This window comes from Mobula birostris, chromosome 26, assembly GCF_030028105.1.
Source record: "Mobula birostris isolate sMobBir1 chromosome 26, sMobBir1.hap1, whole genome shotgun sequence".
In the NCBI taxonomy this organism is placed as follows: Eukaryota; Metazoa; Chordata; class Chondrichthyes; order Myliobatiformes; family Myliobatidae; genus Mobula; species Mobula birostris.
Genome location: NC_092395.1, coordinates 51,568,548 through 51,702,921, shown reverse-complemented (window position 1 = coordinate 51,702,921; position 134,374 = coordinate 51,568,548). Strand labels below are relative to the sequence as shown.

Here is a 134,374-nt window from a genome sequence, read left to right as displayed (position 1 = left end):
GTAGTGCAGTGGATGTGATCTATATGGATTTTAGTAAGGCATTTGACAAGGTTCCACACGGTAGGCTTATTCAGAAAGTTAGAAGGCATGGGATCCAGGGAAGTTTGGCCAGGTGGATTCAGAATTGGCTTGCTTGCAGAAGGCAGAGGGTGGTGGTGGAGGGAGTACATTCAGACTGGAGGATTGTGACTAGTGGTGTCCCACAAGGATCTGTTCTGGGACCTCTACTTTTCGTGATTTTTATTAACGACCTGGATCTGGGGGTAGAAGGGTGGGTTGGCAAGTTTGCAGACGACACAAAGGTTGGTGGTGTTGTAGATAGTGTAGAGGATTGTCAAAGATTGCAGAGAGACATTGATAGGATGCAGAAGTGGGCTGAGAAGTGGCAGATAGAGTTCAACCCGGAGAAGTGTGAGGTGGTACACTTTGGAAGGACAAACTCCAAGGCAGAGTACAAAGTAAATGGCAGGATACTTGGTAGTATGGAGGAGCAGAGGGATCTCGGGGTACATGTCCATAGATCCCTGAAAGTTGCCTCACAGGTGGATAGGGTAGTTAAGAAAGCTTATGGGGTATTAGCTTTCATAAGTCGAGGGATAGGGTTTAAGAGTCGCGATGTAATGATGCATTTCTATAAAACTCTGGTTAGGCCACACTTGGGGTATTGTGTCCAGTTCTGGTCACCTCACTATAGGAAGGATGTGGAAGCATTGGAAAGGGTACAGAGGAGATTTACCAGGATGCTCCCTGGTTTAGAAAGTATGCATTATGATCAGTGATTAAGGGAACTAGGGCTTTACTCTTTGGAGAGAAGGAGGATGAGAGGAGACATGATAGAGGTGTACAAGACAATAAGAGGAATAGATAGAGTGGATAGCCAGCGCCTCTTCCCTAGGGCACCACTGCTCAATACAAGAGGACATTGCTTTAAGGTAAGGGGTGGGAAGTTCAAGGGGGATATTAGAAGAAGGTTTTTTACTCAGAGAGTGGTTGGTGTGTGGAATGCACTGCCTGAGTCAGTGGTGGAGGCAGATACACTAGTGAAGTTTAAGAGACTACTGGACAGGTATATGGAGGAATCTAAGGTGGAGGCAGGGTTTGGGGGTCGGCACAACATTGTGGGCCGAAGGGACTGTACTGTGCTGTACTATTCTATGTTCTATGTTCTATGACGTCTTCTTACAACTTCTGAATGATGGCCTGGGTTCACATCTGACCTGACTACGCATTGGCTATACATTTAATCAAATTCTTAGCTGGCAATGAGAGCAGAGGCAGTGACGGAGGAAAGCAGGATAGAGTGCAGCTATAATAGCAGGTGTAAGACAGGATAGACAGGATCATGTGGAACATCTTAGGTACAGAGAGAGAAAGCATGTGGACCTGGATTGTGAGAACAGGGGGAAAACGCCAAGATAAGTGCAGTAATTGTGCGAAAAACAGGGTATGATCGGGACAATTGTTGGTCTAAAGACGGAATGGGGTGGGGAGCGGAACAAGGACAGTGGACCCAGCCAGCTGAGGATCACCCCTCTGCTTTGAGCAGTAGTATACTGGAATGTGTCTTTCAGATTGCTGTAGAGAAGTTAAAATGACTCGTGATATGATAACCAGTCACAGTTCTCGGTGGGAAGGACGGGAACCCCTGAATGTTTGTCAATGTGCATTATGTTGGTAGAGACTGGGGCTTCAATAACGATAACAAACTCTGATTTACCCATTGTAAGTAAAATGATACCATCATGGGAACGGGGAGGTGGGAGGATCCAGCTTTCTCAATTAAGTGAACCCGTTCCAATACAGTTTGAGGACACGAGTGCTACTGTATGCATTTACTGGTTATCGAAATATGGGACTGAAGGTAAATCTAGTCAAGGTACAGTTTGGACAATCTGAAGTAATGTGTTTGGGAAACAAGATTAGAAAAGATGAGAAAGTATTACCCAAGGGGCATAAAGAAGCAATTACTGAAAGCTCTCCTGCCCACATACAGTGAGGGGAATCCGGGAGACTTTGGGGCTCCTAAATTACTGTTGGAATTTTATGGAAAATTGCACTGAGCTCACAGAACCTCAGCAAACATTCATAAGTGGGAGGTGGTGGTGAAAAAGAGTGCAGAGCAGGTGGAATGAATTCAGGATCTAGCTGAAGATTGCCAGATGCAAAGGTACCAATTAATCTTTTGTGTGCCAACCAGAGAGACATTTATACAACTTTTGTATTTCAAGAACATGGTGACAAGTTGCAGGCTCTAACATATTGTTCTGTAAAAAGGGACTCCGTAGCAGCAGGAATGCAACTGCGGCTTCAGCTGTTGGATCATCAGAACTTACTAATCCAATTGTTCAGGTAGTCTTGCACAACTTCACAGCATTGGGTACAATGGTAGACAGAATAAAGAGTTAAGTTGTACAGCAGGGCAAAATTCATAAGGGCGAAGAATGCAGGACTGAAGGTGCTGAATTTAAATGCACGTAGTATTGGGAATAAGGTGGACAAACTCGTGGCTCAGTTAGAGATTAGTCAGTATGATGTTGTGGGCATCACTGAGTCGTGGCTGAAAGAAGGCCATAGTTGGGAGCTAAACATCAAAGAATCTACTTTGCATCGAAAGGACTGGCAGGAAGGCATAGGCGGTGGTATGGGTCTGTTGGTAAGAGATGAAATTACATCTTTAGAAAGAGGTGACAAAGATCAAAAAGTGTCAAATCTTTGTGGGTGGAGTTAAGAAACTACAAGGGTAAAAAAACCATTATGAGAATCATATATAAGCCTCCAAAGAGTAGCCAAGATGTGGGGTTGAGATTACAAAGGGAACTGAAAAAGGCATGCAATAAGAGTAATGTCACAATTGTAATGGGGGACTTCAATATGAAGGGGATTGGGAAAATCAGGTTGGTTGAATCGCAAGAGAGGGAATTTGTTGAATGCATATGAGATGGCTTTTTAGAGCAACTTGTGCTCAAGCCTACTCAGGGAAAGGCTATCTTAGATTGGATATTGTGCAATAGCCCCAATTTTACTAGTTAGCTTAATGTAAAGCTTAGAAGGCAGTGATCATAATATGATTGAATTCATACTGCAATTTGAGAGGGAGAAGCACAAATCACATGTATCGGTATTGCAATGGAATAAAGAAAATTATAGAGGCATGAGAGAGCAGCTTGCCCAGGTGGATTGGAGGGGGGTACTGGTGGGGATGATGGCAGAACAGATCTGGCTGAAGTTCCTGGGAATAGTTCACAAGGCGCTGGATAGATATGTCCCACAGAAAAAGTTCTCAAATGGTAGGGCTAGGCAACTGTGGCCTACAAGGGAAGTTAAGGACTGCATAAAAGCCAAGGAAAGGGCATTAAAGGTAGCAAAAGTGAGTGGGAAGTTGGATGATTGGGAAGTCTTTAAAATCCAACGAAAGGCAACTAAAAAAAAGCTGTAAGAAGAGAAAAAATTAATTATAAGAGCAAACTAGCCAATAATATAAAGCAGGATACCAAAAGTTTTTTCAGTTATATAAAGAGTAAAAGGGAGGTGAGAGTTGATATTGGACCACTGGAAAATAATGCTAGTGAGGTAATAATGGGGGGGACAAAGAAATGACAGATGAACTTAATGGGTACTGTGCATCAGTCTTCACAGTGGAAGACACAAGCAGTGTGCCGGAGGTCCGTGAGTGTCAGGGAGCAGGAAAGAGTGCCATTGCGACTACAAAGGAAAAAGTGCTTGGCAAACTCAAAGGTCTTAAGGTAGATAAGTCACCTGGACCAGATGGACAACATCCCAGAATCCTGAGAGAGGTTGCTGAAGAGATAACAGAAGCATTGGTCATGATCATTCAAGAATCACTTGATTCTAGCATGGTCCTGGAGGACTGGAAAATTGCAAATGTCACTCCACTCTAAGAAGGGCAGACAAAAGAAAGGAAATTATAGGCCAGTTAGCCTAACCTCAGTGGATGGGAAAGTGTTGAAGTCCATTATTAAGGATGAGGTTTCTGGGTACTTGGAGACTAAAAATAAAATAAGTTGAAGTCAGTACAGTTTCTGTCAAGGGAAATCTTGCCTGATAAATTTGTTATAATTGTTTGAGGAAGTAACAAGCAGGGTGGACAAAGGAGAGGCAGTGGATGTCATTTACTTGGATTTTCAGAAGGCATTTGATAAGGTGCTTCACATGAGGCTGCTTAACAGGATAAACTCCTTTGGTGTTACAGGAAAGATACTGGCATGGATAGAAGAACAGCTGACAGGCAGGAGGAAGTGGGTAGGAATAAAGGGGGCCTTTTCTGGTTGGCTGCTAGTGACTATTGATGTTCCTCAGAGGTCAATATTGGGACTATGACTTTTCACATTGTTTGTCAATGATTTAGATAGTAGAATTGATGGCTTTGTGGCAAAGGTTGCAGATGATACGAAGATAGGTGGAAAGGTAGGTAGTGCTGAGGAAGCAATGTGATTGCAGCAGAACTTAGACTAATTGGAAGAATGGGCAAAAAATGTTAGATGGAATACAGTGTTGGGAAATGTATGATAATGTATTTTGTTAAAAAGAACAATAGTGCAGACTATATTCTAAATGGGGAAAATTTTCAAACATCAGAGGTGCAAAGGGACTTGGAATTCATTGGACAACCCCCAGAAGGTTAATTCACAGCTTAAGTCTGTGGTAAATATGGCAAATACAATGCTGGATTCATTTCAAGGGGAATAGAATATAAAAAATAGGAGATAACGCTGAAGCTTTATAAGACACTCGTCAGGCTGCACTTGGAATATTGTCAACGGTTTTGGACTCCTTATCTCAGAAAGGATGAATTGTCATTGCAGAAGTCCAGGGGAGGTTCATGAGGATTACTCTGGGAATGAAGGGGTTAATATACGAATAGCTTTTGGCAGCTTTGGGCCTATACTCACTGGAATTTAGAAGAATGTTGCGGGGGAGGGGGGGAAATCTCATTGAAACCTACTGAATGTTGAAAGGACTCGGTAAGGTGGATGTGAAGAGAATGTTTCTTCTGGTGGGGGTATCCAGAACTAGAGGGCACAGCCTCAAGATTGAGGGGTGACCTTATAGAAACATAGAAAACCTATGGCACAATACAGGCCCTTCAGCCCACAATACTGTGCTGAACATGTACTTACTTTAGAAATTATCTAGGGTTACCCATAGCCCTCCATTTTTCTAAGCTCCATGTACCTATCTAAGAGTCTTGTGTCTGCCTCTACTACCGTCGCAGGTAGCCCATTCCACGCACTCACCACTCTCTGTGTGAAAAACTTACCCCTGACACCTCCTCTGTACCTACTTCCAAAGCACCTTAAAACTGTGCCCTTTCGTGCTAGCCATTTCAGCCCTGGGAAAATGCCTCTGACTATCCGCATGATCAATGCCTCTCATCATCAGGTCACCTCTCATCCTCTGTCGCTCCGAGGAGAAAAGGATGAGTTCACTCAACCTATTCTCATAAGATATGCCCCCCAATCCAGGAAACGTCCTTGTAACATAGAACCGAAGTAAGGAGGAATTTTTTTTAGCCAAAGAGTGGTAAATCTGTGGAATGCTCTGCCACCAGCTGTGGTGGAGGCCAAGTTTATGGGTATATTCAAAGTGGAAGTTGCCAGATTGCTGCTTGGTCAGAGCATCAAGGGATACGGTGAGGGGGCAGGTGTATGGGGTTGAATGGGATCCGGGATCAGCCATGATGAAATGGCTGAGCTGACTTGGGTTGAATGGCTTAATTCTGCTGCTATCTCTTATGGCCTTTTGGAGATCTAAACTGCACAGTTGTTGCAAAGTTGGAAACATGTCCAGAAAAAGCTTCTAATCATTAGCAGGTGAGGTAGCAATGGTTGAGAGAGGACAAAGTTAAAGTTACCATAAAGCAAAAAAGAGAAAAAAAAAGGAAAGAAAGAAAGTACAGTCACTCTTCTGGTTATAGGGAACTACAGGCAGTGTGTGACAGCGGGCAAATGAAGTGGGAGGTGGTATAGTTACCTGCTGACAAACACATACAGATAAAATAGAATAGATAGCCTAGCCAGTTTGATGAAACAGGATGGCTGCATGGAGCTGGGGAGTCAGTCATAGGAGAAACACTTGTTTGCACGAGAGCGCTTTTCCATGTTAATATTTCTCATGCTGAGGTACGGGACCATTCATAGCTCAGTGTGGCAATGAAACTTGTACAGAGGGGCTCCATTCTGGAGGTAATCACCACGGGACCCTCTGTTAGCACAAGAGTACCACAGTCAGAAGGACACAGGGGAGGGGGTATATGAGAAGATAAGGGCAAAAGGCTTATCCTAGTACCAGGCTAAGATACTTTAGATATAGCAGATATTATTATGCAAAGTAGGTCGCTTCTGCGGAAGTTGAAGGCGATCAAAAGACAAAATTATGGTTGTTCAGGGCAACCTCATAGATAGAGAAGTAAGGAGCATAAGTGAAATGATAACTATCCAGATATTGCAGCCATTAAAGGATATAACTAACAAGGTTACTGATAGAGTGAACAATGACACCCAATGCTGTGATAAAAATGCAGTCTATACAACATCTGCTGCCTGCCTCTGGACTGTAGTCCAGACAAACATTCTACCATTAGAAGGCCATCGAGTCCCGGACTGGACTAGATATCAGACAACCAGATGAAAAAATGGGTGGGTGAAGATGCCCCGTGTGCTTCATTTGCAATCTCACTCTGACTAATCATGCCCTGGGAGGCTGCGAAAATGAGAGGAGTCCACTGTTCGTTGCAGCAGTCATCCACATCCCCGACAAGGTGACGATCAGAAGTACCGCCTCATTTCAGAAAATACCGTAGTCACCTAGCTACGCAATCACGTTACTCAAATTTGGGGGAATGCGGTGAACTTGATGCAATGTCACCAAAGGGGGAATGTCCAGAGGAGATTCTATCAACAGGCCTGACTGAATGTGGTTTCGCTGCATATGATAACTGTTCCCTGTCCATATCAATATTACCTGTTAATAACAAAACCTTCCTGAAGTGTACTTTGGTGAACAACATCCACTACGTTGCAACATCAGCAAGGGCATATTGCAGAGCTACAATGCAATCTGACTGGCTCTAATGTGGCAATCAGTGACGTGTCAACTGAATTAATGATTGTGGGGTCGAATTGGCCTAAGGAGGCTGCAGAAGGGACACTGAAGCTGGAGTTTACCGTTTATAGTAGTGACACAGACAAAGGATTGCACAAGAATGTAGCCACAGAACTACCATCCATTCCACACTTTACTGCTGATTGGGAAAAGATCATCCCAGAGGATAAGCAAGTCATTAAGAAATGGGATGCACATTTAGAAAAGGCTATGGAGTTGAGGATGCCATCGTCTACCTGCTGAACTGTGTCTACGCCCACCTGGACAAGCCAGCGAGCACTGTGAGGGTTATGTTTTTTGACTTCTCCAATGCGTTCAACACCATCTGCCCGGCTCTGCTGGGGGAGAAGCTGACAGCGATGCAGGTGGATGCTCACCTGGTGTCATGGATTCTTCATTACCTGACTGGCAGACCACAGTACGTGTGCTTGCAACACTGTGAGTCCGACAGAGTGATCAGCAGCACTGGGGCTCCACAGGGGACTGTCTTGTCTCCCTTTCCCTTCACCATTTACACCTCGGACTTCAACTACTGCACAGAGTCTTGTCATCTTCAGAAGTTTTTGGATGACTCTGCCATAGTTGGATGCATCAGCAAGGGAGATGAGGCCGAGTACAGGGCTACTGTAGGAAACTTTGTCACGTGGTGTGAGCAGAATTATCTGCAGCTTAATGTGAAAAAGACTAAGGAGCTGGTGGTAGACCTGAGGAGAGCTAAGGTACCGGTGACCCCTGTTTTCATCCAGGGGGGTCAGTGTGGATATGGTGGAGGATTACAAATACCTGGGGATACGTATTGACAATAAACTGGACTGGTCAAAGAATGCTAAGGCTGTCTACAAGAAGGGTCAGAGCCGTCTCTACTTCCTGAGGAGACTGAGGTCCTTTAACATCTGCCGGACGATGCTGAGGATGTCCTACGAGTCTGTGGTGGCCAGTGCTATGATGTTTGCTGTTGTGTACTGGGGCAGCAGGCTGAGGGTAGCAGACACCAACAGAATCAACAAACTTATTCGTAAGGCCAGTGATGTCATGGGGATGGAACTGGACTCTCTCACGGTGGTGTCTGAAAAGAGGATGCTGTCTAAGTTGCATGCCATCTTGGTCAATGTCTCCCATCCACTACATAATGTACTGGGTGGGCACAGGAGTACATTCAGCCAGAGACTCATTCCTCCAAGATGCAGCACAGAGCGTCATAGGAAGTCATTCTTGCCTGTGGCCATCAAACTTTACAACTCCTCCCTTGGAGGGTCAGACACCCTGTGCCAATAGGCTGGTCCTGGACTTATTTCATAATTTACTGGCATAATTTACATAGTACTATTTAACTATTTATGGTTCTATTACTATTTATTATTTATGGTGCAACTGTAACAAAAACAAATTTCCCCCTGGGATCAATAAAGTATGACTATGACTATTAGAATGGGGCCAAAGTGGCTCTAGGGAACCCTCCTTTTGGGACAGTATTTGGAATTGGGGTTTGAATGTACAACTGCATCCCTGGATTGGACTTAACTCTCATATTATCATTGTGGTACAGCTGGTTGTTTTGGTGACAGTTATTATTTTAGGATGCAGGTAAAGCTTTGGCATTAGGGGCATGGCCATTTAGTGGGCTAATAGAAGAATACTGTTAAGGATCTACTCTTTAGGCCTTAATGGCCACTGTAGGCCAAGGGCCTAGAGTGGGGACTGTTGTAGGGGAAAGAATAATGAGGTCTACTAACCTCATTACAACCTCATTACTATTTTCTAATGTGGTAACAGGGAACTGCAGACAAAAGTAGAGACGTGGAATGCACCAGTGATGATACCCACATTTCAGGAACTTCACTAATTATGTTATAAAGTGCACCCATCTTTGTAATAGAACATTGGATTTACTGTTAGACCTGTGGATAATCAGGACCTAGTCTGTAACTTAATTAAGTCTGTAGCCAACATTCTGTTACCAAAATGTAATTTTACTGGTAATCTCATCAACTGAGAATCTAAAAGCTTTACCAAATTGATGCTCAGGTGACTCAGCTTTGACTGGTGCACTCGTTATTCGAACACCAACTCTGTATGATCTTTCAGTTTGCTTCTGTAGTGAGTGTCGAGCTAATTTTATTCTTGGACAGAGAGAACTGAGTAGGTGTGCTTGCGTCATTTATAGCTAGGATGTTGCGACTGTGAATGAACCACATGTGGTCTTTATTCAGCCCAAGTAGAACTGGTAGAAGAAGCATCAGGAGAATCTCTTAGTAGAATCTCTCTGAACTCAAACTACATGGAGATTTGACACTCTTAAGAATAAAGATAACAACAGGTGATAAAATTCATTTTCCATAGTTACAATTGCATAGCTTGTCTCAATATTTTGATTGAATCACAGTATTTACAATGGGAGTATATCCAACTGACAAATGCACTTCTGAATTTTCAGACATCTTACCAAGACAATGAAATTCACATGGATAGTCCAAAAGCTTTTGAGGACAGAAATCTTTGACACTCAGCATTAGTTTTGTGAGGGATAATTCTCTGGTAATACAAACAGGTAAACATCAAGTTCCAAGAAGATTGTGACATTTGGTGACATGAAGCTGTGTCATCTGCTCGTGTATTAAGAAGCGTGAGTGGAGAAAAAGTATTTGTTTGTTTATGTATTTTTTCCACATAAATTCCATGAAAGCAAATTGCATTCTGTCTCTGAAATGTCTGGGTAGTGAGTTGTGAATTCAGTGGTGCAGATTTCTGTAGCACGGGGTTGGTATGTGTACTAATTAATGATCAGCACATTAAATACTATACATCCATGACTATATTTAATATGCTAAGTGACAAAATAACTGGTCTGGTTTAGGACTTTCCTTGATCTCTGCCATCATGGTGCAAGACAACTTAACTGAAGACATCCGATCGCAAACAAATCTGCAGATGCTGGAAATCCGAGCAACACACACAAAATGCTGGAGGAACTCAGCAGGCCAGGCAGCATCTATGGAAAAGAGTACAGTTGATGTTTGGGGCCTAGTTGCATGCAATCCAATTAATGCACTTCCATTGTCCAATGTGTCTCATTGTCATGTCAGTTTACAAACCTTGTGAATGGTTTGGTGCTGTCGGCTCTGAGCATGAGTTCTGCAAACAGCATGGTTTATTTAGTAATTGTTCTTCTTGTCAGTCTATGTGTCCTTGATGAATGCCAATTACAAAACTGGGCGGGTATCACTACTGCACCAAGTGATTTTGTGTACTTTCCAACTAGTGGACAAGATCAACGTGCAAGAATGAAGCCCAGCAATGGACTGTACTGTGAACAGCACGGATGTGGAGGTGCTTATTGTTGCACTCCACAAGGCTGGAAAGGTTGGCTTCGAGTCAGTTATTGTGACCAGGACAGAGCCTGGCAGTAAGGTGATAGTGCTGCTATCTGCTTTCTATCCATTCTGTCAGTGGGGAATGGATGGATGAGTGCTTTGCTGGTATGGACCAAATGACCTCTTTAACGTTGTAAGATGACAACTAAGAGGCTCTCCATGCTGTCTGCACAACTAGCCCCTGGGTTTTTGAGGTGCTGCCAATCTCAGATCCCAGGTCTTAGAATATCAACTTTCCTCCAACCTCTGACAATCAGTGGGGGAAGCTGTGGTGTTCCCTTAGCATCTGGTGGCTGGAGGTTCATGGACTTCATTGTCACTATATGTTCCTTCACTTGCTTACCACCATAACTGCTCCCATACTGTCCTACACTCTCATACTCCACTGAATCTTTGGCTCACTGAATCTCACCTTCATCTACACCAGGGGTGGCCAACCTTTTACATTCCATGCGTCAATTTTTTCACGCATGAGTTCAGATGTAACTTTTTTCACACACGAGTTCAGATGTGATTTTTTTCATGCACGAGTTCTATATTAACATATTTTTACAAGAATTGAATGGGGGTACAAGAGTTGTATGGTGCATCTGAACTCGTGATGCATGGAATGTAAAAGATTGGCCACCCCTGATCTACACTCTCACTCAGTTTGTCACACTTACATCCCATGTGTTGACATATCATTACACAACCACTATCACTCTTCTGTTCATTCTCAAAGTCTGTATCACATAAACAATGCATCTTTCATAAGAACATAAGAAATAGGAGCAGGAGTAGGTCATCTGGCCCGTTGGGCCTGCTCCGCCATTCAATAAGATCATGGCTGATCTGGCCGTGAACTCATCTCCGCCTTTTCCCCATAATCCTTAATTCCCTGCTATGCAAAAATCTATCCAACCTTGTCTTACGTATATTTACTGAGGTATCCTCCACTGCTTCATTGAGCAGAGAATTCCACAGATTCACCACTCTCTGAGAAAAGCAGTTCCTCCTCATCGCTGTCCTAAATCTACTCACCCAAATCTTGAGGCTATGTCCCCTAGTTCTAGTCTCACCTACCAGTGGACACAACTTTCCTGCCCTTATCTATCCCTTTCATAATTTTATATGTTTCTATAAGATCTCCTCTCATTCTTCTGAATTCCAGCAATTACAGTCCCAGGCAACTCAATCTCTCCTTGTAGTCAAACCCCGCTCATCTCTGGAATCAACCTGGTAAACCTCCTCTGCACAGCCTCCAAAGTCAGTATATCCTTCTTCAAGTAAGGAGACCAGAACTGCAAACAGTACTCCAGGTGCAGCCTCACCAGTACCCTGTACAGTTGCAGCATAACCACCCTGCTCTTAAATTCAATCCCTCTAGTAATGAAGACCAAACATTCCATTTGCCTTCTTGATAGCCTGCTGTACCTCCAAACCAATCTTCTGTGATTCATGCACAAGCACTCCTAAATCCCTCTGCACAGCAGCATGCTGCATTTTTTTAGTATTTAAATAATAATCTGCTCTTTCATTTTTCCTTCCAAAGTGGATGACCTCGCATTTACCAACATTGTACTCCATCTGCCAGACCTTTGCCCACTCACTTAACCCATCTATATCTCTCTGCAGACTCTCCATATCTTCTGCACAATTTGCTTTTCCACTCAACTTAGTATCAACAGCAAACTTAGATACACTACAATTGGTCCTCTCTTCCAGATCATTAATGTATATCGTGAACAGTTGTGGCCCAGCACTGACCACTCAGGCACACCACTCACCACTGATTGCCAACCAGGGTAACACCCATTTATCCCCACTCTCTGCTTTCTATTAGTTAACCAACCCCCTATCCATCCTAATACTTCACCACTGACTCTATGCATCCTTATCTTATGGATAAATCTTTTATGTGGCACCTTATCGAATGCCTTCTGGAAATCCAAATAAATATCCTCTCAAAGAACTCCAGCATGTTTTGCTGAATCCATGCTGCATCTGCCTGATGGATCCATTTCTTTCCAGATGCCTCACTATTTCTTCTTTAATGATAGCTTCAAGCATTTTCCCAACTACAGATATTTAAACTAATAGGCCTATGGTTACCTGACTTTTACCTATATCCTTTTTTGAACAGTGATATTACATTCGCCGTCTTCCCATCTGCTGGGACCTGCCCAGAGTCCAGAGAATTTTGGTAAATTATCACCAAAGCCTCTACTATAACTTGTGCCATTTCTTTCAGTACTCTGGAATGCATTCCATTAGGACCAGGGGTCTTATCTATTTTCAGGCCCACAGCACTACTTCTTTATTAGTGTATCAAGGTCCTCACCTCCCATCGTATGCTTTTTCAATATTTTTATTAATTTTCTACATAGGAGAATACAGAGTTCAAGAAAAAAGAAGTACAGGTTTCCCCCGCCATCCAAAGGTAGAGCGTTCCTATGAAATGGTTCATAAGCTGAAATGTTGTAAAGCAAAGAAGTAATTACCATTTATTTATATGGGAAAATTTTGTGAGCGTTCACAGACCCAAAAATAACCTACCAAATCATGCCAAATAACACATAAAACCTAAAATAACAGTAACATATAGTAAAAGCAGGAATGATATGATAAATACACAGCCTATATAAAGTAGAAATACTTTGCCACAATCATTACTGCACTGTTCTCCGTAGCGAAAATCTCACACAAGCGCCGTCGGCAGAAAATCTCACGCAAGCACTGTTGGCAAAAACACGGCGCAAACACTCTCTCCAGTAACCTTTAAGCTATGAAGCTGTCAAATCATACCAAATAACACATAAAAATACACGGCCTATATGAAGTAGAAATAATGTATGTACAGTATAGTATCACTTACCAGAATCGGGACAGCGCCGAGCACACTGATGATGGTGTGTTAGACTGAGTCGTCGCAGGTTGGGTGGTGCAGTGGCCCCCGCCCTCCGGACCACCAGCCGATACCAATCCGCGAAGCATGCAGGGGTGCAGCGGTAGCCAGGAGGCACACAGCACATCTTTAAGAAAAAAGCCGAAACAAACATGCTAATTAATTAGGTGCCGCCTGGCACGTAATCGTCGGCCCAGATTAGTGCCGATTTCTAATTGCGTCGTCTCTGATCTGGGCTGACAATTACGTGTCGGGCGGCACCTAATTAATTAGCATGTTTATTTCGGCTTTTTTCTTAAAGATGTGCTGTGTGTCTCCCAGCTACTGCTGCATTCTCCACGAATCAGTATCTGTCCGTGGCCTGGGAGTTGGGGTGGTGAGACACTGGGGTGTCATCTCATCATCGTCTGTTTTCATTGGAGCAGGCAGGTCATCTTCTATCTCTGCCCGCCTCGATGTCGAAGGTCGAGGTTTGTCGTCTTCTGTGGCTGATGTGGAAGGCTTGCATGACTGCTGAGCCTTGCGCATTTTTCTGTCACACAGTTCTTTGTAAGGACTCAAACCGTCTTGCAAATATCCCCTAAACCTACGTACCCTTTCAAAATTAAAGTCGTACTTTATCATTGCAGCGAAAATCTCATGCAGTTGCTTCATGTTCAATTCGCTACTGCATTCGGTTTCGATTGTTATCCTTTTTTCTTCCAATTGCATCAGCTCTTCATCTATCAGATCTTGGTCATGGGATGCCAAAACCTCTTCAACATTATGTTCGTCAGCTTCCACAAGCCAAACTCACTTTGTCCTTACTCGTTCACCACGATCGAAACGCTTAATTATGTCTAGTTTTACGCTAAGTGTAACACCCTTACGAGCTCTTTTAGACTTTTCCGATACCATAGAATTCATCTTGCAAACGACTGCTCACAGGCACATGTTTAAGCAATGCCGGCGAGAATGCAGTTCCGAATCCGGGGAGAGCGGCTACTCGGGGCGCACGCTGATTTTTTTCATGCGCTGCTTTTTTTTTGTAACAGTGACAACACCTTCTGAGAGCGAAAACAGGGTACTAATGTAGGTCTTTCGTAACAGTGAGGTTTCGTAAAACGAACGTTCAAAAAGCGGGGGACACCTGTATATCAAATACATTATACTGAATCACACATACAAACTCCTTACTCTATATTCATACAAATTGATTAATTCATAATATTGAAAGATAGTAAATTTATTATATGGAAAAAAAATCTACCCACTACCAAGACCAAAGGTGATTAGTAAAGAAGAAAAAAAAAGCCATCATCTGTGCTTTAACGGTAAATCAAAGGTTTTGAAAATAGTTCAAAAAAAGTCCCCAAAATGTTTGAAAGTCTTGATTAGATTCAGAAATTGAACACCGAATCTTCTCTAAATTTAAACATGACATCACATCCCAGTCATTGAACGTGAGTGGGCGGGACCGCATCTTTCCATTTAAGCAAGAGCGCCCTCCTAGCCATAAGAGAAAAAAAAGCCAAAATGTGCAAATCAGATTTTTCCAAAATAGTATCCTTTCCTCCAACAATACCAAATAAAGCAGTCAAAGGATTAGGCTTAAAATTTACTTTAAAAAGTACCAAAAAGCTTTGAAATACTTCTTTCCAATGTTTTTCAAGACTTGGACATGTCCAAAACATATGAATGAGTGAAACTTCTCCATTATTAGATTAGATTATGAGGACACGCAGTCCTCTTTTATTGTTATTTAGTAATGCATGCATTAAGAAATGATACAATGTTCCTCCAGAATGATATCACACAAACACAAGACAAACCAAGACTGAAAAACAGACAAAAACCACATAATTATAACATGTAGTTACAACAGTACAAAGCAATACCGTAATTTGATAAGAACAGATCATGGGCATGGTAAAAAAAAGTCTCAAAGTCTCTCGAAAGTCCCATCATCTCACGCAGATGGTAGAAGGAAGAAAAACTCTCCCTGCCATGAGCTTCCAGCGCCGCAAACTTGCCGATGCAGCATCCTGGAAGCACCCAACCACAGTCCAACTCTGAGTCTGTCTGAAAACTTCGAGCCTCCAACCAACCCTCCGACACCGAGCACCATCTCCGCCGAGCGACCCCAGCAACAAGCAATAGGCAAAGCCAAGGATTTGGGCCCTTCCCCTCTGGAGATTCTCGATTGCACAGTAGCAGCGACAGCGAAGCGGGCATTTCAGAAGTTTCTCCAGATGTTCCTCCGTGCTTCTCACGTCTGTCTCCATCAAATAAGGATTGTGTATGGGACCTACTTACAAATACAATATCATTTCAGAGCGGCTGCATGCGCTGCGTCGCGTCGCCATCTTCTCCTCCCTTTACATTTATCACAATAAGGAGATATATCCAAATAAAAGTGAGACAACTTATGCTTGGTCATGTGAGCCCTATGAACCATTTTAAATTGTAGGAGAGAGTGGTGAGCGCATAACGATGAAGTGTTAACCAATTTAAAAACTTCATTCCAAGTTTCCTCAGAAATTGAAGTCTTTAAGTCTTGTTCCCAAAGATTTTTAATTTTATCTAAAGGAACACCTCTTGTTCCCAGCAACATATTAGATATAGATCCATTATAAAAAGGTTTCAAATTAAAAATTACATGTCGTAGATTCTTATCAGGACTTTTAGGAAATGTACATATTTGAAACTGTAAAAAGTCTCTTATTTGTAGGTATCGAAAAAAGTGAGTTTTGGGTAAGCTATATTTAGCTGACAGTTGCTCAAACAAAAGAAGGCTTCCCTCAACAAGCAAGTCCTGGAAGCACTTAATACCTAATCTATCCCATTCTTTAAAAGCCACATCTATCATAGAAGATTTAAAAAAAAATTAGAAAAAATGGGACTTGAAGGAGAAAATCTCAATAAGCCAAAGTATTTTCGGAATTGTACCCAAATTCTCATAGTATGGTTAACTACCAAATTGTCAGTTAATTTACTCAGGAATAAAAGAAGTGAGGATCCAAGAGGAGAAATAGTAGAAAATTTATTAACAGAGTTAGTTTCTAAAGAAACCCACATCGGACAATCCTCACGGTTAATGTAATATAACCAAAATGTAAGATTATGTATATTAACTGCCCAATAATGAAATCCAAAGTTTGGTCAAGCTAACCCTCCATAGCTTTCTGAAGATGAATTTTGTTTAGTCTAGAATGCTTATTTTTCCATATATAGGATGACATAATAGAATCAAGAGAATCCAGAAAAGATTTAGGGATCAAAAAAAGATTTAGGGATAAAAACAGATAATGCATGAAAAAAAATATAAATTTAGGTAAAATATTCATTTTAAGAGAACTAATTTGACCAATCAATGATAACAAAAGAGGTGACCAATTTGATAGTGTCCTTTTTACATAATTCAATAGGGTAAGAAAATTTTCTTTAAATAAGCACATATAATTCTTAGTAATTGTTATACCTAAGTAAGTAACTTGGTTTCTTACAATTTTGAAAGGAAGGTTAGAATTAGTTGATATCCAATTATTCAAAGGAAAAAGTTCACTCTTATGTAAATTCAGTTTATAACCTGAAAATTGGCTAAAACAGGAGAGTAAAGAAAGCGCATGGGATAACGAAGTCTGGACGTTAGAAATAAAGAGCAATAGATCATCAGCATAAAGCGAAACTTTGTGGATAGTGCCTCTCAAAATACCAGTGAAGTTATGGCGGAACTTTATAGCAAAAACTTCAAGCCTTCTCTTCGTTATCCAGCTCGGCTGAGAATTACAATGCAAGATGGCTCAAAGAAATGGTTTCTTACAAACGAAGAGGCTCAGAAATTTTTAGACTTAGAAATATAACTGTTTAATATTTTTCAGTATGAATAATTGCTTCTTTTGTTTGGTAAAACTATATAAGCTTTTTTTTACTGCATTTTGCTTTGTCTTGGTTGGAACAGTAATCAACCTTGAATTCTTTGAAGCAGTTCCAGCAGGCTTTTCTGGGGGGATGATATTAGTGGGGGTAGGTGTCGGCTGCCTTTTGGCCGATTTTCTCTCTTTGGGAGGAGGGAGGAGGGAGGAGGATGGGGAGTTCTTTTTTCTTGAAGCTGATTTGGAAACTTAGTCAACTCTGTTGCCTAGTTACCATAGCTCAAAGTTTATTGTTTGGGTTTAACATACATTCCTCTGGTTGTTACTTTCTTATAAATAGTTTTAAAATGGATCAAAGTATTAATTTAATTAGTTCTAACGTCAAAAGGCTAAATCACCCTGTGAAAAGAAATAAGATTTTTGCCTATATTAAAAAACTTAAGGTACCAATTGCTTTTCTTCAAGAAATTCATGTATGAAAATGTGACAATTCACGCCTTTTTAATCGATGGAGGGAATCTCATTTCCATTCTTTGTTTCAAGCCAAAGCCAGAGTGTTTTGATTCTTATAGATAATAAAGTTTCCTTTGTTCAACATAAAGTAATTTCTGATACTAATGGGTGTTTTGTTATTTGTTTAGTACCAGGGAAGCTAGATAACAAATTAATGGTATTTGCCAATGAGTATGCTCTGAATATAGATGACCCAGGCTTCTTTGAGCGTTTTTCTTCATTTTTGCCAGATCTGAGTCTGTACTCATTGGTGATGGGAGGAGATTTTAATTGTTGTTTAGATTCTGCTTTAGATCATTCATCTTCTAAACTAGTGATACCAAATACATCAGCTGTGTTTATTAAATCTTTTCTAATGAAATGTGGTATTGTTGATGTTTGGCGTTTTTTCATCCAGTGGACAGGGAATATTCGTTTTTCTCTCATGTCCATCATATATAGTCCAGGATTGATTACTTTTTTATTGATAGCCAAATGATTCCATTAGTTCGATCCTGTGAATATAAAGAGATCGTGCTCCTGTGCTCTTATCTTTAAATCTCCCTAGCCTTCTTCAAACAAACAGGTTTGGGCATTTTAATCTAATTTGTTATCTGATAAAGATTTTTTTAAGGTTTATGGAGAGACAAATTACTCTTTTTTTTGAAGAGAATATATTAGAGGAGACTTTTAGTCTTATCAGATGGGATGCCTTTAAGGTGTATACCAGAGGACAAATTATTTCTTATACTGCAAGTATTGAGACAAAAGATAATAAAGAGAGAAGTGATTTAGCTAACCAGTTGAAGCAATTAGACCAACAGTATGCCTTGGTTCCAGATCCTGCTTTATACAAAAGGCATGTTGAAATTAAAACTAAATATGATCTCCTTTTAACTTATCCAATTGAAACTCAACTCCTAAAAGATAAAAGTCAATTTTATATTCATGGAGACAAAACAGGTAAATTATTGGCTAATCAAATTAAAACCTTTATAGCTAAACAGCAGATTAAAGAAATACATAAAGTTATCGGTGATAGGACAATTGATCATTTAGAAATAAATGATACTTTTAGAGAATTTTATTCTAGACTCTATAGCTCTGACTCTCCTAAGGATAACACTGTAATGAACAATTTTTTAGACCAATTAAACATTGCTGCAATCTCTGTTGAGAACAGAAAGCAGTTGGAACAACCTATTTCTTTTGAGGAAATTGTCGAGGTTGTGTGCTCATTGCACTCCAAGTAAGTTCCGGGTCCAGATGGATTTTCTGGAGAGTTTTATAAGACCTTTTCCTCACTGCTTATACTTCATTTATGTTCAGTTTTTTCAGATTCATTTAAATTGGGCAGGCTGCCTCAATCTTTCTATGAGGCTTCCATTTTGCTTATCCTCAAAAAGAATAAGGATCCAATTGAATGCTCTTCCTATAGACCAATTTCTTTACTTAATGTTGATACTAAGATTCTATCTAAAGTTTTGGCCCGTAGGATTATAAATATTTTACCATCTGTCATTTCTGATAATCAGACTGGATTTATCAAAAATTGATATTCTCATTTTAATATTCATCATTTATTAAATATTATCCATTCTCCTAATAAGGAGATATCAGAATGTGTGGTATCCCTAGACGCTGAGAAGGCTTTTGACAGAGTTGAAAGGAATTATTTATTTAAAACTTTAGAAAAATTCAATTTTGGACCTGATTCCATCCAATGGATTAAATTACTTTATTTAGCTCCCTCCGCTAGGGTTATCACTAATTCTCAGAACTCCAAACTACTTAAGCTTCAACGTGGCACCAGACAAGGCTGTCCGTTGAGTCCTTTGTTTTTTGATCTGGCTTTAGAACCCTTAGCCATAGCCTTTCGAGAATCTAATGATATCACTGGTATTTTAAGGAGACGCACTATCTCCCATCGTTTCCGTAACATCGCTCTTTAGCATGTTAGACGTGTGCTCCACAGTGAAGACCAACACAAGGTAGTCATTCAAAGCCTCTGCCATTTCCTCATTACCCAATATCAATTCTACTAACCATTTTTATATTTTGTGCTAGACTATTTTCGTAATCTTTTATTGCTCGCTTAGTGGTACTTCATTGCTTTTTAAAGTTTCCCCAATCTTCCAGTTTTGCACTACTCTTGGCAATTTTGTATGCACGAGCTTTTAGTTTGATGCCTTCTTTTAGTTTCTTAGTTATCCAAGGCTGGCTCTCCCCACCCTTACTATCCTTGCTTTTAACTGGAATATGCTTTTGTTGAGCACCGTGAAAAATCCCTTTGAAAGTCTTCCACTGTTCTTCAACTGTCCCACCATATAGCCTGTGTTCCCAGCCTACACTAGCCAAATCTTCCCTCATTCCATTGTAGTCTCCATTATTTACGCATAATACACTGCTTTTAGATTGAACTATTGCACCCGCCATTTGTATGAGAAATTCAATCATACTGTGATCACTCTTTCCAAGAGAACCCCTAGCTACAAGATCACTAATTTTACCTGTCTTATTGCACAGGACCAGATCTAAGCTAGCACATTCTCTTGTAGGTTCAGTAACATGCTGTTCAAGAAAGCCATCGCAGATGCATTCTATGAAGTCCTCCTCAAGACTGTTATGACCATCTTGATTCACCCAATCTATGTGCAAGTTAAAGTTCCCCATGACAACTGCTGTTCCATTCTTACATGTCTCAGATACTTTTCTACTTATTGCCTGTGCCACTGTAGTGTTATTATTTGTGGCCAATAGACAACTTCCACCTGTGATTTTTTTCCCTTTACTATTCCCAATCTCTACCCAGATGGATTCAACATTCTGCTCCTTAGATCTTATATCAGCTCTCGCTATCGCCCTGATCTCTTCTTTAATTAAGAGTGCTAACCACCTCCCTTACCTTCCTGCCTATCCTTCCATATTACCTGATATCCTTGGATATTTAATTCCCAATCCTCTCCACCCTGCAACCACGTCTGTGTAATGGCCACAAAATCTCTTTGTACTGATTTGAGCCACCCTTTTACCCACTTCCAGTCACTGATATCTTACTTACTTACTGAGAATTATTCATACTCACCTATTCCCTTAGTCACTCATTTTCTCTTCACTAACTCAAATGTATATAATTGTGATTATATAGAAAAAGTATTGAACAAATTAGAATTGCACGCAATAAGGTGCAATACTAATTATGGGGACATACAGATTGGGCAAACCAAAATGGTGATAATATGATAGAGGAATTTCTGGGATGCATCATACTTGGCAGTGTGTATCGAGAAAGGCTAGTGACCATCCTGGTGTGTGCTTCCCTGGGGTGTGGGAGGGGAATGGTCTTTCCCAGCATGATCCAGACTCTGGGAGAGTCCCATTGGATAAAGAGTGGTTAATCTAACATGTAACACACACACAAAATGCTGGAGGAAGTCAGAAAGTCAAGCTGCATCTATGAAGGGTAATAAAAAGTCAACATTTCAGCCCAAAACCAGACCTGCATTTTGCATCTGCAGAATCTCTTGTGTCTATGGTTAATGTAACCCCACTGTTTTTAAAACAAAAAGGAAGTAGAAATGAAACAGGGAATCATAGACTGGTCTGCCTGACATCAAGTTGTGGGGAAAATACTGGGTCCATATGAAAGGTGTACCAGCAAAGCATTTGGCAAAGAGTGATAGATTAGTCAAAGTAGATTTATTCAGATTTGTTATAGTTACTGCCATCTTTCCAGGATATAACCAGCAGAGCAGATGAGAGAGAACCAGTGCAGACATCCCACCTCTCCCGGAAGTTCCGGGAGGCTCCCGCATATTAATAGCAGCTCACTGACGCCCGCAAATTATATACAATATCCCGGAAATGAGAGGGAGAGCAGGAGCGGGAGTGGGATCGAGAGCAGGAGCGGGAGGGAGATCGAGAGTGGGAGCAAGAGTGAGCATCCTGATTGGTTTCTCTTTGTGCTAAGTAGACCTATCAGTTTTCTCTGTGGGTGGGCTTTACAGTCGACCTCTGTCTCTTCGTCAGTTCAGTTTCGTGTCCTGTACTGCCATGGCAAAGTGTTTCAAGAAAAAAAATATAAAACGCACTTCACCCCAGACTACACTAAAGTGTACCCCTGCCTAATAGGGGTCAAAAATAATGACAGTGTTGCTCGCTGCACTTTTTGCAACAGTGACTTTTCTATTGCCCACACCCCGTTGCCCAAGGGAGGACTGTAATGGGGTGGAGTCAGTGGCTCACCTCTTTGCACACTGTGGGTTCGCAAAGAAGGTGTGGAAGAGAATGGAAGGGACAGTACTAAGATTCATGCCCAGCAGCTGCGTTACCGAGGACTCCGTGATCTACGGGCTGTTCCCGGGGACGCACACGGAGACCAACATCCGGTGCTGCTGGCAGATCATCAATTCGGTGAAGGACGCTCTTTGGTCGGCCCGAAACTTGATGGTCTGCCAGCTGACGGAGATGTCCGTGACTGAATGCTGCCGACTGGCACACTCTCGTCTGCAGGAGTACATTCTGAGGGATGCACTCAAACTTGGTGCGGCCACCGCGAAGGCCCGGTGGGGAAGGACCACAGTTTAACGTTCATCACCCGTAGGAGGGGGAGAGGTTGGGTGGGAAGGAGACCTACCCTCATCAGCGGTGTGGACAGATAATCAACATGGTGCCCAAGGAGTGGGTGGAATTGTTAATTTGGGAAAGTATTAGAGCCATTGCCTGCCTTTATTGTTGAAAATTTTGATTGTTAATAAGTCTTAACTCTTGACCAAGGGTTGAGAGTAAACGCATGATTTACTGTAAACATCTTTCATTTGTAAATGAACAGAGAGTCAATGCAAAAATTTTTATTGTTAATAACTGTATTGAATAAGGACTCACAGTCAATGAATGGTTTTCTTTTCCTGTATGTAATTATTTTTATTTTGTAATATTTCTGAATAAAGTATTTTTGGAAAAAAAAATGATGGGTTAGGACTGTAAAAGACATGTTGAGGTGAGTTTAACAGGTGAGTTTATTCATTCATTAGCATAGCTAACGTTATTTAAACTAGCTGGCTAGCTGCTAAGGAGCTACTCTATTGATGTCCTCCGTGATGAGGCCAAACTCCCTGCAGACATGCTTAAAGTTGTAACAGAATTAAAAAACCACTCCATGATAATATATAAGTACATACTGTATTTTAATGTCACATTTTCTGCATATACCCAGTTTACAGATTAGTGTACAGATTAGACAAAATCACTAAACAAAGTATTACATAAGACAATATAATAAGGATACACCTTATGCTTTTATTTCTTTTAGGGACCACAACATATTAGGGAGGCGAATCGCAGGGAAGGCTGCTCAAGTATTTCACAGATCTTTTCAGCAGAGCCACATCACAGTACAAGGAAAGTTTGCAAAAGAAATAGAAAAGCTATTTGCATTAGCATTGAAATTGCCAGCAAAATACTCAACAAGGAATTATATATTTATGTGTGTGTAAATAGTTTCAATATGTGTCAAATAAACTGTTGTGTTCTTTCATAATCAAATGTCCCATATACATGCGCACATGTGGGGGTGGAGGGGTGCTATCTCCCTGAAATGGGTTTTTGCAGGGTGGGATGTCTGCCAGTGGGAGGTGTGTATTTGGACTTTCAGAAAGTTGCTGATAAAATCCCACGGGTGAGACTGATGGGAAACATTGAAGACCATGAGACTGCGGACAAGGTCCAGTCATGGAGCAAAAACTGGGTGACCAACAGGACACTGAAGGAACACACGGGCCTGTCTCAGTATGAGGTATATATGTGTGTGTGTATATATATATATCTCAGTATATGACAGCAGCGTCGACAGTTCAGAATCAGGTCTATCAATACTGACGTATGTCGTGAAATCTGTTATTTTGCAGCAGCAGCACAGTGCAATACTTCAAAAAATTCTTGTTACAAAATGCAGACACACCAGACATTTACGATATATTCACAATCTGCACAGAGAAAATAAATGTCATATCTCCAAGTATGTGGATGACATAAGGCTGCGTTCCAATGTGATGTGGGCAGATGCAGAATGATTCGCATTCCCTCTATCCCGGGCTCTCCCTCGCACCCCTAAGTATTTCCCAATCTCTCTCTCCTCCATCACCGGGGCGAACTTTAACCCGGATGCGTTAGTGCGCAGCTGTTGCCTTCTGGGATTAATATGGCGTTGTCCATGGTGAGGCTTGAGCTTGTGTGGAACCGATGGGCGTTGGGGGGCATTTGTCTGTATGTAGGACCCTCGCTCCCTTTTGGCGTGTTTTGCGCAGATACTCTGCGGTTGGCCTCCCGGTGGGACGTACACCTGCTCTCTCGGTAGTACATAGAGGGTCTCTGGTCTCCGGGGATGGTGTTTGTCTTCCTTTCTTAACCCCTAACCCTTCATGCTGCGTGATCTCTTCTTGTCACTGGTTATTTTGAAGTTTCGGCTTGTCTGGATTTAAGCAGTTTGTCGAGGTGACTGTCTAATCCTTTCAACAGGATGATTCCGATATTGAGGAGCAGACAAATGAACCCAGGATTAGGGAGACTCCGGAAGACATTACCTTCAGCGCCATCGTGAATACCATCGCTTTCCACCCGGCACGGGACATCATCGCAGCAGGAGATGTTGATGGAGATGTATTCGTGTATGTATTTCTATGCACGGTTCACAGAACAGTACAACACTGTACAGACCCTTCAGCCTACGATGTTGTGCCAGCCCTTTAACCTACTCTATGATCAGTCTAACCCTTCCCTCCCATGTAGCCCTCCATTTTTCTTTCATCCTTATGCTTATCTAAGAGTCTGTTAATTGTTCCTAATTTATCTCTACCACCACACCTGGCAGGATGTTCCATGCACCTGCTATTCATCGTCATCATTATGTACTGTGCCATATGACATGGCTGATCCATGATTGCCTTGGCATCTTTGTAAAAAATGATTTATCTCTGACATCTTCCCTATACTTTACTCAAACACATTAAAATTACATCTCCCTTGAATTATCCATTTATCTATGCCTCTTATTACCTTGTACACTTATATCAAATCACTTCTCATCCTCCTCACCCTCTCCAAAGAGAAAAGCCCTGACTCGCTCAAGCTATTGTCGTAAAATATGCTCTATAATCCAGACAGCATCCTGGTAAATTTCCTCTGCATCCTCTCTAAAGCTTCTGCGGCCTTCCTGTAATGAGGTGAGCAGAACTGGATATACTCCAAGTGTGGTCTAAGACAGTTGAAGTACAGTAACCAAGACAATTCTCTAAATGTATAAGATGGGAATAAATGTATCGGCCTACTGTCTCCTGTACATTGTCCTGCAATAAATAATAAACAAAAGATAGTGACTAGTTGGATCTGACCATGGCATTGCTTTTATAGTATGCATTTTAGAAGATACAGTTCACCATGTAAGAGGAAGGGCACATTCTTCCAAGTTTTGTGTATGTGTTCCGGTGGCACTGCCTATCTGGTTGTGAGAAGGAAATCTCAGAATCAACATTTCTTCAGTTGTTGATGTTTACACTTCATGAACAGCATTATTTTAGGGGCTTACTGGATTACTCAGAGCAGTTAAGCATCAGGCACATTGGCTAATTCAAGTGAGGGCTGGTTTCCTTTCCTGAAAGTCATTGAGTTTTTGTGACAACTTGTCATCGGATGATTTCGAATTTATAAAAATTAGACTAATAGACATGGTAGGTTGTGAGAATGGAAGGGCTACATTTGCCAACATTGCATTGGGATTTCAAGATCCATAGTTACTTGGAGGGGGAACAAGAGTTACAGTTTATAAGGTACCAGTCAAGTGGACTGTTTAGTTGTGATTTAGGGGAATGGAGAGTATTCCTTCATAGTATTGACATGTATCTTTGAGATTATGAATGGCAAGAGAGAGTCATGCTGTTTAGTTGGCTGGTCCAGTTCAACTTTGTTCAATAGTGATTCCTGGAATGTTGATGATGGTGGGGTGGGTGGGTGAGGGGAATGTAAAATGTTGGCGGAGTTGGTAGTGGCTACATCATTGTCAATTGTCCAGATCTTGCTTTATTTCATGTTTATACATGCCATGAAAATTAGTTGTAGCACAGTTCATTACAACGTTGAGAAACATAAATTACATAAACTACTTAAATATAACTTACCCAACAAAATAAACATAAAATGAATGCAAGTTGAGATAGGATTAGTTTTTCAGGTCAATTCAAGAACCTTATAGCAGTGGAGAAAAAGCTGTTGTTGACCCTTGAGGTCTTAAGCTTCTGTTCTTTCTGCCTGATGGCAGCAATGAGAAGAGGCATGATGCGGTTGGTCGTGGTAACTGATGACGAATGTTGTCTTCCCGAGACACCTCTGGTAGGGAGAGCTGTACCTGTGATGGAAAGGGCTGAGTCCACCGCACTCTGTATAGCTTCTTGTGATCCCATGCGTTGGATTTTCCATATCAGGGTGTGATGAGACCACTCTGAATGCTTTCCACTTGTAAATCTGAAGAACTTTGTCACAGCTCTCAATGTAATGCTGAATCTCCTGACACTTACAATAAAGCAGTGATTCTGGTGCATCTTCTTTTTGATTGTGTCAATGTGTTTGGGCCCAGAATACATTCTTTGGGATGTTGATACCCAGGAACTTAAGGCTACTGTAACCCCACTTTTTAAAAAAGGAGGGAGAGAGAAACTGGGGAATTATAGACCGGTAAGCCTGACATCGGTGGTGGGGAAAATGCTAGAGTCAGTTATCAAGGATGTGATAACAGCACATTTGGAAAGTGGTGAAATCATCAGACAAAGTCAGCATGGATTTGTGAAAGGAAAATCATGTCTGACGAATCTCAGAATTTTTTGAGGATGTAACTAGTAGAGGATCAGTGGATGTGGTATATTTGGATTTTCAAAAGGCTTTTGACAAGGTCCCACACAGGAGATTAGTGTGCAAACTTAAAGCACACGGTATTGGGGGTATGGTATTGATGTGGATAGAGAATTGGTTGGCAGACGGGAAGCAAAGAGTGGGAATAAACGAGACCTTTTTAGAATGGCAGGCAGTGACTAGTGGGGTACCGCAAGGCTCAGTGCTGGGACCCTAGTTGTTTACAATATATATTAATGACTTAGACAAGGGAATTAAATGCAACATCTCCAAGTTTGCGGATGACACGAAGCTGGGCAGAAGTTAGCTGTGAGGAGGATGCTAAGAGGATGCAGGGTGACTTGGATAGGTTAGGTGAGTGGGCAAATTCATGGCAGATGCAATTTAATGTGATAAATGTGAGGTTATCCACTTTGGTGGCAAGAACAGGAAAACAGATTATTCTCTGATTGGTGGCCGATTAGGAAAAGGGGAGGTGCAATGAGACCTGGGTGTCATTGAAAGTGGGCGCGCAGGTACAGCAGGCGGTGAAAAAGGTGAATGGTATGCTGGCATTCATAGCAAGAGGATTTGAGTACAGAAGCAGGGAGGTACTACTGCAGTTGTACAAGGCCTTTGTGAGACCACACCTGGAGTATTGTGTGCAGTTTTGGTCCCCTAATCTGAGGAAAGACATTCTTGCCATAGAAGGAGTATAAAGAAGGTTCACCAGATTGATTCCTGGGATGGCAGGACTTTCATATGATGCAAGACTGGATCGACTAGGCTTATACTCTCTGGAATTTAGAAGATTGAGGGGGGATCTTATTGAAACGTATAAAATTCTAAAGGGATTGGACAGGCTAGATGCAGGAAGATTGTTCCCGATGTTGGGGAAGTCCAGAACGAGGGGCCACAGTTTGAGGTTAAAGGGGACGCCTTTTAGGACCGAGATTAGGAAAAACTTCTTCACACGGAGAGTGGTGAATCTGTGGAATTATCTGGCACAGGAAACAGTTGAGGCCAGTACATTGGCTATATTTAAGAGGGAGTTAGATATGGCCCCTGTGGCTAAAGGGATCAGGGGTTATGGAGAGAAGGCAGGTACAGGGTTCTGACTGGGATGATCAGCCATGATCATACTGAATGGTGGTGCAGGTTCAAAGGGCTGAATGGCCTACCCCTGCACCTATTTTCTATGTTTCTGTTTTTACTCACTGTTTCCATCGCTGACCCCTCAATAAAGACTAGTGTCCATTTTCCCAACTTCCCATTTCTAAGGTCCACTATCAATTCCTTTGGTTTTGCTGTTGCTGAGTGCAAGATAGATATTACAACACTACTCAACCAACTGTCCTATTTACCTCCTCGTCACTCTCCATGATTCTGCTAACCACAGTAGTGTTATCAACAAATTTGTACATGCTGCTGAAGCTATGCTTAGCCACACAGTCACAGGCTTCGAGAGTTAAAGCAGGGGGCTAAGTGTGCACCCTAAGGTGTGCCTTGTTAATGATCGCTGAGGTTTCCAATCCATACTGATGTGAGGAAGTTAAGGGTCCAATAGCAGAGGACTGCACAGTGGTATGGTGGTTAGCACACTTCTATAGTAGCAATGATCTGGGTTCAATTCCTGCCACCTCCTGTAAGGAGTTTGTATGTTCTCCCTGTGACAGTTTGGGTTTCCTCCAGGTGCTCTGGTTTCCTCCTACTGGTTGCTAGGTTAATTGTCCTGTGATTAGGCCAGGTTTAAATTGGGGGATGCCAGGTGGTGCAGCTCAAAAGGTTGGATGGGCCTATTCCACATTGTATCTAAATAAATATATAAATAAATAAATAGAAGTCCAGGGCTTGAAATTTGATGTTTATGATATCCTCTTGAACTTCTGTTGCTTTTCTTGTAATCAACAAGTTCTGTGCGTTCTAAATGTTGAGCACCTCCATCCATCTGCCAAAAGTAGAATGTCCTGATGGGCAACCATTTTAATTCTTATCCCCATTCCTGTTCTGACATTTAGTCCATGATGGGGCCACTCTCAGGCTGAAGGAGTAACATCTCATATTCTGATGGCACGAACACCGATTTCTCCTTCCGGTAATATTTTCATCCCGTGTCCCTCTCCTCTTGTATTCCCCACTCTGGGCTCTTACCTCTTATTCTCACCTGCCTATCACCCCACCTGTTGCCCCTCCTTCTTCCATTTTTCCCATGATCCACTCTCCTCTCCTATTAGATTCATTCTTCTCCATCCTTTTATCTTTCCTACCCTCTTCGCTTCTAGCTAGTTCTCCTTCCTCTCCCTCCACCTTTTTATTCTGATGTCTACCCTCTTCCTTTCCGGTCTCAGCCCAAAACATCGACTGTTTATTCTTTTCCATAGATGCTGCCTGATGGCCACCATTTTGTGTGTATTGTTCTAAATGTTAATGTGCTTGCCAACTACTGGAATATTTGGTCAACATAGGCTCCTGTAAATCATTACACTAAATGTTCAAAAATAATTGTTTATGCACTTTAAAAGTTGTCATCTGAAAGATTGACACTGAAGCTCTAAAAATACATTGGTCATATAGAAGTGATTTTCTTTGTACTTTTCTTGAAATCAGTCTTGCTGCTTTTGAGGATTATGTTTGAAAAGAAAGACTGCACAAAAGTCAACTTCTGAGAACAAGGTCGTAGCTGAAAGAAGATCATGGTTGGGAGCTTATTGAAAGGACTGGCAGGTTGCAGAGAGAGTGGGGTGACTCTTGGTAAAAAAAAAAATGAAATCAGATCCTTAGAAAGAGGATGGAGTTAAGAAACTGCATAGATAAAAAGACTGTGATGGCAGTTATATGCAGGCCCCCAAACAGTAGCCAGGATGTGGGATATAAATTACAATGGAAGATGGAAAATGCATATAATAAGGGCAATATTACTATAGTCATCGGGGATTTCAATATGCAGGGGTAGATTGGAAAATATCAGGTTGGTGCTGGGTCCCAAGGGAGAAAATTTGTGGAATGCCTGTGAGACGGCTTTTTAGAGCAGCTTGTGGTTGAGCCCACTAGCGAAAAGGAGATTCTAGTTTGGGTGCTGTGTAATGAAACAGATTTGATTAGGGAGCTTAAGGTAAAGGAACCTTTAAGAGACAATTATGATCACTGCCTTTTAAGGGTTCCTTTACCTTGAGCTCCCTAATCGAATCCTTGTGTCCTTTTTTTAAGAAAGGCGGGAGGTAGAAGAAAGGAAATTATAGGCCAGTTAGCCTGACATCAGTGTTGGGGAAGATGTTGGAGTCCATTTTTAAAGATAAGATTTTAGGGTTCTTGGAGGTGCATGATAAAATAGGCAAAGTTAGCATGGTTTCCTTAAGGGGAAATCTTGCATAAATCTGTTGGAAATCTTTGAGGAAATTTAAGGCAGGTAGACAAAGGAAAGTCAGTGAATGTTGTTTACTTGGATATTCAGAAGGCCTTTAACAAGGTTCACACATGAGGCTGCTGAACAAGATAAGAGTCCATGGTATTATTGGAAAGACAGCAGCATGGAGATAAGATTGGTTGACTGTTAGAAAGCAAAGAGTGGCATTAAGGGGTGCCTATTCTGGTTAGCTGCCAGTGAGAAATGGTGTTCGGCAGGGATCAGTATTGAGACCATTTCTTTTCGTGTTATATGTCAATGATATGGATGATGGAAGGGATGGCTTTGTGGCCATATTTACAGACAATGCAAAGTTAGGCGGTGGGTAAGTAGTATGAAGTCTGCAGAAAGACTCACACAGATTGGGAGAATGGGTGAAGAAATGGCAGATGAAATATAGTATAGGGAAATGTATGGTTATACACTTTGATAGGAATAAAGGGGTAGTCTGCTTTTGAAATTGGGACAAATTTCAAAAATCAGAGGTGTAAAGGCACTCAGGAGTCCTCGTGCAGGATTCCCTAAAAGATTCACTTGAAGGTTGAGTTGGTGGTAAGGAAGGCAAATGTGATGTTAGAGAGACACATACAAAATGCTGGAGGAACTCAGCAGGCCAGGCAATATCTATGGGGGAAAAAGTACTGTTGATATTTCGGGCCAAAACCCTTCAGCAGGACTGGAGAAAAGAAGCTGAGGTTTAATAGGTGTGGCGGGTGGGGGTGGGGGAAAAACACCAGGTGTTACATGAAACAAGGAGGGGGAGGGAATGAAGTAAAAAGCTGGGAAGTTGATTGGTGAAAGAGACTGAAGGCCAAGGAAGAAAGAAAAAAGGGGGGAGAATCACCAGAGGGAGGTGATGGGCAGGCAAGGAGGTGAGGTGAGAGAGGGAAAAGGGGATGGGAAATGGTGAAGGAGGGGTGTGGGGGGCATTACAGGAAGTCTGAGAAATCAATATTTATGCCATCAGGTTGGAGGCTACCCAAATGGAATATAAGGTGGTGTTCCTCCAACCTAAGTGTGGCCTCATTGCGGCAGTGGAGGAGACCATGCATATCGGAATGGGAATGCGAAGTGGAATTAAAATGGACAGCCACATGGAGATCCCACTTGTTCTGGTGGACAGAGCGTAGATGCTCAGGGAAGTGATCTCCCAATCTACATCAGGTCTCACTGAGGCCACACTGGGAGCACTAAACACAGTAAATGACCCCCATAGATTCAGAGGTGAAGTGTCACCTCACCTAGAAGGACTATTTAGGGCTCTGAATGGTAGTGAGGGAGGTGTAGGGGTAGGTGTAGCACTTGTTCTGCTTGCAAGGATAAGTGCCAGGAGGAAGATCAGTGGGGAGGAATGAATGGACAAGGGAATTGCCTAGGGAGCGATCCCTGTGAAAAGCAGAAAGTGGGGGGTGAGAGAAAGATGTGTTTGGTGCTGGGATCCTGTTAGAGGTGGCAGGAGTTTCAGAGAATTTTGTGCTGGATGCAGAAGCTGGTGGGGTGGTAGGTGAGGACAAGAGGAACCTTATCCCTTGCAGGGTGGCCGGAAGATGGGGTAAGAGCAGGTGTCCGTGAAATGGAAGAGGCTGAGGGCAGGTTGATGGTGGAAGCAGTGAAGCCCCTTTCTTTGAAAAAGGAGGGCATCTCCTTCATTCTAGAATGAAAAGCCTCACCCTGAGAGCAGGTGCAGCAGAGACTGAGGAATTGAAGGAAGGGGATGCTGTGTTTACAAGCAGCTGTGTGTAGTCCAGGTAGTTGTGAGAGTCCATGGGTTTGTAATAGACATTGGTGGATAATCTGTCTCCAGAGGTAGAAACAGTGAGATCGAGAAAGGGAAGGAAGGCGTGGGAAATGGACTAGGTGAATTTGAGGGCAGGGTGGAAGTTGGAGGCAAAGTGGATGAAGTCGATGAGTTCAGCACAGGTGCAGGAAGCAGCACCAATGCAGTCATCAATGTAGTGTAGGAAAAGTGCGGGACAGTCACCAGTGTAGGCTTGGAATGTAGGCTGTTCCACGTGGCTGACAAACAGGCAGGCATAACTGTGAGTGCCCAAGCTACCCCTTTCGTTTGAAGGATGTGTAGGAACCAAAGGAGAAATTAGAGTGAGAACAAGTTCTGCTAGGTGGAGGAGAGTGGTTATGGAGGCGAACTGGTATGGTCTGGTGTCCAGAAAAAAAACAGAGCTTTGAGCCCTTCCTGGTGAGGGGATAGAGGTGAATGGGAACTGGATGTTCATAGTAAAAATAAGATGATGGGGGCCAGGGAACATGAAATCCTTGAAAAGATCAAGAGTGTGTGAGGTGTCACAGATGTAGGTAGGAAGGGACTGAACTAGGGAGGATAAAACAATTGAGGAATGCTGATGTGAATTCAGTGGGGCAGAAACAAGCTGAGACAATGGGTCTACCTGGACAAGCGAGTTTGTGGATTCAGCATCTATAGATTTTCTTTTGTTTGAAATGTGATGTTGGTACTATTAGTGAGAGGACTAGAATATAAGAGCAAGGATATGATACTGAGGCTTTATAAGACATTGGTCAGACTGCACTTTTAGTATTGTGAGTAGTTTTGGCCCCCTTCGGTAAGAAAAGATGTGTTGGCATTGGAGAGGGTCCAGAACAGGTTCGTGACAATGATTCTGGGAATGAAAGGGTTAACATATGATGTCAGTACTCGCTGGAGTTTAGAAGAATAAACTATCGAGTTCTGAAAGGCCTGGATAGAGTGAATATTTCTTACACTTGGTGAATCCAGGACAGAGGGCACAGCCTCGGAACAGAGGGACATCCATTTGGAACAGAGATGGGGTGGAATTTCTTTAGCTAGGGGGTTTTGAATCTGTGTGAATTCATTGCCATGGATATGTGGAGGCCGAGTCATTGACTGTAATCATTGTGGAGGTTGATAGGTTCTTGATTAGTCAGGGCATCAAAGGTTTCGGGGAGAAAGCAGGAGAATAGGGTTGAGAGGGATAATAAATCAGACTCGATGGGCCAAGTAGCCCAGTTCTTCTCCAATATCTTATGGTCTTATTCTCAATGATTTTATCGAGAGAGACGTTACCAGGTTGCTGCCTTTCAAATGCAGTCACCTGAGACCCTGCTGCTACTCTGCTGGAGGATTTAAAAGATTCCATGGCACTATTTTGTAAAAGAGAAGTTCTCCCTGCTGTCCAAACAGTGTTCACCCCTCAAACATTGTTGACTTGTTACATTACCTGTTGTGGATGGTATTTTTTGTATTCTAAACCTATGGTGCAATTGTGTTGAAAGTAAAATACTGCAGATGCTGGACATCTGATATCAATACTGGAAATGTTATGTCAATGATTTAGATTACAGAATTGATGGCTTTGTTACAAAGTTTGCAGATGATATGAAGATAGGTGGAGGGACAGGTAATTTTGTGGAAGCAGAGATGCTACAGAAGGAGTTAGACAGATTAGGAGAATGGGCAAAGAAGTGGCAGATGGAATACAGTGTCGGGAAGTGTATTGTGCGCTTTGGTAGAAGAAATTAAAGAGTTGATTATTTTCTAAATGGAGAAGAAATACAAAAAAAAAAGAGTCACAAAGAGACTTTGAGTACTTGTGCAGAATTCTTTAAAGGTTAATTTGCAGGGTGAGACTGGTGAGGAAGGCATATACAATGTTAGCATTAATTTCAAGAAGACTAGAATATAAAAGCAAGGATGTAATGCTGAGACTTTATAAAGACCTCGTGAGGCCTCACTTGCAGTATTGTGAGGAGTTTTGGATCCCTTATGTTAGAATTGACATTCTGAAACTGGAAAGGGTTCAAAGGAGATTCACAAAAAATATTCCAGGATTGAGCGGCTTATCATACGAAGAGTGTTTGATGGCTCTGGGTCTATATCCAATAGAATTGAGAAGAATGAGGGGTCACCTCATTGAAACCTATCAAATGGTGAAAGGCCTTGATAGAGTGGATGTGGGGAGGATGCTTCCTATGATGGGAGAATCTAAGACCACAGTCTTGGTATAGAGGCGTGATCTTTCAGAACGGAGATGAGGAGAAATCTCTTTAGCCAGTGAGAGGTGAACCTGTGGAAATTGTTGCTACAGGCTATTGTGGAGGCCATGTATACTTAAGGCAGAGGTTGATAGGTTCTTGATTGTTCAAGGCATAAAGAGATACGGGGGGGTGGGTGGAAGGATCAGCCATGGTGAAATGGCAGAGCAGACTAGATGGGCCAATTGGCCTAATTTGGCTCCTTTATTTTATGGTCTTATTCACTGTATCTTAAGACTTGTAGCTAGAGACCAGAAAACCTCAGGTTGTTCTCTTGCTTCTTCCCCTTCAAACCAAAATCCTGGTGGTGATAGGATTGAAGGGCAGTATGCAAGCAAAGTATATGGTTTTGTGTGAACTTATGATCTTTAGCAGGAGTATTGAAGATTGTGGGTGATTTATACATAACTTGCAACCAACAGTGGCTGTTTCTGTGGTGCATTGAGGGATTGGGTACAAATATACAGTGCACCAAGAGGAGCAATGAGAAATACATTGGCAAGAATACAGTGAATGTCTGCCATGAATTGTGTTGCAGCGTATCATACTCGTGCGAAGAGTCGGGAAACCAGGAGCTATGGTCCTCGGGACACCACTTGAAATCCTGTCGGAAAGTGGCATTCAGCCACAATGGGGAAGGTAAGGCCTTGTCATTGTGAATAAATTTATTGTCAGAAGTCAGAAAATTGGTGTTGCATTATATGCTGTAACCATATGTCATTGAAATCCAGCAGTTATGGATTGGTAATGCTCCCTGATTGTCACATTCCATCACAGAGTCAGAGGCCCATTGCCCTCACTGGTCCATGCCAAGTAAGATTCCCATCTAAGCTCATTTTCTGCTGTTCATGTTTATTGTCATTCAACTATATACGTATACAGATAAATGAAACAAATGTTCCTCTGGGGCCAAGGTGCAAAACACAGTACATAAATCACATACAGCACCTAATAATAACACAATAATAATGGATAATAAAAATACTTTGTAAATGTACAGTGTGCAAAAGTCTTGGGCACATGTAAGAAAAATTCTGTAAAGTGAAGATGCTTTTAAAAATAATGAAATGAAAAGTTTCTAAATATTAAAAAATGTTACTATGGAGGTCAGAAAACAGTAAAAAACTAAATCAAATCAGTATTTGGTGTGACCAGCTTTTGCCTTTAAAACTGCATCACTTCTCTTTAAGTTCACTGTATACAGTTTTATAAGGAAGTTAACTGGTAGGTTGTTCCAAACATCTTGGAGAACCTGTCACGGTTCTTCTGCAGACTTTGGCAGTCTTGCCTGTGTCTCTCCAGATAACCAGACAGCCTACATGTCTTTTCCTTCAGTTAGTCCTGACGAAGGGTCTCGACCTGAAACGTCGACTGCACCTCTTCCTACAGGTGCTGCTTGGCCTGCTGTGTTCACCAGCAACTTTGATGTGTGTTGCTTGAATTTCCAGCATCTGCAGAATTCCTGTTGTTTTTGTTTTTGTTCAGCCTAGATGTTGTTGAGATCAGGATTCTGTGGAGGCCACTGCATCTTTTGCAGAATTGCTTGTTCTCTTTTTCACTGAAGGTAGTTCTTCATGACCTTGGCTGAGTGTTTGAGATCATTGTCCACTATTGAATGAAATTGGGACTAATCAGACACCTCCCTGATGGTATTGTGTGATGGATGAGAATCTGCATGTACTTCTCAAGTTTGATTCCATGGCACCTGCTTCAAACGTGCTGTGGTCCAACCCCTCCTGAAAAAACTCAACTTAGACCCTACCTTACCTAGTAACTACAGCCCTATTTCTAAATTTCCATTCCTGTCAAAGGTTCTTGAAAAGATTATTGTCAGTCAATTGCTGCCCTACTTACACCAAAACAACACCTTGGGAAGATTTCAGTCAGGTTTTGAGGCTTATCATAGCACAGAGTCTGCCCTGCTGAAAGTGTACAATGACCTGCTCCTCTCTACTGACTCAGGTGACTCTGCCATTCTAATTCTTCTTGACCTCAGCGTAGCGTTCAATACTGTGGATCACGCCATTTTAATAGACCGTCTCCAATACGGAGTTGGTGTTGATGGCACTGCCTTGAACTGGTTTATATCCTACCTCAAAAATAGAAGCTTCTTTGTCAACATAGGCAAATTCTCTTCTCCCCCAGCTAGTCTCTCCTGCAGGGTCCCACAAAGTTCCATCCTAGGTCCCATACTTTTCTCTCTCTCTCTATTTCCCCTCGGCCAAATCATTCAAAAACATGACATTTCTTTCCACTGTTATGCTGATGACACACAGCTGTATCTCCCCCTGAAACCAAATGACCAGTCAAAACTAGCCAGCCTCATGAACTGCCTTGAGGGCATAAAGTGTTGGATGGCACAAAACTTCTTACAGCTGAATGAAGGCAAGTCTGAAGTTGCCCTATTTGGCCCCCCTTTTCCAACCTCAGTGGAAAAGCTGCCTGCATTTACTTGTATTCGTTTATCAAATTTCCGCTTAACCTTCAATGCTGCAGGGAAAAGTATCTTAACCTATTCAATCCTATACGACTCAGGTCATCAAGTCACAGCAACATCCTTGCAAATTTTCTCTGTACTGTTTCAGTATTATTGATCTCTTTCCTGTAGGGATGACCAGAACTACACACAATACTCCAATTTGGCCTCACCAACTTCTTAAATAATTTTAACATAGCATCCTAACTCCTGTAGTCAATAATGTTCATAAAAGCCAATCTGCCAAAAGCTCTCTTTACGGCCCTATATTCTTATGATGCTGCTTTCAAGGAATTATTGATCTGTATTTCTGTATTTCTAGATGCTTTTACCACACTCCTCAGTGCTCTACCATTAACTGTGCAAGTCTCACCTAGTTTGTCCTCCCAAAGTGCAACACTTCATACTTGTCTGCATTAAATTCCATCTTAAATTTCTCAGCCCAGTTTTTGGTCCAGATCATGCTGCGAGTTTTGAGGGTGTTTCCACCCCCCCCCCCGCCCCCCAGGCCAATGTTGATTCCAATTCACTACCTTATTCCAAAGGCCAAGCAACTGAGCCTTCTTCACCAGCCTCCCACGCGAGACTTTGTCAAAGTCCATGTATAGAATGTCCACTGCCTTCATCAACTTTTTTGGTAACTTCCTTGAAAAGCTAAGATTAATTAGACATGACCTATCCGACACAATGACATGCTGACCATCTCTAATCAGGCCCTATCTTTCCAAATAATTATCTACTACTGATGTCAGGCTCACCAGCCTACTTATTCTTAGAGCTTTTCTTGAACAATCGAATAACATTAGCTATCATCCAGTCCTTCAGCACCTCACCTGTGGTTAAGAACATTTTAAATGCCTGTACCTATGCGCTTTTTGAACGAGCCTCCCGCAACATCTGAGGGGACACCTTGTCAGGCCCTGGGGATTTGTGTACCCTAATTTTCCTCAAGACAGCATGTACTTCCTCTTCTGTAATCTGTTTATCTTCGATGAACCCACTACCGTTTTGCCTCAGTTCTATAGATTTTGGGTCTGTCTCCTGAGTAACTACAGATAGAAAAAATCCATTTAAGATCTACCGTCTCTTTCAGTTAACACAGAGATGACCACACTGATCTTCAACGGGACCAATTTTGTGCCTGGTTATTTCAAAAAAATTCAGTCAAATTCATGACTGAATTTATCTCACATCCACAAGCCATGCTAACTATCCCTAATCAACCCGTCTTTCCAAATTCTTGTATATCTTATCCCTCAGAATACCCTCTGGTAACTTACCAATGACAGATTCTAGGCTTATTGGTCTATGGTTTCTAGGTTTTTCTTTGCAGCGCCTCTGAAATAAGTCTGAATATTAACCAGCCTTGAGTCTTCAAGCACGTCACCCATTGCTGACAATGATATAAATATCTCAGCCAGAGCTCTTGTAATTTCTTCTCTAGATTCCCACAATGTTCTTGGATATACCTGATCGAGCCCTGATTTGTCTACCTACGTAGGTCTTGCGATTCCAGCACCTCTGATGCTGTAATGCAGATAATCCCTGAGAGCTCCATATTCACTAACCCTACATCTGAAGTCTTCAACCAACACACACAAAAGATGCTGGTGAACGCAGCAGGTCAGGCAGCATCTATAGGAAGAGGTACAGTCGACGTTTCGGGCCGAGACCTTTCGTCAGGTCTGAAGTCTTCATGTACTTTTCCGTGGTAAAAGCAAAGGAGCTCATCCTGCAGCTCCACACGAGCAGAAAGACACTTGAGTCTATTCTCCCTCAGAAAAATGCCCAGTATTCACAACATTATCGGAAATGCTCTTTGCTAACTCTGATATCCGCAGCCTTCAGAGAGGACCGAACAGTGTGCATGGAATGTCACACATTTTTAACATAGTTGATGGTTATATGATGGCTTTGTGAGTTGTTGAACTGTCACAATTTGTATATTTGTGTGTTATCACAAGATTCAGATGCTGCATTTGCTCAGTTAGTCAGTGAGCACACGTAGAGGCCTCACACGGGGTTTCTGCACTATGTGATTCACAGAACTCAGTATTTTCTTTGCAGAACTTGTTACAGTTTCAAAGGATAAATCAATTCACATTCTTAATGTGGAAAGTGGCAAGATGGTAACGAGGATTCCCAAAGCCCACAGGTACTGATGTGCGTGAGTCCTGAATGGAATGAGCAATGAAGGGCAGAGGCGGGCGGGTACAAGCTCTGATGAGATGTGGTGTCTATGGATGGAGGTGAGGTTACAGAAATGTGATGGAGTGGTGGGAAAGCAAGGAGTGAAGAGAGCTGGGTAGATGAAATGGTGCAGGTTGAGTGTTTCCAAGGGAACAGGTCCTCAGAATGGGTGTGTGACTGGGAAGTGCAGAGAGAGAACTCCATGTTGACTCACTTTGGGAAACAAGACATAACCAGTAAAAGGCAGAACGCTGCAGAGGTTGATAATAATGTTTATAGAGCACTTTTCATACGAACAATGTAGTTCAGAATGCTTTACAATGGGATAAAGTGCAAGCATGAAAATAAAGATAAAAAGATGCCATTTAAAAATCTATTTATTTAACCTTGCTTTTAACTATCAACCAAATTATTGATAAAGAGAGAACTTGGGGTCCAAGTCTGCAGTTCCATGAAAGTGGCTATAAGATAGATAGGGTGGTGAAACATGCATATGGCATGCTTGTTTTTCTTCATCGGGGAAGAGAATGGAAGATGTGTGTGGAGAAATGGCAGATAGAGCTTAATCTGGCAAGTGTGGGGTGTTGCAACACTTCAGGAGGTTAAATGTAAAGAGATAGTACACTGTTAATGGCAAGATCCTTAACTGTGTTGATGTACAGAGGAATCTTGTGTAGCGGTACTGGTGGTGTTGGAGGAAGACCTAGTAGAAATGTTTTAAAGGCTCTTAGATAGGCACATAAAAATGCAGGAAGGAAGGATAGGGACATCTTGTTGGCAGAAGGAATTAGTTTAATTAGGCGTTTAATTACTTCAGCACAACATCGTGGTCTGAAGGGCCTGTTCCTGTGTTGTACTGTTCTGTGGTCTATGTTGACATCTGGAACTCATCAGTGGGGAGCCAATGAAATCTGATACAATTACATTTGTAAGTGGTAATTAAATCGGCAAAGCATGAAAGGATAATGTGAGCAAATGGGATTGATGTAAATTTGAGAAAAAGGACAGCAAGGATGTAGTGGCCAAATTATCCTAATCTCTGAGTGTAGTTGGAAGGTGGGGCGGGGTGTCACGGAATGCAGATGGGAACAGCAACGGGGGAGCATAGGAATGCTGCTCTGGAGGAGGTGGGGTATCTGACGGGGGGGGTGGAGCAGGTGTAAAGCAGGAACTGGGGAAGAGAGTTATGCAGGAAGAATAGAGAGGCTGAAGGAGGGTGAAGGAAAGAAGAGTGAGAGTTGGGTAAGGTGGAATGTGAGCTAAAGAGTGGAAGGGGAACTGTGGGTAGAAGGTGGAAGATCTAGGGAAGATAAGAGGAGGGGTGTGTGGCTGGAGGGGTTGGGTGAGCTGTGCTTGGGGATGTGGGTGACTAGGCTGTGGTGTGCAATCTCTTGGTGGTGGATGTGTTAGTGATTTTTTTTTTTGAATATTGTTATGTGGTTGAACCAGTGTGCACAGAAATGGAGGGGAGAGTAATTTAGTACGAAGCAGGGTGTAGGAACTAGTATTTGTAGTGTAGAAGTGGTTTCACTGCCTCACTGCTCATGTAAGCTAACTGCAAGGGCCATCATTTTTTTTTTTGAAAGATATAGAACCTCACCCCTGGTCCTCCTCCTGCTTATTCAGCATAATTGTATAAGGGCTAAGGGAGTTGTAAAAGAGCGCCTGAAGGCTTTGTGTGTCAATTCAAGGAGCATTTGTAACAAGGTGGATGAATTGAAAGTGCAGATTGTTATTAATGATTATGATATAGTTGGGATCACAGAGACATGGCTCCAGGGTGACCAAGGATAGGAGCTCAACGTTCAGGGATATTCAATATTCAGGAGGGATAGACATGAAAGAAAAGGAGGTGGGGTGGCGTTGCTGGTTAAAGATGAGATTAACGCAATAGAAAGGAAGGACGTAAGCCGGGAAGATGTGGAATCGATATAGGTAGAGCTGCGTAACACTAAGGGGCAGAAAACGCTGGTGGGAGTTGTGTACAGGCCACCAAACAGTAGTAGTGAGGTTGGAGATGGTATTAAACAGGAAATTAGAAATGTGTGCAATAAAGGAACAGCAGTTATAATGGGTGACTTCAATCTACGTGTAGATTGGGTGAACCAAATTGGTAAAGGTGCTGAGGAAGAGGATTTCTTGGAATGTATGTGGGATGGTTTTTTGAACCAACATGTCGAGGAACCAACTAGAGAGCAGGCTATCCTAGACTGGGTTTTGAGCAATGAGGAAGGGTTAATTAGCAATCTTGTTGTGAGAGGCCCCTTGGGTAAGAGTGACCATAATATGGTGGAATTCTTCATTAAGATGGAGAGTGAGATAGTTAATTCAGAAACAAAGGTTCTGAACTTAAAGAGGGGTAACTTTGAAGGTATGAGACGTGAATTAGCTAAGATAGACTGGCAAATGACACTTAAAGGATTGACGGTGGATATGCAATGGCAAGCATTTAAGGATTGCATGGATGAACTACAACAATTGTTCATCCCAGTTTGGCAAAAGAATAAATCAAGGAAGGTAGTGCACCCGTGGCTGACAAGAGAAAGTAGGGATAGTATCAATTCCAAAGAAGAAGCATACAAATTAGCCAGAAAAAGTGGCTCACCTGAGGACTGGGAGAAATTCAGAGTTCAGCAGAGGAGGGCTAAGGGCTTAATTAGGAAGGGGAAAAAAGATTATGAGAGAAAACTGGCAGGCAACATAAAAACGGACTGTAAAAGCTTTTATAGATATGTAAAAAGGAAGAGACTGGTAAAGACAAATGTAGGTCCCCTACAGACAGAAACAGGTGAATTGATTATGGAGAGCAAGGACATGGCAGACCAATTGAATAATTACTTTGGTTCTGTCTTCACTATGGAGGACATAAATAATCTTCCAGAAATAGTAGGGGACAGAGGGTCCAGTGAGATGGAGGAACTGAGCGAAATACATGTTAGTAGGGAGGTGGTGTTGGGTAAATTGAAGGGATTAAAGGCAGATAAATTCCCAGGGCCAGATGGTCTGCATCCCAGAGTGCTTAAGGAAGTAGCCCAAGAAATAGTGGATGCATTAGTGATAATTTTTCAAAACTCGTTAGATTCTGGACTAGTTCCTGAGGATTGGAGGGTGGCTAATGTAACCCCACTTTTTAAAAAAGGAGGGAGAGAGAAACCGGGGAATTATAGACCAGTTAGCCTAACATCGGTGGTGGGGAAACTGTTGGAGTCAGTTATCAAAGATGTGATAATAGCACATTTGGAAAGTGGTGAAATCATCGGACAAAGTCAGCATGGATTTGTGAAAGGAAAATCATGTCTGACGAATCTCATAGAATTTTTTGAGGATGTAACTAGTAGAGTAGATAGGGGAGAACCAGTGGATGTGGTATATTTGGATTTTCAAAAGGCTTTTGACAAGGTCCCACACAGGAGATTAGTGTGCAAACTTAAAGCACACGGTATTTGGGGTAAGGTATTGATGTGGATAGAGAATTGGTTAGCAGACAGGAAGCAAAGAATGGGAATAAACGGGACCTTTTCAGAATGGCAGGCAGTGACTAGTGGGGTACCACAAGGCTCAGTGCTGGGACCCCAGTTGTTTACAATATAAATGACTTGGATGAGGGAATTAAATGCAGCATCTCCAAGTTTGCGGATGACACGAAGCTGGGCGGCAGTGTTAGCTGTAAGGAGGATGCTAAGAGGATGCAGGGTGACTTGGATAGGTTGGGTGAGTGGGCAAATTCATGGCAGATGCAATTTAATGTGGATAAATGTGAAGTTATCCACTTTGGTGGCAAAAATAGGAAAACAGATTATTATCTGAATGGTGACCGATTAGGAAAGGGGAAGGTGCAACGAGACCTGGGTGTCATTATACACCAGTCATTGAAAGTGGGCATGCAGGTACAGCAGGCGGTGAAAAAGGCGAATGGTATGCTGGCATTTATAGCGAGAGAATTCGGGTACAGGAGCAGGGAGGTACTACTGCAGTTGTACAAGGCCTTGGTGAGACCACACCTGGAGTATTGTGTGCAGTTTTGGTCCCCTAATCTGAGGTAAGACATCCTTGCCATAGAGGGAGTACAAAGAAGGTTCACCAGATTGATTCCTGGGATGGCAGGACTTTCATATGAAGAAAGACTGGATGAACTGGGCTTGTACTCGTTGGAATTTAGAAGATTGAGGGGGGATCTGATTGAAACGTATAAAATCCTAAAGGGATTGGACAGGCTAGATGCAGGAAGATTGTTCCCGATGTTGGGGAAGTCCAGAACGAGGGGTCAAAGTTTGAGGATAAAGGACTGAGATTAGGAAAAACTTCTTCACACAGAGAGTGGTGAATCTGTGGAATTCTCTGCCACAGGAAACAGTTGAGGCCAGTTCATTGGCTATATTTAAGAGGGAGTTAGATATGGCCCTTGTGGCTACGGGGATCAGGGGGTATGGAGGGAAGGCTGGTGCAGGGTTCTGAGTTGGATGATCAGCCATGATCATAATAAATGGCGGTGCAGGCTCGAAGGGCTGAATGGCCTACTCCTGCACCTATTTTCTATGTTTCTATGTTTCTATATACAGTTGTAAGAAAAAGTTTGTGAATCCTTTACAATTGCCTGGTTTTCTGCATTAATTACTCATTAGATGTGGTCTGATCTTCATCTAAATCACCATAATAGACAAACACAATCTGCCGACACTAATAATGCACAAACAATTGTACTTTTCATGTCTTTATTGAACACATTGTTTAATTATTCACAGTCCAGGCAGGAAAAAGTATGTGAACCCATGTATTTAATAACTGGTAGAACCTTCTTTAGCAGCAATGGAGTAAAGCCAGATCTAAAGTAAAGAGGCTTTGAGGAAAGGGAAGCAGAATAAAAGGTGTAAAGGTAGTAAGGTAGAAGGGCTAAAGTGCATGTACTTCAATGCAAGAAGCATCAGGAGCAAAGGTGATGAACTGACAGCTTGGATACATACATGGAATTATGATGGCCATTACAGAGACTTGGCTGGCAGCAGGGCAGGAATAGATTCTCAATATTCCTGGATTTCAGTGCTTTAAAAGGGATAGAGAGGGGGGAAAAGGGGAGGAGGGGTGGCATTACTGGTCAGGGATACTATTACAGCCACAGAAAGGGTGGGTAATGTAGCAGGATCCTCTTCTGAGTCAGTATGTATGGAAGTCAGGAACAGGAAGGGTGCAGTTACTCTATTGGGAGTATTCTATAGGCCCCCTGGTAGCAGCAGAGATACTAAGGAGCAGATTTTGGAAAGGTGCAAAAATAACAGGGTTGTTATCATGGGTAATGTTAACTTCCCTAATATTGATTGGCACCTGATTAGTTCCAATGGTTTAGACGGGGCAGAGTTTGTTAAGTGTGTCCAGGATGGATTCCTGTCACAGTATGTTGACAGGCTGACTAGGGGGAATACCATACTAGATCTAGTATTAGGTAATGAACTGGGTCAGGTCACAGATCTCTCAGTGGGTGAGCATGTGGGGGACAGTGACTACTGCTCCCTGGCCTTTAGCATTATCATGGAAAAGGACAGAATCAGAGAGGACAGGAAAAATTTTAGTTGGGGAAGGGCAAATTATGAGGCTATAAGGCTAGAACTTGTGGGTGTGAATTGGGATGATGTTTTTGCAGGGAAATGTACTATGGACATGTGGTCGATGTTTAGAGATCTCTTGCAGGATGTTAGGGATAAATTTGTCCCGGTGAAGGAAACATGGGTGACAAGTGAGGTGGAAAATCTAGTCAGGTGGAAGAAGGCAGCATACATGAGGTTTAGGAAGCAAGGATCGGATGGGTCTATTGAGGAATATAGGGTAGCAAGAAAGGAGCTTAAGAAGGGGCTGAGGAGAGCAAGAAGGGGGCATGGGAAGGCCTTGGCCAGTAGGGTAAAGGAAAATCTCAAGGCATTCTTCAATTATGTGAAGAACAAAAGGATGACAGGAATGAAGGTAGGACCGATTAGAGATAAAGGTGGGAAGATGTGCCTGGAGGCTGTGGAAGTGAGTGAGGTCCTCAATGAATACTTTTCTTTGGTATTCACCCATGAGAGGGAACTTGATGACGGTGAGGACAAAATGAGTGAGGTTGGTGTTCTGGAGCATGTTGATATTAAGGGAGAGGAGGTGTTGAAGTTCTTTTTAAATCTTTTTATTATTATTGAAAATCAACAACAGAAAAATACATCAAAATAATCAAGACAACATATCTATATGTAGAATAAGAGTTAAACTATCAACCAGGCTGAACAGTATATCAATAATAATCAAAAAACAAAGTGTTAAAGCTTTTTTTTGGAAAAAAGAAAGAAAGAAAAAAAGAAACCCTACTAACTAAAACAGAAAAAAACCCCTAATAACTAAAAAAAAACGGGGGGAAAACACCCATTTGGAGCACAAACCCGGAGCGATGCGCCATACAAGCTTCCATAATAAAAAAAGACATGAAACCGCCAACCAAATCCATGTCCCCAAGCATCAGAAAAGGACCATCTTTATTAACTCAAGTCAAATGATAATAACGGGCAAAAGAACCCCACCTTTTCTCGAAGTCAAATCTAGGATCAAAAGTTCGACTTCTAATTTTTTCCAAACTAAGACATAACATCACCTGAGAGAACCATTGTATCAAAGTGGGAGCAGAGGCATCTTTCCATTTCAATAAAATAGCCCTTCTAGCCAATAATGTGACAAATGCAATTACGTATTGGTCTGGTATAGAAATACCGTGAATATGTTGAGGAATTATACCAAACAAAACTGTCAATTTATTAGGTTGTAAATTGATTTTCAAAGCTTTAGAAATTGTAGGAAAAATAGATTTCCAAAATTGTTTCAATACAGAACACGACCAAAACATATGTGTTAATGTAGCTATCTCAGTTTTGCATCTATCACACTGACTATTTACATCAGGAAATATTTTAGACAATCTCTCCTTTGTCAAATAATAACGATGTACAATTTTAAGTTGAATTAGAGAATGACTGGCACAAATCGAAGAAGAGTTAACCAGCTTCAAAATCCGCAACCAATCCTCTGTTATCAAGATCATATTAAATTCTCTTTCCCAATCTTGCTTAATCTTAAGTAAAGGATAATTATCCTGTTGTAATAGTAAATTATAAATTTTCCCTATAAAACCTTACACTAAAGGGTTCATTTTTAAAATAATATCTAACAGGTCAGAGTCTTGTATATATGGAAAATTACTTAAATATTCTTGTAAGAAATGTCTGACCTGAAGATATTGCAAAAAATGTGAATATGAGAGAGAGTATTTAGTTAACTAATTTCTCAAAGGACATCAATCGACCTTTTTGAAACAAGTGCATAAAGGAAAAAATTCCTTTATTCTTCCAAAGAGAAAAGGTAGGATCACTAAGTGAAGGTTTAAATAAATAGTTTCGATAAATTAAACTAAGAAGGTTAAATTATTTAAGATTAAAAAATTTACGAAACTGGTTCCAGATTCATAATGTTTGATTAATCATAGGATTTATATTTAGAATAGAAATTTTGGCTAATTGTACGGGTAAAGGAGCTCCCAATAACGAAGTTAAATGAAATTGTTTCACAATTTTCAATTCCAAATCAACCCAAGATGGTCGTTCCTTTTTATCGGTCCAATATAACCAAGAACACGTATAACGTATATTAACCGTCCAATAATACATTCTTAAATTAGGCAAAGTAAGACCTCCATCCTTTTTTAATTTTTGTAAATGACGTTTTCCAATTCTTGGTCTTTTATTATTCCAAACAAAAGATGAAATAATAGAGTCAACCTGATCAAAAAACTTCTTAGTTAAAAAAATAGGAATATTTTGAAATACATATAAAAATTTTGGTAAAATCATCATTTTAACTGCATGAATTCAACCTGCTAACAAAAGTGTAAGTGGATTCCATCCATGGATACTTTTCCAGTAGAAAAAAATTGCTTCATAAAATCCACTAAGGGAACTAAATTAGCTCTATAAAGGTCTCCATAGTTTTTAGTAATGATAATACCTAAATATTTAAAAGAATCCGTAACTTTTAGAGGAATGTCATCATATATAGAAGCAGAATCATTTAAAGGAAATAATTCACTTTTATGCAGGTTTAATTTATATCCTGAAAACAACCCAAATTCATTTAATAATTTCAATAAGCTAGGAATAGATTTTTCGGGATTCGAAACATAAACCGAAAGATCATCCACATAAAGGGAAATCTTATGGATAGTCCCATTTATGGAAATTCCTTGAATATTTTTAGCTTCACGAAGTGCAATAGCCAAAGGTTTCAACATCAAATTAAATAACAGAGGACTTAACAGACATCCTTGTCTCGTATCCTGGGAAAGTTGGAAAAAGGGGGATCTACAGTTATTAGTAATAACAGTGGCAATAGGGCTTTTATATATCAATCTAATCCATTTATTAAAATTAGCACCAAAGCTAAATTTCTCTAAAACTTTAAATAGATATTTCTATTCAACTCTATCAAATGCCTTTTCAGCATCTGGAGAAACAACACATTGGGGAGTCTTAGAGAGGGATGAGTATATGATATTTAACAATCTCCGAGTGTTAGAAAAAGAATAATGGCCTCTAATAAAACCCATTTGATCCTGAGAAAAAATTTTAGCTAGTATATTCTCCATCTGATTAGCCATTATTTTTGAAAGAATTTTGGCATCCACATTTAATAATGAAATAGGTCTATATGAAGCACAATCAGTAGTGTCTTTATCTTTCTTAAGAATTAAAGAAATAGAAGCTTCATAAAATGTGGAAGGTAACTCTCCTAAGGAGTAAGCAAATGTTCAAATTTTTTATAAAATCCTACAGTAAAACCATCCAATCCAGGAGCTTTACCAGATTGCATTGACAGAATAGCTTTCTGAATTTCTCTTTCAGTAAAAGGAGTATCAAGAATTTGCTGATCTTCAACAGATGTTCTAGGAAAATCAATCTTTTGTAAAAAGGCATACATATTAGAAGGGTCAGCTGGAAACTGAGATTTATAGAGTTCACTATAATAGTCTTGAAAAATGTTATTAATATCTTCATAATTACAAGCTAAACTACCATCTCCCTTATGAATTTTTAAAATTTGTCTTTTAGCTCTAACTGCTTTAAGTTGAGATGCTAATAGCTTGATACTTTTATCTCCAAACATATGAAATTGACTTTTTAATTTAACCAAATTTCTTTCAATAGGATAAGTTAGTAGTAAATTATATTGTGATTGAAGTTCAACCCTTTGTTTAAATAAATCAACATTAGGAGAAACTGCGTAAGAATTATCCAGATCTTTAATTAGTTTGGAAATTCTATCTAAACTCTATTTTTGTCTGTTTCTTGAGTTTAGCCAAATAAGATATTATCTGACCTTGCAAATATGCTTTGAGTGTATCCCATATAATCAAATTCGAGACATCTCCCGTATTATTAAGAGGAAGGAAATCTTTTATCTGAATCTCTATAAATTTAACAAAGTCCGAACTTTGTAATAAATTTTCTGGAAAGCGCCAAGGCAAGTTTACATTACTAACATCATTTGACTCAAAAGTTAAGCTTAAAGGCGCATGATCCGACACTGCAATAGCATCATATTCACATTTCTGGACTTTGGACAAAAATCGGAAATCAGCTATAAAATAATCAATTCTCGAATATTTATTATGAACATGTGAATAAAAAGAATAATCTCTGTCATTAGGATGTAAATTTCTCCAGATTTCTATCAAACCATAATCAATTAAAAAGGAATTAATAAGTGTTGCTGAACGACTCAGAAGCTGCTGATTGGTTAGACTCTTGTCAATCAAAAGGTTTAAACAACAGTTGAAGTCACCTCCCATCAGCAGCATATATTCATTTAAGTCTGGTGATAAACTAAATACATTTTTGAAAAAGAAGGATCATCTACATTAGGTCCGTATAGATTAACCGGGACAATTTTTCTATTACAAATTGTTCCTTTAATAATCTACCATTATTATTTGAGACAATGTCTTCTTGAATAAATAAAATATTAGATTTAATAAAAATAGATACTCCCTTTGTTTTATTTTGACAAGTAGCATGGTATTGAAGGCCCTTCCATGTTTTAAAAAATCTATTTTGATTGCCCGTTCTGATATGCGTTTCTTGAGCAAAAATTGTATCGGGCTGGAATCGATTAAGAACTTTAAAAGTCTTCCTTCGCTTAATAGGGTGATTCCAGCCACGTACATTCCAACTAATAACGTTTATCTGTTTAAGTACCATTGGATATTATTCTTAAACCCGACAATACACACATACCATCGCAGGCTAATCAAAGATGGCGGTGATGAGTATAACCAAATAGAAAACACGCATGCTCCGGAACTCCATAATGGGGAAAAATACAGAAAGTGTGTGTGAAAAAAAAAAATCCCACAATAAACCTCAAAATACAAAAATACCCCCAAACCTCCCACCATCCCCAAAGAAGGAAATCCGGCAAAAGGGAGAAAAAGCCGGAACGCATCCCCAAGAAGAAAAAGATAAGAATGGAATTTCGTGTGCTGCTCCATTTAAATAATGATTAAAAGTTTTTTCTCCCAATTCCCCCCTTCCCCTTACAAAGAAAATACGTAACCTTAAGATAAGAAAGCTCAGCAAAGAAAAAAAATGTTTATACTTACTCATTGAAAATAAACTAAGGGAATGTGAAGACAGTCTCCAAAGACGCCAAAACAATACTATTAACCCAAACAGTTTAATCTCTAAAGAGAGAAAAGCAGCACCATTATTCTTTAACTTACTACCTTATTTAACAAAAGAATTAAAGCTAATTATCTATTACTAAACACTCCATAATATAAGAAAAAAGTCTATATAAACTGTAAGCAAACTATCACTTAATTAATAAAGAAAAAAAATAGACACAGATAATCAAACCAGTTCACAATCTATCCGCTGTATTAATTCACTCCGTATACTAAACAGTCTTCAAGAAAAAGTAATTCTTTAGTCAAACCAAGACGATCACCTCTTTAAGTAATCCATCGATCAAAGGATATCTTCAGCATATCGAAATCTTCAAAACCTGTTTTCTTTCAGAAAATTATTCAGAAACTCTAATATCCTTCATACATCAGCCGATTCCACTATAGAATTGACAAAATCCAATGCCGCTTGATCCAAGAAGACACGAGGGGTAGAATCTTTAGGAAATAACTTTAATCTCGCGGAATATTTCAGGGATGGAAAAAGTCTTTTTTCGTGAGCGATCTTCATGACCGATATGAATTTGATCCGTTGTTCCATAATTTCCCGTGGATAATCTTCATAAAAGCTGATCTCGGAACCATTAAATTTAACAACTTTCTGTTTTCTTGCACATTTTATGATTTGGTCTTTAACTTCAAAGACAAGAAAGTTGACTAAAATTGGTCGAGCTTTATCTGACGAAGTGAAAATTCTGTGAGCTCTTTCAATATCGGGAGGCTGAGATAGAATATCCAGGAACAGAGATTGAAACAGATTGGCAAAATAATCCAATAAATTCCCATTTTCGGAGCCTTCCTGAAGACCCACAATACGAGTGTTATTCTGACAAGACTTTGCCTCTAAATCGACAATTTTGCATTGAGCCTGTTCCAATCGGGTTGAAATATCCACAATCTGACGTTTCGGTTCTTTAAACTCAGTATTCAGGGAAACAGTATTTTTCTCAATAGTCTGTAAACTCTGTTGGAATGACTTCAACTCAGAAGTATTATTGTCCATTTTGTTATTGAGACCCATCAACGCACGTTCCAAACGCTCAGCCCAAACTGGCATATCTTCTGATTTTTCTTTCAAAGTTTATCCCTTTCCATTGCTGGGTTCAAAAAGGTGTTTTCCACTTCTTAAAGGATACGACATAATGACCACTATTTCCCTCCAAGATCCAAAAAATAAAAGTTGAATAATTCAAAGTTTAGACTGGGGAAAAGGAGGAATTAAAGGCAGCCACAAAATTTATGTATTACTCCATTGAGCTGCAGGTGGAAGTCTGTTGGAGTTGTTAAGATACATTAGGACAGATAAGTCCCCGGGGCCTGACGGAATATTCCTCAGGCTGCTCCACGAGGTGAGGGAAGAGATTGCTGAGCCTCTGGCTAGGATCTTTATGTCCTCGTTGTCCACGGGAATAGTACCGGAGGATTGGAGGGAGGCGAATGTTGTCCCTTTGTTCAAAAACGGTAGTAGGGATAGTCCAGGTAATTATGGACCAGTGAGCCTTACATCTGTGGTGGGAAAGCTGTTGGAAAAGATTCTTAAAGATAGGATCTATGGGCATTTAGAGAATCATGGTCTGATCAGGGACAGTCAGCATGGCTTTGTGAAGGGCAGATCGTGTCTAACAAGCCTGAAAGAGTTCTTTGAGGAGGTGACCAGGCATATAGAAGAGGGTAGTGCAGTGGATGTGATCTACATGGATTTTAGTAAGGCATTTGATAAGGTTCCACACAGGAGGCTTATTCAGAAAATCAGAATGCATGGGATCCAGGAAAGTTTGGCCAGATGGATTCAGAATTGGCTTGCCTGCAGAAAGCAGAGGGACGTGGTGGAGGGAGTACATTCAGATTGGAGGGTTGTGACTAGTGGTGTCCCACAAGGATTGGTTCTGGGACCTCTACTTTTCATGATTTTTATTAACGACCTGAATGTGGGGGTAGAAGGGTGGGTTGGCAAGTTTGCAGATGATACAAAGGTTGGTGGTGTTGTGGATAGTGTAGACGATTGTTGAAGATTGCAGAGAGACATTGATAGGATGCAGAAGTGGGCTGAGAAGTGGCAGATGGAGTTCAACCCAGAGAAGTGTGAGGTGGTACACTTTGGAAGGACGAACTCCAAAGCAGAGTACAAAGTAAACGGCAGGATACTTGGAAGTGTGGAGGAGCAGAGGGATCTGGGGGTACATGTCCACAGATCCCTGAAAATTGCCTCACAGGTGGATAGGGTCATTAAGAAAGCTTAAGAGGTGTTAGCTTTCATAAGTCGAGGGATAGAGCTTAAGAGTCGCAGGGTAATGATGCAGCTCTATAAAACTCTGGTTAGGCCACACTTGGAGAACTGTGTCCAGTTCTGGTCGCGTCACTATAGGAAGGATGTGGAAGCATTGGAAAGGGTACAGAGGAGATTTACCAGGATGCTGCCTGGTTTAGAGAGTATGCATTATGATCAGAGATTAAGGGAGCTAGGGCTTTACTCTCTGGAGAGGAGGAGGATGAGAGGAGACATTAAGAGGAATAGATAAAGTGAACAGCCAGCGCCTCTTGCCCAGGGCACCACTGCTCAGTACAAGAGGACATGGCTTTAAGGTAAGGGGTGCGAAGTTTAAGGGGGACAATAGAGGAAGGTTTTTTACCCAGAGAGTGGTTGGTGCGTGGAACGCACTGCCTGAGTCAGTGGTGAAGGCAGATACACTAGTGAAATTTAAGAGACAACTAGACAGGTATATGGAGGAATTTAAGGTGGGGGGTTATATGGGAGGCAGGGTTTAAGGGTCGGCACTACATTGTGGGCCGAAGGGCCTGTACTGTACTGTTCTATGTTATATGTAAACAATAACCTCTGCCAAACATTTCCTGTAGCTGCTGATCAGACCTGCACAATGGCAAGGAGGAATTTAGACCTCCATTCCTCCATACAAATCTGTTTCAGTTCATCAATATTTCTGGGATACCTTGCATGAACAGCCCTCTTCAGGTCATGGAGTAACATCTCAAATGGGTTAAGGTCTGGATTCTGATTTGGCCATTCCAAAACACAAATTTCCTTTTTAAACTATTCTGTGTTGATTTACTCTTGCATTTCAGATCATTGTCTTGTTGCATCAAATAACTTCCAGTTGATGGACTGCTACCCTGACATTCTCCTTGTAAAATGTCTTGATACAATTTTGAATTAATTGTTCCCTCAATGATTGCAAGCTGTCCGAGAGCTGAGGCAGTAATGCAGCCTCAAACCATAATGCTCCTTCCACCATGCTTCACAGTTGGGATAGGTTTTGGTTTGGCAAGTGTATTAGAGGGGTCGTGACTGTCACGTGACAGCACTGCCCATTTACCTGGTAGAAAGACACACCACCTGCCAATCAAGGTTTGACCCCTCCTGGCCCAACAGTGCACACCTAACCATTGGCCCTTTCAATTAGCCTTGCACTTGACCTCGGGCGATTGGCCTTTGTAATCAGCTTAACCCTGCTGGCACTGAGCCATTGGCTTCCCTGTGAATCACCTGGGCTGGACTCATCAGCCCTGCTGCACTATAAAGGAAGCCACGTGTGCTTGACCCTTTCTCTTTTTTGCTATCTCCGAGGGACCACCCTGCCGTTGGTGAGTTGTGCATTGAATAGGGTTAGGGGTGTGGGTATTGTCCCTAAGCAGAAGAGCCGTGCCTGCACAGAGTCAAGGGTGTCGGGTATCATATTGACTTTTCCCTTGGGGGTGTGTGTGTGTGTGTGTATGTATGTACTTTGTTCCCACGCGATTTTATTAATTGCGTGTGTTTTGCTGATGCTGATGAGTTTATCTACCTTACCTGTCAATCTGCTTGCTGGGTAGATAAGCTTTTGACATGCTAGCCTTCATTAAATCAAGGCACTGAGTATAGAAGTTAGAATGTTGTGATGCAATTGTACAAAATATTGGTGAACCTGCATTTAGAATGTTGTGTTCAGTTTTGGTCAACCTACTGAAGGAAGGATGTCACTAAGCCAGAAAGAATGCAGAGGAAATTTACGAGATGTTGCTGGCATTCAATAGTTATGGAGACAGAGATTGAGCGGGTTTGGACTCTTTCCATTGGAAAGCGTAGGAGAATGAAGGGTGTATAAATTCATGAGAGTGAATGCACACAGTTGTTTGCCTGGGGCTGAAGAATCAAGAACTAGAGGATATCAGTTTAAAGTGAGTGGGGAGAGAGACCAGAGGGTGGCTAGTATATGGAATGAGCTGCCAGAGGAGATGGTTGAGGCAGGTATTTAAAATGTACTCGGATAGGTACCCCTTGTTCCTCCCCCTGCCTCAGTTCAGGAATTGTATGTAATCAACTGCGGACCACAACAGATTCCTAGCTCCTCTCTTCCCTTGGCTAATCTCCCTCCATTATCTGTCCTCGGGGTTCATTAACGCTGCTCCTTTGCCTTTTTTTCCAATAGTGTTGCTATTAATAGCCTGAAGCTGATTGACGAAAATCTTTTTGCCACGGGAGATGATGATGGTTTATTGAAAGTTTGGGACTTGCGGAAAAAAACCTCCTTCATGGAGATGAAAAACCATGATGATTACATCAGTGACATCACCATTGACCAGAATAAGAAGATCTTGCTTACAACCAGGTATGGGGACAATTTGGCTCTGTGTTTAGTACTTCTGCCTCATAGCTGAAGAGCTCATGGGTTGGACACACTCCAGGGGTGCAAATGAGATGTTCAAATTTGCGAGATTTTGAGGCAGTAAAAGCTATACTACAAATTACAGACAAAGATGATTATCCAAACATGTAAGCAATTTAAACAACAAGAAAAATGACAATTAGACCCTAATCCAACTGTGTATGACTTTATAAAGTTCCTGTTGCACTGTTTCAAAGAAGAGCAGAAGGTTATTCAATGCCTATATTTATTTTATAGCAAATAATATAGCCAGTTTTGATGTATTACTTTATAAGCCTAAGGACAATACACAGTTTAATTTAGAAAGACTTGGATTTGTTGGGGGCAGTCAGTATGAATTTGGGAAGACGAATAGCTGACTGACTATTCTGAATTCTTTTAAGAAGTAACAAGCAGAGTTGATAAGGGAGTATGTTTGATGTAACAAGACTTTTGACAAAGTCCCAGATGAAAGGCCAATCCAAAAAAAAGTGAAAGTCTCTGGGATCCAATAAACTGAGACAAATAGGAACCAAAATTTCTCAGTGGTAGGAACAGATTAACAGGTGATTTTGTTACTGGAAGGCTGGTACCAGTACATTTCACAGGGCTTAGTACTCAGTTCTGTGTCTTCAGTAGCATAAATTAGTGACTTGATCTAAATATTGGAGACTTGACAAGGAGGTTTTCAGCTTATGGTAAACATAAGCCACCTGGTTGACAGTGAGGAGGAAAGCTTCTGACTGAGATCTGGTCAGTTGGGCAGCAAAGTGTGAATTGGGAAAGTGTGATGAGGCAAGGAATACACAATAAATGGAAGGGTAGTTCAACTTTTGTGGGCATGTGGCCAAGTGGTTAAGGCATTGGACTAGCGACCTGAAGGTCGTGAGTTTGAGCCCCAGCCGAGGGAACGTGTTGTGTCCTTGAGCAAGGCACTTAATCACACATTGCTCTGCAACGACACTGGTGCCAAGCTGTATGGGTCCTAATGCCCTTCCCTTGGACAACATTGGTGTTGTGGAGAGGGGAGACTTGCAGCATGGGCAACTGCTGGTCTTCCATACAACCTTGCCCAGGCCTGCGCCCTGGAGAATGAAGACTTTCCAGGCGCAGATCCATGGTCTTGCAAGACTAACGGATGCCTTTTAATTCAACTTTCAACCTGCCTTTTTCTTTAGGGAGTGTGCCCTGGGTCCTGGATTCCTTAGCTCTGGGGAGGGGTGGTGGGAGTGGGCATGGGCTGGTTGGGTTGTGGGGGACATGTGGGTGTGGTGAGAACAGATGTGTGTTGGATGGAAGAAATGCATGTAAGGGTTCCATCAGTGATAGCGATGAGGTAATCATGCCTCTTGAAGAGGACAGCATTTCAGAGAGCCTAAAGTAGAAAACATCAAGAAAACAGATGTGGCAGAGAAGGAAAAACTGAAAGATGGATTTGGGAACAGGGTGGGAAGACGTGTCGTTGCAGTCTGTGGGTTATTACAGACATCCCACCCTGCAAAAACTGATTTCAGGGAGGTAGCACCATCAATTTGCGGGAGACTTCCAGGAGAGGTGGGATGTCTGCAATAGAGTAGCTCTTTAGCAGCTAGCCAGCTAGTTTAAATAACGTTAGCTCTGCTAATGAACGAATGACACCTGTTAAACTCACCTCAACATGTGTTTTACAGTCTTAACCCACCATGGGCAATAGAAAACTCACTGTTGCAAACAGTGCAGCGAGCAACACTGTCATTATTTTTGACCCCTGTTAGGCAGGGGTACACTTTAGTGTAGTTTGGGGTGACGTACATTTTATATTTTCTTTTTTTTGGAACACTCTGCCATGGCATGCTCGCGTTGTCTCTCTCTCGTGGTCTCTCGCGCTCTCGCTTGCTTTCTCTCTCTCTCGCTTGCTTGCTCTCTCGCAGTCTCACTTGCTTTCTCGCTTGCTCTCGCGCTCTCTCTCACTTGCTCTCGTGCTCTCTCGCTTGCTCTCGCGCTCTCTCTCGCTCTCTCTCGCTTGCTCTCGCGCTCTCTCGCTTGCTTTCTCGCGCTCTCGCTTGCTTGCTCTCGCACTCTCTCTCGCTTGCTTTCTCTCGCTTGCTCGCTCTCAAAAAAATTGATTTCCGTAATATTGTATATAATTTGTGGGCATCAGGGAGCCACTATTCATATGCGGGAGGCTCCCAGAACTTCCGGGAGAGTTGGGATGTCTGTTATTAACAGATAGGATTGATAGTTTGTCTCTTGAGATGGAGGCAGAGAAATCCAGAAGGGAGAGGGGTTTTGGGAACAGTCCAGGCAGTGCAGTTGTGAAGATGTGGACATTGTGGAATGGAATTGAAAAGTAGAGTTTATAGAAGCACAGGACCAAGTCATTCGGTCCATTAAGTCCAAAGTTGTGGTGTAGATGGATACAACTTATGCTAGACATGGACAGCTGTCGGCAGGTCTGCATGCTACTGAGTAATTGAAGCTGCATTTATTGAGGCAGGTGCAGAGTATTTCATTACACTCCTCACTTATGCCTTGCAGTTGGTGGAAGGGCTTGGGATGTCAAAAGATGAGTCACTCACAAGAGAACACTCAGCTCGTAGAAACACGGTACGGGACAGTTAGATTACGAAGACACGCAGTCCTCTTTTATTGTCATTTAGTAATGTATGCATTAAGAAATGATACAATATTCCCTCCAGTGTGATATCACAAAACACAGGATAAACCAAGACTGAAAAAACTAACAAAACCACATAATTATAACATCTAGTTACAACAGTGCAACAATACCATAACTTGATGAAGAACAGTCCATGGCACAGTAAAAAGTTCAAAGTCTCTCAAATGTCCCATATCTCACGCAGACGGGAGAAGGAAGAAAACTCTCCCTGCCATGCCCGACCACAGTCCGACTCTGAGTCATCCGAAAACTTAGAGCCTCGATCAGCCCTCCGACACCGAGGACTGAGCACCATCTCTATCCGAACGATTCGACCTCAATCTCGGTCGCCAGCAGCAGGGAAAGCTGGGGGTTTTGGGGCCTTCCCTCCAGAAGATTTTTCGATCGCGCAGTAACAACTTGGGCGTTTCAGAAATTTCTCCAGATGTTCCTCTGTGCTTTCACATCGGTCTCCATCAAATCAGAATTGTCCATGGCCCCTATTTAACGGATACGATATCATTTTCACTGGCGGTCTGTGTGCGCGCAGCGCGCTGCTATCTCCTCCTCCCGCTGTTGAATTTTGTGTCAATGGTGACCATGGAGCATTTGTTGTGATGGGTTCTGCAATGGAATGCTATTGAGAATCATGGGTGGGTGATCAACTCTTGCCTGTTGGAGACTACCATCGTCACTTGTAAGTCTGAATGTTGTCTGCTGCATGGGGCATTTGCTAAAGAACTGTGAACGGAATTCTGCATAAATCTAAAAACATTATTTTCTGAGAGTGCAACTGTGAGGTTTATTTCATTGGAAAGGCTGAACAGGCCATTTCTCCTGCTGTGTTCAAAATTATCTAACACTTCATTAAAGCAGGGAGAAAGAATGTTTCACCTTGGGAAAAGCATATTTAAGGGTATTAATGCAAAGTAGTGAGAGAGTAAAAGAAACTTTACTCAGAGAACAGTGAATATGTGGAAGATTCTGCTGACTGATGGTGGGGATGAATATTTGAGAGAAGCTGGATAAAGTATAAAGGGATAAAAGGAATTGGAGGGTAATTCTGCTGATGTTGGATAAAGAACGGGAAGAGGTGGGTGGAGAGTGAATTTTACTATCTTGGTCCAACTGATCTCTTCTGTACTGTTCTATATGCAGTAATTCTATGTCTCTTCCTGGCTCTACATCTTGACTCTCCACATTGCCTTGTGTATCTCTCCAGTGGTGATGGTACAATGTGTGTTTTCAACATCAAGAGGCGCCGCTTTGAGCTGCAATCAGAATTTCAGGATGGTGACCTTACATCACTGGCTATTATGAAGGTACATTCTTCTTTTTTAAAATTTGCTTTCTAATGTTTTTATTGTGAAGGAACATCAGCTTAACCACAACCGACAATATCCTAAAGTACAGGTTTCCCCCACCATCCGAAGGTAGAGCATTCCTCTGAAACAGTTCGTAAGCCGAAATGTCGTAAAGCGAAGAAGCAATTATATGGGAAAAATTTGTGAGTGTTTGCAGACCCAAAAATAACGTACCAAATCATGCCAAATAACACATAAAACCTAAAATAACGGTAACATATAGTAAAAGCAGGAACGATATGATAAATACACAGCCTATATGAAGTAGAAATACTTTTCTACAATCATTACTGCACTGTTCTCTGTAGCGAAAATCTCACGCAAGTGCCATTGGCAGAAAATCTCACGCAAGCGCTGTTGGCAAAAACACGGCACAAGCGCTCTCCAGTAACCTTTAAGCTATGAAGCTGTCAAATCGTACCAAATAACACGTAAAAATACACCGCCTATATAAAGTAGAAATAATGTATATACAGCGTAGTATCATGTACCAGAATTGGTTCAGCGCCAAGCATACTGATAACTCAGTGTGTTAGACTGAGTCGTTGCAGGTTGGGTGGTGCATTGGCCCCCACCCTCCATGCCGCCGACTGATACCGATCCGCGAAGCATGCAGGGGTGCAGCGGTAGCCGGGAGGCACACAGCACATCTTTAAGAAAAAAGCCGAAATAAACATGCTAATTAATTAGGTGCCGCCCGGCATGTAATTGTCGGCCAGATCAGTGCCGATTTCCAATTGCACAGTTACGTGTCAGGCGGCACCTAATTAATTAGCATGTTTATTTTGGCTTTTTTCTTAAAGATGTGCTATCTGCCTCCTGGCTACCGCTGCATTCTCCGCGAATTGCGGGGTGGTGGGACACTGGGGTATCATCTCGTCGCCTGATTCCATTAGAGCAGGCAGCCCATCTTCTATGACTGCCCGCCTCAATGTCGAAGGTCGAGGTTTGTTGTCTGCTGTGGCTGATGTGGAAGGCTTGCTTGACTGCTGAGCCTCGTGCATTTTACTATCATTCAGTTCTTTGTAAGCACTCAAACCATCCTGCAAATATCCCCTAAACCTACGTACCCTTTCAAAATTAAAGTTGTACTTTATCATTGCGGCGAAAATCTCACGCAGTTGCTTCACGTTCAGTTCGCTACTGCATCCAGTTTCGATTGTTATCCTTTCTTCCAATTGCATCAGCTCTTCATCTATCAGTTCTTGGTCATGGGATGCCAAAAGCTCTTCAACTTCATGTTCGCCAAACTCACTTTGTCCTTGCTTCGTTCACCATGATCAAAACGCTTAATTACGTCTAATTTTACGCTAAGTGTAACACCCTTACGAGCTCTTTCAGGCTTTTCGGATATCATAGAACTCATCCTGCAAGCGGCTGCTCACAGGCATGTGTTTAAACAATGCTGGCTAGAATGCAGTTCCGAATCCCGGGGAAAGTGGCTGCTTGGGGAGCGCGCTGATTTTCCCCGGGCGCTGCTTTTTTTTGTAACAGTGAGAACACCTTCTGTTAGTGAAAACAGGGTATTAATGTAGGTGTTTCGTAACAGTGAGGTTTCGTAAAGTGAACGTTCGAAAAGCAGGGGACACCGGTACAATGCTTCTTTTTTCTTTACTTTCTTATAACAACATAATGAAAGTCAAATGAATATATGTATAGTAAACAAGCAAAAAGCAAAGGAAACCCAACCACCCAGTCTCCTTTCCCCTTCCCAGCCCTCCCCTCCCCTCACCCCTCCCGTATGTGCTGTTTAGGTCCTACCGCCCCCCCCCCCCACACTTAGTTCAGCTGTCGGTCTCTTCTAAATACAACAGTAATGGTTGCCAGATTTTTTCAAATTCCTTGAGTCTGTCCTTGATAACGTATCTTATCCTCTCTAGATGCAGAGTATCCATTAATGCAGCCAGCCATTGTCTGAGTGATGGAGTTTCCTCCTTTTTCCAGAACATCAGTATGAGTTTCTTTCCATTAAGTACGCCATAGGTCAGGAGTTGTTGCTGGGTAGCCTGGAATTTACAAACGTTTATATTTGCCCTTGCAGAAGTTCCAAAAATTATTAAAATGGGGCCTGGTAGTATCTGAACCTTTAGTACCTTCGATAAGACCTCAAATATTTGCTTCCAATACTCTTGTATCCTGGGACAAATGTATGTAACAACTTTGCCTCCAAGGACTTGCATTTCTCACACATTAGGGACACCTCTGGGAATATTTTATGAATCCTTACTTTTGAGTAATGTAGTCTATGTAGGATTTAAAATTGTATTAAACAATGCCTGGCATTGATGGAAAAGGAGTTAACATACTCCAAAGCCTCATTCCATATAACCTCCTCTATCTCTGTACCCAACTCCTTTTCCCACTCTTTTCTAATATTATCCATTGTTGTATGACACTTGTTTTGTATGGCATCGTACAGATAGGTGATGATGTGTTCTGTCCCTAAACATGATCTTAAATGATTATCTTTTTTTTAATTTTATTTTTATTTGGATAAGGAATTCACAAATATCATGTACTTTTTTCACACATATAACCTTTTCCATCTTTTTATATGTATAAAACTACAATTATTTATACATTCTTAAGTACACATTGAGATGATATAAAAGGAAAATAAACATTTAAATAGATAATTATGTACTGTGGTAAATCTAACCTATTAGGCTAAGTAATGAAATTAGTTGTTAAGAAAAATGGTAGTAATAGTTTCCACACAACCCTTCTGGACCATTTCCACTGGTCCAAAATGTTGTATACAAGCCTATATACCAACCATTGTAGGTGTTTATATCCTAATTTGTTCATGCTTGCTCCTGCCTGCAGACATAATTATCCAATCCCTATGTACTTATTTATGTAATTTTTTTATCCCTTTCCCAAATCTTTCCCTTTACTTGTGTTAATTCTCTATTTTCCAAAAAAAACCAAAAAAAAACAAACATTTATACTAGGGGTGCTTACGTTAGCAATATTACTGTGTTGATGAGAAGAGCAATATAAATCATTAGGAGAGTCATCTAAAGTCTGCTCGCATTGGGGTTATATATTCAATCCACTTATTCCAGATTTGATAAAATTTTTCTTTTTGAGTTCTCAGGGAGTAAGTCAACTTTTCCATTTTAAATATTTCCAAGATAATTTCGTACCAATCTTCTAATGTAGGTGGTATTGGATTTAGCCATTTTCTAGTGATTGATTTCTTACTTGCCGCTAAGAGGGCCTGCAGCAACTTATATGCTCCTTCTGTTCAAGAAACAATACATGCCCCAAATAGAGCGTCTCAAAGTTCAGAGGTATCTGGGACCTAAGTACTTTAACTAATGTTCTATGAATACCTTCCCAAAATAGACTTAATTTAGGGCAATCCCAGAAAATATGAAAATGATTTGCCTCCTTGGAGCCGCACCTTCTCCAACAAATCACATTTGTATCTTTATTCCTGATATGGGGTCTTGAAGTATCTTATAATGTTCTTCCAACAATGTTCTCTCCAAGTCAAAGAATTAGTCGAGGACCATTGAAAGCTGCAGATTTTCCCCCAAGCCTCCTCTGAAAGTACCAACCCCGCTTCTTTCTCCCACTTCTCTTTAATATACAGTGTATTTACATTTTTAGCATGGGAGAGTGCATTATATAGGCGAGAAACTGATTTACTAGGTATTGAACTGCAAGCCAAATTCAGAATCTTGAAAAATTCTAATTCTACTGTTGATAGGTCTGTATATCTAAAACTCTGGTTAACATAGTTTCGTATTTGAAGGTACCTAAAAAAGTCATTATGTTCTAGGCCATGTTTGTTCTGCAGGATTTGGAAACTTTGTAATACTCTTTTATCTATAAATGAGAGGTAGGTTGTAAGACCTTTCTTTATCCATAGCTCAAATCTTTTATCTCCTCTGTTGGGAAGGAATTCGGTATCATATGCACACCATCTAAAGAGTTTTAACATGTTGTTAATTCCACATGAATTAACCACCTTCTGCCATACTTTTAATGTAAGATTTATCCAAGCGTTATTAAATTTTTCCAACTGGGCCATCAATCCTTTGTCAGCTATTGAGGCCTGAAGAGGAATACTGTCAACTAATCCAAATTCTATTTCCTTCCATCTAGCCTTATATTCCCTATTACACCAATATAACAGAGGGGTTATCTGTGAGGCATAAAAATAATTTCTCAGGCAAGGAAGAACCATACCTCCTCCTTCCTTCCCTAACTGTAAGGTGTTATGTCGAATTCTAGGTTTCCTTCCTTGCCAAATGAAGCGGGAAATCCATTTGTCCCATTCCCTGAATTGATTATCATCCACCTCCACCGGTAAAGTACGGAAAAGATACAATAACCGAGGAAGAATATTCATTTTTATAGTATTTATCCTTGAATTTAAACTTAAAAAGGGGATAAGATTCCATCTATGCATATCTGCTTTTATCTCTGAGATTAATGGCCCATAATTTACCTGTGACAGTGTTGAAAGATCCTTCGGCAGGGTTATTCCTAAATATTTTAATGATTTAGCTTCCCACTTAAGATCGTATGTATCCTGCAATTTTTTGGATGGTGTATAATTTAGGGACATAACCTGCGTTTTCTTTACATTTATTTTATAACCTGATATTTTCCCAAAGTCATCCAACGGTGTAAACAATCCTATAAATGATTTTTCTGGTTCACTCAGATAGACCAAAACATCATCTGCAAATAACGCCACTTTCTGTTCAATCCCTGCCACCTTGATACCTTTTACGATTTCGCTCTGTCTTATTAGTTGGGCAAGTGGTTCAATATATAGCGCAAAAAGGAGAGGAGAAATTGGGCATCCCTGTCTAGTGCCTCTCTCTAAGATGAAGGAGTCAGAGAGGTCCCCATTTAACTTAATTCGGGCTGTAGGGCTGTCATATAGAGTCTGAATTACTTTAATATACCTTTCTTGAAAGCCGAATTTTCCTAACACTCTGTATAGGAATGCCCAACTAACCGAATCAAAAGCTTTCTCAGCGTCCAATCCTACTACCATTGTCTCTGTCTCGTTCTTATTAACCTGTTCTAATATGTGCAGAGTTCTCCTTATATTGTCCTGTGTTTGTCTTTGTTGAATAAATCCAGTCTGGTCTAAGTGGATTAGGCTTTTCCAATCTGCGCGCTAATATAGATGTAAATAGTTTGTAATCTAAATTAAGAACACTAATTGGCCGATAATTGCCACATTCTAGTTTATCTTTACCCTCTTTAGGAATAACTGAAATAATCGCTTCTCTCCAGGAAGGTGGAGTTTCTCCTCTCTGCAAGATCCAATTAAAGGTGTTAAGTAGTAATGGGGCTAACTGTGTCTTCAGGGACTTGTACCACTCTGAGGTAAACCCATCAGAACCCGGGGACTTTCCAGCCTTTAACCTAGAGATGGCCACGTTCAGTTCTTTGACAGTTACTGGTTCTAATAAACTTCCATTTTCTAAATCTGTAAGTTTAGGTAGATCTAAAAAATTCAATACACTGTCTATATAGGGCTCATTGGGGGCCCGGGGTTGGGAGTACAGCTCTCGATAATATGTTTCAAAACTCTCTTGAATTTTCCCTATTGTACTCTCCACAAGCTTTGTCTTTGGATTCTTTATTTTATGAATTGTATTGTCTGCTTGTTGTTTTTGTAATTTATATGCTAATAATCTAGCTGATTTACCTCCTACTTTACAATTCCTTTGTCTCAGGTAAAGAAAATTTCTTTGAGTTTCCAACGTATAAATATCGTCAATTTCACTTTGCAATTTCCTAATTTCCTGTTTTCGATTTGAATTACTTTTGTTGCTATCTACAACTTGAAGTTGTTTTAATTTTCCTTGAAGGTCTGCTAATTTTTGTGCATTGATTTTTTTCATGTGAGTAGTAATGGAAATAATTTTCCCTCTCAGTACAGCTTTCAATGTATCCCGTAAAATCACTGGTGATGTTTCTCCCGTGTCATTAAGGTCTAGATATTCTTTGATTTCTCCCCTTAATCTCTCCATTACTTTCGGGTTATTGAGTATATGTGAGTTTAGCCTCCATAGTGTTTTCCTCATTTTCCTTTCCAGGATTAGAGACACAGAGACTGGGCTATGATCCGACAGATCAATTGTTGCAATATTACAGTTTTTTATCCTGAGTCTATCTGTATTAAAGATAAAGAAATAGTCTATCCTTGAATAGGCTGAATGAGGGAAAGAGTAATATGTATAATCTTTACTCCCTCCAGACATCTATAATTCCCAACTCCTCCATCAATGAATTCACCTTCCGAGTCAGAGGTTTATTCTGAGTAACTATTCTTGAAGAATCTAATATAGGATTTAATCTAATATTAAAATCCCCTCCACAAATTACTACCCCTTGAGAACTGACCATTAGGTCAAAAATGTGTCTATAAAATGACCATTCACAACCTGGAGGAGCATAAACATTCAGCAATGTTATTTCTGTACCTTCTATTCTTCCTGTGATTTTTACAAAACTTCCTTCTTTGTCTCTGGTCTCTGAAATATGTTCATAATTAAGAGTACTTGATATTAAAGTAGCTACCCCTCTTTTGTGACTCAATTTATATGATGAATAAAATACATGCTTAAAGCCCATTCTTTTTAATTTTCCATGTTCAGATTGGCTCATATGTGTTTCCTGGAGGAAAGCTATTTGTGCCCTCTCTTTTTTCAATTTAGACATAATCTTATTTCTTTTAATTGGATTCAAAACCCCATTAACATTATAGGAAGTTATTTTTACCAATTCAGTTTGCATTTTTCTCTAGTAGAAAAAAAACACTCTCCCTTTCTAACCAAACAGTAAGCAATCCCTTCTCAACAGTAAACCAAGACATATAACCACACCCCAGACATTTTTGAACGTGTAACATTTGAAAATTTTTCCCGACTTCCCACAGTGAGGCCTGAGCACCGACCTGCCTCAGTTCAGAGGGATAACCTCTATCTTCACCCTGTGTTAGAGGGCCCTCAGCAGTTTGAATAATCATAGAGAATTTTCTCCTATTTATGTCTCGACCAAATTGCTATCATTCAAGTTATTCCACCTAGTTTATTTTCAGTTACCAGTTTTCATTTTACTTTTAAGTCCGATTTGCTCTTTTCAGTCGTTTCTCTTAATTAATCTGTATTCTCTGTACATTCGTGTCTGAATATTTGCGGCTTTTCCTTGTAGTTTGACACTCTGGTTCGAGTGGAGCGTCCTCGCCCCACTGACTGCCACGACTTCTGCCAAATCCTCTCCAGTAGCGACTCCGGTTGGGTGATAACTTTAATAGGTAGTCCCCGGTCCGCCAGGTCCAGCGTTGCCTCCTCCACCGTAGCGTAAGTTTTTGTCCCTTCGTCATAAAAGACTCTCAGCCGAGCTGGATACAGGGCCTGGAATCTGATGTTGTTTTCCTTCAGGACTCTCCGTGTTTCCGTATATTCCTTCCGTCTGGCAAGAATCCCCGGTGCGTAGTCGTGGTCTAAACTGATTTTACAGTTGTTCCACATGAAACCTTTATTTTGCCATGCCCTTTTAAGCACCTCTTCCTTCGTTCTGTAGCTGAGAAATCTGACCAGAATCGATCTGGGCTGGGCGCCTGCTGGGGGCTGTGGTGCCAACGCGCGGTGAGCCCTTTCTATCTGTAGGTCTTTTGCGGCCGGTATATCAAGGTTCTCTCTAAGCAGCTTCTCCACGAAGGGAATCATCAATCCGGGTTTACCTTCGGTTCCTTCGGGAACTCCGTAGATCCTCACATTTTCCCTTCTCGAGCGGCCTTCTTGATCTATTAGTTTCCACTGGAGCTGGTCTTGTAGCTTCAGCATTTCTGCTATCACCTCCTCTGTGTTTTGTAGCTTCTCTTCAATTCCAACAATCCTCGCTTCGGCTTCATCTATCCGCGAGTTAGTTTTTACTATTTCTCCTTTAATATCTTCCAGCTGTTTGCTGTTATCTTGTCGGAACTCGCGAATCTCTCCGAGAATCAAAGACAGAGTCACCGATTCCCCCTCATTATCTCTGTCCTGGCTTGCCGTGGGGGAGCTAGACCCGTCGCCTTTCTGCGTCTCTTTATGCTTATCAGCCTTCGGAGCGGACTTTTTAATCTTGTTCTTAGACATCATCCTTGCCCCTTTTATTAATATAGTTATGCAATATTAAGTATTTGTCTAAATTCGATTTTGGGGCAGTTTACCTTCTTTTTTGTCGAGAGACCTTTTCCTTATGCCGCCATTCCCTTGATGACAAATGATTATCTAATTTATCAGGTTCTGCCTTCTCAAAACCAGAAAGATGTGATCTTATATAGTGTCTTAGCTGGAGATACCTGAAAAAATGACTCTTTTGCAATCCGAATTTGTCCTGGAGCTGGCGAAATGACAGAAAAATCCCTTATATGTATAAGTCTCCAACGCTGCGTATCCCTAATTCTCGCCATGCATCAAAGGCCCCATCTGTACATGAGGGGATAAAAGAGGGGTTCGCTGATATAGGTACAAGAAAAGATAATGTTCTGAGTTTCAAATGCTTCCCGGTTTGTCTCCACATCTGTATGGTGCTATGGATAATGGGATTGCCTCCATAACAGGCTTTATCTAACCGAATAGGGGACATAATGATTGCCCCTACGGAATATGGTAGGCAGTCCTCACGCTCCATCTCCAACCATCCGGGAAGTACAACCATATCATCTATCCAGTATGCTATATGGCTAACGTTAGTAACCCAGTAATAAAAAATAAAGTTGGGTACTGCCAGCCCCCCACTAGTCTTATTCTTGCAGAGATGTTCTTTCCTAATTCGATGGGCTTTATAATTCCATATAAAAGGTAGAATTATCGAATCTAATCCTTTAAAAAAGGTTTTCGTAAGATAAAGGGGCAGGATCTGAAATAGATAGAGCAGTTGGGCAAGAGAGATCATCTTGACTGCATTTACTCTACCCACTAAAGAAATTGGGAGTGTCTTCCAAAATTCTATTGTCTTTTTAACCTTTTCAATTAAGGAATAAAATTTGCTTCAACACAGAACTATACTTTTTGGTTATTACAATTCCAAGGTAAGTAAACTTCTCAAGGGTTATTTTGAATGGAAATTGTTTAAGCCCCTCCTTCTACTCGGACCAGGAATAATTCACTTTTCCCCCCAATTAATCTTATACCCTGAGAAAGTGCCAAATAAATTGACTATTTCCAGCAAAACTGGAATAGTACTATATGGTTTCATTACAAACAACAAAACATCGTCTGCATAAAGGGAAATTTTGTTGATAGTATATTCTGTATTGTACCCATAAATTTTGGGGTGAGAACATACAGTCTCCACCAGTGGTTCCAGGGCTAACACAAACAATAAGGGACTTAATGCACAGCCCTGTCTTGTGCCCCTGTACAAACTGAATGGTTCCGAGAGGGTCTGATTAGTTAGTATTTTAGCACTAGGGTTACTGTACAGTAGCTTAATCCAAGTTATAAATTTGTCTGCCATTCCAAATGTTTTCAAAACCTCATAGAGGTATTGCTATTCCACTTGGTCGAATGCTTTCTCAGCATCTAAACTTAATATTATAAGGTCTTCCTTTGGATGTCTTGGGGAATGCATTATATTAAGAAGGCGCCTGATGTTATGGAAAGAATTCCTTTTAGGGAATAACCCTGTTTGATCTGAGTATACCAACTTATTTATCTGCTGACTGAGTCTCCTTGCCAGCTTTTTAGCCAAAATTTTCTGATCCGAATTTAGCAGTGAAATCGGTCTATAAGATCCTACCTCCTCTGGGTCTTTGTCCTTCTTCAGAATAAGCGTGATAATGTTCAGGGTTTGGGGTAACCTGCCAGTATCAAACGACTTTCTATACATCCTTACCATATAAGGTGTAATAAGTCACTAAACTTCTTATAAAACTCATTACCTATTCCATCCGAACCTGGACTCTTGCCATTTTTCAGGGATCTTATCGTTCTTACTATTTTGCCATTTGTAATCTCTGCTTCCAAAGCCTGACACTTTGTCAGATTGAGTGAAGGTAGCCTACAAGTGTCCAGAAATGTGTGCACGCTCCCCATCAATACATCAGATTGAGATGTATATAATTTTTCATAATACTGATGGAACTTTTGTGTGACATCAACCCGAGTCTGATTTAATTTTATGAATGGCCTGATCACTTTCCAATTTGCGTAGCTGTCTTGCCAGCAACTTGTGCGGTCTATCACCAAATTGAAAGAAATTCTGTTTTGTAAACATGAAGGCTCTGCACACCCTTTCTGAGAGCATTTGGTTCAGTTTGTGTTTTAATGCTGAAACTCTGTTGTATTTTTCAGCGGATGGTTGTCGCTCATTCTCCGTGTCTAGTTTACCTATTTGTTCTGCTCTACTATGTTTCTTTAGGGAAGACTGAAAAGAAATTATACATCCTCTAACATAAGCTTTAAATGTTTCCCATAGTAGTCCTGGGGGTGCTTCACTATTATCATTTGACTCAAAAACAATAAAATTTGTGATTCTAAATACTCACAAAATTTTGGGTTTGAGCATTAAACCTCCAATTTCTATGTATTTGCGTCGATTCACCCAGCTCCAGTGAAAAAGTAACAGGGCTGTGGTCTGAGATGACAATATTATGATATTTTACGTTATCGACTTGTGGCAGTATTTTGCCAACAAGGAGGAAATAGTCAATCCTAGTATATACATTATGAACTCTAGAGTGGAATGAATACTCTCTCCCTGTAGGGTTGAATAGTCTCCATATCTCACACAGATTCATATTGTCTATATTTGTTTTCAGCAGGTTACTTGTCTTTGATGGTAAGTGCCCTCTGATTGGAAGATCTGTCTAAATATGTATCCAGAACAAAATTAAAATCCCCTCCAATAATCAGGTTAGTGCTGGAGACCTCTGGTATCAATCCTAGAACTTGTCTAAAAAATTCCGGGTCATCCCAGTTTGGTCCGTAGATATTCAGTAAGGTAACTGGTGTAGATTGTATTTCCCCAGTAACTATAACATATCTCCCATCCTCGTCCGCTATTGTTGTTAGGTGATGAAATGGAACGTTTCTGCAAATTATTATTGCCACACCCCTAGATTTCATTGGAAACTTAGAGGAATATATTTGGCCTATCCACTTGCCCCTAACTTTACAGTGAGCTTCATTCTTCAAATGTGTTTCCTGCAAGAAGATCACATCGGCCTGTAGCAACTTTAGGTGAGACAGCGCTTTACCCCTTTTCACCGGCTCATTAATCCCATTTACATTCTAGGAACAAAAAGTAATGCGATTTCTTGTCCCCTGACCTCCTACCATCTCAGTATTTAACATCTGTATGATAATGTTTTTGATCTGTTCTGGATCTTGTAAATCTATTAGTCATTAGAAATGAATGGATCCTAAACAGCACTCCCTTACCCCTGTCCCTCCCTCCCCCCACAAACCCCCATCACCCTTGAAAGCTTGAAATAACCAACAAAAAAACCATATCTCCATACACAAATACACCTAGTCAAAACTCTAGGAATAACTTCTTGATCTTTAACACTTGTCTGAACCAATTTAGTAGCTCCCCAATTATATAGATGATCACAAAGCCAAATCTGGCATCAGAATGGAAAAAACCGAGAAAAACTAGCAAACAGAGATTATCGAGATGTTAAAGTAAGTGTGATTCTCAAAGCTATAACTTACTCTAGCACCATTAACACCATACTCCTCATACAACACCAGTTTAGACCAACTCCTATTTCTATCTGTGCACTCATAGGGCCTTCATCCGACATAGGACAATCCAAATATAACTCAAAGAATCCTGTTTTCTACAGGGATTAGAGGCAGCGCCTCATTAATGTTTGAAACGTTCACAATTTCCTACTGTGGAGTTTTACTTGGGGCATCTTCATTCTGTAAGGGGTTTCTTCTCACTGTGCACAGTCACTTCTCAACATTTCCCAAATGACATTCCGCATACTGGCGAGCTTCTTCTGGATCTGTAACCACCACCTTGGTTCCATTAATTGTCACTTGTAGCTTTGCGGGATAGAGGAGGCCAAACTTGACTCCAGGTCTATCCTGCAGCAACCTCCTGACCGGTGTGAAAGCCGCACGTTGTTTAGCCACCGTGGATGGAAGGTCTCTGAAGATCTGAAGCCTTTGTCCGTGATATTGTATATTCTTGGTACCTATCGCCTTCTGCATTATATCTTCAAATACATGGCAATAATGGATCCTCACGATCAGGTGTCGCAGCGCCTCGTCGTCCCCTGGGAGCTTCTGAAGTGCTCTATGTGCTCGGTCTATCACTGGAGCTTCTTCCAGGTTTAGAGCTTATTTTAGCATCTGTGCCACGAAATCTCTTGTCTTCTGCCCATTTTCCTTCCCTTCCTGTAGGCCCGCAATTCTCAGATTTTGTCGTTTCGAACGTCCCTCTAAATCCAGGCATTTTTCAGAAGGTTGTTCAACTTGCCCACAAAGTCGCTTCACCTTGCTTTCCAGCTCCACAACTATGTCTGAAGCTCCATTAGCCGACTCTGCTATCTCTTTGATCTTGTGTATTCAACTGGGCTTTCAATGCGATAATCGCAGCATCATTTTCTGCTTTCAACGAAGCAATTTCCCTTCTCAAAGAGACTGCTACCTCTGCAACTTTTTCTTCAATTTTCTTACAGATGTCTGACTTCATCGTAGTTAGCTCTGCATGTATTGACTCTATGACCACCAATACCGCATTGTTGTCCGTACCCTGTGACGTGGCTCCATGTGGCCCTCACTCGTGAGCTCTGAGGAGTCAATTTGGCCTGTTTCTTTGTTCGTCTCTGCCTTAGTTGTTCCTCTTCTTGGCATTTTGTAGTGCAGTCCTTCACTCTTTCTCCTTCTGGTATGCATTGAAGAGCACTTTCCCTTCGTTTCCCACACTAAACCTCAAATTGACTTTGTGTAAATGAAGTTTTAATATCAAATCTGCCGGAGCTACTTGCTCATGGCTCAACAGCTCAAGGGTAAATTCTTCAGCAGAATTGAAATGTAGTTCAATTAAATACTGCAAAATCAAGGGCAAATTCTTTAAAGCATATGTGCGTTAAGTAAAACTTTCTAACCACGAAATGCTGAAAAGAAACTGAAGCCATTTGAAATGCTGAAATAGCCAAATAGGGAAGATCAAAAATAACGGATTAAAACTTTTGTCCGAAACCGTAGTTCACTGGGAGAAAGTAAAGGGTAGTGGTTGAAAGTAAAGAGTAGTGGTTGACAGTTTTAATAACAGAGGGCACAGCACTGTGGTTCACTAGCCATCATGTTTAATCATCCCCCATTGTCAGCTTCCACCACAGTATTCCCAAGGAATTGCACCCTTGATGGCTGAGCTTCACTCAGCTGAAACCCAGTCCTCTTCACTATCTTAAGCAATTCACTGGTATTCACGATGTAGTGCACTGTGTTTGGTGCTCACAGTATGGTTTGAGCCTCACTGAGGAAACCAACATAGACTGTGAGAGAGCTCTGCAGAACATCCTCATTCAGTTTCGAAGGATGGCCTTAAACTTGCAGTTGTCTGTTACTCAATTCTTCATTCCACTCCTCTTCCTTTCTATTTGTCTTTGATCTTTGGAACTGCAGCAACAGTCTAATGACAACTTGAAGAAAAGGATGTGATCCTTCAACTAGCCATTGGGTCTAAACAATAAGAGCTTCCCGGACCATTTTGAGATAAAGAAGGAGATGGTGTAAGGTCACTGAAGAACATTAAGGTTGATAAGTCCCTAGGGCTTAATGGAATACACCCCAGGTTTGAGAGAGACAAGAGATGAAATTGTTGGGGCTTTGACCAGAATCTGTGCCCTCTCTAACCATATGTGAAGTCCCAGAGGACTGGAGAGTAGCTAATGGTGTTCTGTTACTCAAGAAGGGAAACGGGGATAATCCTGGAAACTATGTACTGGTCAGTCTCATATCAGTGGTGTGGAATGTACTGGAGAGGATTCTTAGGGATAGGATTTATGAGCATTTAGAAAGCTATGGCCTAATTAACAACAGTCGGCAAGTGTCATCTTTACTAATTTGATTGAGATTTTTGAGAAAGCAACAAAGGTAATTGATGAAGCAGAGCTGTGCACTTTGTCCAAAAGGATTTTAGTAAGGCATTTGACAAGGTCTCTTAAGGGAGGCTCATCCAGAAAATTAAGATGCCTGGAATCCATTCGTCATTTGGATTCAGAATTGGCTTGTCTGTAGAAGACGAGAATGTTTGATCGGACTCATGACCCTCCAGCCTAAATCATGTTCTGTTCCTTTGGCCTCTTTAAGAAGGGAGGAAGGCAAAAGAAAGGTCAGTTAGCTTAACCTCAGTGGTTGGTAAAGTGTTGGGAGTCAACTATGAAGGATGAGATTTTAGTGTACTTGGAGAATATTGATAAAATAAGTCAAAGTCCACATGATTTCTGTGAAGGGAAATTTTGCCTGACAAATCTGATAGAGTTCTTTGAGGAAGTAACAAGCAGGGTGGACAAGAGAGAGGCAATGGATGTCATTTACTTAGATTTTTAGAAGGCACTTGATCGGGTGCCACACAGGAGGCTGCTTAACAAGATAAAATCCCTTGGTGTTACAGGAAAGATACTGGCATGGATAGAGGAATAGCTGACAGGCAGGAGGAAGTGAATGGGAATAAAGGGGGCCTTTTCTGGTTGGCTGCCAGTGATTAGTGGTGTTCCTCAGGGGTCAGTATTGGGACCGCTACTTTTCACATTGTTTGTTAATGGAATTGATGGCTTTGTTGCAAAAGTTGCAACGATATGAAGATAGGTGGAGGGGTAGGTAGTGTGAGGAAGCAATGTGATTGCAGCAGGACTTAGACAAATAGGAAGAATGGACAAAAAAGTGCAGATGGAACAGTGTTGAGAAATGTACGATAATGCATTTTGGTGAAAGGAACAACAGTGTGGACAATTATCTAAACGGGGAGAATGTTCAAACATCAGAGGTGCAGGGGGACTTGAGTCCTCGTCCAAGACTCCCAGAAGGTTAATTTACTGGTTGAGTCTGTGGTAAAAAAGGCAAGTGCAATGTTGGCATTTATTTCAAGGGGAATAGAATATAAAAGCGATGAGATAATGCTGAAGCTTTATAAGACACTAGTCAGGCCGCACTTGGAGTATTGTCAACAGTTTTGGGCCCCGTATCTCAGAAAGGATGTGTTGTCATTGGATAGAGTCTAGAAGAGGTTGACTAGGATAATTCCAGGAATGAAGGGGTTAATGTATGAATATCATTTGGGATTTTTTGGCCTGTACTCTTTGGAATTTAGAAGAATGCATGGGATCTTACTGAAACATACGGAATGTTGAAAGGACTAGATATGGTGGATGTGGAGAGGATGTATCCAGAGCTGGAGGGCACAACCTCAGAATTCAGGGGTGACCTTTTAGAACAGAGGTAAGGAGAATTTTTTTTTTTAGCCAAAGAGTCAGGAATCTGGAATGCTCTGCCACAGACACAGTGGAGGCCAAGACCTCTGTTTCCCTTCGCCCTGAAACTGTGGTTAACCCCCCTTCCCCACACCCCGTGCAGCACTAGCAAACCTTCCTGCTAGGATATTAGGCTCATTCCAATTCAGGTGCAAACCACCCCTTCTGTACAGGTCCCACCTTCCCTGGAAGAGAGCATAATGATCCAAAAATCTGACTCCTTCCCTCCTACACGAACGCCTTAGCCAAGTGGTAAACTGTATAATCTTCCTATTTTTGGGCTCAGCAGCACGTGACATGGGTAGCAATTCTGAAATCATAACTCTTAGTGGTCCTGTCCTTTAACTTAGCACCAAACTCCTGAACTCACTTTGCAGAATCTGGTCACTCTGTCATTTGGACCTCCATGGATCACAACCTCTGGCTGCTCACCCTCCTACTTAAGAATGCTGAGGACTTGATCTGAGATGTCCTGAACCTTGGCACCTGGGAGGCAACATATCATCTGGGAATGTCGTCCTTGTCCATAGAACCTCTTTTCTGTTCCCCTAACTAACGAATTCCCTATCACCACAGCTCACCTCTTCTCCCCACTTCCCTTCTTAGTCAGACTCAGTGCCAGAGACCTGACCGCTGTGACTTTCCTCTGCTAGGTCATCCTCCCTGACAGTATCCAAAGTGATCTATTTGTCGATGAAGGGGATAACCACAGTGGTACTCTGCACTGGCTGTTTAACTCCTTTCCCCTTCATGACTGAGTTCTGTGTCCTGCACCTTGGGTGTAACCACCTCTCTATATGTCCCATCTATCATCCCATCAGCCTCCAGAATGATCCGGAGTTCATCCAGCTACAACTACAGCTCCAGCTCCTTAACACAGAGCGTTAGAAGCTGTAGTTGGGTGCACTTCTCGGAGCTGTAGTCATCAGGGCCACTGGCTATCTCCCTGCCTTCCCACATCCCACAAGAGGAGCATTCAACTACCCTACTGTTCTAACTGAGCAAATATAGAGAAGAAAAAACAATAAATGAACTGTGAGAAAAGGAAGCAACACACATCAAAGTTGCTGGTGAACGTTCACCAGCAACTTTGATTTGTGTTGCTTCAAATTCCAGCATCTGCAGAATTCGTGTTTGTGAGAAAAGGAATCTACTTACAGCTTTTCACTTTCTGTCACTCAAGCCTCTTCCTTGCTGAAGCCTCTAAGAGCTGAAGGTTCAAAAATCCCACTATTTCTCTGTCCACTCCAACAATGGCTGCTGCATTTGCCCCTGCCTTATTTTAACCAGTAAATCCTGAATACTGATTGGATGCTGCTCAAAACATCGAACTGCTGCGTGTTGCTGCCTTTTCTACTCAATTTGCTGAGTGAGCTATGTCTTCTCACACTTTAGATCTCCAATTGGCCACTGCTCAAAACACCTAATGGCCACAAGTCAACAGGCCCCAGAATCTCTGTAGCGTCGGCATAGAGGGCTTCAAGGATTAGTTTCTTGACCATCTTTGTTCTGGTACTCAGATGACGCAGGTCAAAAAGTCCCTCCAGTCTGTACTTCACGTTTGAGGTACACCACATTTGAGGTCTTTGATTGCCTGGTTCAGCATATGTGAAGACCAGGTTGAACAACACAGGGCCAACAGACACCCTTTGTCTGTTTGAAATATTGAATGGCTCTGAGATGTCACCGTTTGAGAGGACTTGGCCAGTCATATTGTCACGAAAAGGCAAATGAGGTTGACGAATTTGCGTCCAGTTTTGACAGGATTGCTCAGAGCACCTCTGCTTTTGCTGTATCAAACATTTCAGTTCGATCTATAAAGACGATGCACAGGTCTAGGTTCTGCTTAATGCTTTTTTTCTTGAACATGGTGAACTATGAAGATCATGTTGATGGTGCTGTGACCCAGATGAAAACCATGCTATGTCTCTGGAATATTCTTTTCTGCATGTTGGTAATTGGGCAATTGAAGATTACACGAGCCAGGATCTTTCCAGCTACTGACAGGAGAGAATTGCTGTGGTAGTTATCTTTATTCTTTGTTGCCTTTATTCTTAAAGGGTTGGATTGCCTGATTAGGGTTGGAATTAAACAGGGTGGGCGAAGAGTGTTATACTTCTCCTCTTGGTGAGGCAGAAGTTTAATGGAATTGGAGCCATGGCAGTGTGCTGTGTGTTGCTAACTAACTTTCCTCCATTTGTGAATAGCGAGGCAGCAAGGTGACGTGCAGTTCATCTGAAGGAATGGTCTACCTCTTCAACTGGGATGGATTTGGGGCAACCAGTGATCGATTCTCAGTGCAGAGAGAATCCATTGACTGTGTCGTGCCTATCACAGATAACATTCTTTGTACAGCTTCCATGGATGGAGTCATCAGGTGAGAAAGCATGTTGGTTACTGTTTATATTTTCCATCCTACCCACTCCCATCAACTCTGCACCTGGGCCATTGCATCCTTCCTGCCACATACTGAGCAGTGTTACGCCCACCAGAAAGTTAAAGGCATAGGAGTATATGGACTAGGAGCAGGAGTAAATTCTACTATTTATTAAAGAAAAATTAACTTTATTTGTCACATATATATTGAAACATACTCACAACACGCTGGAGGAACTCAGCAGGTCGGGCAGCATCCGTGGAAACAATCAGTCGACGTTTCGGGCTGGAACCCTTCGTCAGGACTGTAGAGGGAAGGGGCAGATGTCCTATAAAGAAGGCAGGGGGAGGGTAGGAAGGAGAAGGCTGGTAGGTTCCAGGTGAAAAACCAGTAAGGTGAAAGATAAAGGGGTGGGGGAGGGGAAGCAGGGAGGGGATAGGCAGGAAAGGTGAAGAAGGAATAGGGGAGAACACAATGGATAGTAGAAGGAGGCAGAACCATGAGAGAGGTGATAGGCAGCTGGGGAAGGGGGCAGAGTGAAATAGGGATAGAGGAAGAGAGGGGGAGGGAATTACCGGAAGCTGGAGAATTCTATGTTCATACCAAGGGACTGGAGACTACCTAGTCGATATATGAGGTGTTGCTCCTCCAACCTGCGTTTAGCCTCATCATGGCAGTAGAGGAGGCCATGTATGGACATATCTGAATGGGAAGCAGAGTTGAAGTGGGTGGCTACTGGGAGATCCTGTCTGTTGTGGCGGACGGAGCGGAGGTGCTCGATGAAGCAGTCCCCCAGTCTGCATCAGGTTTCACCGATGTAGAGGAGGCCGCACCGGGAGCACCGGATGCAATAGATGACCCCAACAGACTCACAAGTGAAGTGTTGCCTCACCTGGAAGGACTGTTTGGGGCCCTGAATGGTGGCAAGAGAGGAGGTGTAGCACTTACGCTTACAGGGATAAGTGCCGGGTGGGAGATCCATGGGGAGGGACCGATCCCTGCAGAAAGCGGAGAGGGGTGGAGAGGGAAAGACGTGCTTAGTGGTGGGTCCTGTTGAAGGTGGCGGAAGTTGCAGAGGACAATGTGCTGGATCGGAGGCTGGTGGAGTGGTAGGTGAGGACAAGGGGAACTCTGTCCCTGTTGTGGTGGCGGGAGGATGGGGTGAGGGCCGAAGTGCGGGAAATGGAGGAGATGCGGGTGAGGGCATCATTGATGACGGCAGAAGGAAAGCAGAGTATTTTGTGTTTACATTGAAACATACTTACTTTTTGCACTGTACATGCTCTTTTTGGGCGACATTTCCCCTTTCTAAGCTCTTGTACCTAAGCTCTTGCTGCCCATCTTTTTGTTTCTTTGTAGTTTACTCTCATTTTCTATTTTGTCATCCTTGTTGAATCTAAAATATTCTAATTTCTCAAACTTGCTTTTTCTGTGAACATTATAAACCTTTCCTTTAATATTATCTAGTTTCTGTATAACCTTTGGTTGTACCACTTTTCCTGATGTGTCTTGTGCCTTCAAGGATATGTATTGCAAATCATGCATTATGTATTTAAATACCAGCCATTAATGTAATTTTCTAGTCTTCCCCAACTAGTCTGCATACTTCCAGTTTCTTTCAGTCAGATTGGAAACCATGGTTTTATATTCAGCAATATTACTTTAAAATTCAATGTTAAGTAGGATGGTCACTCTTTCTTAGGGGCCACATTACAGCTAGATTATTAATTAGAACTTTCTTATTACACAGTGCTGAATCTGGGTTAGCCTGTTGCTTCCTCAGCAAACTGATCTAGAAATCCTTCTTGTATGCATTCCACAAACTCGTCCTCAGTCGTGTAGTACTAGTTTGATTTGCCTGGTCAGGTAGATTAAACCAAACATGATGACTAGAGTTAGTCCTGATGAAGGGTCCCGGCCTGAAACGTCGACTGTACCTCTTCCTAGAGATGCTGCCTGGCCTGCTGTGTTCACCAGCAACTTTGATGTGTGTTGCTTGAATTTCCAGCATCTGCAGAATTCCTGTTGTTTATGATTACTATACTGTCCTTTTTCTGTATAGGTCAGCATGTAATCTAAAGACTAATAAAGTAATAAAGATTACTGTCTTTTGAGATTCTGTTTTTTTTAAATCTAATTGCAGCACTTTATTCCTTCTAACTATGGCATTGATACCAATGTTCCATAAACTCTGGCTGTTCACATTCCTTTTCGGGTACTCCTCAGCTGTTTTGTTATGCCCTTGATCCTGTCACCAGTGATGTGACACAGCAGTCTGGAGTTAAGACTATAGTCAAAGAAACTACAGTCTTTCCTCCTAAATACTGAATCCTTGATCATTCTTCCTCTCCTCTTGTGCTGATCCTCACCAAATTACAATGAGGATTAGAGGGGATATCTTCATTATAACATCTTCATTCAGTCCAGGTTTTAGGAAGAATCTCGGATGGAATAATACTTGTAATCATGCCTGGGACATGAGTAACATGCATGTTTTTGTTCCTCCCAGGGCCGTAAACATTCTTCCCAATCGTGTGATCGGGAGTGTGGGACAGCACCCTGGGGAGTCTATCGAGCAGATTGCCAAGTCCAGAGAGGGCCATTTTCTTGCCAGCTGTGCCCATGACCAGAAGGTGAAATTTTGGGATGTTTCTAATCTGCATTCAGTCATTGTTGATGACTACAGGAAACGGAAGAAGTATGGGAAGCTGAAATCATTAAGCAAAAAAGCGTTTGGCTATGGGCCTGGAAGTGACTTCTTTGCTGATCTCGCAGAGGGAAATATAGAGGTTGAAGAAAACAGCAGTAAGAGCGATGAAATTCTTGAAGAACAGTAGGTATGGCTTTCCCATGCCATGATCTCCTTCAAGCCGTGAGAGGATTATGTTACTGCTTGTGCAGCAAAAGGCTCATCTTCCAGTCAACTTGTGCATATTGTTCAATTGAGAGGATCAGAGTTTCATCCTTTAAAAGTAGAGTCTATTTCTTTCCTTTTTTAGCAGCCTCTGAAGAGACTTTCATTTGTAAGGTTGTGTTGTTGAACTGAGAATGGAATTGGGGCATGATTCTGACTCCAGAATCTGTGCCTGACTTCCCCCAGCTCAAACTGCCTTTTAAATGGACAAAAGAGGTAAGGCAGCTGGTAACTTTGATTTATTTTTTCTCCACAAGGACCTAATTATATATTGAGACCTCAATCAAATTAGTTCAATGGACTATTAATCCAACATTTCATAATCAGATAAGACTGAAAAGTCAGTTGAGTTATTATCATATGCACAAGTACTTGTATGCACAGGTGCATTGGAAAGAAATATTTGTTATGTGCTTGCGATGCATCTGCGTCAGACTTGCAACATTCTCAAGGAAAACAGAAATGTTGTGGATCTGATGCTTCGTCTCTGTGATGCTGCTGCAAGTGTTTTTCCAAGACTAATATCTAAAAGGTTAAACGATGGGTTGTAGACCTGGTTTCCAGTGATGGGTCAGGCCTGAGCTGTCGTATTGTCTAGTTAGTAAACGGGCAATGCTTAATCTTGCATGCTGGTAAGTACTGGGTCTGTATCCATGTAGGGAAACTTGGATACAGAGCACATGTCTGGGCAAATGGAGAAACACAGCATGCCACAAACAGTGGAAAACCTGGAATTTTGGATCTAGGAATCAAAATGCAGAAGTGCCATTACCAGTGACGCCATAGATTGAAACATCTGTATGAGCAATAGTATCCAGAGGAAGAAAGTTTCATTCTGTTGGTCTGCACTGATTTTTATCATGTACTTCTGTCTGATTAAAGGATTTTATAAATTCTGTGAATATTTGTGTAAAAAGTGTGAGGAAATGAAATTTTGTAAATGTGGAAAAAATGTGGCAGCAGATTTGCAGACAGAAAACAGCAAAGGCTGATTATCTATGCTTATGCAATGTCTCTTTATCAAAATACACAGCATCCATACGTGCGGTGAGTGAATTAATGGCAGGTAGTAATGGATGGAACAGAGATCTAGTTGCCAAGTGATCCCAGGTAGGAAATTAAGTATTCCAGGCTACTACAGGCACGATAAGGAAGAGTCTTGCTTCAAAAAAATCAGGAGTGGAATCGGAGCTAAGGAACAGCAAAGGGTGTGAAATATTGGAGATTTTCTATAGGCCCAAAAACTGTTCCCACATATTGTTAAGGAACAGATGTAACCTTGCCATGACAGAGTGTGAGCCCTCATCTGCCCACTTCTATATCAGCCCCCCCATCCATTCAATGCACTCAATCTACCCTGCACTTCGCCCTCATCTCCACTTGCTCCCTATCCTGAACTCCTTCTGCCTGTATTTTCCCTCTCCAACATCTTACATAACACTCAAGAGACTCCCATGCATCTTGTGTGGGCTCTGTAAACATGACTGGTCATCATGTGTCCACTCCCCCTCAGGATAGTTCCAGGGAGGTATTGTTGAAACGTGGGGAGTGATTACACACTGGATCATAAGTCCCTGGAGGAAAATGGATCTGAATCTGATGGTAAGGTTATAATTTGACACACAAGTTTATCCACCCTCAAAAGAGAGTCACTTTCATTTGGCTTTGTCATGGAGACTTTGAAATAAGTTAGCTGTTAGTTTGCCCTATTCACCTGCCAGGAGAGCTGGATGCCAGGCAGCAAGCCACCAATAACATGCAAACCCCAGCCCTCACATCGTTCTTGCCCCACCATTCAGATGCACAATCTTCTTTCCCTCCACCCTGTTCTCCCTTGCCTCATAACCACACATCCAATGTTTATTGCTGAGGTGGGTGACGGGAGAGTTGGGTGAAGAATAGGAATAATAGAGGGTCACACCGCTTTACAGATCAAGCTCCAGGTGTCTGTTAGCAGCTTCAATGTAGGATGAGGACTGTACTTGCACCCAATGATTGTATGGCAAAGTACCTTTACCAGTTGAGCACAATATAGGCCTCTGACAGTAAAGCCCTCCCATCTGCCTCACAAATCTTCTGTGGTGTTTTCTGAACCATTGATTATTCCTAGTTTGGACCATAGATATTCTCCTATGTTACTTAATTCTAGTGTTTTCATCCCTTCCCAAAGCCGCCCCCCATCCCCAACAAGTGCAATCTCAGTATTGCTCCCTCCTCACGTCTCCACTTATGCCCTTTACACCGTGCCTCTGCAGGCCTGCCCCTACATCTCTTCCACCTCCTCCCCCACCCCGTGTCCAAAGAAAGCATATGAGGAGTTGGCAATGTCACTGCAACTCCCCTTATGCTCCCCCAAGTCCTCGTCGCCTGTTGTTCCCTGTAACTCCATCCCTTACTAAAGTCCCCTTGGCCCCAACGAGTGCACTCTCAGTACCCCCCCCCCATTTCCCCATCATACCACGTCTTTCACTCACCCCCCCCTCCAGGTTTCCCCATTTGCCCCTCACCCGTCTCTTTCACCCCCTTGTCTCCCCATTTGCCCCTCACACCACGTCTCTTTCACCTCACCCCCCCATCTCCCTATTTGCCCCTCACACCCCGTCTCTCTTTTCTTTATCCTCCCCTACCCCCGTGTCAGAAAATGCCAGAGTAACCAACGTCGTCACTGTCGCCCACCGGAAACCGACCATTTCCGCCGCGAGACGCCCGCTGACATGATGCTCCACGTTTACGGTTTGATTCACCCAATCGCTCAAGAAGCTGACGGGATGCGTCCCGCCCTCCTTCGCCAAGCACCAATGGGCGGCGGCGACAGTGAAGATTGACGTGGCGCCATTTTCTGGAGGTATATGTTCGGAGGTCGGCCGTGGTAGCCGCGGTTTTTCTTTCTGCGCTCTCTGCTCTGCAATGGACGGGTAAGTGCTGAGCTCCGGGCCGCTGGCGGAGAAGGCAGGCCACGTGTGGGTCAATTGTGCTCTGTACGTTGTGTTCAGTCCGCCACAACGCTCTGGGTGCGCGGCATGTTAGCTGGGGGAGGGAGCCGCGCTCCAGGCCCGGCATGTGGTGTTGGGCTTCGTGTTGCCGCCCTGCACCTCGTTACCGGTCGGCAACTACTTTCGTATCCCCAGATGTGAAGCGGCGGTTATATAGTGAGGCAGGAAGAGAGCCGGACCGTTGTCGCCATTCTGAGCTAGCAAAATGGCGGCAGAGCTGGAGGCCGCTGCTCAGGAGACACCGGCGCCACGGTGCGGGGAGGGGGCGTAAGCTGTAGGGGGATCGGTATCAGGTATGTGGTGTCTTGTGTTGAATTTATTTTTTTCTCTCTTCCCTCTGCCCTGCTTTACACTTTTTTCTTTGCCCACTCCCCTCCCCTCTGTCCGGCATCTCCCGCATCTTTCCCACTAGTCTGCCTCGAATCCCCACCCCCGCCATTCATTCCTCCAGGTTTCTGTGCGTACAACTTTTTTGTGCAGTTTTGGTGTTGGGGGGTTGATTACGATTCTATGGGTCCAGTCTTGCCTCGATGCAGGGAAATTGCTGTGTTTTGGAAGGAGAGTTTTTTTTCTCTCTGAAGTCGGTAGGGAAGGCTGAGTTTGAGAATAGGTGTTGCTTTCCTGTGCCATATCGCTATATATTTGAAATTAGTTTGTGAACTATATAGTTGTAGTGATCTATTAGGCCCCGAGTTAAGTAAAATGTCGTCTTTATTTGCACGTTTGTCAGATTCAGCAATTCTAAAATGTTCCCACAGAATAAAACGTAATTTAAATAGTAGTCCTGAAGTTTATACTGTGGATGTGTTCGGAAGGTGTTTATCTTGAATTTAACTAGAATGAGATTGGAAGTTAGTACTGTAAGTTGTGATCAGATATTTTCTTTTCCACAACCCAGAATAGAAAATTTGAATAAAGTGGTAGAGCTACGATCACATTAGATGCATTAGTCTGTTTAATCCTCCCCTTAACGCGTAATATTGTCTTATTTTAACTGTCCTGTGATGTTATGGACGTGTCTTCTAACTACTTGTTTTTTTTCTACAGCATTGTCCAAGATATAGCAGTTGGTACAAAGGTAGGTTTTGCTTTTAATTTAGCAATTATGGTGCACCACTTAAGTAGCCTTACATGATTGATTTGTAATGTGGATTATTTCTACAGATGCACTTTACACCATATGTCTTGTTTGCATTGTTACATTTATGCTAAAGTTCTGTAGTTTTAGAACTTAATATTGGATTTAGTTTTGTTGCTCTGTCCAAGTGGAATATGAGAGCTAGTGATGTTCTACACTAACCACTTAGTTCCATTGCAAACATTGATTTCTTGTAAGGATATTCAATGTACCAACTTAATTTCGCCTTCATTAAGATTGCAAGGTTCTAGAACAAGATGCCATCTCTGGAAGTGTGACATGTCTCTTCAGGCTTGGAGTGCAGAAACTATGAATGAGCCCTTTCTTTCAGGTTGTATATAGAGCAGAGCAACTGAAGTACCCTGGTATTTGTAGATAATTACTTGTAGGTAACAGCACTCCTTAGATCCAGCAGTATTTTGTAAATGTCTCTGCTCAGAACCACTTTTTTTCTTGGTCGGTGAAAGGTCATCAACCAAAAGCAGAGAAACAGTTCATCTTACTGTAGACCAAGTACAATTTCTGCATTTGCACAAAATTCCAACATTTTCAGTTTTTTTCTCCAATTGTCAAACTGAATGGTACTGTAGAACAGACTGTTCTACATAGCCAACAAAGGCAGGCAGAGCTGGGGCCCAAGAATAGATCCAGTTAAAGCCAAATAAAAAACTGAAACCACATCAAATGGCAAGAGCTCTCCTAACCAGCTCTTCATACAAACACTGGGCTCCTGCTAGAAAACACCAAATCTGATCTAATAGAATGAAAGGACATGTTGTAAATTTTGGGACTGCTTTGATATGCACCTCCACCCCACCCGTCAAAAGCGGAACTTCCTGGCGGCCAAACATTTTAATTCCCATTCCAATGTCAGTCTATGGCCTTCTCTTGTGACAAGGTGAGGCCACCCTCAGTGTGGAGAAGCAATGCCGTCTGGGTAGCCTCCAACCTGGTGTCTCCTTCTGGTTTTTAAAAAAAAAAAACCCTCTCCACTCTTCTATTCCCCACTCTGGCCTCTTACCTCTTCTCACCTGGCAATAACCTCCTCCTGGATCCACGTTCTCCTGAGATCCACTCTCGTCTCCGATCAGATGCCTTCCTACTCACCTGCCTTCACCTCTTCTAGCTATCCTTCTTACTCTTTCCCCACCTTTTTATTTTGGTATTTATTCATTTCCATAGATGCTGCCTGGCTTGCTAAGTTCCTTCAACATTTTGTGTGTTACTCTATTAATCTATTTCTGTTTAACTTCCATATGATGTCGCTTTATAATGTGACTTTCAGTATTCCATCTCGTATATTGCTGTAGGTTTTCCTTCAGCAGAGGGTCCTATAATAATGCAGCATTTAAACTTAGTTGGCTTGATGTGGATTTGGGTTTGCAGTTGTGTACTGTTCTTTGGTATAACTAGGCTTGTGAATCCAGTTCCTCTGAGAGCAGAAGGCGCTTCAAAATAATCTGGAAGGTGCTATCAGGCAGTTCCTATTGGTTTTCCATTAATATTGAATATTTTGTATCAAGTTACTGTAGACCTCTACTGAGGCAGGCATCACTTTTCTAATGTCGGGCTCATTAATTATATTGCACTTCCATGAAGCCTCTGAAAAAGAATACTTGATGGAAGTATTTAAAAAAAACTAAATGCTACTATAAACATACTACGAATACGAAGAGCATTCTTTTTGTGCTTTCATAGTATGAAAATTACAGGCACTTCCTTTTGTCATCGTGCTGGTCAGGTTTCTCTGATTTTCATCCCATATGGAGAACTGTGCTGCAGCAAATGTGTATTTAGCATCTTGCTCAGTAAAGCACTTTTTTGGTTGGTTGGTTGATCCTGTCAAGTGCATTTAATCATTGGTGTGTTTGTTCAGTGTGGTGGTTTGTAAAAGTGTCCTTAAAAGGCAGATGCAATGAAGAGGAGGACAGAATTGAAAATGCCTCATAATTGCTGAGGCAATACCTGGGGCACTGTGAAACGGAAACAAAATATATTGGAAGCATTCAGACAGTATCTGGGGGGGGGGGTGGTAGGAAAGTTATGATTTCCTTCCACATCTACTCTCACCCTCTCTCCTGACATAGTTTTGTCAGTAATGCTGAATGTTTTTTCTTCAGATCCCGTTTCTGGTATTGTCTCTTGAATAAGATATTGAATTACATTTCTTCTTGTATTCTTTGGCCTTCAGTTGGAAAAGGTCTTGGTTATTCTTATAGTTGCAAATGCCTTGTCCCTGATTCTGAGCTAAACTGACTGGCCAACTGAAATAATCTTCTTCTTTATCATTATGCCCTAGAATATCAGTATACCCCTCCTTAATCTTATTCTCCTCCATGTCATTCTTCAAAGTCAAGTTTGCTGTCACATGCACACATTAATGGATGTACTAGTGTAATGAAAAACTTGTAGCAGTATCGCTAATTCATGGCAACATTCATGTGAAGCTGTAGAGTTTTTACACATGATCAGTCTGGATACTAAGTGCTTGTTTGATATGTGGCACTGGCTGGAAATGTAGTGGCATCCGCACCAGACTTCGAGACAAGTGGTCCTGGGTTCGAATCTGGCCGACTCCTTGCATGTTTTCCGTCCATGCTGGGTTGAGCATTGAGCTAGCAACTTGGCCTCGAAGAACAGATGGAACATGCTAAAGAAATGTCAAAGGATGCTGTCCAAGGCATAGAAAGGAATATCAACTATAGATGCAAAGTACTCATTTGATGTCTCACCCACTTCCTCTGGCTCCAGGTGCATTCCCACATTTGTGGTTATAGTTCCAGTCTCTCCTAGCTACCCTCTTGTATACATGTACAAATTGCGTTGGGATTCTCTTGATCCTACTCACCATAGACACTTGTAATACTGAATGGTAAGCTGTATCATTTTGGTCTTGAACAGAAGTTGCTCAAAGTGATTGATTTGAAAATTGGTCATGTGCTCTTTGGATACTCAGGCAGAAGATTGTTGAATGCAGTTTTTGGCAATGAGTTGTGTCCTGTTTTTACAGAAAGCTATAATTCATGGCCATTTCCTGTGACTTCTATCTCTACTAAGAGCAGGATTTTTCATTGAGGAAGTAGCTAAAATTAAGTGGAGGATTGTATGTTTTTAAAGCTATTTAAGAGGCTTTGGTTTACTGCACAGCACTCTGGACTACATTTTTTCCCTTGGTTCTAAGAGCAGCCGGTAATCAAGTGTGTGTTATGTAGAAACCATGTAGAAGATTTCTACTACATTTTGCTGAAGAGATAAATTAGGAAGTTGTTTAATAGTATGCTCTCAAATCGTCAGAAATAGATATTCACTTCAAGCTGGTTACTAGACTAATGGCTATGAAAGACATATTAAATACCTTAATGTATTTAATACATTTAAAAAGTCATGTGGCATATTCAAATTAGTTTGGGATGGTTGGTTTGAGATTTTTTTGTTTATGCTGAGATTAATTTTGCCTGAATAGCTTTTTCTGTAATTGGACACCACCCCTTTTTAGTTCTGGTTTTGGTAGCAAAAGTTTCTATTGCTATGCCAACAACTTTTGTGTACACTTTTTGCTGACTGTGAGAACAAATTTTTCTAAAGCTCTTTTTTAAATTTTGATATTCTGAAACGTACTTTGATTTTTATCTTGTCATTAAACTGGTGCTTTTTAGTTATTGGTGTTTTAAAAATGATTTGCTGGTTCCCTTTGCCGGATAGTGGAGTTTGTGTGTAGTTTCATTTTTGGCTTTGGGAATTCCCATTTTCACTTATTTTTGCAGTAGTGCTAGTATTATCTTGATCTTCCACTTGACAATTGTGAATTGAATGCTGCTGCAGGCAAAGAAGCATTTTGAGGTCTGAGTTGCAGGTCAGCAAATTTAGCACTCTGCCAAACCCAATGATTGAAGTATCTGCATTGAAGCTATATTCACGGTGGATTCAAATGGTCACCTGTTTAATCTGTAGTATTAAGGGAGATAGTAATACTTGGCACTCCAGATACGATTGAGCAGGTGTTTGGTATTCTTCTTTTTCATATTTGTAGGGCAAAATTCTGTTGAAGCCAAAAGAGGCATTGAGTGCTGCCTGGCCTTACTGCTGTTGAGCTATAATAGCCAAACTCACATCTAGTAGTGACAATTAGGGCAGTATTATATATTTGATTCTTGTTTCATGGGGTTACGTTACTCTGTCTGTTTCCTTTGTTGCCTGAATGCTCTAAGGGGAAGTATTGAATCTCCCCGCTAGTGTTTCAAAGTCAAAGCTAATATTTCAGCTGGCAGCTGGGAGATGAACCTTATCCCAGCTTTACCTGTGAGTTGAATAGTTAAATATGTCCACAGCATTACTTAAGGAAATATTTACTATTTAGATATTAACGAAGCGGTGTGTTTTATTTTAACATTCATTTGTTATGACGCTACTTTCACTGAAGTATTTGCTCTACTACTATAGATTCTTGTATACATTCAGTGAAATGGATATTTCCATTAATCAGTTGCAGTTAGTGGCTCCAACTGTAATCCTGATATCTGGTGCTGTCTTTGCCAAGTTTCATTTACTTTGTATGATTCTTGGGTTTCTGTCAGAAAATGTACTGTTAAGTAGGTTAATAAGATGCTGGTAATATACCCTAGTATGTAGGCAAAGTTCAGATTTATTGGGAGTTGATGAGAAAGTGAGATAGTTTTTGTTTGGATGTGGTGAATGACTTTTGGTCATCAACAAGGTCTAGAACAATCCATGACTATCCTGTTGCGATGGTTTGGGATGTTCCACCACTGTGTTAAATCCTTTGGAATGTGCTGAGTTTAAATTGCCTATTGAAATCTTTTCTTGGTTGCAACCTTTTAAAGAGTATACATGCTCTTGTTTACCTTAGAATAGCCAGTTCTGATTCTGTAGCTTTTCAATACTGAAGTATCACAGGACAAGCACAAATTGTTAGCCTGAAGAATTTGCCATTCCTTTTGAGTCAGTACTGTAGTTGATTCCAAGCAAAGATGTTGGAGATTTTGTGCATAGGTATTAAATGCCTGTTGCATCTGCATATTATTTAAAGTGCAATCCCATGATTTAACTTCCACTGTTTCAGATTGGAGGAAAAATCAAATCTAATGGTCCTGTTTCATAGATTTGTTTATCTAGTTGTCTAGCATTGCAAATGTCTTTCATTTGCACTTGTTTAGCTTGATTTACTGTACAAGTAGGGTCAAGGATTGGCATTTCACCATGAGCAACAACTATATAATGGCGTTCAAGACAATGTTGTTATACTCTGCAGGATTTTATCTTTAGATAACAGCATTATAATTGGCTTGTCAGGCCCAATGAGCCCACACCACTCAGTTTTATTGATGTGATCAATTAACTTACACCCATACTGCTTTGGAAAGTGGTTCGAAACCAGAGCTCTTAAAGGGAACCCATGATCACGGAGAAATTACAAACTCCTTAAAGACAGCAGTGGGAATTGAATTCGGGTCACTGCATCTGTAGTAGCATTGCACTAACTGCTACTTGAGAGCTGTATTTTCATATCTGAGGCAAGGCGTGTGTGTGTTTGTTTTTTTTTTGCATCCCAGCAGTACACGTTATGTGGGTAAGCACAGTGGACAATCCCACTTCTGGTCTTAGCATAGGAATTTGTAAGTTGTAATAGTGATCAAGTCAGTGGAGAAGTTGGTGTATATGAAAGTCTTTTCCCCTTCACAACAGACATCCTGTCAAAGACCATTTTGGTATAATCTTCCAAACTCGAGTGCATCACATTTTTATACACTTACAAATTAAATACAATTTTTACAATGACAGTGACATTGTTTCCTTTGTACACGTTTACACATTGTTCAAATACCTTTGCTGGGACAAGTTAATTCACATTGATGGTCTAAAAATTTCTAAAGGGCAGAGTACCCAGTCGTCCAAGGTTAATGTGAGGGTTGACTCCCTGAGTACACTAATATCCCAACTACGTTGGACAGCAATTTTTTCGAAAGCATTGGTTCCACAGAAATGTTTTGTGGTTATGATAGACTGTTGGAAGATGAATACAATTTTAATTTCAGACTGCTTGTATCACATAACAAGAAATGTGCATTTAATTGCATAGCAGTGCTGACACTTTGCATAGTTCAACTTAGCTAAAAATGTTGATAATTTTGATTTGTGCTTGGTGTCTGAGGCTTCTTGTTTAAGTGTATAACAATGATCAGCCAGCATTGGTGCTTTCTATTTACCCTAATACCGTTTCTCCATGACTGCTAATGGTGCAAGGATTTGCAGGGAAGAAGTCTAAATGGGAAGACAAAATGAATCTTTAGTGAAATGTTTTGTAGGCTTGGAGTCTGGTGCTCTGAAGTTGCCAAGAAAATTTTCAGCAACGTCCTTGAATATTTTCCATTCGATTTTCTCCAGTCCCTGCTAGAATTTCTTAAAATTGCCTGTCATTGATGACCCATTTGATTTGTGGACCAGCAAAGTGCCTTCCTTAAGAGGAATTGATTGTGTGGATGGTCGGAGGCTTTTTCCTAGGACTGAAATGGCTAACATGAGGGCACTTTTAAGGTGTTTAGAAGTAGGTACCAAGGAGGTGTCAGGTAAGTTTTTTTACGCAGAAGGTGGTGAGTGCACGGAATGGGCTGATAGCAACAGTGATGGAGGCTGATACATGTAGCTTAGAACAATAGATGGCTATGGGTAACCTTAGGTAATTTCTAATGTATTGTGCTGTAGATTTTCGATGTTTCTGTGTTTAATCTTGGCCTCAGTTATTCCAGGAAGCATCTGTCTCAAATATCGAAATCCTTCATGGAAATTTTTGTGCCTGGTGACAATAGATTCCATTCTTGCCTTGAACCCAGTAATTCTGATTTTGCCTTTGACAAATCCAAGTCTCTGACCTGGTCATTTAACTCAGATTGAGTTATCAGATGAGGCTCACTCAACATATAGGGTTCAAGATCTGTAAGAGAGTCATTTTCTATTCCTGGATCGTGCGTCATGGCATCTTCGTCTGCCTCCTTTAGACTCCATGTCTCTGGTGACTTCGGTACTGGGAGACTATCATGTGGCACAGGTGTCACGGTTGAACAGAGCTTGGGCTTTTCAAAGGCTCGTAATAAACTTAGCTAACAGCATGTGACTCTGCATTGCATGGATTATGGTGAGAAGGCCACCTTTAATATGTCTTGGTTGGGTATGATTTGGGTTCAACCAAACAGGAAAGCTTAAGTGCTCCGATGAGAGAATGGAAATTGTGATGAATGCTGTGTAGATGCTACCTGTGCAAAGTTATCATTCCCCAGGAAAAACAGACCTTGCACTGCATAACATTTAAAGTGGAAGTACATTTACAGATATTTCAACTTTAACCCAAGTTAAAAGAAAAAGGCCCATTGCAGTTAAATCAGGCTGAATGTGCACACAAACTGTTGGAGCTTGTTACTGTAGTATTTTGGGGTATCGCTTTACTCAATGCTGAATTCCCATCACCAGCCACAGGTCGAACTTCCCTCAAAGAACATCACGAACAAACTGGTGAATTGGTGCTTCCTTCGTGAAACCATTCGTCAGAAACTGCTGAAAAAAATAACAGTAGAACCTAACAGCATAACAATAGAAATACAATTTTAACTATGGCGTTACATCCTCCCCCCACCAAAAATAGTCATGTCCTCATGACTTTAAGCCTTCGAACTTTTAAGTCTTTTGAACGAGCCTGTGGTGGCCAGTGCTAACAGGTTTGTTGTTGTGTGCTGGGGCAGTAGGCTGAGGGTAGCAGACACCCAACAAAATCAACAAACTCATTGGTAAGGCCAGTGATGTTGTGTGGCCATCATATTTGACTTACCAAAGTGAACCACCTCACACTTATCTGGGTTGAACTTCATCTGCCAGTTCTCAGCCCAATTTTGCATCCTATCAATGTCCCGCTGTAACCTCTGACAGAACCTCCACACTATCCACAACACCTCCAACCATTGTGTCATCAGCAAATTTACTAATCCATCCCTCCACTTCCTCATCCAAGTCATTTATAAAAATCATAAAGAGAAGGGATCCCAGAACAGATCCCTGAGGCACACCACTGGGCACTGGCCTCCATGCAGGATATGATCTGTCTACAACCACTTTTTGCCTTCTGTGGGCAAACCAATTCTGGATCCACAAAGCAATGTCCTCTTGGATCCCACACTTCCTTACTTTCTCAATAAGCCATGCACGAGGTACTTAATCAAATGCCTTGCTGAAATCCATATACACTACATCTACTGCTCTATCTGTTCATCATTGTGTTTAGTCACATCCTCAAAAAATTCAATCAGGCTCGTAAGGCACGACCTGCCTTTGACAAAGCCATGCTGACTATTCCTAACCATATTGTGCCTCTCCAAATGTTTGTAAATCCTACCTCTCAGGATCTTCTCCATCAACTTACCAACTACTGCAGTAAGACTCACTTTCCCTTTCTTGAATAAGGGAACATCATCTGCAATCCTCCAACCTTGGAAACCTCTTCCGTCCCCATTGATACAAAGATCATTGTCGGAGGCTCAGCAATCTCCTCCTTTGCCTCCCATGGTAACCTAGGGTATATCTCGTCCGGTCCCGATGGTTTATCCAAGTTGATGCTTTCTAAAAGCTCCAGCGCATTCTCTTTCTTAATGTCTTTATGCTCAAGCTTTTTAGTCCACTGAAATTCATCCCTACAATCGCCAAGGTCCTTTTCTGTAGTGAAGCAAGGTATTCATTAAGTACCTCACCATCTCCTGTGGTTCCATATACACTTTTCCACTGTCAGGCTTGATTGGTCCTATTTTCTCACGTTGTATCCTCTTGCTCTTCACATACTTGTAGAATGCCTTGGTCTTTTCCTTAATCCTGCTCGTTAAGGCCTTCTCATGGCCCTTTCCGGCTCCTAATTTCATTTTTAAGCTCCTTCCTGCTAGTCTTATAATCTTCTAGATTTCTTTCATTATTTAGTTGTTGTTTTTTTTTTTTTTTGAACCTTTTGTAAGCCTTTCTTTTCTTCTTGACTAGATTTTCAACAGCCTTTGTACACCTTGGTTCCTGTACCCTACTGTCCTTTCCCAGTCTCACTGGAATGTACCAATGTAGAACACCACGCAAATGTCCCCTGAACATAGAAACGTAGAAAACCTGCAGCGCAATATAGGCCCTTCAGCCCACAATGCTGTGCCAAACATGTCCTTACTTTAGAAATTATCTAGGGTTACTCATAACCCTCTATTTTACTAATCTCCATGTACCTATCCAAGAGTCCCTTAAAAGAACCTATTGTACCCACCTGCACCACTGTTGCTGGCAGCCCATTCCACGCATTCACCACTCTGCGTTTTTTTTTAAACTTACCCCTGACATCTCCTCTGTACCTACTTCCAAGCACTCTCATGTTAGCCATTTCAGCCCTTGGAAAAAGCCTCTGCCTATCCACGTGATCAATGACTCTCATTATCTTATACATCTCTATCAGGTCACCACTCATTCTCTGTCACTCCAGGGCGAAAAGGCCAAGTTCACTCAACCTATTCTCATAAGGCATGCTTCACAATCCAGGCAACAGCCTTGTAAGTCTCTTTTGCACCCTTCTCCTTGATGTCCCTGATACTGTTGGGTGGGCTATTAAAAACACCCAGTAGAGTTATTGACCCCTTCCTGTTCCTAACTTCCACCCTCCATGACTTCCTCCTTTTCTGCACCCGTGGCACTATTTCTGATCAGCAGTGCCACGTCCCCACCACTTTTGCCTCCCTGTCCTTTCTGAAACATCTAAAACCTGACACACTCAGTAGCCATAACTGCCCTGAGCCATCCAAGTCTCTATATTGGCCGCAACATCATAGCTCCAAGTACTGATCCAAGCTCTCTGCTCATCCGCTTTGTTCATGATACTCCTATTATAATAGACATATCTCAAACCATCAGTCTGAGTGTTTCCCTTCTCTATCACCTGCCTATCCTCCAATCTTTCAGCCAACTGCCCCTTCCTCCCTCTTTTTGGTTTGGTTCCCATCCAGCGATTCTAGATTAAACTCTCTCCAATAGCTTTAGCAAACCTCCCTGCCAGGATATTGGTCCCCCTCGGATTCAAGTGCAACCAGTCCTTTTTGTACAGGTCACTCTTTCCCCAAAAGAGGTCCCAATGATCCAGAAATTAAATTCATCCTGAATTAGTTTGACAATTAAGAGTAGATTGAATGGGAATTAGATTGGATCTGTCCTGCTCTTTTTGTGTAAATAGAGCTGGCCAATTTCCACATTGTTGGGTGTTTGATTTGGTACCTGTATTGACCATAAGACCATGTGATGTAGGAGCAGAAGTAGGCCATTTGGTCCATCAAGATCTGTTCCACTATTCAATCATGTGCTGATCTAATTCTTCCAGTCATCCCACTCCCCTGCTTCTCTCTCTCCCCCCCCCCCCCCCCCATACCTCTTGATGCCCTGGCTAATCAACCTAATCAGTGACTTGGCTTCCACGGCCGCTCATGGCAACAAATTCCACAAGCTTACCACCCTCTGACTAAAGTAATTTCTCCATATCTCTGTTCTAAGTGGACATTCTTCAATCCTGAAGTTGTGCCCTCTTGTCATAGATTCCCTTACCATGGGAAATAACTGTCATATCTAATCTGTTCAGGCTTTTTAATATTTGGAATGTTTCTATGAGATTCTTCCCCCACCCCCACCCCAACCATTCTCCTGAACTTTAGGGGATACAGCCCAAGAGCTGCCAGACTTTCCACCCTTTCATTCCTGCGCACAATACTCCAAGTGTGGTCTCACGAGTAGCTATAAAGCCTCAACATCTCATCCCTGCTCTTACATTCCATACTGCTAGAAATGAATGCCGACATTGCATTCGACTTCTTTACCTGGAGGTTAACCTTTAGGGTATTCTGCACAAGGATTCCCAAGTCCCCTTGCACCTCTGCACTTTGAATTCTCTCCTCATCTAAATAATAGTCTGCCCATTTACTATTTCCACCAAAGTGCATGATCATACACTATCCAACATTGTATTTCATTTGACACTTCTTTGCCCATTCCCATAAATTATCTACGTAGCTCTGCAGGCTCTGTTTCGTCAACACTACCTGTTCCTCCACCTATTTTTGTATCATCGGCAAATTTCGCCACAAATCAACTAATTCCCTGTGGAACTCCACTGGTAACTGGCAGCCAGCCAGAATGGGATCCCTTTATTCCCACTCTGTTTTCTGCCGATCAGCCAACGGTCCACCCATGCTAGTAACTTCCCTGTAATTCTCTGGGCCTCTTATCTTGCTAAGCAGCCTCATGTGAAAGGCCTTGTCAAAGGCCTTCTGAAAATCCAAGTACAGCACACCTGCATCTCCTTTATTCACCTTGTTTGTAATTTTGTCAAAAAAGAATTTTTTTTTGTATTGGATCAACTTGGCTAGAGGGAAAAACTGGTTCTCGGTAATAACAGCTGGAATACTGTTTGTTCCCAATTACTGTTGCAATACCCAGTACTGCATGCACATCAAACCATGAAAACATTTTTTAATCAAATAGCGATTAAATCATGCCATGTCTTTTGGTCCTATAGGTTTTTTTCCCAGGGATCCAGAACATTTGATTACCTACTCAAGTGCTTTTGGCATTACTGCATGCATTATCATTCATTGTGAACTGTGTGCAGCCTCTTTGAGGTGGCTGCTTAATTGCTTATTTTTATTCTTTCAAGAAATGTGGACTTTGCAGGATGGCATCCGTTAGTCATGTGAGACCATGGATCTGCGCCTGGAAAGTCTTCAGTCTCCAGGGTGCAGGCATGGACAAGGTTGTATGGAAGACCCCAGCAGTTGCCCATACTGCAAGTCTCCCCTCTCCACGACACCAATGTTGTCCAAGGGAAGGGCATTAGGAAGGGCATACAGCTTGGCACCAGTGTCGTCGCAGAGCACTGTGATTAAGTGCTTTGCTCAAGGACACAACACGTTGCCTCGGCTCGGGCTTGAACTCACGACCTTCAGGTCGCTAGTCCAATGCCTTAACCACTTGGCCACATGCCCACTTTGCAGATGAGGCAGCTTTTAACTGCACAGTCCATGAGTGTATATACCCACGATGCTGTAGGGAGTTCCAGGAAATTAACTCAGTGTCCTCGAAGGAAAGGGGAAAAACTTGGTTAATTGGTTTAATATTGCCACAAACACCATCTTGCAGTGAAAAGCGTGCCTTGCATTCTGTTCATAACAAAGCAATACATTTCAACAGTGCATTGAGACAGTATAATGCAAAACAATAGGAATGCTGAATAAAGTTAGTTACAGAAAAAGTACGTGGTGTCTTCTGACCAACAAGAGGGAAAAGGGGAGGGAGTGGGTTTTTGATTATTCTAGCTATTTTACCAGGGCAGCAAGAAGTATGTACAGTCCATTGAGGTGAGGCTGGTTTCTATGTTGTGCTGAGTTGTGTCCACAATTGTCTGCGGTTCCTTGCAGTCATAGGTAAAGCAGGTGCCTCACCAAACTGTATTGCACCTAGATAGGTTGCTTTCTATAGCACATCCATGAAAATTAGTAAAGGTCAAAGGAGACGTAGCAAATTTTCCAAATGAGGATGTTGTATGGGGTGGACAGTAACACCAGGTGGTGGCACACACCACCATTCAGAACGAGATGGCAGGATTGTCGAGCTTTTGGTTATGGGTCACTTAATTGCTGCAAGCAGATTAGCACATTTGATCCTATAGTGCAGTTACTCCATATTGGCACCTTTATTTTACATGTCCATTGCTATTCCTAGTGTGCCCTTCGGCATTCGTTGTAGCACAGGTTGTCTCGAAGATTGATTATGGTGATTGCTTGATTATAATTGGTAATGGATTAATCATTCCATGCCATTGTTGATGTGTACATTTTGGGTGCTCAAGGGTCATGTCTCATGGGTGCCCAGTGATCTGCTGAATCGAACTCATTAATTATAATTGTAGTACCTCATGATTCATTATCGTTTGAAAAGCATTTGTTAGGAGGAACGTATAGTATGCTTCTGCAGGGCTACAGAAATACGGGGTACCATTATTCCATGTTCCATGTAATGGTTCTGTTACTTGGAGAACTATTTCCTGTTTAACCACTACTTTTTGTAGGCTTTTCTGTATTTTGAGGGTCCAGGCAATGAATCCATAATTGCTATATCTGAGCATAGTTCTGAGGCATTATTTGGCACTCGTTGGCAGCCAGCTTCAAATCTGCAGAAGTAGGGGTTTTGATGACGGTTTGTAGACTTGCTTACTTAGCACTTGGTTGGATAAAATGCCTTGTTTCAATATCTCTGCCTCCTGTAGACATCAATGCCTAGGCCATTTCTTTTAAATCAAACCCATATGTTTGCTGTAGTATGCCCTTATCCAGAGAGTTAATGTTTTGAGTTTTCTCAGTGAGGGATCAACTTGTACACTTATAAATGCAAACTACAAAAAATATTCAGCATATCAAGGGGAAAATTTTTACACAATATTGGTAACTTTGCATTTACAAAATTTGCTAGTCTAAAGTTCAAAGCACATGTATTATGAAAGTATATCTACATTATACAGCCTTAAGATTCATTTCCTTACAGGCAACAGATAAGAAACCCAAAATAATCCATTTTAAACTTTTTTAAAGAAGTCCAACAAGCACTCAGTGTACAGAGAGGTGGGGAAAAGACATTATGCAACAAAAGTAAGCAAATAGCATTTAGAACAAAATTAAAATCTCAGATTCTAAGCTCAGAGCAGGTCCACAGTCTCAGTATAGTGAAGAGCAGAGTAAACGTTGCTGAGCAGCGGGCAGAACTGGCCCAGCCCTCATTTCTGATCCTAGCACCCTTCCTTTTTGATCCATCTGGCCTGGCGTTTAACTCGTCCAAACATAGGGTCATTCCTCGCTCTAAGACCCAGGCCCTGTTGCATCAATGTGCTCTGTGCCTGGACCCTGACACCACATTTCGGCCTGTGCCCAACCTTTGCAAATCGGCCTGGTGCTTAGATCGATCAAGCTTCAGTCTGTATGTGGATGGACCCCAAATTTCCTTTGCCTCGCACGCCCTGGCTCTGTTGAATATGCCTCGACCTTGCTCCGACTTTGCATTCTAACACCACACCTTTGCTTGTCTTTTGTTTGCGATGATCATTTACAAACTGCCAATAAATTGTTGCTTGTCCTTGGCCGCGCTCCCTTGACACCATATGAAACAATAGTAAATTATCTTTCTCTTTGCAGCGGGGGTCTGACGAGCTTCTATCTGCTTGTGCTACTAACGGTCCCTATATCATGAGCAATTCTACTCCCTCTGGTGAGTACAGTAAGTATCTCAACATTTTGCATATTACTCATTTGATTTGTAGAAAACTGAGTTACGATTATAACATGGAGAATGCTAGTGCCTTCACATTGTTGTTAAACTTTTCCAGCCAATGGCAACGACAGCAAAAAGTTCAAAGGAGAAAACAGAATTTCAGGAATAATGCCATCCAGAGTCATCCATATCCGTAAACTTCCCAATGACATAACTGAAGCAGAGGTTATCTCTCTGGGCTTGCCCTTTGGAAAAGTAACAAATCTTCTCATGCTTAAAGGCAAAAACCAGGTTGGTGTTGTTTTCCTTTTAGTTTTTTGATTTGTGTCTCCAAGCAAATATTTAGTGTACCTGTGGTTCAGAACCCTGGGATCTTGGTCCTTCCAACACACATGCAGGCATAGGCACAGAAATGACACTATATAAATGTTTGCATAGGTTTGCTTGAAAATTGAATGGCTGATGAGATGTAGTTGGGTTTTGAATGTGGTGGTACGGGACATCAAGTTTCTGTTTCCCGTCAGAAGGTAGTTGCCAGAAGATGGCATGTGTTGGATGGTGGAAAAGTCAAAGATCATTAGATTAGATTATGAAGACACGCAGTCCTCTTTTATTGTCATCTAGTAATGCATGCATTAAGAAATGATACAATATTTCCTCCGGTGTGATATCACAAAACACAGGACAGACCAAGACTGAAAAAAACTAACAAAACCACATAATTATAACATATAGTTACAACAGTGCAACAATACCATAACTTGATGAAGAAGTCCATGAGCACAGTAAAAGTTCAAAGTCTCTCAAATGTCTACAGATTCTTGATTTCGAATTGTAGGATGCAAACAGGTAGGATACAGCCAGTACATTTGTAGCAGTTTGTTTTCTCACTTGAGGGCATGCTAAGAAAGTAGTTGCTGGCATACCTGATTGTAGTTGGTCTTACAGCAAAGAAACATTCAACCTCTATGTCGTCAAATACAGGGGACCCCAACCTTTTTTGCACTGCAGACCGGTTTAATATTGACAATATACTTGCGGACTGGCCGACCGGGGGGGTGGGGGTAGGGTTGCCAATGCACAAGAGTAGCAGTCAAATACATTGTGTTTACCCTGAGGTAGACTACAATGACCATGAAGCCTTGCGCGGTCACCTGTGTGCGTGCATGACTTGCCAATTTTCCACACACCCCTTTTCTTGGTGATTCTGTTCGGGTGGTGGGTGTGTAAATCACGACTGGAATATAGGTGATAAGTAGCTAATACTCTCAATTTTGTTTCTAAAAGGGTTTATCTAATGAATTTAATATTGAACACACTGCATATTTTCCATGTATGAGTATAGTGCTAAGTCAATTATCAGGGGAGCTTGAAGTAAGTGTTGAACGAACTTCCAGTAGAAATGGCAGAAACAGGTTCGATATTATCATTTAAAGAAAAATTGGATAGGTATATGGACAGGAAAGGAATGGAGGGTTATGGGCTGAGTGCAGGTCAGTGGGACTAGGTGAGAGTAGCATTCGGCACGGAGTAGAAGGGCCGAGATGGCCTGTTACCATGCTGTAATTGTTATATGGTTATATAGTTATTTGTCACTTAAGTTAATAGCATCATAACATTTTAAGTAACATTTAGATATTAAACACACAGCACATATTTTCCCCATATGAACATATAAAATCATTGCTACACACCAATATCGCTGAATCAGTGGGAGCCCTGGGCTTGGTTCCCTGCAACAAGATGGTCATATCGAGGGGTGATGGGAGACAGCGATACTGGAAGGGGGTTCCTTATGTCCAGTCTATTCCACAATTTAGTTTTCGTTGCATTCATTGCAGAGGTATGTTGGAAATGGAAGCAACGTTTTCAGTGCTTACATGGCTATCTCAATATATTTAGCCTTGACTTTGATCCAGAATGCCGGCAGAGATGTTATGTCAAACACACTTTTCAGCCCGCCGTCATATGCAAGCTCGAGGAGTTGATCTCCTTCCCACGCTGACATGGATGACACGCGGGTAATGACCTCACTTGCGTTCAAGCTCAACAGGCCGTGACAGGGAATGAGGAAAGGTGCAACTGACTCATATCGCCAAATATATATCAACACTTTTTCCCTGTAGTAGAAAGTCCCTTTGGCCTTTAATATCAGTTTCACTTGTATAATATATGCTTAGTTATTTTGAACTTATTTTAAACCCATGCCTCTGCAGATAGTTTCTGCTAAAGAGAAAATTTTTCATACCAGCTTAAGAGTATATAGAATTATTAGATTCACAATCTTAAAATCAAGAGTGGAGCTCCATTGTGGCAGATACAAACATCTTGATTTTATTTTCTTGTACTTTAGTCAGTACTGGTTCAATTTTCTGGAGTGCAGTTCTTAATTATTCTGTAGATGATACAGTGAACTTGCTTACTTATATTTCAGTTGATTTGTTTGCACGATTCAGGCTTTCATTGAAATGAATACGGAAGAAGCTGCTAACACAATGGTGAGCTACTATGGCACTGTAACTCCGTACCTCAGAAGTCATCCTGTCTACATCCAGTACTCTAACCACAAGGAACTGAAAACCGACAATTCTCCCAATCAGGCAGTGAGTACTATGTTGCTTGATTATTGCCAGCTTGCTCCATTTGGTAACTTACGGGTGTAATTTAGTAACTTTCATTGTCCTGCAGCAAAGAAACACCCTTTGACACCTTCCTGGTGAACTGGAAAATCGCAAATTCACTCCACTCTTCAAGGGGGGGAGGAAGGCAAAAGGACAAAAATTAAAGGCCAGTTACCCTAACCTCAGTGGTTTGGAAATTGTTGGAGTCTATTTATGTATGTAGAGGTCGTGTATAGGCTTCCCTGTGTATTCTAAAGGTTACTCCTCGGGTCCCTGTGAAGTCTCTCTAGATCTTGATTTCCCCAACTCTTGGGGGTGGGGTAGTAGGGCTGTATTCAATAATTCTATTTAAATATCAGAGAATGTATAAAATATACAACCTGAAATCTTGCTCTTCACAGACATCCATGAAAACAGAAGAGTACCGCAAAGAAGTAAAAACGTTAGAACCCCAAAGCCCCTTTCTTCTCTCCTTTCACACACAAGCAGCAACAAAGCATCAACCCTCCCTCCCCCCCCTCCCCCACATATTTCAGCAAAAAAAGCATCAGCATCCACCAGGCAAGCAATATTAATGGCCCCTAGAGAGACCATGATCTGCAATGCAGAAAATCTAATGGTTCACCTGACCAATTCCACGTGCTACGCACTCTCCTCCCATAAAGGGGCAGGGAGCTGTTAGGAGGGGAGAAACAAACCAATTCGCTGATTTACAGTGTTGAAGTCTGCTGCGCCGCTTTTTCTGAGATCTCTGACGAGAATCAGCAGTAAACTCTTTCCCCACTGAGAGAGAGGGCTGTGGTTCACCGAGTACAGAGGCCTCTGATAGCTGATGCACTGTTCCTGGTATTCTGTTTTCTCCCACGATGCTTTAGTTGGCACTACTGGCATAGAATTGGCAAAGCCGAAGTTGCCCTAACCTAGGCCATGACCTTGGGATGTTGAAAAATGGCTGGTTGGTGAGCGTCAGGAGTGGGAACCATCGCTGTAAAGAACCACAGTTTGAGTGCAGCTGCAGGTCAAGGCCACAGACACATCCACCTTGAAAAGGGGGAAAAAGAAACATTATAAGGGTAGAAATTGAGCTGTTTCTGCAGATGAGCTTGAAGAAGCTGCCATCGCATTCGCCTTGTTTATGCCCAGACCACTTAAGATATCTGTGTCTCCTGAACTCCAGTGATTAAAATCCTAGCCTGTTTGACCTCGAGTCCTGGCAATGTAGTTATAAATTTTCTCTAGCTTAATGGCAACTTCACTGTAACAAGGTAACCAAAACTGAGCACTATTACAAATGTTGCTTCAGCAACATCTTGTACAACTGCAACGTAATGCCTCACCATCATTGAGTCAAAGAACTGAGTACGTAAGGCCAGCTTCCCAAAAGCATTCGTTATCCAGTCTATCTGTCACACTACTTTTGGGGAACTACACTTTATTAGGTACCTAGTAAAAGAGTCACTGCTGGTATGTGGTCTTCAGCTTCTGTTACCCATCCACTTCAAGTTTCAACTTGTGTGTTATGTGTTTAGAGATGCTGTTTTGCACCTTGGTTATTTGAGTTACTGTTGTCCTCCTGTCAGCTTGAGCCAGTCTCGTCTGATCTGTTTCATTAACAAGGTGTTTTCTCCCACAGTTCTGCTCACTGGATTTGTTTTTTTTTTTGTTTTTCACACCATTCTCAGTAAACTCTGGAGACTTGCGTGTGCAGTTTCTGACATGCTTAAACCACCCTATCTGGCACGAACAATCATTTCATGGTCTAAGTCACTTGAATCACATTTCTTCCCCATTCTGATCACTAGCTCTTGATAACAATCTTCAAATCATCCTGTGCTTTTTGCCATCAAGCTAATTATGCATCCTATTGACTAGTTTTCCCTGTATCCCAGGCAGTCCAATTTTCCATATTAAGTAGCCATGCAGAAACTTAGCAAGGCCCTTGCTAAAGTCCATGTTGACTACATCTATGTGCACTGCCCTCATCAACAACCTTGGTGACTTCAAAAAAAAACCTCAATCACATTCATGAAACATGATCTCCCATGCACAAAGCCTTGCCTTTGTTAATCTATGCTATGATTTAAAGTGAAACTTCATAGGAAGACTCATTGAAGGACTGATGCATGTAATACAATTATACATAGGATATCAAAAATAAGAGAGCATGGTTTTAAGGTTATAAGTTGGTTTAACAGGAATTTTTGAAAGTAAAGGTAGGGTGTGCTACTTGATGAAATGGTGGAAACAGATAAAATGCTGTTTAGGAGATATTTAAATATATAGCCACAGCATTGAATGATACATTTCTAATGCAGGCAAGTGGGGTTAGTGTAGATGGAGCAGAAAGGCTTGATGTGGTCATGGTTGACCTGAGGACCCATTTCTGTACTTTACAATTTTGAGTCTAGTATAACAAAGGCTAAGTATTCCAAAATTTCTATTCCAATTTTTCAGAGAGCGCAAGCTGCTCTTCAGGCAGTAAATGCTGTGCAGAGTGCAAATATGGCAATTGCTGGAACTGGTGTCCCAGATTCTGCAGTCAATCTCACTGGCCAGAGCCCTGTTCTGCGAATCATTGTGGAAAATCTCTTCTATCCAGTTACTCTTGATGTTTTGCACCAGGTGAGTTCAACTTAGAACTTAATGCTAGAAATTGTTCCTCCATAAAGTTTTGAAAGGTGATGCTGGGACCCTGTGAAAAGTGGATATTGTGGGACTAGAGATGTTGGTCCAATTTGTTTGCAACTGCTATTGAATTGGATTTCTGAATAGAACCAATATGGTAAATGTAATTCTAAAAATCTTTACTTAAGGGAAAATTGCTATGATCACATATGCAAGAGATCTCAGGTTGGGTGCAAATGCTTGAAATTTGGAAGTTTCTAAATTGAGTACTTCTAAATGACAGCATGCTGGTATGTCTACAGTGCTTCGAAATGAATTTTGTAATTCACTGGTTGAAGTGTGTCTGCTTTTCTATGCTTGTCTGCTGTCATATTTGGTGTGTTGATAAGGTAAAAATTGATAATGAGAGTTCAGTGAAGCTTAATGCAATGTGTAGTGCAACACAGTGGTACACGTGGTAAGAACCTTATGTAGCAAGGGCACAGGGTAATGGACCAACAATCGTCTATTCATTGAAATGTTTGATTTAATGACCCTTTCGTTTGTAAGTTTTGCATAAGTACTTAAGTTATAAATTCTATCTAAGGAGTATGGAGGGCTATGGTAGAATAATAGTTTGGCATGGATCGGATGTACCCAAAGACCTGTTTCTGTGCTGTGGTACTCTATGACTCTTTTCTTTGATTGCAGATCTTTTCCAAGTTTGGCACTGTATTAAAGATCATTACCTTCACAAAGAATAACCAGTTCCAGGCCTTGCTCCAATATGCTGATGGGTCCAGTGCACAACATGCTAAACTGGTATGTTGCAGTATATTCTAACGAGCTAGAGGCCGTGATGTCATCCTTCATGAATACTGGTTTCACGTATGCAGTGAGCTTGTAGTTTTACTTGGCCATATTCTTAAGAGCTCTCCCCATTGGTTGCTTAATTGTTGATTATTCATGATAAAATGTGGCAGGGGTACAGTGCTTTGACTTTGAGGTCAATTACATAGCATATCTCCTACCCATGAGGTAGTGAGCATTGAAACTAGCTGTACTACTGCACCTAACTCCATGTAGACCAGAGTTTAAATATTGTCTAAGGTGTTGCCCATCCGTTCAAGCCACAGGTCTACTTGAATTTACTGTTAAGATACAATAGAATTTGCAGTAATTTATGTGTGTTTAGAAGAAATACTGTATCAGTAACTCCAGTGTGTACCTTTTCTGTTAGGCCTTGGATGGACAGAACATCTATAATGCCTGCTGCACTCTGCGCATTGACTTCTCTAAGCTGACTAGCCTTAATGTTAAGTACAATAATGATAAAAGTAGAGACTACACACGTCCTGACTTGCCATCTGGTGACAGCCAACCTACCTTAGACCAAACCATGGCCGCTTTTGGTAAGGAAGCCTCCCTACTAGGTAAATACACCCTCTCTGAATCTTTAAGTGTGTGTGAGTGTGACTGTTTCTATGCTAATATTTACACATTGGTGAGCCTTCATCATTAATGGGGATTTGTAATCTGTTTTATTTTGTGGTGGGTGCTGTGCATAATTTAGAACTGTAATCTTAAAGTTTAAAATCTTTAGCTCTTAAATTAACTCAAGCATTTGGTCCAGCAGTGTAATTATGATTCCTTAGATTTCATGGTTAGAGAAGAAGTTAGTTATTTGTTGGCCTGCCTCAGGTCTGAGAATTGGTTGCTATATTCAAACCCTTATGAGGAACTAGAATCTAAAAGCATTAAGAGTTTAAAGTCTATTCTAGTGCTTTTAATGAAATTGCTTAATCACTTTAGCCATGTTGATTGAAAGCAGTTTCTAAAAGCTCTATTTGAGAGGTATTCCACACTTGTCCTGCATTGAACTACTTTTGTTGAAGTTTGTTTTTTTAAAACTTAAACAGCAGTTACCTACTGTTCAAGTTACAATAGAGATTTGAATGTTTATTTTAATTTTAAGGCTATATTGTAAATTATAACACAAAACTGATTCAGGTAATTGGGTGTTTTCTTTGTTTACCAGAAAATCGAGCATCTGATTTCCCTCCCAGCTGTAGTTCTGTTATAGATGCAGAGCTTCCTGTTTATAGAATTGGAGCAGTATGGCATGGATACAGGTCCTTCAGCCCAGTCAATAGTGACTATAGTGCTCGTCCAGCTAGTCCCAGTTTCCTGCATTTGGCCCATGTCTCTCTAAACAATGCCTCTTCATATACATATCACGTGCTTCTTTAATGGCACTATTGTATCTCCCTCAACCACTTCCTCTGGCAGCTCGTTCCATATACTTTCCACCCTCTCCCCGTCACCCTAAATCTATGCCTCCAGTTTCGACTGGTAGCATCCACCTTATGTATGCCTCTCATCTTACACATCTATAAGGTCACTCCTCATTCTCATATTCCACGGAATAAAGATTTAACCTTGCCAACCTGTCCCTATAATGCAAGCCCTCTAGTCCTGGCAACGTCCTCTTGTATCATTTCTACACTTTTTTCAGTTTGATCACATCCTTTCTATAAGAAAGTGATCAAAACTTGACCTTCCAGATGCTGTTTGACCTGTGGAGTTCTTCCAGCAGTTTTTTTTTCTTGCGTAAGTGTAGAAATGTGTTGGATCATTGTTTCATAGAAGCTAGTGATTTCCAGAGTGATGTATAACTGTTAACTGGGTGCTTCATTGATCAATTGCAAACTATGGAGCATAATCCAGCTGGTCCTGAAGTTGTCTCAAATACTATCATAAAACAATGAAATTACTCACTACATTTTTTTTCCTTTTTGCAGGTTAGAGTTTTCCTTGTTGTAACTCCAGTGTTTAATGTGACTGTTACTTAAACAAAAACACTTATATTCATAATTTGTATTATGATCAAAGTACAGACTTTATCCTGAAGGCTCTCCTGAGAATTTTCCCCTCGTTTAAATTTAACTCTTGATAGATTTCACACTGAAACTCCCGTTAACATTTTAGTTACATTTGAGAATGCTTGTTTTTTTTTACATAGGTTCTGGAAAGATGGCTGCTTGGTGACTTAATATATTTGATAGAATCCCAGTGTTTTTGAAACATTAAACAGGAGGTAACGGAAAGGGGTGGATTGTAAAAACCATTATTTTACTAGAAGTGCTCATGCAGGCTTGCTTTCTTACCAGGTGCACCAGGTATCATCTCCTCGCCTTATGGAGGTGGAACTGGTTTTCCTCCTGGTATTGCGTTCCAGCAAGCCGGTGAGTTGGTAACTTAGGAATTTTATCTCCAAGCTTACTGCATGCCAAACTTTTTGTATTTGGAACTGGAACTATGAATGACCAGGCAGGTTTTGAAACAAAACCAAGAGCAGGAGTGACCAAGTCCACTCTTAAGCTCTGCTTTTCATTATCTGACATTTTGATTCCCACATCCAAGAATTTCTCATTCTGAGATGTACCTGACTAAAGCAGGTGTTTTAATAGTAAATTATCAGTATTTTAAACAGTAAATATCCATTCTACTTAATCTGATTAAAATGTCCATTCTCCACCAGATTAGGCTCCCTTCAAACTTACTGAATTATCTCCTCTCGCCCTCCTGTTTAATTGAGAACAACCCTAGCTTATTGAATCGCTGGGGTTCCTTTGTTCCTCCCCATCATTTGGTAGCCTGTTGTTTAATGCTTATTGCCTTGCCTTGCTGCATTGTTCCACTCTTGTGCTTCCATTTTTTTATTTTTCAGCCCAGCTGACTGAGCCATCTCTGCTATTGAACCTTACCAGTTTTTTATGTTGTCTGTATTTTTTCACAGCTGTCCTTCTACTTCCTCCTGCTGAGGCAAATTTAAATACATTTTGGATTTTGCTAAAACCTGTGTGGACTGTTAGCAATTCTCCCTTGTTAACTTCTAGAGCCTTTTACAGACGTTATTCAGATGTAGATCTACCCTTTGCATATCCGTGCTGTTACTGATTGACCTTCTAAACCTGGGGTCCTCAGATCCCTCAGTTACTGATAGGGGTGCCTGGCATTAAAGAAAAAGGTTAGGAAACCCTGTTTAGGTTAGGAAACGAAGAATTAGATTTGATTATATTCATTTTCCCACCACTTAATTAATTAGTACGCAGTTGACTCCTTTTACCCCTGCTGCTCATTTTAAGTAGGTCCTCCGGTCTTGACGTTCATGTAGTCAGGACCATCAGCGCCCAGGATATATTTGCTCTAGACTTACATTTTCACATGGAACTAATTTTGCAGTACCTCACTCTATCCAGTCTGTTATTTCAAACAATATTGGCTTAGTTATCCTCTATGTACTAGTTTAGTTTTTATTTTACTCAATTTTATTTCATATCCACCTGCTTTTCAGTTTCCCCTTCAAATTCAAGCTCGGTGGTTTAAAAAAAATACTAAGTTATGTTCAACTTCCTGCCTTTTACTTCTATTTTTAACCTTTGAATATAGTTATGAAAAGGAACAGTCTAACCCAGTGATGATCAACACTCTAGTGATGCACCTTCCAGGAGCCCAGCTTTGTTTCTTAAAACTAAATCTAGGATTTTCCCTCTGTACCACTTCCCTGTGTTGTTGGGCTTGCTGTATCTTGAATAAAATTCTCCCAACTACAGTTTAGGAATTCTTTACCCCAGTTAATATCAGCTCAATTAAAATCCCATGTTGCACTAAAGAAATTTACTTGCTCTGAGTTGTACTGCACTGAACCCGACCTTTAGCCCGCTGTGTCGATGCTAACCATCACATACTATGGTCGTTTTCCAACACGGTCTGCAATAACTACCCATGGCATTTTAAGTGGTGATCTAAATACCATATTAATGTTGTAAGTGTATCTCACTGGTACCTCAGGCAGTTCATTTTAGAATATTCCTTTGATCTTCAGCTTCCCTGCTAATTTGTTGGTTCATTGCATGACCTAATAGTGCATCCTTTTTAACGCAGAATAATAGAGCACAGGAGCATGCCCTTCTGCATACACAATGTCTATATTCTTCCATTGTCACACATTCTTCATGTACCTGTCTGAGAGCCTTTTAAAACACCTCTGGTGTGTTTGATTTCACTGCCACCTTTGACAGATGTAAATTTACATTTGTCCTTTATCTCTGTATTTTGCATTAACCCCACTGCTGATTGTTTTAAAGAACAAATTTATTCCCATTTATTTCAGTATTCAAATATAGTTAGGATTTGCTACAAACTTCCCAAGGTATCTGTCTGATCACTATCTACTATGTCTCTTTGCCAGTGCACTCTTTTGCTATGATTTAATGTAGCTAGTTTGGAACAATTTTGTTTTTATTGCTCATTTTTTTTGACAACTTAATGGACTACCACAACATTTTAATTTTAATCGGAGAATGAAAGTGGATCAGAGTTCAGGTTCCAAGTTGGCTTGTCATTTAAAGGCATGGTGTGGGATAACTGGATGTGAGAAATGGTTATCAACTGCTTTTGGGTGGCTTCTTTACTTAATTTTCAAGTCTTTCAAGAAACAGGCACTTCTTTCCCTCCCTAAATGTGTTTCATGCTGCTTGGTGTATAATAATCAATTTACATAACAGTTTTGCCATCTGTTTCCTCTTGCAGCAGACAAGATTGCATGTCCGAAGTAAACGGGCTTGAGCAGTGTATTTTCTGTCAATCCACAGCATTGAGTTTGGATACTCTCACTGTGTATGCCAATGATGTTTAATCATTGGGCTATTTTAAATACATTTTATGTAATAATTTCAGTGTCTTGTTTAATAGGTTTGTCTGTCCCAGGGGTTCATGGGGCCTTGGCTCCACTTGGCATGCCGTCAGCAGCTGCTGCGGCAGCAGCCGCAGCAAGTCGTATGGGAATTCCAGGCTTTGCCTCAGCAGCCAATGCTGTCCTGCTGGTCAGCAATCTGAATCCTGAGGTTAGTGTGATGTGAACAAATTTCTCTGCGCTTTTTTTTTTACTTTGTCTTGTTTCTGTTAACTAGCTGAAACTAGTTCTCATTCAAGGGTCAAATGAGAAAATTGAACTTCCGCACGGTAGCTCAGCTGTCCTTCAAATTAAATTGCTTGAAAACATGCTTTTTTATTTTGACCAAATTTACCTTCAGTCTTAGTTTTACATTTAAATTAAATTTCAGTGGGGATTTTTATTAGGAAATGTGCTTTGAGCAGTTAGTACCTCACCCTTTTTGTCATACTGTTCCCCCACACATTGCTAATTTGTTTTATTCCTGTTTCAACAACTTGTAGTCTTTTGCACAACTACTCTAGCTTCCACTGTTTTTGGTTTACAGGTACAAATGCTCCCCCTTGTCCAGTTGGGAAATACAGTTAAGCTCCCAACTTCTGTAATATGGTCCTGGAGTCTTGTTATGGTCTCCTGTGTAAGATAGCTGCTGCTCAGCTAGACATTCTGGAGTGACTTGGCATGATGTAATCTAACACCGTGTTTTTTGATTTCAGAAGAAACTTGTAGGAAAGTAAACGGATTGTAACAAAGCTATGGTTTGAGTTCTCTGTACATTCTTAACTGAATAGTGTTGAATCTAATCTCTGCACGTTTTGTTTTAATGTAACTTTCCACTGTTTTGACCTGTTTGTTTCTCTGACTGGTGCATCACTACTCCTCAGTAAGCTTCCTGGCATTTCTACATTTAGAGGATGAAGGCACGTTCTGATCTGGTACCGAAATTGTACTGAGATCATACCTTGCAGGAGACTTGCATTGCATGTCAGTGCAGTAAATCTCAACAGACTAATTGAGACCAGTGAAAAATTGTACTTTTTCTAATTTGGCTTAGTCCATTAATAAGTGTGTAGGACCTGACTTGGCATTCTACCCAAAGCTCATTGAGGTTCTGTGGAAACTGGCTTCCTGCTGATCGCTAGCATAGGTCTTCTGGGCTTAACCAAAAGACTCCGGACTTACTTGAGTCCCTTCCCCAGATGTGCTATCTACCAAAGAAAGGGTAGTAGTTTATAAATTAATGGCATTCATTTTTTTTTCCTGAACACTGGGGAAACTGAACACTATTAATTTAGATAAATTTCTGTCCACAGCTTTTGGCACAATTTTCACAGGTAGATATTGCATCCAAAATCCATGGAAGTTGGGCTCCCTGAATGGGTGCCATGGGTGGGATAAAAGCAGGGGGTAGTAGCCTGTCAAGTCAGGAGTTTCTCCGATATTTGTCTCTGAAAGCCACTAGTTCTAATCAGAAACACTGCTTTCACCTTGAAGATCTGATTCTTTAGGATATTTGTTCTTAACTTGTCTCACTTATCGTTGACCAATTATGGTGATTTTGTTGCAGTTGTTCCAGAACTACAGATTTGTGTAGTTGAAGTTAGTGTTCCTTGAAATACATAGTGCGTTTGTGTTGTATAAACCCTGTAGTTTTGTTTGATAGTCATAACAGCTATTAAATTTCTTTACATACATTAGCCATTTTCTCTCACTTGACCCTATAGCCTTAGTGTATAGCATGGTGTTTCAAATGCTCATTTAAGTGTACAAATTCAGTAACCCTTCACAATGTGTTACAGATTTCAAGCACTCCCAGGTTAGGTTTAAGCTTCCCATTTAGTTCAGGTTTATGTTTCTAGTGAAAGACACCCCTGCTAAGGTGAAAAGTTCCCTACTTTCTATTCCGTACCCTTATAGTTTTGTATACCTCTGACAGGCCACCTTTATTTTCCTGCATGCCAAGAAAAACAAATCAGCATCTCTATCCCCTTCACTAACCTGGTTGAAATTCATGAAATAGTATTGGGTGGGCATTTCAGATGACAGGTGTTTTCCACTTTTTTTTCATTTACTTTCTTTCATCTCCATTTACTGGGCTTTGTTGGAGGCCTGTGCTGGCTCTTTGTAAGCCAATCTAGTCATTTGCTGTGTTTTCCCTTAAATTTGAGACAACAGTAACAGTAAATTCCTGTGGTATTCCTTCCTGCTTCTCCCAATGACATTCTCTGCCTGTCCCAAAGGATTTAGCTAATTTTTAGCCCATATTTGGAGAAAAGCTAACAATCTTAAAAACAATTATACCTATGACATTTTGGGAGGTTGTACTTGTATATTGCTAAGTGATTTGAGTTACAAGATGTCTATAAAAGCAGTTTTTAAAGTTCTGCAAGTTATTTGGGTAAGCATTGACTGCCATTGTATTTTAAGGAAGTGGGGCATTAAAGTAAAATTTCATATGAGCCTTGATTAAATTCGGCATGGACCAGAGTATTTATACATTTGGTAACTTGCTGTGTAAACTGCTTTTCAACTGAATGTAGTGTTTTCTTAGTAACCCTTTGTCCTTCAGGAGTGTTGTTGAGATTCAGTACTCTGCAGCTGTGAATATTATTATTTTAAATGGCTTTAGATCGTGAAATAATCTCCTTAATTTTTTTTATTTAGTCTTTTCCTTTAGCATGCATTCCTCTTGCGTGAAGTAATAAGCTTTTAATTTTGTGAAATAATGGGAAAGAATTCATTTATCAACCAGATGGAACACTACATTTCTCATGTGTACTGACCTGTTTTATGCTACTTTTTTCTTTCCTTCCCTTCCCTTCCCCATCCCGTTCTCCCTCCCCTGCCCTTGATATGGATTCCTTTGTGAACTGACTGCACGGTCCCCATGCTTCCTGTGTTTCAACAATGCTCTTCGGACCAAACTGCCCCTCAATTAACCATCTTGAACCATGAACCAATTCACCATTCTGTGGGAACCACCCTTCGTTGTGGATGATTCGTTCCATCTTCGTTCTCCTTCGATTCCTTTCCTCTTCCTGTCTTCCGCTGCCTTGCTCTGCTGTCCTTCTAAAGAGAGTTACGCCCCAATGCCTCTTTATTCTTTTCGGTATGTTATTGTTAGCACTTTATTATCTGTTTCAGTATTTCTTGTTTAAAACTTTTATATTTGAAGTTTGTGGTTTGCTATTTCAATGCATAATTTCAGTTGAACTATAATTTTGACAGTTTGATTCTTTGATTTGCATATAATGCTCAGTAATGCATGTTTGGGTGCTTTGCATGTCTTTGTAATCATGTAGATGAAATAAATTTCTGTGGCATTAATAGTTTGACACTAAATTTCATACTTTTGAATGCTATGGTTTTCATAGCAATCTAAGTTCTGAATTTTGCTAACTGGGGAAAAAATGAATAACTGAATTTTGAAAAGCTGGTTGTCAGTGACTTGAATCTTGGTTAATGGAAGTGATTCGTGTCCCCTGCTAACTTTCCTTGTCCTTGGTTAAGGAGTATATGGTGATGTGCAGCGTGTGAAGATACTCTTCAACAAGAAAGAAAATGCCTTGGTTCAAATGTTTGACTGTACTCAAGCACAGCTGGGTAAGTCTTCAAGTACCACCTTGAACTAAAAAGCATTTTAATTTGTTTTTCTGCACATTCCTGGGATGAAAATTGAATCATTGGAGAGTGTCTGAATTGTTCTAATTCCTACTCTCCAGGCCCATAGAAGACACAATGTCAAGTCATAACTATAGTCCACTTATCCTTTTATTTTTAATGAGATCCAGGGACTCAAATGAATATACAGGCATGCAAAAGTTTGGGCACCCCTGGTCAAAATTTCTGTTACTGTGAATAGTTAAGTGAGTAGAAGATGAACTGGTCTCCAAAAGTCACAAAGTTAAAGATGAAACATTCTTTTCAACATTTTAAGCATGATTAGTGTATTATTTTTGTTTTGTGTTGAGCACCTGGCCAAGTGGTTAAGGCGTTCATCTAGTTATCTCAAGGTCGCTAGTTCAAGCCTCAGCTGTTGCAGCATGTTTGTGCCCTTGAGCAAGGCACTTAATCACACATTGCTCTAGTCTGTGCGAGGAGTGGCGCCCCACATAGACTTCCATTCTGCGCTTGTAAGGCATGAAAATGCCCGACGCAGGCCTCTCATGGTCTCAGTTGACATTCCCTCTCCCTCCCTCCCCTTTGTTTTGTACAATTTTAGAGTGGTAAAAGAAAGGAGCACCATGCAAAAGTTTGGGCACCCCAAGAGATTCGAGCTCTCAGATAACCTTTACCAAGGTTTCAGACCTTAATTAGCTTGTTAGGGCTATGGCTTGTTCACAGTCATGGTTAGGAAAGGCCAGGTGATGCAGATTTCAAAGCTTTATAAATACCCTGACTCCTCAAACCTTGTCCCAGCAATCAGCAGCCATGGGCTCCTAAGCAGCTGCCTAGCACTCTGAAAATTAAAATAAATGATGCCCACAAAGCAAGAGAAGTCTATAAGAAGATAACAAAGTGTTTTCAGGTAGCCATTTCCTCAGTTTGTAATGTAATTAAGAAATGGCAGTTAGCAGGAATGGTGGAGGTCAAGTTGAGGTCTGGAAGACCAAAAAAACTTTGAGAGAACTGCTTGTCGGATTGCTAGAAAGGCAAATCAAAATCCCTGTTTGACTGCAAAAGACCTTCAGGAAGATTTAGTAGACTCTGGAGTGGTAGTGCATTGTTCTACTATGCAGCGACACCTGCACAAATATGACCTTCATGGAAGAGTCATCAGAAGAAAACCTTTCTTGTGCCCTCACCACAAAATTCAGCGTCAGAAGTTTGCAAAGAAACATCTAAACAAGCCTGGTGCATTTTGGAAACTAGTCCTGTGGACTGATGAAGTTAAAACAGAACTTTTTGGCCGCAGTGAGCAAAGGTATGTTTGGAGAAGGGTGCAGAATTTCATGAAAAGAACACCTCTCCGACTGTTAAGCATGTGGGTGGATTGATCATGCTTTGGGCTTGTGTTGCAGCCAATGGCATGGGGAACATGTCAGTGGTAGAGGGAAGAATGAATTCAATTAAATACTAGCAAATTCTGGAAGCAAACATCACACCGTCTGTTAAAAAGCTGAAGATGAAAAGAGGATGGCTTCTACAACAGGATAATGATCCTAAACACACCTCAAAATCCACAATGGACTACCTCAAGAGGCGCAAGCTGAAGGTTTTGTCATGGCCCTCACAGTCCCCTGACCTAAACATCATTGAGAATCTGTGGATAGACCTCAAAAGAGCAGTGCAAGAATCTCACAGAACTAGAAGCCTTTTGAAGGAAGAGTGGGTGAAAATCCCCCAAACAAGAATTGAAAGACTCTTAGCTGGCTATAGAAAGCGTTTACAAGCTATGATACTCGCCAAAGTGTGTGTTACTAAGTACTGACCATGCAGGGTGCCCAAACTTTTACTTCCGGCCTTTTTCCCTTTTTGTTATTTTGAAACTGTAAAAGATAGAAATAAAAAAGTAATCTTGCTTAAAATATTAAAGAAATGTGTCATCTTTATGCCTTTTGGAAATCAGTTCATCTTTTGCTCACTTAGCTATTCACAGTAACAGAAATTTTGACCAGGGTGCCCAAACTTTTTGCATGCCACTAAGTAGTGGACTCCTTGTACCTATTGAATGTGTTCTTTTACCTCAGTGATTCATTTGCACTGACTGATTCCCTCACTATCCAAAAGATCTGATTGCTGTGATGAATTTACTTATCTAATTAACACCTCCAATGCAAAAATTTCTCCCGTTTTAGTCCTGAAAGGCCAATCTCTTTTGAAACTGTTAAATGAAAGGTGAGGCTTGCACAGTCTGTAGGCAAGGAGACGGAGTTAATGTCCGGATACATTCTTCAGTCTGGACACATTCTGCCATTTTCTCATGATAAAGCCCTTAAGTACCAATCTTGTAAATTTTATTTTACTTCAATTGCAGGTCATTGGCTGGCTCCATTAGTCTCATTACCCCTCCTTGTGTATATTATATACCTGATTTCCTCCAAAGATTCTAGCATATTACCTACTAATACCAGACTAATGAAGTTCTTGTTCTGTTTTTCTCTCGCTTTATTTGTTCCATTCTAACTCAGATGTGCTGCTATCGTTTATGTCCAAATTGTGAGTTTATTTGATTGGTCTTTTCTCTAGCTATGAGCCACTTAAATGGTCAAAGGCTTCATGGGAAGGCAATGCGTGTAACCATGTCCAAACACCAGACTGTACAGCTTCCTCGTGAGGGCCAGGAGGACCAGGGACTGACTAAGGATTACAGCAGCTCACCTCTGCACCGTTTCAAGAAACCTGGATCAAAAAATTTCCAGAATATCTTCCCTCCTTCTGCCACCCTTCATCTCTCCAATATCCCGTAAGTGTGATCATTTTCTGAATTAGTATTGAATGTTTCTGATCAGTTGTTTGTAATGTGCAGTTATGACTTCTGACTAGTATTGAAAAATAATCAATATCCAGAATACTTTAGAAGTTTTTTTTTTTAAAAAGTAATGTCCTTGATTCATCTAAGCAGTGCTAAGTGTAAATGGTATAGTGGTGTCTTGCGCACAGGCGTGTCACATAATCACAGGTTACAGCATAGATGGAAGCTACTTGGTGCATTAAGTCCATTCTGGATCTATGTAAGTGCTTGCCTTATTTGAAAATTAAGCCAACCAAAGTTTACCTGCATATCTTCATAGCAAATTAAGTCTACAATATGGTCTCTATTGCTTTTGGACTTTGGTTTCTGTCAGCCTTGAATAGTCGAGTAGGCCAGTTTGTACTTTGAGCTGTCTGACACATTGACTGGGAGAGCCTGTATGGTTAATAACAGTCAGTGCTATTGCTGTGAGCTCATGGATTGTGCTTTGGCCGTACCTTACTACCTTCTGTGCCTTCTGTTTGTGGCACCCTATACTTGGGACTTTTGCCATTCAGTCCTCATTGATTTCCCAGAAAGCCCAAGTGGATATGGTTCGTCTTTTATACAGTGTTTTGTACACCATTCATGCATACATCATGCTTTGGCATTATAACACTGGCAGTCTATTCACACCAAAGTCCCACATGCAACAATTGGTTACAAAACCTGGTGAATAGTAATAGGGATAAATATTGGCTGGGATTAGCTCTTACAGTACAATGCATCAATCAAGGCGTACTGTTTAAATCTAGCACAGGGAATAGTTGGATCAACACCTTGGTTGTTACCTGTTTTGGAGCAGCAGTGCTTGGGCTTGGCTGGTGAAATGTGTTGATTGAATTGATGAGAGTTCACTATCAATGGGATTCTCATTTCTTTCAGACCTTCAGTTACTGAAGAGGATCTAAAGATGCTCTTCTCAACCACAACAGGCATGGTTAAAGCATTCAAGTTCTTCCAGTAAGTCATGTTTTCTTACTCAGTTTTTCATTGAACTTTGTGGGGTTTAACTGGCGTTGTTGAAAATTTTTGTTTGTTTGTGCTTTTAGGAAGGATCGCAAGATGGCTCTCATCCAGATGAGTTCAGTGGAAGAGGCAATCCAAGCCCTCATTGATCTTCATAATCATGATCTCGGGGAAAATCACCATCTCAGAGTTTCTTTCTCCAAGTCAACTATTTGAAATTTTGACGTGGATTTCCAGCCATTTCCTGGAGTCCAGTTTGGCCAATGGGCACAATGATTCTTTTTATTCCAGAGACACCACTAAACCTCAGAGCAGCTGCAGAGCTGAAAAATTACCCAAAAGTGACCACAGTTCTTTATTTTTGAGAAAAGTTTGCTGCAATGACATCCTATCTTTTTAGGTAGCAGTGCTGCCAGTCCCAGTTAGTTTATCACTGATTGGCTTATGCTAATATTACACTTTACCATTTGAAATTCTTCCAAAAGTTTACAAAATGCAAATATATCTCTTTTGGATTACCCAATGCTGCACCTAATTTCAGGTTGTATAATACACCTTTTTGAATTTTTTAAATCACCCTCACCCCTTTCCCTTTGGGTATCCATACCACTATAATACAGAAGTGTGGATAATTTAAGCATATTTTCATTTAAATGATTACTCTGTGCCTTAATGTCTTAATGAAACATGGGCCATTTTGAAATTGAGTCTGTTTCTGGTTGTATGTTTTAGAGTTTGTACAAGCAATGTTTGCTGCCTGTTTTCTCTTAAATGTTGCCGTTATTCAACTGACGGGAGGGTGGGGAGGCCGTAGGTTTGAATTAGCCTAAAATTGACCATTGTATCCGAAGTTTGCTGTCCTCTATCCATCCAACTCAAGTGTGTTGTATATGTTTAATTGAAGCAGTGCAGATATGAGAGTTGCTACAGGCAGCTGTATTTCGCAGCCAGCAAGAATTTTTGTTCAGAAATGATATTTTTAGTTGAAGCTGTCAGTTTTTTTGAAAAGAATTATCTATATATGTTCTATTGGATTTCACTGAATGAGCTGGTAGATTAAAGGGCGCACTTCAAGTAATTGGATGGATATTAATGTAATGCATTTTTTTAAGGAAAAGGCAGCTATTTGGCAATCCCACGTCTCCAGGCCCCACCTAGGCGTGTTAAGTTGTAGCCTCCATACAGAAGATCTTGATTATGTTAATAATCCTAGCTAGTGGTGACCTTCCTGGAGGAAATTGTACTACCCTGCTTTGCAAAGAAAAGTGCCCACCTCATAACCTGGAACAGTCCCAATATTGAATGGTCTAAACTTGTTGCCTTCTATATTCAGTATCTATCTGTATTTTATAGTTGGGGTGTGTTTTATTATCTTAATCCATAGAATGTGTATTTTCTACCTTGTATCTTAGATTTTTTTTATTTTAATCATTTTTGAGCTGAAGTTTCTGTTCTTCACACCTCCATTAAGTGAGCAAACCTAGTGTGATGTCAGTTTTCTGCAGTGTGCACTGGCACCTGCTAATTCATTTGGGAACTGCTGAAATGCTGACATTGGTGTGCAGTTTTTTAGTTGTATTTGGTAAACTGCTTTCATTTTATTTTTTGCTCTTCGATAAATCTGTCTTTTTGCTACCCAATATTTCATTCCATTTTTATCCTGCGTAGTTCCCTTATGCATGAATACAGCGTTGTTAAAGAGGGTCCTATTACTGGCTGTTCACTATAGTACTTGAGTCTGCTGATGCAGAAACTGGATGTTGGCCTCTTTGGGCATTGGTTTTGACTTCATACTGTTGTTGTGCACTTCAGTACAATCAGACACTTGTTACCCATTATTTCCTTTAGGTTGCTAGCAAAGTACAGCAGGTGGGAGGGCTACTGGTCCTCCTGTATGGTAATATGGGATAGATGCGTAGATTTTCCACCAAATAACCGGTAGTCTCCCACTGAGTTGTCAAACTGTTGGCAAGATTTTGACTTGTTGAGATTCATTTTACAAATCTGGTTTAGTTTGACCTGGGAATTGCAGAACTGTAAGGTTGAATTGGTGAGCCTTGTCACAGCAGTGCTACCACATTGAAGTGTTATGACAATTTGCTGCAGTCTTTTTTTAAATTTTGGACGGTTAAGGACTTTGCTTGCTTATCTTGGCATGACTTGTGGATTTTGTAGCATTTTCATGCCCTTTTGGAATGTACTGAGTCCTAACTTTTATTGAAATGCTAATGGTCTTTAATCATCCATTACTGAAAACTAGTTTTTTAGCACTTGGATTAAAATGATCTGTAATTGTTTTCCCGTTGTCAAAGTGTAACTCTCTGCTTTTCCTTCTATTGGCAAAGAGAAAAAAAATCAAATCCAAACATTCCATAATATGGGCAAAATGCTGGAGTCATAACAAGAATATTTGTGCTTTGGACTGATTGTGTGTAAGAAAGCTCATTAATGACCATATTCATCTTGTGCCTAAAACTATTAAATGAGCAATAGTTTACTTTAAGGAAAGATTGTTCAGTGAATGACATATGTCAGTGGATTTTTAGGGTTTTGTTTTCAGGGTTTCATGGACCAAAGTTGTTGTGCCTTCTGAAGTCTTAGTTCTTCACATTTTACAATTCCTCCTCTAGCCCTCGTATTATTGTAATACTGCATTGTGCACCTAGGATGGTGGCTGTATGCTTAGTGGATTCAATCTTTGTTACTGGTTTTTTATGCTGTTTACTTGATGTATGCAGCTTTCAGACAAAAATACACCACCACTATTTTTTTTGTCTTTCTTTAAAGAAATATTCCCTCTTTTCAGCTGTAAAGAATGTTTGAAAAAGGTGTAAATATTCATACTTTTTTACCTAGAGAGGCTAAGGGGAACAAAACCGGTTTTTATATGGAAGCATTGTCTTGTATATTTTGATTAAAAGAAACAGCTGTCAGGTTTCATATGTAAAAGGGTTTTTCAGAAAACAATTCCTCTTCTATTGAGAAGAAATGTTTGTAATGCAAAGAAAATTAAAATAATTTTCTAATGAATTTGTAGCTGTATGAATGCATTCACCAATGTACACTGTTTCAGATTATGCAATTTTCTTTTACTACCGTCAACAGCTCTGGCCAATGTAGTACTTGCTTCTTCAATAAACTGCTTCATTCTTTATTTTTCTGACTTTTTTGTGTCTGGTTGCTGTTCCTTTATCTAAATGTTTCAGCTCATCTTGTTTGTAACTGTCATCATAGCTACTAAGGGCTTATTTTAACTGCCTCAGTATGTGGGAAAATTGCATTGCTGTTTCCATGTGAGCAGTTTTCTGTTTTCACTTGATTGCATCTTTGTTACATTTTAGTTCTTGTTCTACTTGTCCTAAAGTTGCAGTGCTGCTTAAAACAAGAACTTCTCTCCTTTCCCTTCCTCCCTTAGTACGACTCTGTACAAATGTCCCTTGTCCTACACGTACACGCCTTGCTGGCCAGTTCAGTGTAAAGTATTTCTGGCTGCTTGATGGCAAATATCTGGCTGTAACTTAGCCTAATTTTAGAATAAAATACAGTTGGAACAGATTGTTGTTCTTGGAGCCATTCTACAGTTTGGATTGTAACATTTTGCATCTCCTTTCAGGGGTTCCCCAACTGGAGTGTGCCAGTTGGAGTGCAGCAGTATCTTGCACAGTCTACCTATGCAGATGTAGACCTTGTGTCCAATATGTTAGTAGTTTAGTTCCAAGGGCCATGATTCCTGCTCTCCCTTTCTTTTTGTTGTGTATCCTGGGAAAATTATTCTTAAAAAGCCGTAACATTTAAACAAAAAACAATGTGAGTATTGGAGTAGCATCCAATAGACCAGAAAATATCACCAGTCTGGCACTACAACACTTCAGTGTATGCTGGGTTTACTGCTCACTGTTTTGCAATACTGTCAGGTTCTGTCCTGTGACAACACTGCCTCTGTAATGGGCGTGCTGAAGGTCCAGGTTTTGGCTGGAAAAAATTACAAATCGCAGATAAGTGATTCTACAGATAATGGAAATCATGAGCAACACCCACACAAAGTGCTGGAGGAACTCAACAGGTCAGGCAGCATCTGTGGAGGGGAGTAAACAATCAACATTCCTGTATGTGTTGCACAGATTACAAATAATCGTTTGGAAACAGATTGTTACAGAGATGCTCACCATTCCCTTTCTTAGGATTCCTGATTCCCACCAGTAATTCATAAAGAAGCATGATATTAAACCTCAATACTAAATGACAACAGAGCAGCAAAGGCATTGTTGGTGTTCTGAATGTCCTCACCTTACTGTCCTCTTAATTTCTTACCCATTCATCCTGTCCTACTGTCCATGTCAGCTTTGGGACCAATTGGTCCCACTTCCCATGTTTCACTATTGAACCTGCTGCTAATATTTCTGGCAGTTAAAATGAAAGCCATTAGTGATATTTTAGAACCCTTTTTATAGCATTTAAAAATAGCAAATGCTGCAATCAATAAGCCAGGAAACGAGGTGGTTTTCAGGTTGAAAGGTTGATCAAAATTAAGAAATACACACAATGAAGAGAATCCACAGATACTGTATGCTTCTGGTATAATTTTTTATTTCAGATTTCCAGTATTTGCAGTTTTTAATCTTTAGCAGCACATGCTGCATTTCAATTTGCAAAAGTTTTTAAACTTCCCTTTCTTGACTAATTTTAAATCATCTGCTCTAGGTAATTGATTCCTTCCTTCATAGCCATCTCCCAATAGTTTTGTTCAGGCACAAAAGTATTTGTTACGATTTGTTTTAAACCAACAATTTAATCAATGTGTCCAAGAGCCATTTATCATATTTACTGCCATCACCAATATTCTGGCTGTGTCTTATCATAATGTTAGACTTCCATGATGCTCCAGAGAAAACTACCGAAGTTTGTGCAAAGTTTCATAGCACAAGCCCTCTAATCCATGCAGCATCCTAGTAAACCACCCCTGCACCCTCTCGACACTAAATATTAAGTGCATCATCTATGTCTCTCCATTCATATTGTATTCATGCGTCTATCTAAAAGCCTCTTACAACCTACCAAACTGCTTGCTACTTGTAATGCATTCCAGGCACATACTACTCTAAAAGAAATATTTCCCCTCATGATGCCTTTAAACTCTATACCCCTCTCAGGCCTTAAAAACACGTTTATTATTAATGTTCTGTATTTCTGCCCTGGAGAACATATTCTGACTGTCCACCCTATTTATTCCTCTGTCAGATGCCCTTTCATCTTAAGATGGTTGAAGAAGTACAGCCCAAGTTTAATCAAAGTAACTTCAGGCAGCATCCTGGTAAACCTCTTGTGTACAGTCTCCACTCCTTCCTATAATGAGGTGATCAGAATTGCACACAATGCTGCAAGTGTGGTTTGACTGAACTTTTATATAGCTACCACATGACTTCCTTACTCATATATTCAATGACAAGGTAAGTATGGCAGGGGCCACCTCTACCATATTATCCACTTGTGTAGTCACTTTCAGTAATAACTGCTTTGACCCCAAGATCCCCCAAGTTCAAAAGAGCCGACCACTAACTGCATCTTCTTATTTGACCTATCAAAGTGAAACACTTTGCAAGTGCCCAAACTGAACTCCATCTGCCACTTCTCTGCCCATTACCTGTAACTCAGATACGCTCTTTGTTGGGGTCTTCTACTGCTGTAGCCGATCAACAGCCGGTTTTGATGTGTGTTCAGAGACATGTTCTTCTGCACGCTGTTGTTGTAGTGTGATTATTTGGGCCTTCTTGTCAGCTTGAACCAGTCTGGCCATTCTCCTTTGACCTCTTCACTTGCAAGGAGGTTCCACCTACAGAACTGCCAATCACTATGTTCTGTTTCTCACACCATTCTCTGTAAGACTGTTTTGGTGAAAATCCTTGGATATCAGCAGTTTCTGGGATACTCAAACCATCCCGTTTGGCATCAACCATCATTTCACGTCAAAGTCACTTGGATCACGTTTCTTAATCCATTCTGATGTCTGACCTGAACCTCTTGACTATGACTGCAGTTGCCACATGATTGATTAAATACTTTCATTAATGAGCAGGTATACCTAATATAGTGACCACTGAGAGTATATCCTGCTGCATTATTTAGAGATGCAGCATGGAACAGGCCCTTCTGGCCCAACAATTGGCACTGCCCAGTAATCCACCTGTTCACAGCTCCAGCCTAATCACAGGACAATTCACAATGGCCAATTAACCTACTAATCACTGTGCCTTTGGGCTGAGGGAGAAAACGAACACGGTCACGAGAAAAATGTAGAAACTTCTTGCAGATGGCACCAGAATTGAACTCTGAACTCCATTGCCCTGACCTGTGCTAACTGCTGTGCTACTGTGGTGGTGAATCTTTAATAGTTCTTTAGTCCCTCTGAACATCTAGATAGCAAAGATGCATACATCAGGATGCTCTTTATCAATTACAGCTCAGCATTCAACATTATCCCATCAAAGCTAATCCACAAGGTTCAAAACCTTGGCCTCAATATTTCATTGTACAATTGGATCCTTGATTTCCTTACTTGCAGACCTCAGTCAGTTTGGATTGGTTTCAACATTCCTCACAATTTCCATCAATACAGGTGCACCATAAGGCTGTATGCTTAGCCCTGTGTTCTACTTGTTTTATCCTTATGACTGAGGCCAAGTGGAGCCCCAATGGCATATTTAGGCTTGCTCTCGACACCACTGTTATTGGCCAAGTCAAAGGGGCTGATGAATCAGCATAAGGGAGCGAGACTAAAAATTGGGCTGAATGGTACTCCAACAACAATCCCTCACTCAATATCAGTGAGACCAAGGAGCTGATTATTGACTTCTAGAAGAGGAAACTGGAGGTAGATGAGCCAGTCCTTATTGGGGAATCGGAGATGGAGAGGGTCAGCACTCAGTGCAATCACAAAGAAAGCACAGCAGCACCTTCAATTCCTTTGAAGTTTGTGAAGATTTGGCATGACTTAGAAAACTTAACAAAATTCTGCAAGTATGTGGTGGAGTGTGTATTGACTGGTTGCATCATAGCCTGGTAGGGAAAATCCTTCAGAAAGTAGTGGATAAGGCCTAGTTCATCACTGGCAAAACCCTCTCCATGACTGAGCATTTTTACAAGGAGTGCTGCCGTACAAGCACCATCCATCACCAAGTACCCCCCATTATTTTAGGCCATGCTCTCTTCTCACTACTACCATTGAGCAAACGGTACAGGAGCCTTGGATTCCACAACACCAAGATCAGGAACAGTCAATACCCTACAACTATCAAGTTCCTGAACCAGTGTAGGTAACTTGACTCACTTCAACACTGAACTGATTTCACAACATACGAGTCATTTTCAAGGACTCTACCACTCATGTCCTCTGTTAATTATTTTTATTATTATTTGCATGATTTGTCTTTTGCAGATTGGTTGCTTGTCAATCTTCATTATTGTTTTCCTAATTATACTGTAACTTATTTTCCTATAAATACCTGCAAAAAAAAACTTAAGGTGGTATTTTTAAAAACGCAAACACAAGGAAATCTGCAGGTGCTGGAAATTCAAGAAACACAAAAGATGCTGGTGAACACAGCAGGCCAGGCAGCTTTTACAGGAAGAGGTACAGTCGACGTTTCGGGCCGAGACCCTTCATCAGGACTAATTGAAATCAGGCCTGACGAAGGGTCTCAGCCTGAAACATCAACTGTACCTCTTCCTATAGATGCTGCCTGGCCTGCTGCGTTCACCAGCATTTTCTCTGTGTGTTGCTTAAAGTAGTATATTGTGACATATGCAGTTTGATAGTTTGCTTTGACTTTGACCCACCCTACTATACAACAGTGCTATTGATTTGGCTACTGCTGTTCTCTTCTTCAGAGAGGTCATTACTTACCCCCAACGCCCCTTAATAGCATCAAAGATAATATACCTATTCAAGAGAGAAACAGCCACAGGCAAATCCATCAAAACTTGCCTACCTGCCCTGGTAGACATCTAGTTATCTGACTGAACCTTTGGTGTGGTCACCTCACTGTCTATAAACAGACCTTGCTGCCGGTGGTGTGTCCTGCCACTGCTCCAGTAGATCCATGCAGAGATCCATGGGCACGCTGCTGAATTAGCCAGCAGGTAAACATGATCCCTCCCCAGTCTCCCACATTTGGGATGTAGAACACTATTAGCTGACAACTAATGTGTGGATTTCATCGATTCTATTGTATTTCTTTGTTCTGAAAGAAAATCTCAGGGTGGTAGATGGTGACATAGACATACTTTATTGATCCCGAGGGAAATTGAGTTTTGTTACAGCCGCACCAACCAAGAATAGAGTGTAAATATAGCAATACAAAAACCACCAACAATCAAACAACAAAATGCAAACTATGCCAGATGGAAAATAAATCCAGGACCAGCCTAGTGGCTCAGGGTGTCTGACCCTCCACGGGAGGAGCTGCAAGTTCGATGGCCACAGGCAGGAACAACCTCCCATGACGTCCATTGTTGTATCTAGGTGGAATATGGCCGGAGTCCAACAGCAAAAAGTTCAATATCTGGGCTACAAACAAGTTCCTCGATCGTGATATAACCAGGATTGCATCATCCATTAATAAGCAGAACAGCAAGCCCCCAACTCCTTTACGCTTACCGCTTTCAGTGCACTTTCGGTCAGTCCGAACGGTATGGAAGCCCTCCATGGAAAAGTTTTTATCGGGTACGTCCATATGCAGCCATGTTCCAGTAGAACACATAACACTGCTCTCCCAAAATGTTCTCTGACTCCTGGCCAGTGCTGTCAACTCGTCCATTTTATTAGCCACCGAACTCCTCTTCTCCATAAGTCTCTGTTGTCTCGACCCGGACCTCTTTCCTTGCCTTTTTGATCCCCCTCTGCATCCTCTATGCGTTTTCCTCCAGATACACTCAGTGGTCCCTTGTTTAGGTGCAGGAATGGAAGCCAATCTGGTCTTCACCAGATAAGCTGTAGCTCATCTGATTCAAGGTTCACCTCTATGCATTCAGAGATTCTATGCTCTACTTTTACCCATGTTTATTTGAGTTACTATCATCTTCCTGCCAGCTTAAACCAGTCTGATCTTCCTCATTAACAAGGTGTTTTCTCTCATAGAACTACCACTCACTGGATTTCTTTTACATTCTCTGTAAATTCTAGAGGCTGTCTTGCATTCTTTAAAAATAACAAACAGAAGATCAGCAGTTTCTGAGATACTCCAGCCATCCTGCCTGACACCCATGGTCATTGCATGGTCAAAGTCACTGATATCGTATTACTTCCCCATTGTGATGTTTGGTCTAACAACTGAATCTTTTGAGCATGTCTGCATGCTTTTATGCATTCAATTGTTGTCACATAACCGGCTGATTAGATATTTGCATTAATAAGTAGGTGTACTAATAAAGTGGCCTTCAAAATTTCAAAGTACATTTATCATTAATGTATGTATACAACCCTGAGATTTGCCCTCCCGCAGGCATAGAGACAGTTCTGTGCCAAAGCGCCTCAATGAACTCCCATACATAGCAAAAAGAGTAACGAGAAACACACAGAATCCTCCAAAAAAACAAGTCCACAGTATTGGAGCATGTTCACTGCTGAGGATATTAAACGTCAAACTGCAGAGTCCTCTGAAGAACAGTCCCACAGCTGCGATCGAACCTTGTAGCGTGTGACCCAAGATTCCTACTCCTTCCCCTGGCAGCAGTGAGGGGTACCAGTCAAATGCAGCGAGACAGTGTGGAAAACCCACTTGACTTTTGCTCTCGTCCTCATTGATTTCGATCTTGCTTGACGCTTTAATCAGCGAGAAGTAATGGAGCCAACAATGGGATCACATTCCACCATTAGGAAACAGTAGCTGCGCACTCCACTCTCAACCAGGCCAAATAGAAAATAGCAAAAATGTCAGCCCAAAATTACAACATCAAAATGGAAATTACTGGCTGCAATTGATCGTAATTCAGGATAAACATTTACAAGAAGTAGTTCTGTGAGCTGTTTGCAGAATGTCTCTGTTGGTTGCTGGCACCTTCTTGGATTCACTTTGATAATAAATTTAATTTGAACTGATGGCAACAGGAAATAAACTGTTGTTGAACTTTGGGGTTGGGTCTTCAGGGTCCTGTACCTCCTGCATGATGGCAGCAATGAGAATCAGGTATGGTCTGGATCAGCGGTCCCCAACCACCAGGCCACAAAGCATATGCTACCAGTCCGCGAGGAAGCGATATGAGTCAGCTGCACCTTTCCTCATTCCCTGTCACGCTCTGTTGAACTTGAACATAGGGTTGCCAACTGTCCCGTATTTGCTGGGACATCCCGTTTACTGGGCTACATTGGTTTGTCCCATACAGGACCGTACAGGACCGCCCTTGTCCCGTATTTCCCCCCGCTAAGGTGGAGCGTTCCTATGAAACCTTTCGTGCCGAAATAGCATAAAGTGAAGAAGCAATTACCATTAATTTATATGGGAAAAATTTTTGAGCGTTCCCAGACCCAAAAAATAACCTACCAAATCATACCAAATAACACATAGAACCTAAAATAACATATAGTAAAAGCAGGAATGATACTATAAATACACAGCCTATATAAAGTAGAAATAATGTGTGTACAGTATAGTCGGGAAGATGAAGGCGAAACCGATTTGTGAGGGAAAAAAATCGGCACGTACATGCAAGCACACACATGTGCCCGTGCAAGGCTTCATGGTCATGGTAGTCTTTCCTGGGGTAAAGTGTCTCGGGATTTGACTGCTACTTTTGTCCCTTATTTGGGAGTGAGAAAGTTAGCAACCCTAACTGTAGAAGACATGTTGAGGTGAGTTTAACCCTACTTGACCACCCTCCCACCAACCCACCCCCCCCCACCCCCCCAACCCCAGTTGGCCGGTCCGCAAGAATATTGTCAATATTAAACCAGTCCATGGTGCAAAAAAGGTTGGGGATCCCTCGTCTGGATGGTAAGGCCATATTGTTGGCAATTTGGTTGGCCCATACAGATACCAATGATACAGGGAGGAAGAGAAATGCAGAGAGTATTTCGGGATTAAGTTAGCAGGACCTCTGGGTTTATAATTTCAGGATTACTCACTGTGCCACCTGCCAGGGAGGGAAGAAATACAAAAGCAGTACATTTGAATACATGGCTCTGGAATTGATTCAGGAAGGAGAGCTTTTGTTATATGGATCAGAACAGTGAGATCTGTACAAGATAGTGTCAGTAATGACTTTGTGGGCCAAAGAACCCGTTGCTGTGCTGTATTGTTCCATGTTTTATTTCAATCCAGTCATGTATTGCACATTCAGTCTAATCTGACCCAGTAGCAGTGTGATGGAAGGTGTTATTACTGTGCTATCCCGTACAAACAAATAGGATGGAGGCACAAGAATAGAGGTCATATGCACCACTTGCATAGGCAGCTTGTTCCGCACTCTCACAGCCCTCTGATGAATTTTACTCCATGTTCCCCTTGAACTTTTCACCTTTCTCCCTTAACCCATGACCTCTAGTTGTAGCCCCACCCACCCTCAGTGGAACAAGCCTATTTGCATTTACCCTATCTATACCCTTCATAATTTTGTATCCCTCTATCAAATCTCCCCTCAGTCTTTTACATTCCAAGGAATGAAGTCTTAATTTATTCAATCTTTCCATATAACTCAGGCCCACCAGACCCAGCAACAACCTTGTAAAATTTCTCAGTACTCCTTCAACCTTGTTTACATCTTCCCTGTAGGTAGCTGACCAAACCTGTACACAATACCCTAAATTAGGCCTCATCAACACCTTGTACAACTTCAAAATAACATCCCATCTCCTGCACTCAATACAAGGCCAATGTGCCAAAAGCTTTCCTTACAATCCTATCTACATGTGACACCATTTTCAATGAATTATGGACCTGCGTAGTGGCATCAGTGCCAGACTTCTGGATGAAAGGTCCCGAGTTCGAATCCAGCCGGCTCCCCTGCACGCTTTCCATCCATGCTGGGTTACGAGCTGGTGATCTCTTTGGAAACTCACCCAGCAGAAGGCAATGGCAAACCACTGCTGTAACTGGCCTCGTGCACGGTTCCCCACTGCGTCAGAGAGGCGTGGAGGGAAATCGTCCGCTAACCGGAGAAACTCCGGATGCGACGTACCTTTCCTTTATTCCCACATCCCTTTGTTCCACTGCATTCCTCAGTACCCTATCATTTACTGTGTAAGGCCTACTCTAAAGTGCAACACATCACACTTGTCTGCATTAAATTACATCTGCCATTTTTCCAGCTGGTTCAGATCCCGCCGCATGCCATGATAGCCTTTCTCGCTGTCCACTCCACCCTCAATCTTGCTGTCATTGGTACATTTGCTGATCCATTTAACCACATTATCGTCCAGATTGTTGATATAGATGGCAAACAACACCATCGATCCCTGTGGCACTCCACTAGTCACGGGCCATTAATCAGAGAGACAACCATCTATGACCACTCTCTGGCTTCTCCCACAAAGCCAATGTCTAATTCAATTTACTACCTCACCTTGAATGCTGAGCAACTGAATCTTCTCTATCAACCTTCCATGAGGGACCTTGTCAAATGCCTTGCTGAGTTCCACGTAGACAACATCCACTGCCTTCAACTTTCCTGGTAACTTCCTCAAACACTCTATAAGATTGGTTAGACATAACCTACCACACACAAAGCCATATTGTCTATCCTTAATCAATCCATGTCTATCCAAACACTCATATATCCTGTCCCTTAGAATGCCTTCCAAAAACTTTCCCACTGTTGATGTCAGGCTCAATGGCCTATAATTTCCTGCTTTATTTTTAGAGCTTTTTTTAAACAGCAGAAAAATATTGGCTATCTTCGTAGCTCAGCTGTTGCTAAGGATGATTTAAATATCTCTGCTCAGGCTCTGGCAATTTCTGCATTTGCCTCTTGCATGGGCCCTGGGGGTTTATCCTCACTAACTTGCCTCAAGACAGCAAACACCTCCTCCTTTGTAATCTATATAGAGTTCATGAAGTTGATGCCATTTTGCCTTACTTCTATAGACTTTGTGTCTGATTCCAGAGTAAATGCAGATGCAAAAAAATGAAGTTAAGATCTTCCCCATGTATTTTGGCCCCATGCATGGATTACCATTCTGATCTTCAAGAAGACCGTTTTTGTCCTTTGCAATCCCTTTGCTCTTAACATATCTGTAGAATCCCGTTGGATTCTCCTTCACGTTGTCTGCTAAGGCACCTTCATGCCATCTTTTAGCCCTCCTGAATACTTTCTTAAGGGGTCTCTTGCATTTCTTATACTCCATAAGCACCTCATTTGTAGGAACCTGCCTATATCTCAATGCACCTACTTTTTTCCATAACCAAGGCCTCAACACCTCTTGAAAACCAATGCTCTACATCTGTTATTCTTTACCTTTTATTCTGATAGGCACATACAAGCTTTGTACTCTCAAAACTTCACTTTGAAGGCCTCCCACTTACTAAGTACACCTTTGCCAGAAAATGGCCTGTCCCAATCCACACTTGCCAGATTCTCTCTGATGCCACTATGTGGCGTGGTAACATAGTGATTAACACACCACTTTACAGTACAGGTGACCCAGGTTCACTTCCCGCTGCCTCCTGTAAAGAGTTTGTACTCCTCCCCCTGACTGCATGGGTTTCCGCCAGATGCTCCAGTTTCCTCCCACAGTCCAAAGACATACCGGTTGGTAGGTTAATTGGTGATCGTAAAGTGTCCCTAGGCTAGGATTAAATGGTGGGTTGCTGGGCAGACAGCTCGAAAGGCCGGAAGGGCCTTCTCTGCACTGTATCCCAATCAATCAATCAATCAATTAATCAATGAACAAATAAACCTTCAACATTGGCCTTTCTCTAATTTAGAGTCTGAACCCACAAACCAGACCTATCTTTTTGCATATTTACTTTGAAACTAATGGCATTGTGGTCACTGCATGCAAAGTGTTCCCTTACACAAACTTCTGTCATCTGCCCTGTCCTATTTCCTAACAGCAGATCTAGAATTACACACTCTCGTTGGGACTTCTACATACTGATGAAGAAAAATTTCCTTAATACATCGGACGAACTCTATCTCATCTAGTCCTTTTACAGTATGGGATTTCCAGTCAATATGTGGAAAGTTAAAATCACTTGTTTTAACAACCTTATGTTTCTTGCAACAGTCTGTGATCTCTCTGCAAATTTGTTCTGCTTTTCCCTTGGACTTTAGAGTGGTCTGTAACATAGCTCCATTAACGTGGTCATGCCTGGGGTGGCGTGGCTCTGCTTGTAAAGGATAACATCAAATCAATAGAAAGATATGACTTGGGATTGGAAGATGTTCAACATGGCTTTGTGCGTGGTAGGTCATGTTTGACCAATCTATTGGAGTTTTTTGAGGAGGTTACCAGGAAAGTGGATGAAGGGAAGGCAGTGGATATTGTCTACATGGACTTCAGTAAGGCCTTTGACAGGGTCCCGCATGGGAGGTTAGTTAGGAAAATTCAGTCACTAGGTATACATAGAGAGGTGGTAAATTGGATTAGACATTGTCTAATGGAAGAAGCCAAAGAGTGGTAGTAGAGAATTGCCTCTCTGAGTGGAGGCCTGTGACTAGTGGTGTCCATTGTTATTTGTCATCTATATCAATGATCTGGATGATAATGTGGTAAATTGGACCAGCAAATTTGCTGATGATACAAAGATTGGAGGTGTAGTAGACAGTGAGGAAGGTTTTCAAAGCTTGCAGAGGGACTTGGACCAGCTGGAAAAATGGGCTGAAAAATGGCAGATGGAGTTTAATACAGACAAGTGTGAGATATTGCATGTTGGAAGGACAAACCAAGGTAGAACATACAGGGTTAATGGTAGGGCACTGAGGAGTGCAGTGGAACAGAGGGATCTGGGAATACAGATACAAAATTCCCTAAAAGTGGCGTCACAGCTAGATAGGGTCATAAAGAAAGCTTTTGGTACATTGGCCTTTATTAATCAAAGTATTGAGTATAAGAGCTGGAATGTTATGATGAGGTTGTATAAGGCATTCGTGAGGCCGAATCTGGAGTATTGTGTTCAGTTTTGGTCACCAAATTACAGGAAGGATATAAATAAGGTTGAAAGAGTGCAGAGAAGGTTTACAAGGATGTTGCTGGGACTTGAGAAACTGAGTTACAGAGAAAGGTTGAACAGGTTAGGACTTTATTCTCTGGAGCGTAGAAGAATGAGGGGAGATTTGATAGAGGTAAATAAAATTATGATGGGTATAGATAAGAGTGAATGCAAGCAGGCTTTTTCCACTGAGGCAAGGGGAGAAAAAAACCAGAGGACATGGGTTAAGGGTGAGGGGGGAAAAGTTTAAAGGGAACATTAGGGGCGGCTTCTTCACACAGAGAGTGGTGGGAGTATGGAATGAGCTGCCAGACGAGGTGGTAAATGCGGGTTCTTTTTTAACATTTAAGAATATATTGGACAGATACATGGATGGGAGGTGTATGGAGGAATATGGTCCGTGTGCAGGTCATTGGGACTAGGCAGAAAATAGTTCGGCACAGCCAAGAAGGGCCAAAAAGGCCTGTTTCTGTGCTGTAGTTTCTATGGTTCTATGGTTCTATGTTGAATCCTTGTGGGTTGAGTTCAGAAGCTGCAAAGATAAAAGGACCTTGTTGGCAGTTATATACAGGCTTCCTAACAGTAGTTGGGATGTGGACCACAGATTACATCAGGATATAGAAAAGCCATGTCAAAAGGGCAATATTATGATAGTCATGGGAGATTTTAACATGCAGGTCGACTTTGAAAATCAGGTTGGTAATAGATCTCAAGAGAGTGAGTTTTTGAATACCTACCAGATGACTTTTTAGAGCAGTTTGTCACTGAGCCAACTAGGGGATCAGCTATACTGGATTGGGTGTTATGTAAAGATAAGGAGGCGATTAGGGAGCTTAAGGTAAAAAAGCCCTTAGGAGCCAGTGATCACAACATGACAGAGTTCAACTTGAAATTTGAAAGTCTGACATAGCAGTATTTCAGTGGAGTAAAGGAAATTACAGTGGTATGAGAGAGGAGTTGGCCAAAGTAAACTGGAAGTAGATGCTGGCAGGGACGACAGCAGAGCAGCAATAGTGAGAGTTTCTGGGGAAAATGAGAAAGGTGGAGGATAGATGGATTCCAAAAGTGAAGAAAAACTCAAACAGCAGAACAGTAGAACCGTACTGACACGGAAAGTCAAAGCTAATGTCAAAGCGAAAGAGTGAGCATACAATAAAGCAAAAATTAATGGGAGGATAGAGGATTGGGAAGTTTTTAAAAATATACAGAATCATTAGAAGGGAAAAGGTGAAATATGAAAGCAAGCAATATCAAAGTGGATAGTAAACGCTCTTTCAAGTATGTAAAAAATAAGAGAGATGAGAGTGGATATTAATTAAAGGCATCCGTTAGTCTTGCGAGACCATGGACCTGTGCCTGGAAAGTCTTCACTCTCCAGGGCACAGGCCTGGGCAAGGTTGTATGGAAGACCAGCAGTTGCCCATATTGCAAGTCTCCCCTCTCCACGACACCAATGTTGTCCAAGGGAAGGGCATTAGGGCCCATACAGCTTGGCACCAGTGTCGTCGCAGAGCAATGTGTAATTATGTGGCTTGCTCAAGGACACAACATGTTCCCTCGGCTGGGGCTCGAACTCATGACCTTCAGAGTGGATATAGGACTGCTCAAAAATGAGGCCAGAGAAACAATAATGGGGGACAAGGAGATGGCAGATGAACTAAATGAGTATTTTGCATCAATCTTCACTGTGGAAGACAGTAGCAGTGTGCCAGATGTTGTAGTGTGTGAAGGAAGAGAAGTTACTATTATAAATGAGAAGGTGCTCAAAAAGTTGAATGACCTGAAGTCTCCCAGGCCAGATGAATTGTACCCTGGGGTTCTGAAAGAGGTAGTGGTAGAGATTGTGGAGGCATTTGCAATGACCTTTCAAAAATCATTAGACATGATGCCAGAGGACTGGAAAATTACAAATGTCACTCCACTCTTTAAGAAAGGAGAAAGGCAGCAGAAAGTAAATTATAGACCAGTTAGCCTGACCTCAGTGGCTAGGAAGATGTTTAGTGTCAATTGTTAAGAATGAGGTGATGGACTACTTGCTGACACAAGACAAGATAGGACAAAGTCAGCATGGTTTCCTTAAGAGAACATCTTGCCTGGCAAGCTTGTTGGAATGAGATTACAAGTAGACTAGATAAAGCGGATGCAGCGGATGTTGTATATTTGGACTTTCAGAAGATGGTTGGAGCATTGGCTGATTACTAGGAGGTAATGAGAGAGAATAAAAGGATCCTTTCCTGGTTGGCTTCCAGTGACTAATGGTGTTCCCCAGGGGTCGGTGTCGCTTCTTTTTATGTTGTATATCAGTGATTTAGATGATGCAATAGATGGCTTTGTTTCCAAGTTTGCAGATGGTACAAAGATTGGTGGAGGGGCAGGTAGTGTTGAGAAAACAGATAGGCTGCAGAACGTCTTAGACAGATCAGGGGAATGGACAAGAAAGTGGCAAATGAAATGCAATGTTGGAAAATGCATGGTCATACACTTCGGTAGTAAAAATAAATGTGCAGACTATTTTCTAAACCGGGAGATAATCCAAAAATCTGAGCTGCAAAGGGACTTGTGCAGAGCACCCTGAAGGTTAACTTGCAGGTTGAGTTGTTGGCGAGGAAGCCAAATGCAATGTTAGCATTCATTTCAAGGGGGCTTGAATACAACAGCAGGGATGTGATGCTGAGGCTTTGTAAGGCACTAGTGAGGTCTCACCTTAAGTATTGAGAACAGTTTTGGGCTCCTCATCTAAGAAAAGATGTGCTGGCATTGGAGAGGGTTCAGAGGAGGTTCACAAAGATGATTCCGTGAATGAAAGGTTATCATGCGAGGAACATTTGATAGCTCTGGGTCTGTACACACTGGAATTTAGAAGGATGAGGTGGGATCTCATTGAAACCTTTCGAATGTTGATAGAGTAGATATGGAAAGGGGAACAGTCTCAGAATAGAGGAGTGTCCATTTAAAACAGAGATGCGGAGAAATTTCTTTAGCAAGAGGGTGGTGAATTTGTGAAATTTGTTACCACAGGCTGTGTGGAGGCTAGGTCGTTCGGTGTATTTAAGGCAAAGATTGATATGTTCTTGATTGGACATGGCATCGATGGCTATGGGGAGAAGGCTAGGGAATGGGACTGAGGAGGGGAAAAAAGGATCAGCCATTATTGAATGGCGGTGCAGACTCAAATGGCCTAATTCTGCTCCTATGTCTTGTGGTCTTATTCCTCAGTTCCACCCATAACTCCTGTCTGCCCTGGTATAATATGCTGTCTGTCCTGTCTGACATTTTCCTTGACTCATAATGCCACTCCTCCTCCTTTATTTCCTCCCATTCTGTTGCATCTAAAACAATGGAATGCCGGAATATTGAGCTGCCAGTGCTGTATCTCCAGCAACAAAGTATCATTAATGGATACAGTTTCACAATTCCAGGTCCTCTTTCAATTTTATCTTTCCTGTAGGCAGGTGACCAGAAATGTACACAATACTCTAAATTTGACCTTATACAACTTCAACATAACATCCCAACTCCTGTACTCAATACTTTGATTTAGAAAGGCCAATGTAC

General features: G+C 41.3%; 2 protein-coding genes across 8 annotated transcripts; both read left to right on the top strand.

The window, feature by feature from the left end:
- The first annotated feature begins 23,906 nt into the window (after window positions 1-23,906).
- Window positions 23,907-79,743, top strand: wdr55 (WD repeat domain 55). The gene is made up of 8 exons (XM_072244099.1): window positions 23,907-23,940; window positions 24,243-24,391; window positions 34,574-34,674; window positions 38,579-38,666; window positions 53,873-54,052; window positions 57,949-58,048; window positions 75,758-75,927; window positions 78,437-79,743. Exons 1-8 carry the CDS (start codon window positions 23,926-23,928, stop codon window positions 78,762-78,764), a joined length of 1,131 nt encoding a protein of 376 aa, XP_072100200.1. The 5' UTR covers window positions 23,907-23,925; the 3' UTR covers window positions 78,765-79,743.
- Window positions 79,744-81,603: 1,860 nt separating this feature from the next.
- On the top strand, window positions 81,604-118,833 carry LOC140188122 (polypyrimidine tract-binding protein 1-like). 7 transcript variants are annotated; one of them, XM_072244098.1, is made up of 15 exons: window positions 81,604-81,756; window positions 82,882-82,912; window positions 97,219-97,300; window positions 97,410-97,585; window positions 99,751-99,897; window positions 102,370-102,537; window positions 103,231-103,341; window positions 103,760-103,952; window positions 105,690-105,764; window positions 108,277-108,428; window positions 111,332-111,365; window positions 111,767-111,859; window positions 114,446-114,662; window positions 115,596-115,673; window positions 115,763-118,833. In XM_072244098.1, the coding sequence occupies exons 1-15, from the start codon at window positions 81,749-81,751 to the stop codon at window positions 115,893-115,895; spliced, it is 1,698 nt and encodes a 565-aa protein (XP_072100199.1). In that variant the 5' UTR covers window positions 81,604-81,748; the 3' UTR covers window positions 115,896-118,833. The 7 variants fall into 7 exon arrangements, with proteins under 7 accessions (XP_072100199.1, XP_072100194.1, XP_072100192.1 ...); XM_072244093.1 differs by having other exon boundaries at window positions 81,650-81,756; window positions 97,219-97,291; window positions 103,760-103,931; XM_072244091.1 differs by having other exon boundaries at window positions 81,650-81,756; window positions 97,219-97,291.
- Window positions 118,834-134,374: the final 15,541 nt, after the last annotated feature.

Coding starts and splice junctions, on each gene's coding strand:
- wdr55 (XM_072244099.1), top strand. Junction 54,053..57,948: donor AAGATCTTGCTTACAACCAG/GTATGGGGACAA, acceptor GTATCTCTCCAG/TGGTGATGGTACAATGTGTG. Junction 58,049..75,757: donor CATCACTGGCTATTATGAAG/GTACATTCTTCT, acceptor ATTTGTGAATAG/CGAGGCAGCAAGGTGACGTG.
- LOC140188122 (XM_072244098.1), top strand. Junction 99,898..102,369: donor ACAATTCTCCCAATCAGGCA/GTGAGTACTATG, acceptor CCAATTTTTCAG/AGAGCGCAAGCTGCTCTTCA. Junction 111,366..111,766: donor ATGCCTCTTTATTCTTTTCG/GTATGTTATTGT, acceptor TCCTTGGTTAAG/GAGTATATGGTGATGTGCAG.